At 43.0% G+C, this 140,845-nt stretch overlaps 10 protein-coding genes across 22 annotated transcripts; 2 read left to right on the plus strand and 8 right to left on the minus strand.

Annotated features, from left to right (window-relative positions):
• Positions 1-500: 500 nt before the first annotated feature.
• On the minus strand, positions 501-6,452 carry LOC311031477 (uncharacterized protein; the record flags this gene model as incomplete). Its single annotated transcript, XM_084037783.1, has 11 exons — positions 6,314-6,452; positions 6,142-6,228; positions 5,873-6,013; positions 5,623-5,700; positions 5,342-5,509; positions 4,622-5,247; positions 4,041-4,368; positions 2,970-3,780; positions 2,635-2,844; positions 1,829-2,235; positions 501-1,736 (listed from the first exon to the last, which is right to left on the minus strand). The coding sequence occupies exons 1-11, from the start codon at positions 6,431-6,433 to the stop codon at positions 501-503; spliced, it is 4,212 nt and encodes a 1,403-aa protein (XP_083893909.1). The 5' UTR covers positions 6,434-6,452.
• Positions 6,453-7,543: 1,091 nt separating this feature from the next.
• On the minus strand, positions 7,544-10,364 carry LOC311030895 (uncharacterized protein). The gene is made up of 4 exons (XM_084036930.1): positions 9,938-10,364; positions 9,733-9,801; positions 9,259-9,551; positions 7,544-9,115 (listed from the first exon to the last, which is right to left on the minus strand). The coding sequence occupies exons 1-4, from the start codon at positions 10,113-10,115 to the stop codon at positions 8,216-8,218; spliced, it is 1,440 nt and encodes a 479-aa protein (XP_083893056.1). The 5' UTR covers positions 10,116-10,364; the 3' UTR covers positions 7,544-8,215.
• A 248-nt stretch (positions 10,365-10,612) lies between these two features.
• LOC311031594 (autoimmune regulator-like) lies at positions 10,613-17,585 on the minus strand. Of its 6 annotated transcripts, none has more exons than XM_084037951.1 (17): positions 17,453-17,585; positions 17,073-17,333; positions 15,946-16,120; positions 14,846-15,076; positions 14,613-14,732; positions 14,337-14,470; positions 14,158-14,202; positions 14,007-14,046; positions 13,739-13,828; positions 13,522-13,647; positions 12,939-13,078; positions 12,795-12,863; positions 12,540-12,676; positions 12,228-12,345; positions 11,764-11,838; positions 11,520-11,663; positions 10,613-11,427 (listed from the first exon to the last, which is right to left on the minus strand). In XM_084037951.1, exons 2-17 carry the CDS (start codon positions 17,223-17,225, stop codon positions 11,335-11,337), a joined length of 1,890 nt encoding a protein of 629 aa, XP_083894077.1. In that variant the 5' UTR covers positions 17,226-17,333; positions 17,453-17,585; the 3' UTR covers positions 10,613-11,334. The 6 variants fall into 6 exon arrangements, with proteins under 6 accessions (XP_083894077.1, XP_083894076.1, XP_083894078.1 ...); XM_084037950.1 differs by having other exon boundaries at positions 17,073-17,330; positions 17,453-17,575; XM_084037952.1 differs by having other exon boundaries at positions 17,073-17,330; positions 17,539-17,566.
• Positions 17,586-18,518: 933 nt separating this feature from the next.
• Positions 18,519-30,997, minus strand: LOC311031596 (nuclear body protein SP140-like protein). Its single transcript, XM_084037958.1, has 15 exons — positions 30,648-30,997; positions 29,721-29,895; positions 28,573-28,800; positions 28,370-28,459; positions 27,443-27,573; positions 27,256-27,300; positions 27,114-27,153; positions 26,730-26,855; positions 25,867-26,006; positions 20,553-20,621; positions 20,231-20,361; positions 19,976-20,087; positions 19,517-19,591; positions 19,273-19,416; positions 18,519-19,180 (listed from the first exon to the last, which is right to left on the minus strand). The coding sequence occupies exons 1-15, from the start codon at positions 30,798-30,800 to the stop codon at positions 19,079-19,081; spliced, it is 1,761 nt and encodes a 586-aa protein (XP_083894084.1). The 5' UTR covers positions 30,801-30,997; the 3' UTR covers positions 18,519-19,078.
• A 393-nt stretch (positions 30,998-31,390) lies between these two features.
• Positions 31,391-41,258, minus strand: fam20cl (family with sequence similarity 20 member C, like). 2 transcript variants are annotated; one of them, XM_084037960.1, is made up of 11 exons: positions 41,206-41,258; positions 37,528-38,058; positions 36,739-36,917; positions 34,501-34,579; positions 34,325-34,417; positions 34,002-34,117; positions 32,799-32,979; positions 32,202-32,311; positions 31,989-32,070; positions 31,769-31,828; positions 31,391-31,652 (listed from the first exon to the last, which is right to left on the minus strand). In XM_084037960.1, the coding sequence occupies exons 2-11, from the start codon at positions 38,052-38,054 to the stop codon at positions 31,394-31,396; spliced, it is 1,686 nt and encodes a 561-aa protein (XP_083894086.1). In that variant the 5' UTR covers positions 38,055-38,058; positions 41,206-41,258; the 3' UTR covers positions 31,391-31,393. The 2 variants fall into 2 exon arrangements, with proteins under 2 accessions (XP_083894086.1, XP_083894085.1); XM_084037959.1 differs by lacking the exon at positions 41,206-41,258 and adding an exon at positions 38,756-38,861.
• Positions 41,259-51,689: 10,431 nt separating this feature from the next.
• nptxra (neuronal pentraxin receptor a) lies at positions 51,690-60,997 on the minus strand. The gene is made up of 5 exons (XM_084037412.1): positions 60,184-60,997; positions 56,209-56,491; positions 55,608-55,849; positions 54,804-54,983; positions 51,690-54,328 (listed from the first exon to the last, which is right to left on the minus strand). Exons 1-5 carry the CDS (start codon positions 60,883-60,885, stop codon positions 54,098-54,100), a joined length of 1,638 nt encoding a protein of 545 aa, XP_083893538.1. The 5' UTR covers positions 60,886-60,997; the 3' UTR covers positions 51,690-54,097.
• Positions 60,998-65,110: 4,113 nt separating this feature from the next.
• Positions 65,111-75,136, plus strand: baiap2l2a (BAR/IMD domain containing adaptor protein 2 like 2a). Its single transcript, XM_084037784.1, has 14 exons — positions 65,111-65,260; positions 65,647-65,722; positions 66,939-67,025; positions 68,124-68,185; positions 68,271-68,342; positions 68,549-68,629; positions 68,768-68,899; positions 69,325-69,423; positions 70,341-70,401; positions 71,269-71,452; positions 71,554-71,619; positions 72,604-72,784; positions 74,507-74,547; positions 74,973-75,136. Exons 1-14 carry the CDS (start codon positions 65,207-65,209, stop codon positions 75,049-75,051), a joined length of 1,275 nt encoding a protein of 424 aa, XP_083893910.1. The 5' UTR covers positions 65,111-65,206; the 3' UTR covers positions 75,052-75,136.
• Positions 75,137-76,431: 1,295 nt separating this feature from the next.
• pvalb6 (parvalbumin 6) lies at positions 76,432-108,335 on the minus strand. Of its 2 annotated transcripts, none has more exons than XM_084038152.1 (5): positions 108,069-108,335; positions 78,935-79,000; positions 78,228-78,360; positions 78,018-78,127; positions 76,432-77,092 (listed from the first exon to the last, which is right to left on the minus strand). In XM_084038152.1, the coding sequence occupies exons 2-5, from the start codon at positions 78,993-78,995 to the stop codon at positions 77,067-77,069; spliced, it is 330 nt and encodes a 109-aa protein (XP_083894278.1). In that variant the 5' UTR covers positions 78,996-79,000; positions 108,069-108,335; the 3' UTR covers positions 76,432-77,066. The 2 variants fall into 2 exon arrangements, with proteins under 2 accessions (XP_083894278.1, XP_083894279.1); XM_084038153.1 differs by lacking the exon at positions 108,069-108,335 and adding an exon at positions 84,759-84,781.
• A 5,902-nt stretch (positions 108,336-114,237) lies between these two features.
• Positions 114,238-123,937, plus strand: csf2rb (colony stimulating factor 2 receptor subunit beta). Of its 4 annotated transcripts, XM_084038121.1 has the most exons (17): positions 114,240-114,914; positions 115,345-115,433; positions 116,018-116,100; positions 116,197-116,376; positions 117,991-118,105; positions 118,215-118,390; positions 118,488-118,642; positions 119,364-119,508; positions 119,768-119,900; positions 119,984-120,138; positions 120,570-120,703; positions 120,820-120,994; positions 121,182-121,278; positions 121,464-121,551; positions 121,666-121,733; positions 121,886-122,042; positions 122,498-123,937. In XM_084038121.1, the coding sequence occupies exons 4-17, from the start codon at positions 116,271-116,273 to the stop codon at positions 122,873-122,875; spliced, it is 2,082 nt and encodes a 693-aa protein (XP_083894247.1). In that variant the 5' UTR covers positions 114,240-114,914; positions 115,345-115,433; positions 116,018-116,100; positions 116,197-116,270; the 3' UTR covers positions 122,876-123,937. The 4 variants fall into 4 exon arrangements, with proteins under 4 accessions (XP_083894249.1, XP_083894247.1, XP_083894246.1 ...); XM_084038123.1 differs by lacking the exon at positions 115,345-115,433 and having other exon boundaries at positions 114,238-114,914; positions 121,464-121,530; XM_084038120.1 differs by lacking the exon at positions 115,345-115,433.
• A 4,090-nt stretch (positions 123,938-128,027) lies between these two features.
• Positions 128,028-138,109, minus strand: pdgfbb (platelet-derived growth factor beta polypeptide b). Of its 3 annotated transcripts, none has more exons than XM_084038133.1 (8): positions 137,282-138,109; positions 132,925-133,021; positions 132,411-132,467; positions 131,235-131,428; positions 130,798-130,980; positions 129,837-130,695; positions 129,570-129,729; positions 128,028-129,409 (listed from the first exon to the last, which is right to left on the minus strand). In XM_084038133.1, the coding sequence occupies exons 1-7, from the start codon at positions 137,345-137,347 to the stop codon at positions 129,587-129,589; spliced, it is 1,599 nt and encodes a 532-aa protein (XP_083894259.1). In that variant the 5' UTR covers positions 137,348-138,109; the 3' UTR covers positions 128,028-129,409; positions 129,570-129,586. The 3 variants fall into 3 exon arrangements, with proteins under 3 accessions (XP_083894259.1, XP_083894258.1, XP_083894260.1); XM_084038132.1 differs by having other exon boundaries at positions 128,028-129,464; positions 137,282-138,108; XM_084038134.1 differs by having other exon boundaries at positions 128,028-129,464; positions 129,846-130,695; positions 137,282-138,107.
• Positions 138,110-140,845: the final 2,736 nt, after the last annotated feature.

Below are 140,845 nucleotides of genomic sequence, written 5' to 3' on the forward strand. Positions count from 1 at the left end.
GGGAAAGAGAGAAATTTAGGCTTCTTTTCAATTTCCCACCTATTCAGTTGTTTTTATTCATTAGAATGAATTTAAAAACATTAAAAAACCTTTTGCTGACCAGTTTTGAGGAGAGGAGGAGAGGCTCAGAAGGTCACCGGTTCAAGTCCCACCAGTGGCAAACAAAATACTTTCTTTTTGGTGGTTTTATGGATGTATTTAGGATCTCTTGCGTAAATGTAATTATCCTTGTGCCATATTTCCTGCGTGTGAAATGTGTCGGCTCAATTTAGCTTCAGCTTTCACCTTAGCAACTTATCTATAAAATATTTTGTATTTTGCATGTTATATTGCATGCATTATCATTAGTTGACTTTTGATCTTTGATATTATGCATTTACATGTCCGAAATAAATCCAAACTAACCTATAGTTGTTTGTTAAACCACTAAAGTTGTATAGAAATAGTTATAGTTGCAGAAAAAAAGACAGAAAAAGACTTTCTTAAAAAGAAATATATGTTTATTTATTCTTCCGCATTCCCTCCAACCACTGCTCCTTTGTCACCTGCTCAATTGAGGGGCAGTAAATGGTCCCCCTGAACTGGCTGTGTCCAGTAAATGCAGTCCGGGGCTCCCCACACTTTCGGCATTTGTTTGCTTCCCCAGTCCTGTTATATGTCTTTTTTTTTCGGGGGGGGGCATGTGGAGGCACTGCTGAGGGGACAGCAAACACAAAGGGGGGTGCACTGGGGTGGGATTGAGCTTGGGGGAGGGCAGGAGTGCCAAAGAAGGCAGGGGCTTGGGTCATGAAGAAGGCAGGGGCTTGGGTGAGGCCTGGGTGGGCAAAGCCAACCGGAGCAGGGGCACGGCTGAGGGCAGGGGTGCTGCTGCAGACAGGGGCAGGGGCTCCAAACTGAGGAGGACGGGGATACAGCTGCCTCTCTGTGGCCATCCGGGGCCTTACAGCTGGTACTGCGGTGGCTGTAGCGGTGGCTGTAGCGGTGGCTGTAGCGGTGGCTGTAGCGGTGGCTGTAGCGGCGGCCTTCCTCTTCTTGGTTTTTGCCCGCCCCGCTGTGCTCTCTGGAAGATGGTACTTGTGCTCAACACCAGGCTGTTGAGGAGCAATAGCGGGGCGGACAATAGCCGCTGGTAAGGCCTCGGTGGCCACAGGGATGGGGGCAGGTAGGTCAACCCCCTGGCACAACAATGATACATCCTGCCTGGCCACCCTCTTGTTGTGCCACTGTATGAGGGTGGTCTGGTTGACCTCCACCAGCTGCAGGGAGGTGCTGGTCATCACGGCCCCATTGGCCAGGATCAGCTGCCTTATCCTGCGGTAGTCCTGCAGGATCAGAGTCCATCTCGTCAGGCGCTTGTCCGTCTTCCCCTTTTTGGACGGACACTTGTGGATGTTGCAGAGCCTGACGAAGATGGACTCTAGGACACGGCAGCAGTCTGGCCACTGTGCAGGAGATGCAGTGGATGCTATGGTGCACCTCCTGACACTCTCCACACCAGGCGTGAACTCAGCCTTTTTTTTGGGCGACCTGAATCGCCCAGTGAGCAGCCTGTCCTGGTGCCGTGCAGAAAAGACCACCTTCTGCTGGTCGTAGGGCAGCAGGTCCTCCCACATGCCCACGATGCTGCTGACGTCCTGGTTACTCAGGGCCAGGCTGGTCTGGTTCCTCAGCCCCACCAGATACTCCGCCAGGCGGTCCACCCTGTCCAGGCCCGGGATGTTGTTTACATCCACTGCCTGAAAAAGAACACCGATATAACATTGATTCTGGACAAATAGGAAATAAATATAAATGTTGTTATGTTTTGCTATTTCTAAAATGTACTTACCGACTGCTCTACAGGAACCTGTGGGGCAGCACCCGGAGCGGTGACAGCAGATGACTGGGCAGGTGGTGGTGGTGGTGGTGGTGGCGGCAGAGAAGGAGGTGGAAGAGAGGACCAGGAACCACTGGTGGAGGGCTGAGCAGGTGGTGGTGGTGGCGGCGGCGGAAGAGAGGACGACCAGGAACCACTGGAGGAGAATTGGGCAGGTGGTGCAGTGGCGATGAAGGCAGACATGACCTCCAGACTCGTCACTGTGGGGTCAATGACGTCCTCCTGGAAGCCCTCATCCTCTGCCTCGTCGCCCAGGGCCAAGTCCTCCAGCAGCTGCTCTGTGCCCTCAGACTCAGGATCCATGTCCTGCATGCTGTTCCCCGTCTGCCTGTAGAGGTAGTCGACACCTATCAACTCTCCTGGGAATGAAAACAATAATGGAATTAGTATAACAAGTATATCGACGATGTGTGGAACCCATATCTTGGGTCTGATTATAGATAGAAAATGTGCACCCCACATTCATGTCATTATTTTATCATAGTACTTTCTTGTTATGACTTATATGAAATATGTTAACATATTTATTATTTGATGACATGATCACCTGCAACAGTATATATATTATATATACTGCAATATTAGAATTTGCAAACATGCAAATACGTGATCTAATCTGTCTTGCCGAATTAAAGACATTTTATTTCCAACGTACACATGCCTTGTGGTCATTTCATGTCCAAGTGTGAAACACAAGAACACAAAATAAAACAACATATGTTGAGTATTGCAAGTAATCCCTATTCAGTGTAACTTACCAGTGTACTTGGCGGGGGGGCGGAAGGAGGGGACATACTTCCGTCCAAACACCTTGGAGCCGTGTGTGTTGACACACTGCACCAGGTCCCCCGAGTAGCTGAGGAGGGCTGATCTACTCTCAGTCACAGCAGCAGCAGCCCGGTCCTGGTTCCACCTGGTGAGCCCATCCAGCAGGTACAGCTGGAAGTTGAGGTCATTGGCCTGGGTCCCTGAAAGTAGATAAGAATGCACTCATGATTGAGAGGTTTATTTTTATTGTGCAAACATCTATATAAACAATAAAGGTAAATGGTCTTCATTGTAATTAAATAATGGTGATGCAATTAAAACTCACCTGGAATAAACCGGTTCAGATGGCAGTGAAAGGACTCCAGGGACGTTGAACCTCGCGCACACCTGTACCTTGTCAGGAGGACGCCCTCCTTGGTGGTGGTGGTGGTGCCGGTCTCTGTGTAGAGAGACACACCTGGCAGGTCCTGGATGCACTTGACGTGCCTCTTCTGAACCCGCCAGATGTGCTCCATCCTCACCCGGTCCAGGAGTGGAACACCAAGCAGGTCCCTGCCTCTGTCCCCCATCAGCTCCTGCAGCAGGCTCTCAACGAGGCGGATGGTGGCCTCCTCTCCGCGGGTCCTCCGCCTGCAGTACTGCGCCAACTGAGCCTTGGTGATTCTGCTGTCCACCACAGAATCGGAGATGACGGGCACACCCTCCTTCCGAAGCTGCTCCCTCTTGGCCTGGCGCAAAAGGGCCACATCTGCAGGGTCCCACTCAAACAGGCAGGCGGAGAGGCTGGCCATGAAGACGGGGTACAGGGAGTGGGCGTCGGTCGTGCATCCAGCCGCGAGCCGCCGAAGAAAGTGCCAAATGTCCAGCCGGACGACGAGGTCCGGCCACCCGCTGAACCTGGCCTTCAGCTTGGTCTCCCCGTCCGTCTCCCTGCAGCAGCCACAGTCCACATAGAGGAGCAGAGGGGGAGCTACGCCCGCCTGGCTGTAGCGCCGGATGAGGTCCGACACCATCCGGTCCAAACCAGGCCCCTCCTGGGCCGTCAGCACGCTGATCAGGACCTGCCCCACCTCATTGCTGATGGAGGACATCCACAGCGCGGTCCCCTTGGCTGCTCCAGCCAGCTTTTTGGTCACCTGGAATTATTCAGAATAAACAAATTCAGAGTGCTTTCAAAATAAAAAAAAGCATTCGAGTATGAATAAATAGAAGCAAAATATATACACGAAAATACATTAGGAATAGCCATTTACAAACACAAAAATGCACATCAAATAAACATGAACACATTTGTAACTATAAGTTAAATGGCTCACATGCTGGGATGTGGTGTTCTAAGAAAACACATTTCATTAATAATCATAACAACAAAAATTGATGTAAATGTCCTTTTTACCTTCTTTGTGGAATCCATTTTTAAAATGGCGCCAAAGGTAGAGGTGATGCTGGCCTTGATGTGGTCCATACGGCTCATCAAGTCCTTCCCGTACACGGTTAGGAGCCACCTGTTGGTCGGGACAGCCACAGGCTCGGGGGGCTCCTGACAGACCACAGGGAAGAGACTTGGCTGGTCCACAAAGTCGGCACACACCTCCAGGTAGCGGGCCACACGCTGCAGCCACTCCTCGCCGTGGTTCTCCCGCAGCTGTTTGGCTAGGCGGGTAGAGCTGTTGCCGAGGGTCCTCTCCCGTAGCATCCTGATGACGCGGATGTCACACGCATACCTTTGTGGACAAGGGGTATGTTTGTATCAAATTATTTGAGTTTTTTATCGTCAAAATGGAAATGTTGTTTTTTATTATATATATATATATATATATATATATATATATATATAGTATATCTAATATAGATATTCTATAGAATATTTTGCAGGAGAGTGTAAAAAGCGAATATTGCTATTTGCTACATTACTGGCAGAATGAATTGCGCTACATAAAAAAGGGTATTTGCTTTCATGTGTTGATTAGAACTCACTTGCGTGTCAGGATGAGGCGGAACTCCCCACGGAGAGGCAGGCTCAGCTGGTCCAGGACGGTCTGGCTCGTGGACAGGTAATTGGTGACGCAACCGATGGCGTTGCACCTGAGGGTCTCCGTCACCATCAGGTAGTACCTGTCCACGTCCAGGACCTGCCGTGCCCTCTTGTGCATGCCGGCCCCGGTGAGCTGCTTCCCACACTTTGGGCAGGACAGCCTCACCTTCCAAAGGTGGTAGGGCATCCACACCAGGAGCCGGTGCGTAAAAAAACGATCTGGTGACGGGACCTGATTGTAGATCAGGCCTGGCACCGGTGGCTCATACCAGAGCTGTAGGTCTGGGCGCAGCCGCTGGTTCCTCCACAGCGTGGATGCAATCCAGCGCTGGTCTTGCTGGGGAATGGTCTTCTTCATTTCTGCTGGTAGCCAGAACTGTTGTGGAGCCGGACCCAGAAATGAAGAAGTACAAGGAGGGGTAGGGACGGGACCAGGGGGAGCAGGGAGGGGACCAGGGGGAGCAGGGACGGGACCAGGCGGAGCAGGGACGGGACCAGGCGGAGCAGGGACGGGACCAGGCGGAGCAGGGACAGGACCAGGGGGAGCAAGACTCCTATCTGATGCAACCTACATAAAGAAAACGAAACCGACAATAAAACATCTATCCGCTACACGCTACAGTATGTAAGACCAGCATGGAGGTTATTACAGTTGCACTAACCAGAGGGGACGAGCCGGTCCTCACAGAGGACATTACAGGGCTGGATGGGGGCAGAGAGAAAGGGGAGACGGGCCTAATGTATCTCGGACTGGAAGGGGGCGTCGCTGGAGGTGGGGTAGCGGAGGGAGTGCTTCTCCCAGCTGGGGTAGTGGCAGGGCTGGGGGGACGCTGTGAGAGAGGGGGAAGCGTACCTGATGAAGTCAGTTTACAAAACAAGGATAGTGTATGGCTTAATGGCTGTATTCTTAAGCATCAGGCACAGCTAAAGGTACATGTATTACCTCGACATGCTTCCTGGTCACGTTGACATTAGGCCTGGCTGCCGCAGACAAAGTCCCGCCGAACCGCGCTTTATCAAACTGAGAATCAAACAACAATAGTCTTAATGAAACGGTGTTAAAAAGAACATAATACACACCAATACCACACAATGATATGACATGAAAGATATGTAAACACACAGATCAAAGATGAGTTGATCATGGTAAACCAGGTGAATGACATGGTAATTAATGTGATGGAAATATTCACCATTGACAGCGTCAATGCAGGCCTCCCAGGGCTCTGTACAGGCGCCGCTGAGGTGGAGGCTGAGGCAGCTGAAGTGGAGGCTGAGGCAGCTGAAGTGGAGGCTGAGGTAGCTGGCCTGGATGCTGCAGGACTACTCACAGACTGAGAAAGATCAACCCATGAAAGAAGCATTAATACTAATCCATATTATTCATTATGGGATTTTGTCCACATAGTAAGTATTGTATATCCTACAAAATGCATTTATTTCACCAGGCTCTCAATATTACCTGCCGAGGGTGAAAGCCACAGGAACATGTCTGCGCTACCCTCAAGATTGAGGTCTGCCCACGCAGCATCATGGGACACTTCTCAATCTGTAATGAATTAAAATGCATGATTTACTTACGGACACAATCGGTTCACTTTGGAGTTTTGGTTGACTGTTGGGGCAAAGGTTACCTTCTGGTAGAGGTTGTGCCACTTGCCCTGTTTGGGAGATGGCCTGTTCCCTGCACCGGAGGGCCAAGTGCCAGAACAGGCAAATGCCTTCAGGCGCGCCACCCACTCCTCAGACCCCATGGCTCGATGCTTCTTTGTAGTAGACATCTGAAGACAAGGGGAAGAATGGCTAAGTTACCACACATTGTCATAGACATATGCTATATCAATATCTTTCATAGATACACACTTTTATTTGAGACACACATTTGACATTCAATCAATGAAATCATAAGTTACTATCATCATATTCCCAAATAATTTGTTCTGAATTGATTACCTTATAATAATGTAATAGTCGTTTGTAGATGACAATTAACTATTCCAAATCATACATACGAAACAAATAATCGCTAGTCAATCAATCATATCCGATTAAACAGGCCGTCGGACTTTAAGAATGAATTACGCCCGCCATTTGTAAATGTAAATCATGTCTCGAAATGTAAATCAAATAGTTTGACCCCTATATCGCATTTTAACTCGGACTTTTGAATGAATTACGCCGGCCGATTTACAATCTCACTCATTTCAACAATATCATTTCATCTGTAAATGTAAATCATGTCTCGAAATGTAAATCAAATAGTTACCTTGTCGTGTAGTTCTCCAAAGTATTGCTTCTACGGAACGGACGGAACGGACGGAACGGGACGATGTGATTGGTCGGTCAACATATGGAGAAGAAATGGAAGGGGAGGATTTCATTGGTCAACATATGGAGAAGAAATGGAAGGGGAGGATTTCATTGGTCAACATATGGAGAAGAAATGGAAGGGGGAAGATTTCATTGGTCAACATATGGACAAGAAATGGAAGGGGAAGATTTCATTGGTCAACATATGGACAAGAAATGGAAATGGGAAAGCAGACTTTCGAGAGTGAGGTAGCGCCAACGAGGCTCCGTACGGCGGCCTTCTAACAAGAAATGGAAGGGGAGGATTTCATTGGTCAACATATGGAGAAGAAATGGAAGGGGGAAGATTTCATTGGTCAACATATGGACAAGAAATGGAAGGGGAAGATTTCATTGGCAAACAACTTGTGCAGACTCGAGTCTCCCCGAGGAAGCTGATAATCTACCACTGAACCACCACGGTTCTGTACGGCGATCACGTGATAACATCTACTCGTGCTGCTGCAGGAAGGGTTTCCTCAACTATCAGTGTGCAAAGACCACAGCAGGAAACTGGATGCTTGTTTCTTTCTATTTGAAAGCCTTTAATTCATTTGAGCACTGAATGCAACTGAACGGAAATTATTTGATTGATGTAATTAATGCTGGTTTGTTTTAAATTTGTCTCTTTTATGTGAAATCTGTGGACAAACCTTTACGTTTGACCAGGACCCCCTTGTAAAAGACATTGAAAGTCTATCTATATCCCAATGGGATTATCCTGGAAAATACAGGTGAAATAAATCAAATAACATGACACATAAACATTACTTATCTTCAATAATCACTCTGGATTTAAATGTTATGATTCTGATAAGGGTCAATGTTGACCCACTTTCCACGTAGTGTCTTTCACCTAATTTGCTGTTTTATAGGTAGAAGCGTCACGTGATGAGTAACAAACTACAGTGTTGTTCTGTAAAAAGTTCTGTAAGAAAGTTTTGGCATTTGGCAACACTAGGACACAATCGTACAGTAGTAAACTACTAAAACAGTATATGGTTTACTCAGAACACATCACAACCCCATTTCACTTTATGCTAAATGTAGAAAAGTGAGCTGCCCATGGTTTTACAAAATTTTATTACACTAAAATCAGGAGAGTCATTTTGCCCTTTTCAGTAGCGTTATGGAAGTCGGGGGGTCACTACATGGCAGGAGGATGAAGAAGTTTTAAGAAGAGTCCATCACTTCCGATCAGCCAGCCTCTGCAGGAGGGCAATGACTGTGTCCTGTTTGGAAGAGAGCAGCTCCATGGCCGTGGCTATCCTGCCGAGGGACTCCGCCATGCGCACCTCCCTCCTCTCGCGCCTCTTCTCCCTGGCTTCCACCCTGCGTCGAGCCACCCGATCCAGGTAGGCCTGCTCCTCCTGCCGCTTCAGGACCTGCTGGAACGACGTGGTGCTGGTTCGCTCCTCGTTTCCCTTCTGGTTCTGTCCTTCGCTCCCCGACGGGGTTGTTGCGGATAACGAGGTGGGAATGGAGGAAGTGAGAGAAGAGGAGGTCGGGTGGAAGGTGGAGGAGAGGCCGGGGAGGATGTGATTGTTGCCAAGCGGCGCGTTGCTAAGGCGAAAGGGTAAGACGCCGGGTGAGAACGATGGAGCTTTACGGCCTACGTAGCGCGACGCGTGGAGGTCTGTGTTGCTAGACAGGCAGAGGGAAGGGGAAGTAGAAGCTGTCTCTGTAAAACACGGTGAAGAAATAAAAGACGTGGATGGTACTATGGTCGCTGGATCAATACTGCTTGTAACAATGTCGTTGTTGAGGACAATCAGGGGCTTGAGCTCCGGAGCATTTGTTTGATTTATGGACGCCGCAGTCACAAAGTTAATGGCAGCAGCGCTGCTGATGATCTGACTGCTGACGGCCCCCTGACCCACCGAGTCCACCCCACCAGTCGATGCGAAGTCCCCATTGGGGCGGATGATGGTGGTGGGCTGAGGAAACTGGGGTTTTGCAGGAAACTGTGGTTTTGCAGCGATCTTTGCCACAGGACCCGGCAGCGAGGACACAGCGGTGCCGCCTTTGTTCCTTTTGCTGTTGACGATCTGAGAGCCGACGGTGTCACAGAGGGTGGCGTCCATCAGCTGGAGGGAGAGAAGAGATTATTACAAAGAGTTGCAGGTCATTTTATATCTGGATAACGGCGTATATCGGGACTAATAGTCTATGTGAAACAATCACTAGTCTGTCAGTGGGAGGAAAAGAGCTCTGTAAAGTCAACACTCACATCGAAGAACTCCCAGGACGTCTTGGCGTGTCCCGTCTCCCGGCTGCGGTCTTTAACCCTCTTGTACGTGACAATCAGGTTGTTCCACTTGCGGCGGATCTTTTCAACGGGAAGCAGGTGGCCCTTGGAGGCCATCTCCTCCTGGACACTCTGGAAGAGCTGGGAGCGTTCCCGGGTCTCGTACAGGCCCCAGCGGCGGCCGACCGCCTCTATCAGACACAAGACGGCTTTGGAGGAGAAATCGGAGCCGGAGGGAAGCGTCTTCTCTGAGGGAGCAGGAGGCATCCCTGAAGCTGAGGGAGAGGAGAGGACACACGGGACATGGATTATTTCATGGAAATGAAAATTAGCCTCAAAAGTCACGGAAAAGTAATGGTAAAAATGTGTATATTAAGGCCCTGAAAATAATTGTTGTCATCTCCATAAGGTAAACAATATGAAGAGATTATTTGAGTCAGAAAGCGATCCTCTCACCTGGAGCTATCTTCAGGTACGTTTTCCCATCCCCTGAAGAGGTGAAGAAGCGGTCTGTACTCACGGAATCTAGTGGACAGGGGAAAAAAGGCACATTGCGATAAAATATTTTTAAAATATGTGACATGCTAATTCATTTTAAATCCCCAAATATGAAATTCTTTATTTGACGCTGAACTAAACACGAGGATATAAGTGCACTCACACAGCAGCACGGGAGTAGTTGTCGTGTCAGCCAGCTGCTCTGCAGTCTGATCTCCTCTGCATGCGGGATCTCCGCAGATCGCAGGCGACTCTCGGCTGCCCAAAACCAGCGCAGATGGATCCTCATCGACCGCCTCAGTCTTCACGCGCATTGTCGCGAGCTGCAGATTCTCCTCCATGGCTGACACGGAAACAAGACCGGAGGAGAGAGAGAGAGAGAGAGAGAGAGAGAGAGAGAGAGAGCCTCCCGTTTAGTCTGGGAAGAAAGTTTGGAGCTCGATCGGTGACGACGTTGAGCCTCGGTATGTGCTGCTGACGTCACGGCTCCCGCGCGTCCGGTTAGATGCGTGTGTGACAGACGGCAGCCCCCCCGTGCGTTTCTCACGAGGGGCAGAGAAATGGCTGCGCTGTCCACCTCAGCCGACGGATGCGCAGCGCGGCTGCGCAGCTCTCAGCACAGATTTGCTGCTGGCAACTGTGACAGTGACGTCAGCCGAGCGCGCAGGTTTTAACTTCCACCCTGTAGACACTCTTGTAAAAGAGGACCCACTATGTAAATTAATATGATAGGACACCTTTTTTGGTCTTTATCATCATAATTCAAAGTTTAGGTTTAGTTTCCACAGTGGTGGAATGCTCTGGAATATAGATTTAAGCACAAAACAGTCATTAAAGATGTAGAAAAACAAATATTTTATTTGAAAAGCTGACATTCACCAGCAACAGAACAGAGATCACGACCAAAAAGAGTGCAAATGAGTTGTACCGTAGATACTGTGCAATGACATTGCATCCCTGTTAAATACATTGCATGATGCGTTAGAGAAGTAAAAATCAGACACTGACATTTAAAAGGCAAACATTTTGAAACCGTCCACACAATAAAAGGCTGTCGGGAGCAGCATACAGGACAATGCTGTTTACTTAAAGGTTCTTTTCATAACACTGATGACTAGACGTCGCACTGGCACTCCCCCCTTCCATTGCATTCAAAACATTCATTTAGGACCCGTCAACATTTTTTAAAATGATTAATTCACCATCAAACATTTTTTTTTCACAATAAGTGATAACTTGATTCTGCTCCTTTTAAAAACTCTGTGATTTGTTTACATAAAAATGTTATCAATGTAACCTTAAACTTTTAGAAATGAATATTCCTATTAAAATGCTTTGCCTCCGTTGAGCAAACTCATTAAAAAATCCTTCATTCCATCTGTTTGTAATCCACTGTACTGCACCTTTAATGAGTAAACACAATAAATAATGTGAATAATCTATCCTTTTGAATGCATTGTCGTAGAATTATATATTGAAATATGTTTGAACCATTTGAGAGATATGTCAAAAAAGACATCAGGGTTATTTCCTTTCCTCCTGCGTTTGACTGTTTATCAGTCAATCAGTCTCAGTGATGTTGAACACGCTCTTAAATTTCTGGTCAAATAGTTCCTTCATTCTGTTTCCCATGGCAAGGAATTCAGGGTTGTTCTGAAAAAGAACATAACAGACTTTGTCACTATAATATGTCAGATATACAACTTGATGAGAAAGTGATAAAACATCCCAACTCTGTTTCTTACTCGGTTGTATGAAGCACAGTTGGTGAAAATGAGCTGGACGTCATCAACGAACTCTCCCACGGTCTGGTAGAGTTGCTTCTGGAGTTTGTCGGCTACATTTTGCAGCCACATCGGCGTCGTAATCACGGCGGAGTAGCGCTCCAGCTGTGGGCGCCAAGAAGATTAATTTAAGTAAATAAGTGGCACTATTTCTCACGAATGGCAAGATAGTAAAGTAGTGGGAATAGCAGAGAAACAGACTTACGTGGAGGCACGGGTTGGTAGCAAATATTTGTTCCTCATCTTCACTGCGCAGATAGAGAAGGAGATACTGGCATTGCTGTTGATGTAAGGGAAGAGTCAGTGGGACAGAGAGACAGGATCAGCGTAATCAGGTCTACACATTATGGGAGGATAGGAACATTTCATGGCACTATTACTGACCAAAATAAATAAACATATTATATTATTTTTTAGGGAAAAACAATCAAATAACATGATCGTAAATTATAAGACATACACATTTTAAAAATGTATTTTTGTAACCTGTATTTATTGTGTATTGTTATGTATTTTCACCCGTAGAGCGATGATTATCCTGAAAATGTAAATTCACCACGATCGACTTGTTGGGAGTGTTTCCTATATCATCCCAGGACGCATGCAAATCATGGGACTAAAAACACGGCTGAACAACAGTAAACACAAGGATTTCTACAGTGTTCTCACCAGCATGCAGTTGATGGTTCGGAGAGACATGACTGCGTCTCTTCCCAGCTCCTCCCAGTAAAGCCACTCTCGAGTTGTATTAAATACACAGAACGTACACATCCAGAGTTTGTCTTCCCTGCTCACGTACACACACACACACACACACACACACACACACACACACACACACACACACACACACACACAATGTATAACACGAGTACTCGGGTAGGAATTTACTAACTCATATTTTTCAGTCCAAATAAAATGCAAATGGCCAACAGACACATATTTCTGCCTTGCTTGTCTCCTAGTTTGATGAAAGCTTACCCTAAAAGGGCGTCTTCTAAATCAGGTAGGTGACATTTCTGGTGGAAGGAGCGAGGGCAGTGATCACACACCACCAACTCGTCTTCTTCTTCTTCGCTTTTACAGACGCAACACTCGTCGTCGTTTTTCTGATCCTCCTGCCAAGACCAACATGACAGCAACTCCGATTACACACAGTACAGGTACATGCATCTGAGGGGATGCAGAACAAAGATGGATGTAGAATGAGGAAACGCTGCTTTGTGTGAAACTCACCAGGTCTTCACGATCCGGTTTACACAGTGTGCATTTACACAGCAGGGAGTGGATCATCAAGATCTTAGCCTGAAATAGACAAACACGTTAAAAGTATTCAGGTGATCTCAGGTTGCATCACGAAGACACACAGATGGCCGTTACCTCTAGGAGGACACTGAGTGGCTCCTCTTCACTCTTGATGTCTTTCTGCCAGCGGGATCCTGGCGGACACGATGCTTCCTGCATGAACTCCAGCGGGGTCATCCAGCTCGTCTCAGTACGGATACTCTTCCCACGAGTCCCTGACGGGGAAAGCAAGTTTAGAGGAGACACATATCACTGTTATGGTGCCCTTTCCTCGGAATCTACCGCATTTTAACGCTTGTTTAAGTCTGATCTCAGACCAAGAAGTCAAGGTCAACTATGAATGAATTTCCAGTGCATTGGAAGATGTATCTGTGAACTTCTTTACTGTGATTGGATGGAAAACTTCTTGCTTCAAACGCATCCAATAACTTTGAAACTGCTAGTACTAACAGCTGTCACCCTTCCTCGCCCCTCGGGACACACTCTACATGTCATGTGTGACGTGGATGATAAAAACAAAATAAAGATGGTTCAGTTGATTTCACATTTCACCTTCTTTGTTTATATTTCTTTGCTCCTAATATACAAAGGATTACTGGTTGGTACACGCTATTCATTACACACATTTAGCTTTTTGTGTAGCCTAACATCTGGTTACCTGATGCAAATCGTTTCTGGTGTAAGGTCCCAGCTACATCTCCACATGTGACTCTGAACACCTTCCTCCAGCTGTCATGGTTGGCTTCTGGCTGCTGCTCAGTCTGTTCCTCTTCTTCTTCTTCATCTGGAATGGACACATGGAGTGGACATTGCTATCATACTGAGATGGGATACACAACTAAGGCCATTTTCACCCTTTTAGTAGAGACCAACACCTGTGGCAGCTGTGGAATTTTCTTTACTGCTCGACGAACCCCGGTCTTCCTTTTCTAGGTCACATTCCTCATCCTCGTCTTCGTTGTCATCTCCACCAGACAAACAAAACGGGAGAAGGTGAGTAGCCATTTTTCCAGTGCTTATTTTTTTTAATTTATGTATATATATATATATCCTACATTAGCTGTTAAGAAGCTCACTATGCTGTTTTTTTTCTCAAATATGTATTTATTTTCTAAAATCTGTGTTTGCACTAAAACAACCAACCTGTGGCAACATGACTCGAAGGGAACAGGGATCTCTTGGCCTGGCAGGAAGGAAAAAAAGGCTATGCCTCAGATCATGATCACCAACAGCGAGGAGATACACTACAAAAGTCAAAATCTATTTATTCATGTATTTTCACCAGTTTTCTTACCCTTTTGCACCCTTTTCTGTACTTCACTACTTTCAGGTGACCTTCCTGCAATTAAATAAAAATAAAAAGCAGAACATTTTCACTACAAACTATGTAGGATCTAACAAGCCACTAACATGGCCAAGGTTAAAGAAAAGCCAGCCGAGGTGTGGGACAGTCTTGTTCACTTTTTAACAAACCTGTATGAGTTTCCCCAGGGTGGTGTTCCTACATCGAATGCTCCACTTCCAGTTCTTGCTCCTCTTCTTCCCTGCAAATCTCTCAAATTCATTGGGAGTAAACCACCGGTTACCGACCACAATGCACTTGTCCCCTGAAACATTCAGAGGATTGGGGGTGTGTTAACGTCGATCTGATTCTAGATCCCTAAACCCATTTTTTTTACCATTTTGTTTTCCTGTAAGAGAAGACAATGATGATTTATTTTCCATTATACTTCAGTCATTGAGTGTCACCTTTAGCCAGTCTCTGTCTGTCCAGTGTCCCCGCCTGGTGTCCACAGGTCACAGGCAGCTGGAGCTTGTAGATGGGCCAGCTCCAAATGTTGTTCTCCTCTCCCTTCTTCAGGGGAGAAGCTGGAAAACAAAAACAATATTTTGACTTCTTTGTCCCAAGTGCACTTTTCAGCAGTGAAACGTTCAAGTAAGTACAGTCATGTTCACTAAAGGGAAGCCGCGATGGGACTTACAGAAGTATACTTTGTTGGACTTTTTCCTTGGCTTCAACTGAGACGATGGACCGGCCTGCACATTCTCATCAAGGCTCATGCTCCTACTTCTCCCATTTCTCTTCTTTTTCGCAGATTTTGCATGCGTCTCCTCCTCCTCCTCCTCATCTTCTGAAAGCTCCTTCCTTTTCCCTCCACCTGACTCTTTATTTTCCGCCCTTTTAGGCAGTTGTGTGTCAGAATTGAAAGACCCTGCAATTTAAATAGATGCCCATGGATACAGTAAATATCAAGTACACCTCATGGACAAATGACAGAGAAAGAATGATGACGGAAGTCTTAGTATGAAGAGAGTGTTGGCATGTGATTCAAACAGTCCAAGCACGACGTTAAATGAAGTGTGTCGCACGTTCTGCACAGGATGTGGCTTTTGTATTCACGAGAAATGATATATAAAAGATGAGCAGGAGTATACTCTATATACTCTCTATATGTGATGCGGAAATACGTACTGCCTGAGGTTCCTTTCTACCCATCAATAGCATAGTTAATTGTTAATTTAGTAGCCAGTGGGCAGTGCATTGTGGAAGAAAAATATATTTCAGGTGCAATTCTGTGGCTGCTTCAGATGAGTTGTATTCACTGCACAATGGAGACAAGATCACGACAAAGTTGTAGATTTCTCTCTGACCACATGGAGCCTCTGGCTGGGATTATACACAGGAAAGAATAGGCTAAACAAAGAATAGGCTAAACAAAGAATAGGCTAAACAAAGAATAGGCTAAACAAAAGAGCTGGGTTTAGCATGGCAGAGTGGATTTACATAGACTACAGTATGCAGGAATCCACCTCCATGTCAGTCGTGTTTCAAGCAGATAATTCAGGCAGTGACAAAAAAAACTCTGCCCCGTGTGAGGCTCGAACTCACGACCTTCAGATTATGAGACTGACGCGCTGCCTACTGCGCCAACGAGGCATAAAATGCTATCACACTTCACGCATCAACGGCATGGCTACTCTGAGTTAGAAGAACAGCAGTGATGGTTGGACTTCACACAGATATAACCAAGTTGTGCAGAGGCTGATAACAAACAACAACATAGGAATGGAACAGTCCCACCGTCAATGAGCATGTTGCGCAGCCGTTGCAGGGTCGGGTACTCGTTCAGGATGGTCGCCTTGAAGATGCTTCTCCAGAACTCTTTGATGTCCTCTGCTCGTTCTCTCTCCAACCAGTCCAGAATATCATAAATACCTTTCTTCATGTTGTCTTTACTCTTCATGCGACTCACCTTCTGCACACACAAAAGTATGGAGAAATGAGGGTTTAATAGTTCTACATTTAAACATTCTCCGCCATTCAGAGAGAACAGTCATGCATGGATGTTAAAGTAAACAGAAAATATAAGACGGACAAATAACAACGTTATATTCGTGGTGTAACATTACGTTACCATAACAGCAGCGGTGCACAAGGTACTTTTAACATGGGGTGATGAACTTTTACAAAGTTTTTTAAGTTACTGCTACTAACAACAACACACTCGACAAAATGATTCCTTCCACAGGAGTCAGAGAAAGAGACTGGCAGTAAAGACAGAGGACGGCAGTAAAAATGAACCAGAATGTGATATTAAATCAATCCTAATAATACCCATATTTATACATAATTAGATTTCTGTAGGTTTAATTTCCTTTACTGGAGCACTTTAATCAAACATTGGTCAACATTCATTTCCAGATGCATTGGTAGCATTATATCAATCACAGCCACGCCCCAAAGAGAACCCTGCATTATTGTCTATTTAACTCTATATGGGAACATAAGCTCCTAAAATAACATCACGCTGTATTGAAGAACACTTAAAAATAGTGAATGAGAGACCATCAACTCTTGTTTACAATGTTTACTGAGGTAATAAATCAAGTGAGACCAGAGGAGTCGCCCCCTGATGGCTAGTCGAGAGAATGCAAGTTGAAGGCGCTTCAGTGTTGGCTTCACTTTTGACAACTGGAATTGGCTGCCTGCTTTAAGCGTTCGTTCACTTATCTTGTTTGTAAAGTGTGGCTGAATCCCTGGTCCCAGTCAAAGAGTAGCGTACAGAGCATGTTTTCATCCCCAGTCCCAGCGTACTGACGGGCTGACAAAGGGTGGGTTCCCGCGCACACAGCGGTGGGGCGGGGTGGCCCGTGTATGAGGAAGGGAATAACTACCGCGTAGGTCCGTTCCCACTTCTATCAGCTCACCTTGTATCGGTCTTCCGGGACCAGGTCGTGGTCCCGGAGCTGTGTGAGGAAGGTGTGCGGTTTCTCCATGCAGGATATTTCGGTTTTATGACGGTGGAAGAACCGCAGGAGTTCCTCGTCCTCCAGCCAGTACATCGGGTCCATCGGGTCCATCGGTGGTCACGACACAGAGACCACAGCTGCTCCAGATGTTGCATCCAAACTGAGGGGCTCCCTCCGCCGTTTCACCGTGCAGGGGTCCCCTCTGCCCAAACGGTCCTGCTGGACAGGATGTAGACACAGTGAAGTTGAAAACAAGCCCCGTACTGTGTCGCACATCAAAAACAAGCAGATTTAAAAGTAGACAGGAGACCGATGACAGCTTCTCTCGTGGGACTGACCACAGATGTTTCCTCAGTTATTATATCCCTGTGGGAATAAGAGGCCTACTACTCTCGGGCCTTCGTTTTTTTCTGTTTTGTTTTACCCTCAAACATGCTGTCCAGTTCCTCCTCCCCTTCGGTGACGTTTAGAAAGTGAAAGTATATATTTAGCAGTTCTGGTCAGTGGCTGCAGGGGGCACCATCCGCTACAGACAGATTGGCTTAATCACTCCTGGATCCTCTTGTATCAGTAAATCCATATTATTAATATAAACCATGAAGTCATCCTGTTTTTATACTAGGCCCATTTAAATACTCACATGCATATGTGTCCTACATCATCCTCCATCATTTAAGGGACAAGAAAGACAATTATGTTTATTTTATTTATTTTACTTTTTACAATTTACAATTACAATCTTGAGAAAAATGATTCAAACTGTTGTCAACCTTTTCACCAGCTTTGACCTCAACGCCATCTCTGGCGTTAAGGTCAAAACTGTGACAAAATTACCTCCACACAGATAGCGTATAGACATATCATTTATTGTTTCCCCCCTCAGTGAGGCTGTTGGTCGTAGTCCTGATCGTGTCCCTTCAAGTCGTTGTAAATGACATCTGCATGGCGATCCTGACAGTGCTGCACCAACTGTAGGACGGTTGCAAGGCGTCTGTCCAAAGCAGAGAGGTGTGGTTCAGACAGGAGGGGGGCCACGCCTGTCAGAGGATCCTGGACCAGCGACTCCCGCATTACATCACTCAGACGGAAGCTGAGCTGCGCTGTCCACCTCAGCCGACGGATGCGCAGCGCGGCTGCGCAGCTCTCAGCACAGATTTGCTGCTGGCAACTGTGACAGTGACGTCAGCCGAGCGCGCAGGTTTTAACTTCCATCCTGTAGACACTCTTGTAAAAGAGGACCCACTATGTAAATGAATATGATAGGACACCTTTTTTGGTCTTTATCATCATAATTCAAAGTTTAGGTTTAGTTTCCACAGTGGTGGAATGCTCTGGAATATAGATTTAAGCACAAAACAGTCATTAAAGATGTAGAAAAACAAATATTTTATTTGAAAAGCTGACATTCACCAGCAACAGAACAGAGATCACGACCAAAAAGAGTGCAAATGAATTGTACCGTGTACATTGCATCCCTGTTAAATACATTGCATGATGCGTTAGAGAAGTAAAAATCAGACACTGACATTTAAAAGGCAAACATTTTGAAACCCTCCACACAATAAAAGGGAGCAGCATACAGGAAAACTTAAAAGTGCTTTTCTGGCACTCCCCCCTTCCATTGCATTCAAAACATTCATTAAGGACCCGTCAACATTTTTGCATTATTTTTTAAATGATTCATTTACATAAAATGTTATCAATGTAACCTTAAACTTTTAGAAATGAATATTCCTATTAAAATGCTTTGCCTCCGTTGTGCAAACTCATTAAAAAATCCTTCATTTCATCTGTTTGTAATCTACTGTACTGCACCTAAACACAGAAATAATGTGAATAATCTATCCTTTTGAATGCATTTTTGTAGAATTATATATTGAAATATGTTGCTTTTTTAACCATTTGAGAGATATGTCAAAAAAGACATCAGGGTTATTTCCTTTCCTCCTGCGTTTGACTGTTTATCAGTCAATCACTACAATCTCAGTGATGTTGAACACGCTCTTAAATTTCTGGTCAAATAGCTCCTTCATTCTGTTTCCCATGGCAAGGAATTCAGGGTTGTTCTGAAAAAGAACATAACAGACTTTGTCACTATAATATGTCAGATATACAACTTGATGAGAAAGTGATAAAACATCCCAACTCTGTTTCTTACTCGGTTGTATGAAGCACAGTTGGTGAAAATGAGCTGGATGTCCTCAACGAACTCTCCCACGGTCTGGTAGAGTTGCTTCTGGAGTTTGTCGGCTACATTTTGCAGCCACATCGGCGTCGTAATCACGGCGGAGTAGCGCTCCAGCTGTGGGCGCCAAGCAAATTAATTTAAGTAAATAGGTGGCACTATTTCTCACGAATGGCAAGATAGTAAAGTAGTGGGAATAGCAGAGAAACAGACTTACGTGGAGGCACGGGTTGGTAGCAAATATTTGTTCCTCATCTTCACTGCGCAGATAGAGAAGGAGATACTGGCATTGCTGTTGATGTAAGGGATGAGTCAGTGGGACAGAGAGACAGGATCAGTGTAATCAGGTCTACACATTATGGGAGGATAGGAACATCTCATGTCACTATTATCTCCCTGGCCAAAATAATTAAACATATATTATTTTTTAGTGAAAAACAATCAAATAACATAGTCATAAATTATAAGACACACACATTTTAAAAATGTATTTTTGTAACCTGTATTGTTATGTATCTATTTTCACCCGTAGATCGATGATTGTCCTGAAAATGGAAATTCACCACGATCGACTTGTTGGGAGTGTTTCCTATATCGTCCCAGGACGCATGCAAATCATGGGACTAAAAACACGGCTGAACAACAGTAAACACAACGATTTCTACAGTGTTCTCACCAGCATGCAGTTGATGGTTCGGTGCGACATGGCTCTCTCCAGCTCCTCCCAGTAAGGCCACTCCCGAGTTGTATTTAAGTCACAGAACGTACACATCCAGAGTTTGTCTTCCCTGCTCACATAGACACACACACACACACACACACACACACACACACACACACACACACACACATTTACTAACTCATATATTCTTTCAGAGAGTGATATCACATATGTCTGCCTTGCTTGTCTCCTAGTTTGACGAAAGCTCACCCTAAAAGGGCGTCTTCTAAATGAGGTAGGTGACATTTCTGGTGGAAGGAGCGGGGGCAGTGATCACACACCACCAACTCTTCTTCTTCTCTTTTACAGACGTAACACTCGTCATCGTTTTTCTGATCCTCCTGCCAAGACCAACATGACAGCAACTCTGATTACACACAGTACAGGTACATGCATCTGAGGGGAAAAAAGAAAACTTGTACTCTCGCTCGTTGTGAGGTTTTGTGTTGTAACATCAGCAACGGCCATCACGCTGTTTATGCAGAACAAAGATGGATGTAGAATGAGGAAACACTGCTCGTATGAAACTCACCAGGTTTTTGCTATCCGGTTTGCACAGTGTGCATTTACACTGCGTTGAGTGGCTCATCAAGGTCTTAGCCTGAAATAGACAAACACATTGGCCGCGTTTCCCAGATTCGTTAAGAAGCTCTTAAGTGCTAAGATCTTCTTAGGAGCGCTCTTAAGAACGCTGTGAAAGAAGGATGTGTCGCTATTAGCTTAAGAAGATCTTTCACTAAGAAGGAAACGTAAGATCGAGCTGACCCACTCTTAACAGCCTTCTTAGCGACCAAATGCTCAGTGATCAAGCTGCGTCAGGGAAATTTATATCCTCCACTTTTCGAAATAATAAAACAATGCTCAATGCTCATAGCTGCGGACCACTGGCGCAAGAAACATAGGCTAATAGTAGAGAAGATTTTTTTTTTTTTATTGAATTACACGTTTAAGTTTTCCACACTGCATATGAGTTAAGTCCGCGCGTGCGAGAAACCATGGCTGCAATACAGCACATTCTCGCTGCGAACCAACAGCGTCGCCGTGCGCGAAGCCAGACGGTTTACATAAATGCATACGTGCGTCAGCACTTCTCCCCACTGGACGTGCCGTCAGACCGGGCTGTCCAGGGCAAAGTACCAGCTGCCCCGTGCAGAGATCCAACAGCTGATCACTCTGGTGTCTCCACACATCCAGAGAACAACCCGCTGCAATTTTGCCCTCTGCCCGGAGGTGCAGCTCCTGGCTGCGCTGCGTTTTTACACAGTGGGGAGTAGGGTTGCAAAATTCCGGGAATTTTCAAAAGTGGAAACTTTCCATGGGAATTTATGGGAATAAACAGGAATAAACAGGAATAAACTGGGAATTTTTAAAATTGATGGTTGGCTCTTCAAAGGGAACTTAAATATAGCTGAGGAAAGTTATTTTGTAGCATAATCTTGAATAAAACAAACGGATGCCATTCAAATACACTTGAATATCCATGCCATTCCTCAACCACATGCACAGAGCACACTGCTTAGTGCATGGCTATTGAGACCACACCCCCTACTGGCACTGTGCACGCCTCCATCACATGTACAGAAGATCACTAGAAGACTGGACCACACTTTTGAGCCTGAAGCACAAAGACACACATTTAAGCTTCTGGACTAAACAAAGTGAAATTTTGATGCTATTATGGGGAAATATATTTATTAAAGCTCTAGTCTACGATTTGAAAGGTTTGAAAAAAGCCCCCCCCCCCCCATCGTTGTTGTATCGTTCTCTCCTCGCAGCCTCCCACCTCCCTCTTATTTTATAATAATAATTAAACAAAATGTGTTTCTGAAAACATTTTAGGTGAGAAATAAGCTATGCAGTTGCTGAATCTGTCTTTATTTTAGATCGACAACAGTCAGTTTAAAACATTTTCGAGAGCTTGCGGGCGGCAGCGCTCCGTCTCTTGAAATTCGCTGCTCCACGCTGGCACTGCACGGCTTCTTACATAGACAATGAATGGGAACATTCCATTCCATTTTTGAATGAGTGGGGTTGGGAGTATTGAACCTAACATTCCTGTTTTTGACTTCACCCATGAAACAACTAATTAAAACATGTTGTTCTACTTTCAAATAAATCTGTTGAAATATCTGTTGAAAACATTTTGTATGGATGTTTTCTCATGACTTCTGTTCATATTTATGCTTGGATATAATATATTCCCAGTTAGTTCCCCTAAATTCCCATAATTCCCATTATTCCCATGGAAAGTTTCCGAATATGGAATATTTCCAAAATTCCCAAGCTTAAGTTCCCGTGGAAATTTACCTGGAATTTTCTGCCCCTTTGCAACCCTACACTCTTAGAAATAAGGGTTCCAATAGGGTTCTTCTACAAGGGCTGAGGTTCTACCTGGAACCATTTGCTTCTGAAAAACCCTTTCCTGAAGAAAGGGTTTTTCAAGGGTTCTTGGTAACACTAATGGTTCCAGTAAGAACCATTTTGATCGAGAGAACCCTTTAAAACCCCTTTCCTGAATAAAGGGTTTTAAAAGGGTTCTTGGTAACGCTAAGGGTTCCAGTAAGAACTATTTTGATCCAGAGAACCGTTTTTGGAAGAAAGAGGTCTTCAGGGATTGTTGAAAGCATGGGTATAAGATCCTGTGTCACCAGGGACATACTTCCTGATAACACTTACCAATAATGGTAATACAATTCCTTGTGACTACTGATACAAATACTTTTCATATCCATTTTTTGTTTATTTGTTTTTTTCTTCTTCTCCAGATCCTGTTGATCAAACTGTAACATAATTGCCCATCTTGGGATTTGAACACCTGCCACCCAGTCTAAAGTCACTGGCAGTAGTGACTGAGCTAACCAGCTAGCTGCATTGAGTTATCAGGTCCACCATACTAGTCTATCAGCTTACACCTTCTGATCAGACATACAAATAATGGCAGTCCTATCACTGACATGTTCTGTTACCAATTTATTTTCACAACCATTAATTATAAAAACGCAAGACCTTCATCAGCAAAACTTGTTGACCTAGGCAAAGATTAGCTGTGACTGGGATTTTAACCCCCACCCTCCAAATCTAAAGTCTGTACCATTACCCACTGAGCTATCCAGGAGAACATGCAGAGCATGGACTCCTCTGACTCGCCACACTCACTCGCACAGCCAGGTTGACAGCTCCTTCATGTCAGTGGTCAGACAGAGGGAGCTGATCATGTGTCTGTTGTCATGTGTCTGTTTAGTGGCCGCTCTGTCTCTACAAACTGTGACTGACTGGCTTAGTCAAGTTGTGAAGCTGCACATAAGTTCAGTGATAAAGAAAGGTCTTTGATGTCAGAGGCCAAGCCTTAACTGATGTTAAAAAAAGAAAATCATATTGTAATGCTGACTTTTTGAACCTTGATCTCCCAGGGGAAAGGGAGGGGTTTGGTGTGTTGGGCCTGCGAGCTGGCCCAATGGTGGCTGTCATGTGTGAGTTAAGAGCTGGTTGCCCCATGGATTGCACCTATGGTCTAGTCTTCCCCCTCTACAAACCAGGTGTGACAGTGAACAGAACAGAACAAAGAAGAACAGAAGAGAGAGAGAACAGAAGAAACTTCAGAGAATCAAGGTGAGCTAAATATAATATCTTATTTCAGCATGCTTGACCCTAGCTGAGGACTTTTATGGTGAAAGGTGGACTAAGCATTTGTTTCTTGTTATGTTTTGTTCGTTTGCTTGCTTGTTTGTTTTCTTGTAGAAATGACTTACACAGCTTGGACGAAAAGCCGAAGTGTGCCATTGGCTTGAAAAAGAGGGTTTTGCTGAGATTTCCATTATTGTTATAATACGTAACATTTTGAGTACTTGTTACATAACACTGAAAAGTATTTTAACATTATTTAAATCAATGTGAAAACTTTGTGGGGTTCCCTCACTTTCTCATGATTCTGTTCCACTGTCACGATTACTACGTACAGTATGTACTCTGATTCCTTTCATTGGACCATGCATTATTTTATTGTTTGTAGATAGCTTACAATAAGGCGAAGTAAGTGCACCTTGGATTGATGGAACTAAAACTCTTTTTTGTCTCCACTTTCTGCCATGTCACCGTTGCTGGAGATTACACAAATCCACAACTGAGGACAGCATGATGTGTCTGGCCTGTCATGTTGCTGACTTTTGACCTGTTCTCCCCTGGGACCTACACAGCCTGTTCTGTTGGAGGTGAGGTCTAGATGAAACCCTTGAAACATGAAAGGGTTCTTGGTGGAACTCCTTTTGTAGGTTCTAGATGAAACCCTTGAACAGCGAAAGGGTTTTTAGTGGAAGTCCCTGTGTGGGTTCTAGATAAAACCCTTGAAAAATGAAAGGGTTCTTAGTGGAACTCCCTGTGCAGGTTGTAGATGAAACCCTTGAAATATGAAAGGGTTCTTAGTGGAACTCCCTGTGTGGGTTCTAGACGTAACTCTTGAAAAATGAAAGGGTTCTTAGTGGAACTCCCTGTGTGGGTTCTAGATAAAACCCTTGAAAAATGAAAGGGTTCTTAGTGGAACTCCCTGTGCAGGTTCTAGATGAAACCCTTGAAATATGAAAGGGTTCTTAGTGGAACTTCCTGTGCGGGTTCTAGACGTAACCCTTGAAAAATGAAAGGGTTCTTAGTGGAACTCCCTGCGTGGGTTCTTTGTAGAACCTCTCATGGGGGGTTCTGGGTGGAACCTTACACACACAGTTCTAGGTATAACCCTTTATATGGGGTTCTCGGTAGAACCTTCCAAAAGGGTTCCAGGTCCAAGGGTTCCACCTTTATAAAAGGTTCTACCTGGAGCCAAAAAGGGTTCTCCTATGAGGACAAGCCGAAGAACCTTATATGGTTCTACTTAGCACTTTTATTTCTAAGAGTGTAGTGGGAAGCTTCCTGGAGGTGGTGGGGGACAGCACCGGCCTCAGCAAGGCATTGGTGTCACGGAGTGTCACGGAGTGGGGCAGCTGTGACACCGATTCTCCCGCGCCATGCCCGGACCCACATAAAGATGCCGCCAGGTCCACCAAGGGTTCCACACAGTGGCCAGGATCCCCCGGGTGATCGGTGTGGTGGATGGCACCCTCATTCCATTCTCACATGTGTGTGCCTATATCCACAGGGGTATATATGCGCTAATGGGCTTGATTACAACTTGGATACACCTGTTGGCACCCCCCCCCCCCCCCCCCCCCCATTTAAGCATATTACTAAGCGGAGGAAAATAAACTATCTAGGATTCCCTCAGTAGCGGTGAGCGAAGAGGGAAGAGCCCAGCGCCTAATCCCCGTCCGACGGGCGGGCGGACGTGGGAAATGTGGCGTACGGAAGACCGCTTGCCCGGTGTCGCTCGGGGGACTGAGTCCTTCTGATCGAGGCTCAGCCCCGTGGACGGTGTGAGGCCGGTAACGGCCCCCGTCGCGCCGGGGTCCGGTCTTCCCGAGTCGGGTTGTTTGGGAATGCGGCCCGTCCATCTCAGCTCATCTGTCTGTCGGCTTGAACTTGACGCGCCATTCGCGTCAGACGCGCCGCGTCTTATCGTGCCAGACGCTCCATTCGCGGCACCTCCGCCTGAATCGCGTGTTAGCGCGCCATTTACATTGATTTTCAATATAGAGTCGCCGCTCAATTCGCGTCTATCGCGTCCGGTGTGAACGCCCTTTAAGAAGGCAGTTAAGAACGCATCTGGGAAACACCCGTATCTTAGCGCTCCTTCTTAGCCCGAACCCTTCTTAAGAGCCTTCTTAAGTCCTTCAGAACAATAGAATCTGGGAAACACGGTCATTAAAAGTATACAAGTGCTCTCAGGTTGCATCACACGAAGACACACAGATGGCCGTTACCTTTTGGAGGACACTGAGTGGCTCCTCTTCACACCTGATGTCTTTCTGCCAGCGGGATCCCGGCGGACACGATGCTTCCTGCATGAACTCCACCGGGGTCATCCAGCTCGTCTCAGTACGGATACTCTTCCCACGAGTCCCTGACGGTGAAAGCAAGTTTAGAGGAGACACATATCACTGGGTTATGTTGTGGTGCCCTTTTTGGTGGTTTGTGGTGCTGCAAATCTCAGCTGTTTTAAATCAAGACTGAAGACTTATCTGTTTGCTGTTGCCTTTCAGTAATCAATACTATCTGTGAACTTCTTATGCTGCACTGTATTTTCTATTCCTTGATATTCTTGTTTTTAATGATTTATTTTTATTTTATTTTATTATTATTAAATTTTAAACTTTATTTTATTATTGGCTGGTTTTAATGAGGGTTTTTCTATGCATTTTAATTGTGTTTTTATTTTCTTTTAATTCCTTTTTTTTCACTTTATTGTATGACATTTTTATAATGTGAAGCACTTTGAGACTGCCTTGTGTATGAAATGTGCTATACAAATAAAGTTGCCTTGCCTTGCCTTGCCTTTTCTCGGAATCTACTGCATTTTAAAGCTTCAAACTTCTTGCTTCAAATGCATCCAATAACTTTGAAACTGCTAGTACTAACAGCTGTCACCCTTCCTCGCCCCTCGGGACACACTCTACATGTCATGTGTGACGTGGATGATAAAAACAAAATAAAGATTGTTCAGTTGATTTCACATTTCACCTTCTTTGTTTATCTTTCTTTGCTCATAATATACAAAGGATTACTGGTTGGTACACGCTATTCATTACACACATTTAGCTCTTTGTGTAGCCTAACATCTGGTTACCTGATGCAAATCGTTTCTGGTGTAAGGTCCCAGTTACATCTCCACATGTGACTCTGAACACCTTCCTCCAGCTGTCATGGTTGGCTTCTGGCTGCTGCTCAGTCTGTTCCTCTTCTTCTTCTTCATCTGGAATGGACACATGGAGTGAACATTGCTATCATATGAGATGGGATACACAACAGTCCTCGTCTTCGTCGTCATCTCCACCAGACACAACAAAAAGGGACTAGGTGAGTAGCCATTTTTCCAGTGGTTATTTTTTTTAATTTACGTGTATATATATATATATATGTATCCTATATTAGCTGTTAAGAAGCTCACTCTGCTGTTTTTTTACTACTCCTGTATTTTTCTAAAATCTGTGTTTGCCCTAAAACAACAAACCTGTGGCAACATGACTCGAAGGGAACAGGGATTTTTTGGCCTGGCAGGAAGGAAAAAAAGGCTATGCCTCAGATCATGATCACCAACAGCAAGAAGATACACTACAAAAGTCAAAATTATGTATTTTCAACAGTTTTCTTACCGTTTTGTACTTTCTTCTGTACTTCACTGCTTTCAGGTGACCTTCCTGCAATTAAATTAAAATAAAAAGCAGAAAATAAAACGATTTTCACTACAAACTATGTAGGATCTAAAAAGCCACTAACATGGCCAAGGTTGAAGAAAAGCCAGCCGAGGTGTGGGACAGTCTTGTTCACTTTTTAACAAACCTGTATGAGTTTCCCCAGGGTGATGTTCCTATATCGAATGCTCAACTTCCAGTTCTTGCTCTTATTCCCTGCAAATCTCTCAAATTCATTGGGAGTAAACCACTGGTTCCCGACCACAATGCACTCGTCCCCTGAAACATTCAGAGGATTGGGGGTGTGTTAACGTCGACCATTAATCATCATACTGTATATCAAAATCTTTCTCCTGTCAGAATCAGATGTTAGACGTTTCATTTATCGAATGTTTTTATATCAGAAATGAAATTGAGTCTAATCTGATTCTAGATCTCTAAACCTCGTCCTTATTCACCTTTTTTTACCATTTTGTTTTCCTTTAAGAGAAGACAATGATATGACACACACAGCTATGGTTCACACCATTGCACTCTCTATGGTAAGGTTGGCTGGTGCTCTCTTTCTTTGAGGCGCAGTTACCACTGGCACTTGTTTGTTTTTAAAGCAATTAGTGGTAAACTTCCACCCTATATCTCCTCCCTTTTGCAGTGGAATCTTGGTTCCTACCAAACCAGATCCAACAACTGGCTTACTCTCACGGTTCCTAGTGCACGCTCAGAACTTGGCAAAACTGCATTCCTTTTTGATGCCTAGTACTTGGAACGCTCTGCAACAAACACTCAAGTTAGAGGTACTCCCCTCTGCTCCTGTTTTTAAGCAATTTGTGTCAAATCTCTGCTCATCAAATTGCAACTGTTTTTAGTTATTTACTTTTTTTTATTTTTTATCTTTTTATCTTATATCTACTCATCTTTTTTTATCTTTGTTTCTATTAGTATTGTTAATGCTTATCCTTGTATTTTAAACCTGTTGTCATTGAAAATTAGGGAAACCTCAATGTCTTACGAGTATGAATAAAGGTTTGATGAATGATGATTTATTTTTCATTATACTTCAGTCATTGAGTGTTACCTTTAGCCAGTCTCTGTCTGTCCAGTGTCCCCGCCTGGTGTCCACAGGTCACAGGCAGCTGGAGCTCCTCTCCCTTCTCGAGGGGGGAAGCTGGAAATCAAAAACAATATTTTGACTTCTTTGTCCCAAGTGCACTTTTCAGCAGTGAAACGTTCAAGTAAGTACAGTCATGTTTACAAAAGGGAAGCCGCGATGGGACTTACAGAAGTATACTTTGTTGGACTTTTTCCTCGGCCTCAACTGAGACGATGGACCGGCCTGCACATTCTCATCAAGGCTCATGCTCCCACTTCTCCCTTTTCTCTTCTTTTTCGCAGATTTTGCATGCGTCTCCTCTTCCTCCTCATCTTCTGAAAGCTCCTTCCTTTTCCCTCCACCTGACTCTTTATTTTCCGCCCTTTTAGGCAGTTGCGTGTCAGAATTGAAAGACCCTGCAATTTAAATGGATGCCCATGGATACAGTAAATATCAAGTACACCTCATGGACAAATGACAGAGAAAGAATGATGACGGAAGTCTTGTATGAAGTATGAAGAGTGTGTTGGTATGTGATTCAAACAGTCCAAGCACGACGTTAAATGAAGTGTGTCGCACGTTCTGCACAGGATGTGGCTTTTGTATACACGAGAAATGATATATAAAAGATGAGCAGGAGTACACGCTATATACTCTCTATATGTGATGCGGAAATACGTACTGCCTGAGTTTCCTTTCTACCCATCAATAGCATAGTTAATTGTTAATTTAGTAGCCAGTGGGCAGTGCATTGTGGAAGAAAAATATATTTCAGGTGCAATTCTGTGGCTGCTTCAGATGAGTTGTATTCACTGCACAATGGAGACAAGATCACAACAAAGTTGTAGATTTCTCTCTGACCACATGGAGCCTCTGGCTGGGATTATACACAGGAAAGAATAGACTAAACAAAAGAGCTGGGTTTAGCATGGCTGAGTGGATTTACATAGACTACAGTGTATGTGTCACAAAGTAAAAGGTGATTTGATTAGTTAAGGTGTGGCTTCTTCACACAACATCAAAGCTTTCACTCAGAATAAAGGCAACAGTGGACAGGAATCCACCTCCATGTCAGTCGTGTTTCAAAGCAGATCATTCAGGCAGCAACAAAAAAAACTCTGCCCCGTGTGAGGCTCGAACTCACGACCTTCAGATTATGAGACTGACGCGCTGCCTACTGCGCCAACGAGGCATAAAATGCTATCACACTTCACGCATCAACGGCATGGCTACTCCGAGTTAGAAGAACAGCAGTGATGGTTGGACTTCACACAGATATAACCAAGTTGTGCAGAGGCTGATTCCAAACAACAACATAGGAATGGAACAGTCCCACCGTCAATGAGCATGTTGCGCAGCCGTTGCAGGGTCGGGTACTGGTTCAGGATGGTCGCCTTGAAGATGCTTCTCCAGAACTCTTTGATGTCTTCTGCTCGTTCTCTCTCCAACCAGTCCAGAATATCATAAATACCTTTCTTCATGTTGTCTTTACTCTTCATGCGACTCACCTTCTGCACACACAAAAGTATGGAGAAATGAGGGTTTAATAGTTCTACATTTAAACATTCTCCGCCATTCAGAGAGAACAGTCATGCATGGATGTTAAAGTAAACAGAAAATATAAGACGGACAAATAACAACGTTATATTCGTGGTGTAACGTTATGTTACCATAACAGCAGCGGTGCAGAAGGTACTTTTAACATTTTTAAATTACTGCTACTAACAACAACACACTCGACAAAACGATTGCTTCCACAGAAGTCAGAGAAAGAGACTGGCAGTAAAGACAGAGGACGGCAGTAAAAATGAACCAGAATGTGATATAAAATCAATCCTAATAATACCCATATTTATACAAAATTAGATTTCTGTATGTTTAATTTCCTATACTGGAGCACTTAAATCAAACATTGGTCAACGTTCATTTCCAGATGCATTGGTAGCATTATATCAATCACAGCCACGCCCTAAAGAGAACCCTGCATTATGGTCTATTTAACTCTATATGGGAACATAAGCTCCTAAAATAACATCACGCTGTATTGAAGACTTAAAAATAGCGATTGAGACCATCAACTCTTGTTTACAATGTTTACTGAGGTCATAAATCAAGTGAGACCCAAGGAGTCGCCCCCTGATGGCTAATCGAGAGAATGCAAGTTGAAGGCGTTTCAGTGTTGGCTTCACTTTTGGGGGGGGGGGGCGTGTATGAGGAGGGGAACAACTACCGCGTAGGTTCATTCCCACTTCTAGCAGCTCACCTTGTATCGGTCTTCCGGGACCAGGTCGTGGTCCCGGAGCTGTGTGAGGAAGGTGTGCGGGTTCTTCATGCAGGATATTTCGGTTTTATGACGGTGGAAGAACCGCAGGAGTTCCTCGTCCTCCAGCCAGTACATCGGGTCCATCGGGTCCATCGGTGGTCACGACACAGAGACCACAGCTGCTCCAGATGTTGCATCCAAACTGAGGGGCTTCCTCCGCCGTTTCAACGTGCAGGGGTCCCCTTTGCCCAAACGGTCCTGCTGGACAGGATGTAGACACAGTGAAGTTGATAACAAGCCCCGTACTGTGTCGCACATCAAAAACAAGCAGACTACTCTCGGGCCTTCGTTTTTTTTCTGTTTTGTTTTACCCTCAAACATGCTGTCCAGTTCCTCCTCCCCTTCGGTGACGTTTAGAAAGTGAAAGTATATATTTAGCAGTTCTGGTCAGTGGCTGCAGGGGGCACCATCCGCTACAGACAGATTGGCTTAATCACTCCTGGATCCTCTTGTATCAGTAAGTCTATATTATTAATATAAACCATGAAGTCATCCTGTGTTTATACTAGGCTCATTTAAATACTCACATGCATATGTGTCCTACATCATCCTCCATTATTTAAGGGACAGGAAAGACAATTATGTTTATTTTATTTATTTGACTTTTTACAATTTACAATTAAAATCTGTGACAAAATGACCTCCACACAGATAGCGTATAGACATATCATTTATTGTTTCCCCCCTCAGTGAGACTGTTGGTCGTAGTCCTGATCGTGTCCCTTCAAGTCGTCGTAAATGACATCTGCATGGCGATCCTGACAGTGCTGCACCAACTGTAGGACGGTTGCAAGGCGTCTGTCCAAAGCAGAGAGGTGTGGTTCAGACAGGAGGGGGGCCACGCCTGTCAGAGGATCCTGGACCAGCGACTCCCGCATTACATCACTCAGACGGAAGCCAGGGAGGGACAAGAGACGCAAGCGGAGGAGGGTGGAGCGACGGATCCTGTACATGTGGATGGAGAGCAAGATCAAACGAAATACTGACACCCCCACATAAGCATTAATAAATGCTGAATTAAATGTTTTCTTCTACTACACCTTCACTCTCACTTGTTTTACCTGCAACACTGTTGCAAAGGAACAAGAATAGATGGCTCATCCTGAGAGTGACGCCCAAACCTGGGAAACATAATCAGCAACATTTCAGTCATAAATAAAAAGTTTGGCTGTCGGATATGACTCATACTATAGTCGTTGTTGTGGTTGTTGCTGCCATTATAACAACATCATCAACTGTCTGAGTTGTAATCAGTCGGCAGCAGATGTTCATGCTACTCACGCCCGTCCATTATCCAGATGGAGCAGAAAAGTCTCATTGCCAAATTTCTCAAACGTCTCATAGTGATGTCTGTCCATGTTGCCTTTGAATAAAAAAAAACATTTACTCTCTGGGAGACATTTCTGTAGAGTTATAAGGGCTGATGAAAATGCATGATCACATCCTGTGTGCATTAATACTGTGATTTAAAATGTTTAAAATGCAGAGACTGACCCATGAGGAAGTCCAACACCACCATGTCTATGAGATCCACCAGTCTGGTGCCGTGGTTGTAAGGAGAAGTCTGCTTCACTTTGTCACAGTAGGCTGGTTCCTTCTCCCACCTGGGAACAACAGTGCAATTAAATATAAGAGAATAAGTACTGGTGGGACACTGATTTTTATTGCCAATATAAGGAGATTTTCGTCCAATTTGTTACCATTAAACAGGATTCTGGCCCTTATAATCTACTTAGCCAGGTAATCCTAACAAATGGACACCATTTGTATGGTTCTTGAAGTGTGAATGCGATACATTTACAGGTTATTAAGATGTAATAATAATCTACTAAGCAAGTGTATTATATTCATACAATTTTGTCTGTGATCTCTACTTGAGTATTTGATATTTTTCTTTCTTTTGTCTTGTTTTTATTGTTTGTTATCAAAATGTCAATAAAAAACAAACAAAAAATGTTACTCCGCCCACCACCTTTTTTTCAGTTGAAGTTAATGATTTATAATGTAAATTCGGTTAATGCATATTAAAGATTATGAATTTTAATGCCAATACTGCCACCTTAAAACAAACATATCAGACAGTGTACCCACTGTGCTAGTTTGGTGCGGCTGTAGGAGCGTCTCCATGGTGACCTCCAGGACCTGCGGGGAGCCAGGGTGAGGTCAGGCAGCATGGTAGCCATGGAAACCTCCAGCGCATGTGGCTGACCGCACACTGGGTGCTCAGTTGAACAGTAGTACTCACACTGGCCATAGAAACACACGTTCCCCGCTAGAGTCAGAGACACGAAAGCTTGAGTTTAGAAAACAAGTGTGATCATGTTACTATAAATCCTGCAGGGGGCGATGTTGGCCAAGCAGGCGGCGATACACACTTCCCTAAATGCATGCAAACAAAACTTTTGTATTACTTTATTAAGAGTAAGCCCAGAGTCGTCTGAGAACATTGTTACCAGAAATGGTCGACAAACTTTTAATACCTTTACTACTTTTAAAACCTGTGTGTTTAATTGATGACCACTTATCTTTTAAAGAGCTGATATTTCCTAAATTTGTGTTAGTGTATTTTGTGTATCATGGGGCTCTGAGATTGTGTTTTATACTCAATATGGGCGTTCAGTAGGACTACTTTAACACACTACCTCAGTCACTGGTGTATTTTTTAATTACATAACTATCTTTGGTCAAATTTGCCTGTTAAAGCTATGGTCTACGATTTAGAATTTAAAAAATCCATTCAGTCTATCAGCTGTAGGCCTGCATAGAAATTGACCAATAGGAGCCATTGCTCCGGAAAGCTCCCATTGGCTCATACCCTCCATCCAATCCCCTCGTCTCCCCTGCTCCTCGTCATCCCGCCTCGTCCCCTCCCACTGTGGGGTGGGGAGGGGTTTGGTTGGGGGGGCGGGATGCTTTTTCCAAATCTGTCTCCGAGGCTCAACTGATTTTCAGTATGTAGACCATAGCTATAAATTATAATTTTGGACATTTTAAAAAATCTGTTCACCAGGCTTTTTGTATTTTGCTTTTCCCAAAGTCAGAACTGAATTGGAAAAGAAAGCGCTGAGATTCTCTACACCTTCTGCATGGAACATCCTAGTTTGATCTTAAGCTTCAAAGCACAGTAACCCCGACGGAGATGTTTGCAAATGTTTTAATCGAATCGATTTTAAAGGTTCTCACACCCATGTGCTTTTATGAGGTTTACAGGTCTCCCATGTTAAAGAGATATTTGATCTCAATGGGACACACCTAGTTGAATAAAAAGCTAAATAAAACATAAAAGAGATGTACCAGGGGAGGTGAAGAAGGTCTTTGACAGCCTGGAGTCAGTGGTAATCTCTCTGATCTCTGAGGTGACGTTGAGGAGTCGGCCGATCACTGGAGGGATTCTGTTAAAGCCCAACAGTCTGAAGGAAGGAATGAGAAAGACAACACGTAGAGGGGTAAAACACTATTATTCTGTTCAATAGAGACTTTCCTGGCATCTCTAATGATACAAGCTGTACTATAGCTCCATGAAAGAGTGATTCAGTGTTGCCGTCAGTGCTGTGGTGGTTACAGAAGGCTCCGTCTTCCCAGCAGGACTCCTGCTGCCTGCTGACGGAGACTCATACCTGTCGAGGTGAAAGGCAGAGATCTCTGCGTTGTGTCTCTCAAAGTCAGAGAAGTAGAAGAGGTTTACATCAGTCTCTGCGTCTCTGGATTGTCTGTGTGACGACAACAACACACATAAGCAGGGATGCTTGAGGCTATGTGCTGATGTAATGTGTAACAGAGCGTGGTGTCTTACTTCATGGGTTTCAGCAGAGCTTGTCCGTAGTTTGGGAACGACATGAGCAGTTTGAGCTGGGTGCCTCCCTTCTTCTGAACTGAAAGATGTGCATGAAGAGAATATGGAGCATGCATTAATGCTGCAATCATCATACATTTGCCTATTAGATTGTTTTTTTTAAGATAGGTGTAAGGGTTATATCAGGACAGCCCTGGGTCAATGTTCAATGCAGTGCAGTATCCCTGTTCTCCACATGGTGGCCTTACACCACCAACTACTAGACATTCAATTCGGTTTGTTACTGCAGTGAGACCTGGATAAAATATTTAATCAAATTGATTTGATCAGTTTTCTGCAGCATGTAAAACCCTATGCTGAATGTTCAGACACATAAACAAGGAATTCAGTGGATAACGTTTTCAAATAAGTTCATCTATTTTTAAGCAACACTCAGATCTGACTTGGGCACTGTCTTTCATAAAATAAAAAATAAAAATAAAAAAACAACTCACCCTGGCTCCACACAACCAAGCAGTGTGAAAGCATGTGTTCTTTCAAGTCAATTTTAATGTCCGAGACATTCAGGAGAATGCAAGCAATGCTTGTAGGAGCAAGTCCAGTAAATACTTCAGAAGATATCAATCCCCTCATATTTATTTAAAATCCCTCTGTATAACTGATTAATAGGAAAATGGATCTGAATTCAAATGTCCAAAGGGGAATATGCACTGTGGTGATTGTTAAATATGAAAGAAAATGGATGACACAGTCCCAACAAATGAGTCTGTGGCTAAGATTAGTGCTTAATCTGCACCATAAAACACAAATCTATGCATTATTCATTGTGCAGCGTGCTGAAGACGGGGACAGTTTGAGATGAGTAAACACATAATGTGTTGGTGGAAGGGAAGTTGTGTGTTTGTGGTAAGTGTTTATGTGTGTCTATGTGTGTGCATGTGTGGGTGATGAGATAATGTAAGGAGGATTATATTTATGATCCCAAAACGAAAAAAAAATCATGTGCAGATTTTAGATGATCTGGTTTTAATGAATCATCAATCACTTTGATCTTAACCTTCACTTTGTATTATGTGTGTCACCATCAGCACAAACTGCAGCCTCTTTAACTCAGTGGAATCTGCACACGGCATCAACAATATATTTAACATTAGAAGTTTTATAAAACATTTTTGTCTGCAACGTATTTGGGTTGCTCTATATCGTACGAATGTTCCTTTTATTGTGTCCACATTCAGTAAACGTAGTACAGGTATTAATATTGCACAGACTATTAATGTATGACCTACGATTCATGCTATGTCCATATTTGCTTTTTCACATTTCACTTTGTGACCAAAAGAATTCATCAAACAGTGTGCTGAATCCTCCCGGGTATATAGTCTTTCATTCTGTGTAAACGTGCCTGAAGAGTTTTGTCGTGCATCAATGTGAGCCTGATTTATTTGCAGCAAAGGATCTGTCGTCTCACATTGTGTAACTCAGCGTGAATGCGTTTCTAAAAATGTAATCTTCGCTGCTCTAAATATGAACTTTGGCACAGTTTACTGTATTCACCGAGTGAAAACTGCAGATCGTGTTGCCTCTGGCTCGCTCACAGCAGCTTGTTTGTACAAAGGGATTAGATTGAAAGTTAGAAAGCCGCCTGGTTGTGACTGAAATTCTGTCGAGAGGAATCTGAACGTCGAGAGGAATCTGAATGATCGTAAGGAAATTAAACCTGAGCACTCGAAGGACAATTCTTGGGTTAAATAGGATAGAAGAGAGTCTGTTAAATAAAACGTTGGCGTATTGAGCAATGTTGAAGTGAAGTACTGTCCTTGAACCCAAGTAGACATCATTTATAAACCTATAATAGACATTCAGATAGTGGCACTGAAAGGAAAAGGAGTTCAGTTGATCTACTTTAACTATTATACGTTAAGATCTAGTAGACTAGACACCACTTATAACAATTAGGCTGAGCCTCAGTTAGCCATATGGTGCAGAATACAGATCCATCTTTAATATGATTAAGTGAAGGGCTTTCACATGAGTGGACTGTGCAGATTCTGGCTTTTATTTAAAGAATGTCTGCAGTATGCTGTGTGCCAGTGAGACACTTCAAGTAGTAAAACATTAAAGGGATGGTAATAAAAATGACTGGCAACCCTGCTACACTGCACCCTCCTCTTATGTCTCTCCTTTGCTTCTGGTGGTTTTCCCCGGCTTTCTACCCCCTACCCCTCATTTGCTCACCAGCACTGAGGACACGTTGCGTTGCCAGATAGTGAGTCAGCTGGGCCAGATTGGGATCCTTCCTGTTGTACAGCTCCCAGCGAGAGATGCCCAGGTGGAACCGTAGCCAGGGAGGGTGGGTCTCTACGTCGGCCGTCCAATCAACTTTGTCGTAGCCTTCCTCCTTGCTGGTACTCTGCCTTCAGGAGAGGAAGACGAGGTGATAAATGGGCAGAAGTGACCAAAGGAGGTAACAGTCAAGCTGGAGTTCACAGAATGTACTTAAGTTGCTTCCAAAGCAACACTTTCACAACTAAACCAACACATTGAGCTATATAAATACAATGCATTTACTATCAGCAGGCAAACATGCTGTCAGTGGCAATGCTAACATGCTAATGTTCAGCAGGTATAGACATGTTTACCATGTTCATCCTAATACAGGGCCAATACCATTTGTTATTTTTACCGTACATCTCGTTTTCCAGTCCCCAACGCTTTTTGACTCACCCCTTTGGAATTCAATTTTCTAATTAATACGTGACATAATATTGTTTACCACCTTAGTGTCGTGTGTTGGCGAGCTATGGGGATGTCATTTATTTTGCAGGTGTAAAGCACAATATTGGACTAAGTTAAACTTTTGACCCAGGTTGAATGTTTTGTGCCAAATGTCATGGGAATCCAATAGTTCCTGAGACATTACACTGTATCACCCAAGTCAGAGGGCGTCTTCCTCCGGGAACTATGAATTTAACACAGATGCACAACAGTGGCCATGTTTTTGCTGTTTGTATCCGTTTCACTCACCACTGACTGTCATCACCTAACATGTCTTCTCTCTCCTCACTTCCTCTATCCCTTGCATGGTCATCAGTCTTCACCCTCAGCAGCCAATCATCGTCTCCCAGTTCTGGGCGTGGCAGGTTGTACAGTGGGTGCTTGAACAGCGCCTCCAGCTTAGAACGACCCTTGACCTTTTGGATCACTTTTCCAGCTCCGATCAGTTTCTTTTCCCTCTCGGTGGCATCACTGAATGAGTCTCTCTCTTTATGGAGTAAAGTGTCGGCATTCAGCTTGCGATGCTCTTCCTTCTGGGGGTTTGTTGGCAGTTTATGTGAGGAGGAGGCATCTGAAGAGGAGGAGGAGTGGGAGATGGACCGCCGGTGCTGAGGATCTGTTCTAGCTGGAGTGGAGGAAGAGGAGGAGGTGGGAAGGAAACAGGCTGTCTGGAGTACAGATAGACAAAAGAATGCCAGGAGGAGGTGGAGAGCGAGGGACAGACAGGCCAGACTCAGATAGATAGAGCGAGTGGATCGACCCGGGTTCAGTCTCATCGTGCTGGAGGAAAGAGAAGCAACAACGGAGAGACATTTAAAATCCAAACAGACCGTGGAGTCCCGCCAACCCTTCAAACATGATCACGATGAAACATCTTCGAATCACTGAACTAAAACTAAAATAAAACAGGATGGGCCCCAAAGGCACCTGTATTAAGGTAGATTCCAATGAGCGATATATCACCTTTATAAGAAGCCTTGCATACACCAGGTATGATAAAGTTAACATCAGCTTGCTAACATGCTCACAATGAGGTATGTTAGGCGCTTGTTGACCTGTTTTTGCAGTCTGGGGCGACTTTTTGTAATAGTTTATATAAGAATGAAACATTTGCTTGTTTTTTGCAAGACTTCCTTGAACACATTGTGTGGAAATAGACAACCAACCAACCAGCCCGGATGCAATTATCATCTTTACTTTATTCATACAGTATAACATGAAATACTAGGCATTGATTCTCTGCTATACTGTCCCCATGCCATACCTAAAATGTATGGGATTAAACATTCTAAACACTGATTCCTTCAAATTGTCAGAGAGGCAGACACTCTAAAGAAAAACAAAGAAAACTGTCAAATAACCTTGTACATCAAATCCTCAAAGACAGAAAGTCTCATTAAGAAAATCAATACATTATTGAACAACTCCCTGCTCCCAAATTCCCTGTGTGAACCATACGGCTGGAGGAATTACTTACATCTCTTTTCCTTCGAGACCTTTTTTTCTTCTCCCTCTCTCTCTCTCTATCATGCTCCTCTTCCTCCGTTAATGAGGTTGATATGCAGAGTTTGTGACATTTCTACCCCTTTTTTGTCCTGTCCTTTCCCAGGAAGATTGTTTGTTTGTGATCATGCGGTCAATGAAATCCAAACAGAGTCAAGGGGACTGGCATTCTACGGTTGCAATGACCTGTGTCAACGTGACCCACAGAAAACAATATAGTGCCAAATGATCTGTTAGTGCCTGAATCAATGCAGGGATCGTATCGGTGCTGCACAGCAGTCCTGTACCGAGGGCTGGCAGATCAGATAAAACAAACACAACGTAACATGTGAATCAGCTTCAGTGGTGCTGTAAGTAACATTTTGTGTGCGCATATATATATATATATAAATGTAAACGTGTGTTCGCGCCAAATGTGAAGTACATTTTTAAGGTGGCGGTATTACATTAAAGTCAATGCAAAGACGCACAAAGATATGAAACTAAATACGAATGAATGTTGAATTTCAACCAAAGTGAAAAATTAGCATGGCACTGCGATACGAAAGCCTATCAGGGTTGAGAATCTCTTGCTGTCGTCACTGAACCAGAAATGGAGACAACAAATACTGTAGCGCATTGAGGTTGTTAGGCCTATTTTAGGGGGGCTGGAGCTACCCTAAATTGTTCCCAAGCCCCCCCAAATCATTTATTATTGTATTTTATCTATTTGTATTAGTCTTTATTTTCGGAATCATTATGTAGTTATTTTGAGTACTTTTTTTTGTCTGTTTATTGCAATTAAATCAAGCAAAATTGTTTATTTTGGATTCATACCACTGTAGTAAACCAGTCGATTTCTAGTTTGCTATATAGAGCAAATACAGCACAGTGAAATTCCTCGAGCACCTCTGGGTGATGTTATGAACTCAGACTGGACAGCGTTTGACAACCTGGTGTATCTGGGACTTCACAACAACATGTACAAAGCAGCAATAGTAATTACTTCAGCCTCTATGAAACAGTTTGCTTTAATTGGCTACTCAATGAAAATGTACTGTATGTCAAAACAGGATCACATTAAGGTTCACACAGAGAAACATGCAGCATCATGGATTCATATTCTAAAAGGACCCCAGCTGAAATTAAATATTCATCTCACTGTCTCTTTGTCTCTTTGAACATGTCCCCTCTTCTCTTGTCCCTCGTCCCTTTTATCATAAACCATCCATTCCATCTCCTGCTATGACTTTAAATCCACCTCTCTGACTTTCAGTGTTTTCTGTCCTCTAAGGGTTGAAACGTTGTTGTCTTGCTTACTGCTAATTAGCCAACTATATGTTATCTTTTAATTAGCCAGTTTTGCTCTGAGAGAGAATATATTATATATGTTGCAGGTCCCGGTAGAGCAGGCTGATGTTTTTCCAAAACTGGGGCAATATGCTGTGGTTTCATATACAGCCTCTAAGAGGGTTTCATTACATGTAAACAAATGTTAAATGTCACCACAAGTGAGGTAATGAAATACAATGAATTATACATTTATCTTCATTTTGCATCGTGACGATAACGCCCTTACAGTTTTAAATTGATATAATATAACTGGCACTACAGTTTAGGGCTATTACGAGTCATTAAACTCAGAGTCTCTTGTGTCACAGTGATGCAATACATTTTCAATACAAAAACATAAGGAGTGGCTGTGTGTTTTTTGGATGTATTGCAGTGTTTGAAATAGGGTTTTGCATACTTACTTAGAATAATAGGTAGTGCTGTACAGCAGAACAAGAATATGACAGCCACGCTCTGTGATAATGTACCATAGACTTTATCAAACATTGACGTAGTCTCCACAGTTGAGCCATTGTGAAGATCAAACCTTCCGGCCGTCACCATCTTGACAGAAGGGCGAAGAGGTGATCAGTATAATTTAAACTAGTGGGTTATATTAAAATGAACCTAACGTACATGAACAATGATATTAGCTATAGAAATCCCCTGAAAACATCAAAACCATCACCGTGTGTGTGTGTGGGTCTCTAAATGCTAAATGACTAAATAGTTTCCATACTATGTCTCTCAGTCACAAGCCCACTGGTTCCTACTGAAGGTGTAAATCTGGAAAAACATGTCACAAATACTTGGGAAATGTTTATTTCCTAAAACAGTTTTTTTTTGCAAATGTTACATAAATTGGAGTAAATAGCACACTTGCTGGGGACTATTTCCAGCTGTGGATTGATGTGTGAGTATTATTTGTAGCAGGGCTGTGACAACATTGACCCAAAATAACCTCACCTCACCTAAATGAAGGGGAAGAGCGGATGTAATAGTGACAACTGATGCCTGAGTGGCGTTACACATGGCAGGCATAATGAGAGCTCGCAGACGAGTGTGAGACATACAGTATGATTAAGTGTAGTGTAGCGTTACGTAATGTGATACCTTGAAGCCGTCTTCCTTCATGTTTCTTCCTCCAGAGGTCACTTCGGGGTCAGCTGCTTGACAACGGGAAAGATCAATGAAGGGACAATCCTACTGTACATGCAGGGAATGTGCTGGCTTTACTACAGGACATCAAACACACAATAATATTGTAATTTTGTGTTGCTTTTAACTTCTTTACAACCTCTCTCCCCCCCCCCCCCCCCCCCCCACCACACACACACACACAAACAAACAGGGATCAGACACACATCACATTCAAACAGCGAAAACATCCTTCAAAGCTTTGAAGCCCCGTTTCCCTCACAGCAGTTGCAGCATAATGTAGGTTGCTTGGAAACAACCCAGAATTTGGGCGCCTAATTGGAGCGTGCGCGTGCTTTAACCAGCGGGCAGGCAGACGGCGACTCTGATGTGCAAACGCAGGATAATAAGAAAAAGTGAATTTAAGATCTGCAACATGAGCGGCGGAGGGCCGATCGCATCATGTTGAGAGACCTTGCGTGTGCGTTTGCATGCATTACGCTTGTTTAGAGAGCGTGTGTGTGCATGTGTGTGTGTTTGTGTGTGTGTCTGCATGTAAAAACTGCTTAAATGGCCTTATGAACACCCAAGGGTGCAAGAGTTGTTTGGTGAGCGCGAGTGTGGAATACAAAGGGAGCAAAGTGTTTAATCACATGTCAGCCGATGTTTGAAGTGCTGGAGGCGCTGTATCTCTGTGGCTCTCTTTGTGTTTAACCTACAGTATGTGTCTGCAGGTGTGTGTGTGTGTGTGTGTGTGTGTGTTTCATCATGTGCTGCCTGATGTTTGATGTGATGGAGGGGCTCCTTGGTCTTTCACTCATCCTCCCACTCCTGCACTCCCTTTCTCCCTCTATCACAGCTTACATCGCTATCCCGTTCTATCACCTGCTCTCCTCCACCTCCTCGCTCGGTTTCCTCCTACTACCGCTCGTCCTCCCCCACAACCTCTCTGTCTTTCTGAGAGGCCCGATGTCTTTGAAAGCACTGACTCCTGTGGCTTTGGCTGCTGCTACACTGCCAGTATGGATGGGCATGAATATTTCATCCGGGGGGAGAGAGAAAGGGAGGAGGAGAAGGGTGGGAGGAGGAGGCTGGGATTGGAAAAAGGGGGAGACGAGAAGAGAGAGGGAGAGACAGAAGTGATAAAGGAAAACAGGTGAGCTGATAAATAAAGACTAAGAGGAACAAATGCAAATGGAGAAGAGAAACAAAAGAAAAAGCGGGGAGGAGACCATGAGGAGGGAACTCGGTTAGAATACTAACGAGAGTAAGAGCAACAATGTTTGATACACACAATTTCTATGAGGGGAGACATCGACTCCTCTGTGAAAACACAGTATAACTCCAAAACACACAAAACAGAAGATAGAAATTCATAGCCTCTGCAAACCAGCCTTCCTGTATTCCTTGTAGAATCATTCTAATCTGTTTCATCGGCTACATTCCTTCACGCCATCCATCTTTCGTAACCTCTTGTGCGTCTCCCTATTGTCGTCCATTTCAAGGTGACAGATTGTGGGATAATCTAATCCCGCATCTCTACACGTGGGACAATCTGTCATCGGCTGTAGCCAAGCGTGTGGATCCGTGTTGTACACGTGCATGTGTAGGGCAATTAAGGAGAATGAAACTGAGCCAGCATGCTTTAGACTTAATGAACAAGTGAATTATGTTGAGCCTGTTCCTTATTAATTACAGATTAGTTCTGTGAAAACACCGCAATTTGAACAAGACACTGTGTGTGTGTGTGCGTGTTTAAATGTCAGTCTATACAGTGTGTTCTGTAGGATGGTTCTGCCTATTTAATTAGAGATAAGCAGAGCTCCACACTAAAATGGTGAATTCATACACTGGCATTTCTGCTGAAAATATTAACAGTGCATGAGGTCAGAGAATAGCCAACTGACCAGTACAGATTTACTGTTCCGATAGATATATTGTTCCACAGGCAGGCCGACATTTTATTACAGTACGTGTTGAATCATTTCTACTTGGCCAGTTAACGAGGATAGCTTGTAAAAAGTAACACTGTTTACCAGTTTAATTAAAGGTCACTTTAAAAGAGAAGGAAACACGAAATAAGCATCAGGCTACTCTCATCCCGACAATGCTACTTTATTTCGATGCTAACAACTGGCATTTATGCTAGCTAACTTCCCATGAGTGTACACATTTATTTTTATAATACATCACAACAAATGACAAAGCCTTGCTAAGGTCCTTACTGTGATGGCTGTTGGTTATGGTTGGTTTTATTTATATGGGCCAAATTGCCATCTTATGTGCGTTTATTGATCAGGTGGCTGAATCAAAATTCAACAAGGTAGACGTAGAGTTACTTCAGGAAGAGCTAGCTTCTAGTACACACTACGGACGTTTACATTATTGGCAGTCTATCAAAGTCATAATGTCTCATCACAGCAGCCGTTTGACTCAAGTTGTTTGTTCACTGCTGAAAAGGCTCTCTAGAGCCAGTGTTTAGTTTGTCCATAGTGGGCTCCTGTATAAAGCTGTGCAACAGAATGGACTGCGTGAAGAGGCCCCACAAACAAATCGGTGTAGGGATTTGTTTTTGGTGTGGTAGGCGCAACGCAAGTGTTGTGACCCCAGGAGATACAATTTCAGCAAATAATGGATGATCTACATGGATTGGTACCAAGGCAGAGAGGCTCGCTACCGAGGAAGGACAGACATGGTTCCAAAAGTAAAGCAAATATTTTTATTCATAGTAACAGGGCAAACGGGGATGGTAGACGCTGTGAATAAAAAGAATGTTTATAAAAAAGGTCAAACCACAAAGAACCCAAACCAAACTGAAAAATCTCAACCAAATCACACATGCCAACTGAAACATCAAAACAGAAATAGCAAAACAATGCAAGTACAAAACACCAAGAGATGTCAATAATGTCGAGTAAAACAACGATTGCGAAGGCAAACCAAACAGGCAAAACCAAGGTAACAGAACCTGCAATTACAAAAGCAACAGGTTCAACACCTTAAACAAGTGAAGAGGACTCGTTGAGTCACGAGGGCAATCCTACCGTCTTTGACGTGCATCATTTGCTGCCACTCAGCACCTTTGTCATGGAGCTGGGCACATGGACTCGACAATGACAACTCAACTCATTGGGTCTCTGGGGGGAACAGACAGGCAGTAAGTATGTAGTTGAAGGCTGTAGGAGTCGGTTAGAGGTGCTCGTTGTCACGTACCTGGAGCAGCTACTACATCTCCCAGCAACAGCAGGGTCAGAACAGGAAAAGGAGCTGGCCCAGTGCCTTTATACCCTGCTTGATTAACGGAGGGCGGAGTCAGGCCTCAGGCTGCATTCAGCAGCAGTTCACCACACTGCAGTGTTTACAATGCTAGATTCACATAGTGTTACACTCTGTATTCTTATATCCTTGTGGTTGTACTAACACATGCTTTTAGTGATTTTTATTCCTGGTATTTATGGCTGCCAATTCTATTGTTAATGCTCAATTTAAAATCCATTCTTTTTTGATAAAGCCCATTGATAAATAGAAATCAAGCTGTTTTGAAGAAGACTTGAAACCAGCGATCGAGACCATAAACTCATGTTTCCAATGTTTACAGTTAGAAGTAGGGTCACTCTCATTTTCTCCTCATCTTTTTGCAACCAGAGGAGTTGTCCATGGCTTCACTTTTCAGAGGTTGCCATCTGGATAAATATCATAAAATGAACTTCTACTGGGATATCTACCCAAAGTCTGAGAGAAACGATTTTTCTGTAATGTAAACCCACCGTGGTTCCAGATCGGTGCTGGTTTATCTCTACAGGTGCTACTAATGGTGTCAGTGTGCTCTTGTGTCTCAGCTTAGCAGCTCACATGCTGACTTTAACATGCTTGACTAGACTTGCTGCATTGGATTAGTTCCACTACAGTTGTTCCAAGTGCCCCATCTGTTTATTGTAATCAGTCTCAAATGTCACTTCACAAAACGGATACACATTCAAACAGGCGTGTTCCTCTGCAGAGCCCTACAGGTGGTGTTGAGATGATTTCCTCAGCGCTACGGGAGAGGTCAGAGGTCACAAACAGAGCCTCAGGTGGTATGTGATGTAGGCGTATGTATGTTTTTGAGGTGGATATCTTACAGCGCTTAGCATGGGGATAATGACACTGCGACTGGCAGCATCCCACACCAGAGACTCTTTCTATTCTCCTTCAAGGGGGGGAGGGGGTCTTACTTCTCTCACCTTCAACACCGTCCTCGGAATTGGATAGCTTTAAATAGACAAAAACAGAAAGAAATGCAGACGTATAGTGACTCAGAGAGCTGCACCAGCGTCGTGTTGCTCATACAGACTTGTGATTCTTAATTGATTAATATTATTCAGCGATTGCATGGAGACTCTGGAAGTCAGACTGAAGACGTGGGTTTATTTTCTTGACAGGAATATTTCGTGTTTAACTGAGGAGGAGAGAGCTGAAGGGACACAGAGCGACAGAGAGTCATTTTTAATTTTCTCAAGATAAGGTCGTCAGCAAAAATCCGACATTTTAAATTGCGTGTATGTGTGCATAATGGTGTTTGTGTATAGCTTTCTACCAAGCAGAAAATTGTTTTCCAGCAGATGGCTTGAAAAGCCCTCAGAGGACAAGTGTGTGCTTTTTCAGAAAATATTTGGAAGACAAAACCCAAAGACGTGTCTGCATATTTAAACAGTGTGATTATAATCACACACACACACACACACGTAAATTGCAGCAACACATTTATATTTTCATTGTGGTCATAAACGTCACTTTCTCGTGTCCATCAGCTAACAGGATGAGAGCATCTCATGTTCTAATGATACTACACTTACAAAATCAATTGTTACCATTTTTAATTTCCCATCCACCCCACCCCCTCCCGATCATTTGTCTTCACACCACAGTTTTAATGATACAGTTATTTCCGTTTTGGTTTTTCATGCGATGTGCAGAAACTCGCAAATTAATCTCTAATGATGAATAATGAAAAAGGTGTGGATGTTGAATATTAATGCAAAGATTGTTTGGTGTGATAAATGTATCTGCTCCAAAAACTGTTATCATAAAGATGCCAAAATAAAAAAGCAAAGCCCTCTCTAATTATCATGCATCTCCTCCCCCCAGCGGAACTGCCCCCCAGTGAGAAACGAAAAGTTTACAGAAATGTAATTAGACACAGAGAGCAAGTTAAAAAGGGAGCTTTGGAGGGAAATGTCAGGACGAGATTAGTGTTAAAGTGATCCAGAAGATCCATCTTGTCTGCTTATTGGAAATAGAAACAGGTTTAAACTAACGATGTGATGAAGTCGAGCATTTGTAGCAGTAAGAATACAATTATGTTACTGTGTATATCAAAGTAGTAATATAAATCTTAATACATTTTACATAAATAAAAACCACACCATTATGCATACATTTTCTAAGACACAAATTCCCTGCAGGTTATGTTGTGTGTTTGCAGTATCCAGATATTGTAAGCACAAAGTCCCTTTTAAAGACATTATCAACAAAATGAAAAGGCATGGATCAACAGCTTCAGCAGCAGCATTGACACCAAAGGCATAATTAATAACTCCATGGACACGTTCTATGAATTATGAATGCCCAGCAAAATGTGTGTGGCTGAAGTCATGCATATTTGAGATTTCTTCCAGCAAAGTAACCAATAAAAGCATCGACCGTGGGAAAAAAAATCACTGACTAACATAGCATGGCTTACACAACCCCAAGTGAGTCAAGACTGCTGGAATTTTTTTTACCAACAAATGGCATCAAAGCTAGCAGGAAACAATGCCACATGACATAGAATAAGAAGAACATCTGTGAGTCTCTGTTGGGAAATGAAACAAACAAATAGTGGTTGATTTATCACAAAAAGCACTCCGGTGTCACGATTGCATGCATTCTTCTCACAAAGGGCCTCAGCGGAAGGAAAAACCACTGACGTTGGCAGTATTGCAGCTTTGCTTTGCCCAGGGAGTTATACAAGGCCACCTACCTGCACTTGAAATAATATTGCATTAATCCAAGGAGGATAAGCGAGGGAGGGACGAATATGAGATACAAAGTGGGTGACAAAGACTGAGGAAAAGCAGTGATTTCCTGTCCAGATGGAGCCTCGGTGGGGATTTTGGACTGCGTGTGTCTGTGTGCGTGTGTGTGGGTGTGTGTGTGTGTGTCTGAAAAGTAACGATGCTGGTACACTGCCATGTGAAGGCTGAGTAGGTGGATTACCTCCTCTGGTTCAAAAGGGAAAGCAATGAGTAGGTGGATTTAAGGATTTTGATAGAAAGCGGTTAACGTGATGACCGCAAAGTGTCAAAATGCTTCTGTTTGGTGTGAAATCCAATAACCCAAATATTAAAGTTACAAACCTTTGATATGTTCATGAAATTAAACCTGGCATCTTTTCAGCAGTTATCATTCCAAGTATCTACATTCTGTATTTAAATCTTTCTATGTAGGCGTTGTCAGGCAGCAGGATACAAACGTAGAAGAAGTGAATGATGCGCGTAATTCAGCATTGATTTTCACACTTGTTACCACCAGTAACCACCGGGTGACCAAATCAACAACGGCAAAAATCTGCAGGATTACAACTTTAAAGAGGAACTCTCTTGAAAATCGTGTTTCTACTTATCTCCAGTGGTTTCACTTCGTAATGTACTCTAGTATACGGTGACATCGCTGTGTGTCGAAATTGTACAGTAACTCAAACCCTTGCGGTAAGAAATCACGTAGGCTTCATGGATTTTTTTCAGTTGCAATTTCTACTGGAGGAGCACTTTCAAAGAAGATTAAATACCCCACAAATGTGTTATTTACATCCCAAAGGGACAGTTCAGTCAACAGTTACAAGGGCTGTAAAATCCCAGCAGAGCCACACTTGTGATCAAGAGATACTTACTGGAGATTTGACATTGGGAGGAAAAGCAGCTGTGTATCTGCTTGAGCTGTTAAAACCCAATGACTTTAATTTATACAGCTTTGAATCATAAAAAGAGTTCCCCACGCCCGGAGAAAAGTCAACACATCTGGTCTCTAATTCACTGTGAAGGAAGCTTGAACACACATTAACAGCCAGAGACTGCCTTAGCAGCACTTTCAGTGACATAATAAACCATGGACTAATGGACTATGACTCACTGTGGTTTGAAGGCCTGAGAGTTCATTTGCTATGAGGCAAACTCTCCGTTTGATGGCCCATCCATTTCATGGATTACATGGGATTACAATCTGTCCATTCCTAGATTAGACAGGGATTGGTAATCCAACGGGGAATATCATCGTCTGGCTGTGGGTGATATGTGTGGAAGGTGGTCAGCCTGATGGTCACAGAGGTTTTACAGGATCTCGACGGTCACAGGTTAAATCTGACAGTCAGACTGTCCGGTGCATTATTGTCTTCACACAGACCAATCAGAGAGAGAAACAAAGACCCCTACGTGCACAATTTTGTTTAAATTGCTAAAAGTGAATAATCTGTGAGGAGATTTGATTTTCAGTCCAGAAATCACACATTGAATTTGTGTCTCCTCCTACAGCAGGGACATAAATTAACACCCGTCAGGCTGCCAAAAGCAGTTACAGACTGGCTGCGGCAGGAAATTCTGTTAAAGCTGCAGCTCCGTAGCAGGTGTGAGACACGAAGCATAAAGAAAGAACAAAATCAGCCTTGAAGCCTGTTGCAAATTACATAAGATTGGTCAGAATTAGTTTAAACCTCAGCAGGTAGATCCATCACATATGGTAAATGGACCTGCATTTATATAGCACTTTTCTAGCTAACTAGCTACTCAAGGCGCTTTTACCCGTTCACACACACATTCATACACTGATGGCTGTCTGCACATCATCTAATATTATCTAACTCAGATACACATTCACACACCGATGGTGCAGCATCGGGGGCAATTGGGGGTTCAGTATTTTGCCCAAGGATACTTCGGCATGCTGACTGGAGGAGCCAGGATTCGAACCTCAATCTTCCCATTGGAGGACGACTCGTTCTACCTCTGAGAGGCCGTCCAGACGAAGGAAAACAAACTTTTTTTCTACGTTTTGCCTTGGCGTCGTTTCAAGAAAATCCGCGTCCAGACGAATCCACTGAAAACAATTCAGCGCGCTGTAGTACATATTCCAGGCCCTTATGCGGCGCTGTTTCTGCTACAAAAATGCAGAAGAAGAGACGGAGCTTGACCGGATGTTTGCCATTGCTATGGCAACATGTGAGAGTTATGGCTAATCTCCGCCCGACCACCCGATCAATAAACACCCACAAGATGACAATTTGTCCCGTATAAATAAAACCAACAATAAGCATCAACAGCCGTCACCCTAAGGACCTTGACGAGGCGTTGTCACACGTTGGGATGGATAAATTAGACAAATAAATGCCTACATTCATGGGAAGTTAGCTAGCGGTTGTTTGTTAACATCGTAATAAAGTAGCATATCTGCGACTTTTTTCCGGGAATATCGCCCCCCTCTCTCGGCTCCGTTTTTTTTCCATACAGTGGCCCTGATACGCCGACGTACAGACGAGCAGAATATCTGCTACGAGCACGGAGGCCGCCGTTGTTGTTGTTACGAGACGTCGCGGGGGAAGAAGTCAGGCTCGAGGGGCGGGCCGATGACGTCAGCGTATTCGTTTTCGCCGTCCACACGAAAACGAACACGAAACGGAGGGGTGCCGTTTTTTTCTTTTCGACCCTGAGAGCTTGTTTCAAAAAAGTGCGTTTTCACGCCATATGGACGGCAGGGAGAAACGCACAAGACTTCTGCGTTTACGCACTGAAAACGTTTTCGTGTGGACAGGCCCTGAGACACAGAGCCCCATGCGGTCTAATCTGTCTATACAAACAGGACAGTAAAATGTGCGTCATTGCTGAAGGGGTTAACACTGTGCTCTAACGCTCCAGTCAGAGTAATCAGTTTCTCACACCCACACGGTAACGGGCTTAACAGGACTTTGACTCGGTTTAGATCTAAGTTGTGTGACACCAGCCAGCAGAGTGTGACTCTTTGGCATGAGCAGGAGAGCTGGTGATGGGTTTAAGTTGTAAGTGCATTAGCAAAAGAGAGGATTGCGTAATCAAGCAACGCTCAGTCGTGTCTTATCCACTGGAATGGTTGAACAGTTTGACTCATTCTAATTGGGGATTGGAGATATTGCTGTAGCCTGCTGCATCTGCTTATATTTGTTGCCTTTTCACTGCTTCGTCACTTAATGGCTCAAATCATCACCACAGTGTGTTGATAGCCTACACAGGCCGAAGAGAAAAATTGAAACTGACTAAAAATGTGTTGCATGACTTATGTCTTGTGGTGGAGAGGGAATACATGGATTTGTTCCTTACTCATACAGCTGAGTTTTCACAAATCTCTTGTATGCTGCCTCCGTTGAAATAGAAGTACGAGTTTCGTGAGAGGAACCTTGAAAAGTCAGAGCCAAGGATGTGACTGTGTGTCTTTCTTTTTGTCAGAAGAATTGTTCAGGATGTCTCAGCTGAAGAAATGCTACCCGAAGAATGCAGGACTGAGCAAAGCGCACTGTGACAGACGGCAACGAGCGGAGCAGGGCACAGGTCTGAAGTAGGAAAGCCAGTGGGAGGAGGAGAGGAGGAGGTGAGAATGAAAGAGACGGAGAGGTGGGGTGGATGAATGGCAAGTGAGAATTGAATGTGTCTATCCCGGTACATAGAAAACTGAGACATGGAGATTACATGCTATAGAGGCATGCATGACAAGATACAATAAGATAAAAGTACGTTTAATGCAATCTATAAAACAGGCCTGCAGGTTTTGGTAACCAAAATGTCAAACTATTCATTAAAATCACAATTTCAATAAGGCTATGCCTTCAATGAAAATACAACAATAAATACAAGCAGAGTCACTTTTGTCATGCTAAATATTGTCCTTTCTATCTATTGTGTGCTTCATGTGTTTTCATTGACTAAATACTGTCTGCTGTCCATTGGAGACTTTCACTGAATGTGAGCCCTTGAAGCCATTATGCCTATAAAACATGTGCTACTGAAATGGAACCATGCTTCTTTTTTCTTTTCTTTTACAACTAGATGAGTCACTGGGTCTCCAAAATCCTCAATTTACACTTAGCTCACATCTACACTTGCTGCACCCGAGGGAGAAGTCTTTTCTCCTTGAATTCTCTCCTTTCATTTGCCTGCGAGGAAAATGAACCAGGAGAACAAAGAAATGTGCTTTTTTTTTTCTGTGTGTGAAAAAATACGTGCTTTTCTTGTGGAATCTGGAGAGCACTTAGTGTCGGAGGGTTTTAAATCCTGCTACACTTATCTAAGTGTGTGTGTGTGTGTGTGTGTGTGTGTGTGTGTCTGTGTCCTTGAATAAACCAGCAGACAGAATCTCTTATGTTCTTAATTCACCGTACTACTTCTGAACATAATATTATGAAAATAATAACGTCCTTTACATCTGAAAATTAGGGCTTTAATAAAGATTTGAAGTTTGTAAACGACACATATGCAGAACAATACAACACCATACAAGACATGGACATACATTATTTATACAAACATATACAACATGAAAATAGACAGATACCAATGCATACAGTGGAAAAAAAAATCAGAACTGTCATTGAAAACATTGCCAAAAGAGTTAAAAAGCTTTCAATTCCAATAACTTTAAACAGAATAATGCCGCAGCACTATCAAAAAGCTCCCCAAAAAATCTCTGACGAGCGGAACAGACACCAGGCATAATATTATTAACAACACTGCAGACTGAGAGGCATCATCAAAGACACTATTAGGCACAGCAAGATGATCTTGACCTGATTCAAGCATCAGTTTGGCAGCACTGCACAGAAGTCCTGCGTCTTCACATGTTTTATAAGACCTCTTGAATCTTAAAACATCCACCAGGGAAGTCACAGAAACATTGATGCTTAATTAGTTCAAAAATATCTTGAAGTGTGATGTTCCATTAGGATAATAAATTAGGTGATTTGTCAGGCACTTTCCACTATTTCTTATTTTTATGCTAGGGAGAGCCAGTGTTTTAGAAATTGTGAAATGGACACTTTGTATTTAACATCATGTCTCACACAACATCAGAGAGTAATCATCCAAGATGAAACATACCGGATGCACCAAGGCATGTCACCAAGGTACGACTCATGCATGGAATGTAGGAAGGTCGGAAGAGTTGGAGGTTGCAGGTTGTTAATTCATCACACCACATTATTGAGTCGTTGCACGTATAAAATTGCAAAGAAGAAACAGTCAACATCGAAGAACATTAAAATGACTGCGGATTCATTGTGTAGATTTGAAAATAACAAATGCTATGTCCTTGAAGGTTGCATCCAAAAGCATGAATTTAAAGAATATAAAGAGATGAAGCATACAAAGTTGAGAGAAATTTCCTTGATCAGAGCATATTTTGATCTTGATTTTCTAAATCGACACAGAATTATATAAATTGGGTTGGGGGGGGGGGGGGGGGGTTCTTGTATATTTGTTCAGTAACTTGTTTAAAGACTCTGGGGCCTCAATAGATAAACACATCAACCTACAAGCCATGGCTGTAGGAGGCGCTGTTCATGTCTGTGAAACTTGTAAGTTGAACATTGCAGTGGCAAGACATTACAGGTATATGAACACATCATGCAGAGGTGAGAACAATGTAGCATCGCTCCTTAAAGTGCCCCATCTATCTTTTTCCCTTCCTGTACTCCCTCTTTCCCTTCACTTTCATCATCTGCCCCTTGGTGCCATTGACTACTTAATATGCCCACCACTTTCTCCAACACTTTTCATCACCTTACCTTCACACCCGAATCTAAAGCTGTCGCAGACCTTAATAAACTCCACTCAGACGCTGCTGCACCCACGGAGTGATTTTCACATGTTTTAAATAATTTCTAGCAGCCATAGTGGAGGGCATTAGACTAAACAGACAGTGGTTGCACATTTTTTAACAGTTATTTCCTCTAATCTGATTAAAGATTTCGGTTCAACATTTTGGGAAACACGCTTGTTTACTTTTTAGCTGAGAGTTTGACAAGAAGAGTGATACCACTCGTGCGTAGCTATACACGCTGAGTATGACGCTTAGCCTAAAGACTAGCAACAGGTGGAAAAAGCTAGCCTAGCTTTGTCTAAGTGTTGATAGTTATATATTGTTTCTATTATTATATCTTCTTTAATATATCTTATGCCTTTATCTGTACAGGAAACAAAGAGTAAACATGGCCTTTTTCATTTGAATTCTGTTTTTTTGTGCCGATTAGCTAAACAAACAAGATATGAAGTTTTAACAAGTGAGCTTTTGAGGTTTGAGGCTAGCAGGTTCCCTTTGCTTTAGTCTTCATGCTAAGCTAAGTTAGCTGACTGCTGATCATATGAAAGTAAATAAGCATTTATCAAAATGTTAAACGATTCATTTAAAGGTTAAATAAAAGTTTGTTAGCTAGCTAACTGTACTACTTTTAGTCAGCTAAGCATCATTGTGTCGTTGCTAACATGTTTGCTCACTAATTAATAGCCAGCAGAAGGTTTTGCTAGTATTCACATATGAACAATTACATTTGTAGCTTACATAGCTAGAACCAATGGCAAAATAGCTATATTCAACTTTTATGGCACAATGTTCCTGTAAAACTCCATGATCATCAGATGTGGTTACTAGAAATGTGGTGAAGTAATTGGGACGCCTCTGCTCACGTCATATACCATTGATTTTACATTGTTTACACTTGTCAGTCCATGACACATAGAGTTGTTTAGAAAATCTTGTAGCAGTGCTAATAATGGGCAGAATCCTAGCTACAACTTTACCCCTCCCTTCTTTCTCTCACATCTCTTCCCCGCATCAGTCATTGAGAATTCCTATTGTGTTTACTACAAGGCTCCCCCGGGTCCTTGGTTGCTCCACCGTGAACCTCCACTCCGTTCTCGGTCCAGGGGGCCACACTGCCCTGGGTTACTCTACCACAGCGGGCCAAGCTGGCCACCTGGTTGGAAGACAGGACCCGGTCCCAAAGACCCACCTGGGACAACTCTCCAACCAGGGCCTGGGATGAGTCAAAACCTCCACCCAGGGAATCCTGGTGAGAAAAAAGGGGGAAGTTAGATGGATTATTATTATGATTATGATTATGATTATGATTATGATTATTATTATTATTATTATTATTATTATTATTATTATTATTATTATTATTATTATTATTAAATTATCCACCTAACACCCCGACATAGTGCAACATGGCACAACATAACACACCACTTCAACACTTCGCTTAGCAGAATACTCCAAACCAAATTGAATTTGTAGATTTATTGATTCTTCATTTTAACCAATCTCTCAAAGCATTTCTAGCTCTTTTTTTACTTCTTTTATTAACAACTCACAAATAAGTCACGAAGGGAACACACCCACAGCTGCAAATCTACTATTTGCTTGTTGTGCTGGAGTCAGCAGAAGCCTGAAGGGCATACTAAATTAAATTTCTTTTGGAGTAGGTTTTACAAACAAGTGAAAACTCATTCAGTTTTTAACCCCCTCATTCATGCACTCACCTGCTCCTGCCCCAGTACGAGCACTCCTCCTGGTCTGAGGTGATGTCCGGCTGCCAGCGCGTGGCCCTCCCCTCGCAGCTTCCCCCCCTGGTAGGCCTGCCAGGCTCCTCCTTTCTGATTCCAGCTCACACAGATGTGCTGCCAGCTGCCTCTGGAGAGGTTAAGAGGCAACTGCGCCACCTAGGAACAGAAGAGCAAAAGGGCAGTTCAGGTGAAGCAGATGTTTAAACACCACACATTTGGAGGTGAGACAGGATGTAGCTCTATCGCTGTTCGACATCCACTATCTAATTTCTCTCCTGTTTCTTCAGTTGGCTGTTATACAGAAAGTATAAGTCCCAAAGACATCTGGCTACCTTCAAGGACACAGGATTTTTCCTCCAGGCATCTATTACCATAATTACTTCATTGAATTATACCAAAAGTCACAACACTGCACTACACCACCCTGCAGTGCTGTCATGGTAAGTTTCTGTGTCATTTAAACACATGATTGAGGCTATTTAGCTTGTCAGCTAAATTGGCTCTTTTAAGTGTTTGACTTATTTGTATGCTAATACGGTGCACTACTTCTTCTGTAAGAGACATAAAGAGCTCTAATCAAGACTATGATGCAGTTTATATTCAGTGCAGTACAACTGATGACATTTCAAAAAGGGTTGTAGCAAGCAATCATGAGTTCTTCTATCTTTGATAATAAACTGCCATGAAGTCTCCCTCATTCTTCGCAGATTAGTGCTGATTGAAAAACCAGTCACTCCAGATATAAACAGTAGATGCTCAGTCTCTTGACTGATCCAGTACCTTGTCGTTGATGAGCAGCTCAGTTGGGGTGTGCAGGCCTTGCAGCAGCACCAGTTCGTTGGGTTGCTCAGGAACAGCGTAGGACAAAGGTGTGCCGATTCCTCCCTCGGCGGGCCGCAGCCACAGGCAGACGGTGAAGGCCTTCAGCGCTGGGATGGAGTGTTTCACAACAGCGTACATGTAGTTTGTCCGAGTGGGGAAGGACAGCCTGTAGCCCTCTGGGAAAGAATGCCCTGAGATACCTGGGACAGAGAGCATGAGATGGAAATAGAGACGTCTATTAAGTCAGCTATCTGGAAAGCAGATCAAGTAGATTTCCTGCTTTTATTATAATACTGTATCTTCACATCAAAACATCTGATCTGTATTATTGAGCAGGGCATGGATTTCATAGTCTTTTTTATCTTCTTTCACATAAGTTTAACATAATTTATTCATCATGAAGAAACTCCATGGTTTGATTTGATTTGAGTAATACAAAAATGAAACATCTGAGGTAACTTTTTGTCCGAATTATGTCTCGTGATTCTTCCTTAATTTTGTATACCTCCTTATTTAGACACAAGATTGTATTTCTTTCCTCCCCTCGAATAATACGTACCTCCCTCCAGTCCTGAGATTCGGTGGTGTAGTTTATTGATGCCTCGGTCGATTTCCTGCCTTTGCTTCTCTGTTTCCAGCCTCAGGGTTTTTCTCTCTTTCTCCAGCAGCTCCACCTTCCTCTCCAGCTCCCCCTCCAAGTCTTCCATCCTCCAGGGCCTGTCAGTACCAGTTCTGTGCCCGGGATCGGTCAACCTTCCTGGGCTGCCTGACATCCCGCCTTCATTCGGCGCTCCAGAGGTGTTGCTGTCCGTCTGGTTGTGAGGAAACGGGCCAATGTCTGACTGCAGAGTCAGGGAGACAGTGGATGAAAACTGGTTCACAGGACAAATATTGGAAAGTACACTCCACATTTCCGTGATGTTTAAACATATCAACAGTTCTGTTATGTATCAGTGTATTTACTACTGTTATAGCAGAATGCATGTCTATGCAAGAAAAAAAAAATCTAACTCTGCTGAAGTGAATGTTTCGTCCTCAAATTGTTCAACATTCCTTTAACGACATTTTTTTCCCCTTTTTGGCAGGATATCTAGCAACTCCATTGTGACTGCAACCTGCCAAGAAATAGTCCTTTGACATTTTATGATATGAACATATCACCTTACACTTGAGCCATCTTATGTCTACAGGGATTGTTGTGCATGACAGAAAAGGCTGCCAAATCAATCAACTATTTCAGTCAATAACAAATAGTTTTCTCTGCTGGGTCACTGAAATAAATACCCAAACCACAAGGGAAGGAATATGAGAAATACAGCTGTAAGGTTCCTAAATCCGATGTGGACCAGTATATCCACTGAGCATATTGTTTTACAGTGTGCTGTAGAAATACACCACAAAGGACACAGTGGTTACCTATATTGTAGGAGCTGATACAGATAAACTAAGGCAATAGATGAGGGGAAATACTATAATGAAAATAACACATATATGAGCCATGGTTAAAAAAAAAAAAAAGAAGTGACAGCATCGTATATGTAAAGCTTCTGAAAGAGGTCAGGTATTGATGATGATGGATGGGACTTCCAGTGTAATCCTCAGTTAATCATATTTAACACGCATGTTGAGTCAACGTATCACTCTGTCCCCAGAAACACTTATCTAGGAAGTTGTAAATCACATTTGCTGATATAGTTGTCTTTTATCCAACATAGGCTCCACGCTATGATGCATTTGCTTTGTGAGTCTTGGCATGATAAGGTGATCTGCTCACAAATATATCTGACACTTCTGTTGTCAAGCCCGGGGTTATGCTGCTAGGCAGGTGTTTACAAATGCGGTGCCGGCGTTGTTGGACACGAATGCTCTGGAATATACTTAATGGATACGAGCACAGAAAGAGAAGTAGTCAGCCGGTTCCATTCATGCAGAGCAGGTTTATTTCCAAAGGCAGATTTGTTATTAATTATTCGATTGCCTTTGTGTGTGTGTGTGTGTGTGTGGGTGGGTGGTTTTAGCTCTGCAAAGGGAGAACAGACTCATTAGCAATAAATAAAAAATAATCTCAACAGAAGTTGTGCGATAATGATGTAAAAGAACTGAATAAGTAAATACACAACAAGCAGACGGGGCCAGTGGCCCCATAATAATAAGCCTGGCCCCATCTGTGCTTCACGACCCCCAAATGTGACAAATATGTAGTAGATTTTATGTATTTTATATTGTAATTATTCATGACACTGATAAAATGGATGTTGGCAGCACTGAATGAGTATTATTGTGTTCTAATGTGTGTCATTATCGGAAAATGAATAGTGCTTTTTTAGACTTAGCAAGCAATCAAAGTGCTTTTCTACACAAGTCAGCACACAGCCATTCACACATATTCATACACAGGTGCGACCTCTTCCTCCGGAGCTATGGTAGCTGTGTTTAATGGTTTTGACACACCTGAAATCGCATGTAATGGTCTCGATCTTTCATTGTCATGAAATGTGGTACAGACATTTTCATTCCCCACACATTGAATTGCAATAACTCTTGGTGATCCTTTAACTTTTTCATTTGTCATCTTTATGACCGGAAAAAAAGGAGCGTTAACCGTATGTTGTTTAGTGTTGATTAACAAACGTTGTCATGCTAACACACTAAATTCAGCAGAGAACATGATAGACTGCCTGCTTAACATCAGCACGTTAGCATTGTCATTGTGAGGATGCTAGCATGCCAATGTTAGGATGTTGATGTTAGCATGCCGATAATAGCATGTTGATGTTAGCATGCTGATGTTAGCATGCCGGTGTTAGCATTGAGCTCAAAGCAACACCTCTGTACAACCTGACGGAGCCTGACAAATGCTGGATGTGGTTGGTGGTGAGATTGTGGAATTCACTCTGATTTTCAGATATATTCATGCAGTCATTCAACTGCCAGCGTTGAGTTGTGTTTTCCTCTTGGGGTACTCCACATTGTCACTTCTAGGAGAGCTGCCATTTTGCATGTTTGACTGATTTTGAAGGGTGCTTAATTGTTGGCAGAATGAGACAGCAATAAATAATGTTCGAGTTAGAGATGCATGAATGTCAAACTTTAAAATCCCATTTGAACATTAAAAATGCTACAGTCATAAACAGACTCAGGCTGCCTTATATTCAAAAGCCTAAAACAAGTGCGTGAAAGCAAGAGCATCCATTCTTTAATTTTTTAAGTCAAAAATCATAATTACATGGGAAATACGCCACAGAGCTTGGGCTATTGCTCCACACAGCCTGCATTTAAGGCAAACCACAGTGCGAAGGATCTCCACATTACACTGGTGATTACTCTGGTTATGATGATTATATTGGCTTCATAGATATTTGATAAAATGCTAATGGTCAAATAGAATAGGAATTTAATATATTCCCAGATGAGAGCTCTTCTCCTATATTAGGAATTGATGTGGCTGGTGAAGAAGGCCATGTAGCTCCTCTACTCGGAAACGTGACTTGGATGGACAAAGACGCGCAATCGTGTTCAAGCTACATCCATTTAAATCTTATTTTTCCAAATGGAAATGTGTTCCTGCAAAGTGTAAAACCTGGAGACAGTGCAATCCTTTTGCATTCAGGCTGATTTCATCTGGCAGTGGTGAAATGGAAAACAAAGTGTTTGTAATCCATGTGTTTGTGAGCCATACGCACACGTCCTACATACGCCAGCACAGAGTGAGGAGTAATATACTGCAGAGAAGCCCGTTCAGTCTGTGCTTTCTACAAATATAGGCAACACATAAATGATGTATGGCATTTCTTTAGCCAAAAATGAGGTTATACATCATCCAATTCTGGTCATACGAGCACGTTTCATGTTATTCTGCTATACTCTCTCCTCCTCCACCTCCTTCTCCTGCTGCTGCTCCCTTTTCTCCTCCCTCTTTACCCTCATCTCTCCCCTTGTTTCTCCCCTCCCTCGCTTTTTCATCTGTCTTTCTTTTTTACTTTAAATCTCAATCTGTTTTGTTGGCGTGCGAAATGAGCAACCTCCTCGCCAAAGCAATCAATCCATGTATTATTAAAGACATTAACAGATGACACGTTATCATTAAGTCAATACACGTTGATGTTATCAGCAATCAGCATCAATATCAATTTAGATGGAATCACATGATGAATGATTATATTCCAAGTTTAACGAGGAAGACATATTTTTTCTTTATCTGGCTGCCAACATCCAATATCACACACGCTTTCGTACAACTCACTTGTTCTCATTCAATATTGAAATCCCTGCTTTCATGAACCACTCATGCATGCCTTGGAATCCTAAAAGGGATTCCTAGGGACCGAAGAGGGGACACAAATAGCTGCATGTCTGATCATCACTTAATACAGCAACATGTAGAGTTGGAGTTCTAGTGGGCTACCCAAAGCTGTGAAACGCCATTCTAGGTGGTCTTATAATGGGGAGATCCTTCAAAACCCCATCATGTGACCAAATGCTGCTTCTTGTTTCAGTTGCATGCAGGAGATGATGTTCTTCACTCTATTCCTACCTCCAGTTTCTCTATGCGGTCTTTGAGCTGAGTGATAGCCTGTTCCAGTTCATCCACTGCTCTGACGGTGAGCAGGTGGACGCCGTCGGGCGTCGAACCCGGGCTGTCCCGCACCATGATCCGCTCCAGGTGCGTCTCCTCCGCCGTACTTTTGCCCCCCCACAGCCCCGCAGCGCTCCCGCGTCTGTCCGCGCTGCTGCTCCCCTTCTCGCACTCGGTTAGTTTCCCCGTCAGCTCCCTGATGGTCCGCTGGTCCGTTAATATCTGGTCCTTTTGCTGCAGGACGGTCTGCCGGAGCTCCTCCGCGGTGGTGCGGAGGTAGCCCCAGTCTTCCCCCGCGTACAGCGACGGGTCTTCCGCTTGTTGCTGAAAGTTTTTCGGGTTGCACTCCCCGGCGGGGATCGGCGTGCAGATGAGTCGACTGACCGTTGGGTCATGCCCCGTGAGTCCGGTGACCCCGTCCAGTCCGCTGAGCGCGATGTTGAAGGTTGGCGCTTCCGAATCGGGCGTTTCAGAACCATGCAGCGCGCCCAAAGACGCGGGCCGGGCCACGGAGCCCGCTGCGGCGGGGCTCTGCGCCGCCGCGTCCGGATACAGCGAGTGGTTGTCCGTGGATGGTTGCTGAGGTGCCGCGGCAGCCCTGGAGGATCCGGTGTGGACGGCTGCGATGATGCAGATAACCGCTCCGATGAAGGCCACCATCCCGGCGGCCAAGATAATAACAATGAACTTCAGGGTGGCGACGGGGTCGATCAATTATTAGAAAAATCTAATAATCACCACAATAATACTAATAACTCTAAAAAGGAAGCCTCCAAAACAACTAAACTGTCAAATCATTTTCATCTCTGCCAATGTTAAAGAAAAGAAGAAAAGAAAAAAAACTCCTCACTTTTCCTCTTTTCCACAAGAGCAGGCGATCAGAACACGAGAGTTCCGCACCATAATGAAGTCAACAGCAAACATCAGAAACAGACAGTCTGATACACCTCCTCCCCCTGTTCAGCGCGCATGTCCTCGGTATTCAGGCGGAATACAGCCTGTTAACACTGAAGCAGAGAGGGGGGGTGGGGATGGGGGGACCCTATAAAACATTTTTGCACTCATAACACATCTGATGTTCTATCAGACAGATGTTGCAGCACAAAGGCCACATTGCATACAGCTTGAAAGAAGAAGGTACATTTTTGTCTTTGTGACTTTCATTTAAGATCCAATTCTAAACTGGATCTCCGCCTTATGCAGAACAATCTGTATTACATCAGGAGATTGCTTTTCCCTCCCTTCGGCTTAGAATGTCCCCGCAGCAACACATTATAGACCTACTGTAATGAAATGTGTGGACGGCTATAAGTCAGCCTCAAGGCTCCCGATGGAGCAGCTCTACAGTATGAGACGACAGAATGATGGGGTTTGTGTGTGTGTGTGTGTGTGTGTGTGTGTGTGTGTGTGTGTGTTGCTATCAGGGTATGTTTCATTAAAGCATGCGTGCCATTAAAAAAATAAGAGTAATCTCAATAGGATGCACACACACACACACACACACACACACACACACACACACACACACACACACACACACACACACACACACACACACACACACACGTAATTAAAAAACACATTTATGAGCATGCATGAGTGACAGAGGGGAAATGACACACGTAAACAGACAGAGGCAACAGTAAGAAAACCCTTCACTGTGTGCATATAATTAGTGTGTGATATGCATTCTCACACCAGTATTAAGGGGGATTTAAGCCAAGGCTTCTCAAAGTTGCTGAAATATCTAATAGAAGATGGATGAGAGAAACGACGTCTGCAGCAGGAAATAGCTCGAGCTGTCAGTCTGCTCTGGAACGCTAGAAAAGTGTGGTAGACTAGTCTTGCAGAGATGAGGACAAGAGCCAAAAGTAAATACAAAACAATCGCTCCTCCTCACACACAAGTAACGATGTCTGAGCTCCATATATCGGTATGCAGCAAAAACACTAACTGTCACTGCTGGCCTTTTTTGTTGTTGCTGTAAATACACTGCTATTAAGAACCCACACTGCGGTTTTGCAGCAGTGTGGGTTCTTAATGTAGCCATTTCCCCTGTGCTTGTTACTATATTACATCTAATCAGGATTGCAGCGATGCTTGTAGCTTTAAATGGTTTTTATTTCAGTACTTTAGGATGATGAAGGTGTAAATAACGGCTCTGTTCACAAAAGCATTTAGAGGTGAAGATATACTGGCAAAGTGCACTGAGCTACAGCACGAGGAGTAAGTTGTTGATCGAAATGGACTGCTGATCTATTATGTTTATAGCTTCTGTGGGAGACTCGGTGGTCAGTAAGTCTGAGCTCAATTTATCATCCAAGTCACCCTTGACCTTTATGTTGTGTGCTGCAGTCATATTAGAGCTTTACAAGCTTCCTTTGTTGGGAATTTTTCATTTCGTCAAAACACTTCATCCTCAGGATTTTATCTATAAGCTATGATGGGGATTTGGTCAGAGCCACTCAGTCAATCCAACCTCTAAAAACATTGTGGGATTCTTTGAAGTCTTTGTAAGCAAGTGACTTAACTTCTTTACAAGGATGGATACTGTGGAAACAGACAGAATAGTGGCAGTGAAAACACATTTTCATACACGTTTCAAGGCTTTTAGGATGATTGTTTTGTAAGGTATTGTTGTTTTTCCTTCTTTGTGGCATATCATCCCCTGAAGTATCTGCAGCGCGATTGTTCCTGCTGTTATTTAATAACCATCTTAAAGGTCCACTGTGTCAGCAGAATGTACAGCATATATTCATTAGAGAGATACTAATGGTCTACATTAGTAGAAAGCAACTTAGTACATTACTGAAGTATCATTTTGGGATACTTGTACTTCACTTGAATATTTCTTATCTGTATATTATACTATTTTATTCGTCTATCCTCAAGTACAATTCAGGAAGAAATACTATACTTTTTTGTCTGCATTTATCTTAGCAAATAAAGAGGTTTACACAAAGAACATGCGAGCAGCTAATTATGATGATTTTTAAACGAGCAATAACAGTATTTTAAATAATTAAAGGCAGCTTCTTCTTAATGCTGCCTACACATTAACATATCAGTAACGATAACCACATAATATAATTTATATTACAAAGCTGACAGCGTACATTCTGCTGATAAGACATTTTCTTAAGCTTTCCAATTCAATACTTTGACTCGAAATTGAGTATTTTTATATTTTAGTTTCTCTACTTTTGGTAAAGGGTTTGAAAACGTCATTGATGATCAGATACATGTTACAAGCGATAATCAATATGTTGCACATGGGGAGAAGAGAAGAGAAGAGGGAACAAGAAAGAGATTAAATAAGTGGTTGTGATGCTGTTTAAAATTCAAGTCATGTGTCCAGTGAGTTTATGATGCCATCTAGTGTACAAGTCTCTCTCTCTCTCTCTCTCTCTCTCTCTCTCTCTCTCTCTCTCTCTCTCTCTCTCTCTCTCTCTCTCTCTCTCTCTCTCTCTCTCTCTCTCTCTCTGCCAAGGTCTTTAATCTATAACACTAAACCCAACTAACCTAAGAACCAAAAGGTTTGTCTGGATTCTCTCACATAGATGCATCGAATGGAATAAATATCCAATATTCTGAGCACACCAGCCTCCATGCCGTCGCAAAACGAATACATCACCGTCCATGTGACACCTGCACGTCTTCTTGAGTTCATAGGGAGTTCACTGACTCTGACATGTCACCCAAATAACAAATCTGCTGTTTGAGAATAATAAATCTGTCAGAGCTGTAGGCCAAGTGCAGCTTGGCAACAGGAGGTATCGGGCCGAATGCCAAAATATCACAGTTGAAGTGAGGAAAGAAATCAATAACCTTCCCTCACTCAAAACTATCCCTGCCTTCTCATTTTAATGTCACTTGTGGTTATTTACTGAGCAAATCAGAGAATCATGATCAATACACATACAATTTACATGTTTCACATGTAACCCAACACTTCACTTGTACAGTCGATGCAAAGGATTTTGATCTAAAGTGGTTAAAGTACAAGGATTATAGGATTTTTTAGCACGTATGACCACTGAATTCTGAATTAACCAATCAAAAAGGAGAAATACTACTGATATTACTGTATTAAAGGATTGGGATCATGGATTTCAGAATAGGCTCGAATAGTACACTTTGTGACATTTTCATATGTGGTTATGTCACTTTCATTTCTATAGCTCCAAATAACAAATTTGCCTCATTCATGTATTATTTATTCAGAAATGTGAAGACATATTAGTTCTGGTTATGATTCAGTTTATTTCCATCTCTGTGTGCTTAGAAAACACATTTTTATCTGTTATTTTACTATTTTATCTGGTATTTTTAATACCATGGCTCCACACTTTTGGGTGTAAAGCGGAGACCTGATATGAAAGGATAAGGTCGTTCCTCATCATGCGGCAAATGTATTTTATTTTGTGTCAATCCTGCATTCACCCTGCTGCATGGAAATAATCCCTGCAAATTACACAATCCTGATGTTTTGAGAAACTGAGAAAATGAATAAGAATAGATCAAACTCTTATTTTGGAGATGTGAATGACTTCACAACATCCCGCTCATAGAGGTCAAGACCAGGACGGCCCTCTCCACCCAGACCTTCCAAAGAAATGGTTAAGCTAAATACCCAAAGACAGACTCAAGAATGGGTACTCATGAGTCAGTTCTAAAGATATACATGGAGCGATTTCATGCATTAGATAGTGAAAACCTTCTTGCCTTGCCTAAAACACAACCACGCCCAGACAGTCAGGGTTAACAACCCATGTTTAATGGCTGAGCCACGTTTAATTATTAACTGCAGTCTTTCTCAGGCCACAGTGGTTTCACTTACCACCACATTGACACACTGCCTCCTCAACTCAGCTCAATACTATTAAGTCTTTTCTCACCGAGGCTGTGGTACATTGACTGGATGGTTTAACAGCTGGGCCTTTTCTGTTTCACTGACAGCTCCAGTATTCTGGATATAAACATGTCGGGGATGAATAGTGATCAGCTGCATCGCTCCACCTTGAGGATTTACTCGGTAAGCAACAGATACTTTGTGTGGGAGCAAAAGAAGAAAAGGCAGACGGATGAAACCAGCAACCGCAGTATAAGAGTCCTGTACAGTTTTGTGATTCAGGTTTCTGGAAAACTGTTGGTTTACTGATGAGTTTTTAATGTAATTTCTACCAAGTCAAGTCTGTGTGCTCTGGTGTGGAGTTTGTGCTCATAAATACAGATTGAATTACAGATGGATTGGACTGATTCTCCTTTAGGCGCCTTAAAGTTTCTCTGACTTTCAGAAACTCAACAGAAACTGTGGTGTGTGTGTGTGTGTGTGTGTGTGTGTGTGTGTGTGTGTGTGTGTGTGTGTGTGTGTGTGTGTGTGTGTGTGTGTGTGTGTGTGTGTGTGTATTTCCCAAACAGAGCTTGATGGACGAGTTCAACCCGAGCCTACAGAAACTGGTCTCACTGGGCAACAGCTACGTCCAAGCTTTCCAGAGTAAGAAAAACAATCTGCTAATGAGAATCCCCAACATTGAGGTCATTTGTGTGTGAAATTCACACAGCCAACTTTATTAGTGCAATAAAAACTAAAAAAAACTAATGGCATTGGAAAATGGGAGCAGGCATCTACCTCATCAGTCCTAACTCCAAAGTCCACATGCTTGGGGAATATCCTGGTGCTGTTATAGCCTTGATTATGGGCCTGTGAGCGAGGCCTGCATGACTATATTGTCACCACACAAACAAGGGCCCACAGCCATAAATTTCCATATACAGTGGCAGGAACTTAAGATACTGAATGTAGTCTTGAACTTATTTCTATGCTAATCTATCTGACTGTGTTTGCTTTAAGCCCAGCAAGGAAGAGAAAGGTCAGGATGAAACTTTTAATTTGAATCCAAAGGCACGGTAATTGCGTCTATACTTACCGTCTTAATTAGCCGCGCCATAATCACCACTAATCCCTGTGCTATGCATTAAAATGTGAAATGCTGACATGCGAATGAAATTCTGCAACAAAAGCAGTTTTACATGGTGCTGCATTTACACTTTGCATTACATTACAGTAGTGTTTGTGTAACATATGCAAGAGCAGTGATGCTATATCAGCAACAGCTGATTCATAGGAGCACCAAAAGCTACTAGCAAAGCCCTGCAGGCTTAAAATAGATTATTATGTCTCCTTCGTGTCCCCCCGTGCGTTCTGGGTGGAGCAATAACTTCATGTTAATGCTCAAGAGATCACGCATGAATGAGATTGAGGGTGTTTAGATTGATGCAGCTCTCCTCGTACATTTCAACATCATCTATTTTTCAAATAGGGAATGGATGCTGCGCAAACTCTCCCCCTATCCATTGTGACTGAAGCAACATCACAGAGGTTTTCACTAATGCAATCTATTTGTCTGACAGCCTCTGTGAGTGTGTGTTTGAGTGGTTGACACTGGCTGTAGCCCCATCCGTCCAAAATCAAGCTTCACCTGTTGAGGATAAAAGACCACAACACCTCTGTTCAGGGATAAAATGCTGCAGCGCTCGAGTTACTGAGGCAACACCAGGCTGAAGATTGAACCCTTTGACTTATACTGTGTGTAGACATTTGAATTAACAAATGATTTCATGACATTGTGTTCTTTTTTAGTTCAATACCAGGAATTGAATTCCTCCAAATACAGCAGCGTTTCAAATGAGTGTGTGTGTGTGTGTTTCAGCTCTTGCTGTAACAAGTGAGGCCTACTTCAGTGCACTTTCAGAGATCGGAGAGAAGGCTTCCCACACCATATCATCACACTCCCTCGGTAGGTGGAACACGCGTTTGTACACACAGCTGGCTTGTGCAATCTCATGATCACTGACGCAAACCAGGTACTTCTGTATCTTTATCTTTGATGTGTTTATGGCCGTTCATTAAACTAATTCAACAGTTTCCTTCGGAAGGCACTTTATTACTCCTTTCACACAGTGCAGATGTAGCATGAGACTGCAGCACATTTAGGGTTTGTTTTGCTGTGAGTCCGAGACGAGAAGTGCTGGTAGAGGTATCAGATGCCGGCAGGCAACATGAATAATAGACGATGACAGGCAGCGGGTCCTGCTCCGCTCACTTAACACAGCCTCTCTAAAGGGGACTCATGTTTAGTTTAGTGGCTGGAGTTGGAGAGTTGTCCAAACTCGATCATCAGTCTACTCTTACTGTACTGTTTCCTCACTGAGGAAATCAATCCCAGCATGCATTTTGGGTAAAACAAAACAAGCACAAGACTTGTGACTCTTGTGTATTAGCATTCCATTTGAGTCATAGTGCCAATCCTGATAAGATAATAGTCCTAGTCTTCAAACCATGTGGATGAAAAGATATTCATTCTGTTGCGTGATAATAAGTATTTATAACCCATCTGAGGTTTTGCTACTGGAGGTCTGATTTCTCAAAGCAAAGCTCAAAGCAGTTATATTTAGATGGAATCAACACCTATGGTGACCTGAGAAAAGGTCCTACGGCACAGAAGGAACCCAAATGACCAATTTGAAGATTCTGCTAAATCGTTTCTAACTTGGCTCTGCTTCACTTCATTAGCATCTGTGTTGGACAGATAATGTTCAGCTGTTGTGATAGAGGTTTGCTTGAGGTTTTGGGATATCCATTCTAAAAGTGGACAGTTTTGTTAGGCAGAAATTAATTTAATTTGTTCCATCTGCATTTACTCTGACCCAGCATATAAAGTTATTTTGATACAAGATCATTCAAACAGGCCTTGTCGTTGCAGAGATACACTATTCACTTCAAGAGGTTGATGAGTAGATCAAAAGGGGCAAAATTATATCACAATGTAATTGTATTTTTTTCTAATAAGTAATAATAATAATGTGACATGTAGCCGAATGCAATTGTGTTTCAGGAGATGTCTTGATCCAGATCTCTGCGAGCCAAAGAAGACTCACCGTGGAGCTGGATCAAGTCGTACGTTACATCATCACCACACGTGTCCAACGCAACTTCTGTGTGCATTAAAACTCTTATGTTTCATATGATTTTGTCTCTCCAGTTCCGCTGTTTCAGTATAGAGGTCCTTCAGGAGATGAGAACCAACGTTAGACTGGACAAAGATTACATATCAGTGAGTGGGGGCCTTAGCTGAGGCACGACAAGGTCAAAAGAGATTCTTACCAAATGTTATCTCATAATCATTCCCACAAAGTAATGGGAAACGGATAACTGCGGGGCGTCATGGTTCATTAGAAGCGAATACGCCGTTAGAATAAATTGGAAAATGTCTTGTTAATTGTTACCTTGATGACGGGATGTGAATTCTGTGTTCAACAGGGCAGCAGGACGCACTATGAGATGGAAGTCCACGAACAGGCAGCAGCTCTGGAGAGACAGCTGAGGAGAGGAGGCAACCAGGTCTCTTTATCTGCACCCTCTATATATATTTATATATATATATATATATATATATATATATATATATATATATATATATATATATATATATATATATATGTGTGTGTGTATATATTTGCTATCTATTTGTATCCTCAGGATTCTAGTGAGTATGTGCACTTCCTCAGAGAGAGCCACAGCGATGCTCTGAAGGAGGAGGAGAGGCGATATCGCTTCCTGTCTGAGAAACACTGCTCCCTGATACAATCCATCGCCCACCTCATGAATAAGGTATCCAACTTTCTTCAAATAGCGTTTGTGCTCTTAATATTTTATGCTCTGTTTTGGCTTATTGTCTTACAAATCACTGGGATAGATGTCAGGAGGACAAATGACAGGAAGGGCTCTCAAAAGAGAATTCACAATAGTGTGTAATCATTATGTGAGACTTTATTGGCTCCCGTGGGGAAAATCCCCAGAACCACAGAACAGCAGATTGAGTTTCTTCAGCAGGACTGATGCCGCACTAACGGGTTTGAACTGTTGGACTCTTTATGACACAACTCCACGCAACCAGATGGGAATTTCATTACATTTGTATTTAGTTAGTTAGTTAGCTGACAGCACTTCCCGGTGTGTGTGTGTGTGTGTGTGTGTGTGTGGTGTGTGTGTGTGTGTGTGTGTGTGTGTGTGTGTGTGTGTGTGTGTTGTGGCAGACAGGAGGTTCCCTCCAGCAGAGAGTCGAAGCCTGGACAGATGAGGTGGACTCCACCAGAGCTCCCGAGTCCAGACGACACATTCCTGTGAACAACTCTGTGAGTTCAGTCGTGTTTACTGAGTTATTCAAGCAAGTCGGAGCTGGGTTTCATTTAAATCTTTCCCAACTCCAAGAATATGTTCCTGCTGTGAGATATAGTCCTGTTTTAGGGGAAACAAACGAGGCGAGGTCTGTTAGGGTAAATATCTAGTGAAATGGAAAATACAATTTGAAGGATTTTTGTCTTAAAGTTTCTGAATTGGTGCAACAAAGAAATGGATACTAGTAATGCACAGGCAGTGTGTAATAGGGAAACGAGTGAACTGCAGTAATATTTTTGTTTAGAGGGTGCCCTCTGCTGGATGGAGCCTGATTTAATTCCCACCAGTTTCCTGTTAGAGGAGAGCTTTCTGATGAGGATTATAGATGAAATAGAAGGATATTAAATATTGTTTGGCATGAAAGATAATTGTGATAAGTTACAAGTATTTCTCTCTCCAACTTAACATTAATCAAAATGTAAATAAAAACGCACGAGCCTTTGAATAACATCTACATCTCAAGACAGTGGGACCATGGATAATCACAAAATCTTTGTATTAAGGCTGCAATTACCATTGAAGTAAACAACAGAGACGCCCCTGAGATAAACCCTGTCAGCTTCAGTCTGTTCCTCGTTGGAAGGTGACGTGCCAACGAAGCCCACAGATCCAACATCCTACTGTAATAACAATCGGGGGATTAACAGGGATTCTGTGTTTGTTTTGCTTTGACGTGGGATTTATTCTTCGCTGTGAGCTGCTTTAGACAGACATTTGAGTTGGGCTTGAAATACAACCCTCATTGTAACTCACTACTTTTTTTTAAATTCTTTGTCTGTTCATATTTTAATTTTGTCATTATGAATGCAATACTTCCTGGCATTTATATTACCATTATAGTAGATAAGTGCATGTTTTTGTTGCACAGGTGGGGATGAAGGAGGAGAGGAGGAAGAGCAGAGAGGAGCTGCCCCTCGGCAACATACCATCAAGGGGTGAGAGGCTCCATTCCAAAACTCTTTGAGCAGAGAAATCCCTTTTATGACACCGTGTTTGAACATGAATCCAAAACGTCAACCTTTAAGCTGTTTAAATACGCAAAACAACAAATAATGGCACCATGAAAAGATTCTGACTTGGTTTGGTGCCTTGTGTTTCATGTTATTTTTATGATCCCAGGTGTACCTCTGTAATATTCTCTGTTGTCTGTAAATCATTGCAGGCTATAATGCCTCTGCCACTGCTTGTTTCGCCCTCACTCCACCAACCGCTTTATCATTCTTTAAGCCTTTTCTCTCTCTCTCTCTCTCTCTCTCTCTCTCTCTCTCTCTCTCTCTCTCTCTCTGTCCTCCATCTTTCTCTCCCGCTTGATATTTTTTGCACATCGCACACTTTCCCACCTCCTCATTTGTACATTTCTAATTACTTGGCTTGCTTATCTGGTGGTAAATATAGATAAAGGAACAATGAATGAAAACAGACAGTAAATAATCTCTATTATATTAAATAGCACTAATCCTCATATTCCACTTTCGCCCTTCTGAAACATTATGTGCAGCAGGCTTGTTGAACAAACTGATTTTCCCCAGAGTGAAAAATAATGACACAACGTTTAGTATAATTCACTGAATGGCATCCCCTGCCACCCGGTGAAGTAGCGTAATACATTCAGTAGTCTGCTAACCTTCTGAGTTATGAATTCCAGGCGCATAATTAAAGAAATAAATCCTCGCTGCTTAAATTTTTTAATTGATCACTTCACCAGAGAACCTTCTTTGTAATGTACACTAGTTTATCATCTAACTTGTGCTTTCACAAAGTATCTCCATCGCACCTAAGTGTTTCATTTGTCATCTGTGAAGCTCCGTCTCCCCAGGGAAGCATTTCTCGCTCTACGGGAGGCAGACCCATGAGGGCCCGGGTGACCCACCAACCTGGTGGCTCCAACCCCACTCTGCTGCCCTTCGCCAGGGGAGAGATGATCACTGTGAAGGTCCAACAGCCCAGGAACGGCTGGCTGTACGGACGTGCTGACAGCACTTCACGGTGTGTGTGTGTGTGTGTGTGTGTGTGTGTGTGTGTTTGCACACTGATACCATTTAGCTACATTGTACATGTTAGCATGCTAATATTGTGTTTGTTTTCAGTCAGGGATGGTTTCCTGCCTCCTATGTGGAAGCAGTGGATGATCCTCCAAAGACAACCAGCTCTGGGTAAACACAACCAGTATGACTGTTTAAGATGATGTCATGCTAAATGCAGGCTGTTAGCTTCGGTTACTGAATCTTACTATGCCTATGACATCATGGTGAAAAAACAAGGTTGTAAAAAAGGTCTGCTATGCTTTTAATCCAAAGCTCCAGCCAACAGCCGGTAAGCTTAGCTTAGCTTAGCACAAAGATTGTAAACAGAGGGAAACCTAGCCTGGCTCCGTCCAAAGGTAACAAAACCCACCTATCAGCACATCCAAAGCTCACCAATTGACATTCAATGCATAATGCAAACAAAAGCTGAAGCTGAGAGTCTTGTCGTCGCCGAGAGCTTGCCAGAAATCCAACTTAAGGAAATTACTGAAATGACTATGCATATTAGTGTAGAGTATTTTGAGCATTCATTATTTTAATTGTGGCATTCATTATATATTGACCATGACTAATTACTCTGCTAAGCTAGTTGCTAGTTGTGATAGCATGACAAACTGCCATTAATAGGCCTAATTAATGGGGAGACTTTGAACCAAAAGCTTCTGCATAATGTTTGCCTTTCAAACCTGATACAGGATCTATTCTGCAGCTCCCCGAGGCTGTCCTTATTGTTTTATGGGCCCAACACACTAAAAAGAGGGCCAGCATGAAGCTCAGACTATTTAAGAAATTAGGGTGACCCATTGCTGTGAGGAAAACCAGCAAGAGGTTTGAACTAAAAAGCTTCTCAGTCACTGTGGACACATGTCACACCTCAGTGCTTAGAATGTGAATGTTACTGTAGATCAACTAAGATCATGAAGTTTACATGAAATATCATATACTTAAAAAAGGAAAATAAACTGCAACCCATAGATGTTTTCTGTGTTCAAATCAAATTCATATTTATACAAGTTTAACTACAAAGGACACATATTTCAAGAGGAAAAAGAAAAAGGTCTTTTATGAAAAATATCACTATATTCTTCAACAATTTTTTTTGTGTGATTTCAGTGACTCATCACTCCGAAGCAGCAGCAGCATGAGCAACCTACTCGACCAACCAGGAAGCAGCAGCTACGGCGGAGTTCCACCCCCTCCGCCTCCACCACAGCTATCTTCCCATAAACAGTATGAGATGCGACCAATCACCCCAACTCCTGACAGAAGGGCTGAGTCTTATTCAGAAAACAAGGTATGGCCATCAATCAGTCTGTCAGATTATCCATCAATTCTGTCTATGCCTCTCTATCTAAAGTATATCTTTTTTTAAACTCAAGTCTACAAATTTGCGGACCACTTTCCAATGAAGCAACTTTAATAAAGCCGGAACTAAAGCTTTTTTAAATGTGAGCCATTAATCAGAACAACTTTTGGGTGACTATAGTGGGAAATTATCTATGTATAATATTTTAACTTTAAAGCAACTTTGAGTGCCATGAAAAGTGCTCTATGAATAAAATGTATTATTATAATTATCCTTTCTATTGGGTAATAATATAGTTTGAAAACGGTGATTATCCATTCAGAAATCCTGGGTTTCTCACTTTATACTAAACCAATGTCAATAAGTCATAAATAAAGTGGTTCAATGAATCACGCCTGCAGTTGTTGTGTTGATAAGCTGTTAATAAATAGCTTTAAGTGGTCACATGGTTTAGATTTTACCAACTGGCAACCCAAAGGTTGTTTTTATTATTGGCTTTTTTACTGGCCTCTAGAACAAATGATTCATTAATTGCAAATTAAGCCGTTAGTTACTATTTACAATTCCTTCACAAGATGATGCCTTATTAGGAAGTGGTACTGAACCGCATTGATTTGTGCTTCACTATCAAAAAGTGAGATGAAATGGCCCCCCTCTGATGACACATCCTATGTAAATCGTCGCTGGTGTTTGCTGGTCTGTCCAGCAGGGGCACTGTGGCAAGGTGCTGCTCTCGATGGCTCCACAGCCGTCTTTCTGGTGGATGCAGGGAGGAAGCTCCAGCTGCTGACTGTGTATGGGCGAGGAGGGTGTGTGCACGTGTGTGCATGTGTGTGTGTGTGTGTGTGTTCTTCTTTTAGCATGCTGTGACTTCAGACTGTTAGACCTTTTGAAATACTTGTGACTAAATAAGTCTGGTTCATCACCTTGAAGGTGCTGCAGTGTGATAAGACTGTCAATATCTCTGCCCATTTCTTTTCCCTCTGGTTCGATTCAACATCACAGTGGTCGAGGACATGCAGAGAGCTCAAGCTAATAAATGGCCCTCCTGAACTGTAATATTTAGTTTTATACAAAGATTGCTATCAAAGCACATCACACAAATATCCCAAAAGTTGTTGGTATATTTAACAAATAATTCACAATCGCTCAGAACGAGCCCACATAGTTGATCATCGATCGAAGCAGATTTATTTCATTGTTATATTGATGCCATTTTCCTTGAAGTCTCTGCAAGGTCTCCGGTTGCTCCGTTGTCCATCTCTGTCACAAAACAATTGATTTAGCAGTGTGTGTCAGCGGCACACACTGAGGTATGGATCTGTGTGTGTGTGTGTGTTTGTGTGTGTTTTACCTGTCATGTGGGGACTCACTGTTTTTTAAGGTTAGGACTCAATATTAGAGTACATCTCCAGGAAATGAATGTGAGTCAATGTTAAGTCCCCCAAAGTCATGAAAACATGACCGTGTGTGTGTGTGTGTGTGTGTGTGTGTGTGTGTGTGTGTGTGTGTGTGTGTGTGTGTGTGTGTGTGTGTGTGTGGAGCTGCCTGGTACAACACAGCACATCAATGAGCAGCTTGTGGGAGGACCGACTGAATCAGGAGGGCGAGGGGTCGAGGGCCTGCTGAGCCTCCATTAGTGCATGCGTCTATGCTTTGCCGTTTGGATTGGCCTCCACTCACCCATACCTTTCTCATGTTTTTCTACAGAGATCAAAACCACATGGATCACAGCCAGAACTCTTCCCAAGGTAAGATTAATGTACCCGCAGCTCTCTCCTTCTCTCTTTCTCTCTCTGATTGTAAAGTGTGTAAATGGCACTCGTGTTCTCTTCTACAGAAATAATGATATTTTTGAAGTACATCAGGAACCCATTAAACGAGAGAACAGCAGATGAGGGCAGTGATCTAGATGGCAGAGGATTGCTTTCCTCCATTAGAGTTTGAAGTGCAGTTTAGTACTGAAGCCATTTCATTGATGGCCATTTGGGAAACAGGACTATCACTCTCACTATGACTGCAGGTGAACATTTGGCGACTTGGCGCTTGGAAATGAAGTTGTCATTTCACTTGTTATAACCTTCACTGTGGCGCTCAAAGATGCTCTTATCCACTTGCCCTCAGTTTTTTTCTCTTGCTCCAACATCTGTTTCCTTCTCTCCTTTTTCTTTTGAAGGGGCACCAATCCGTTCGCAACAGTTAAGCTGAAGCCCACGTTGACCGATGACAGATCGGCCCCGCGTGTATATCGATGATGACATCTTCACCCCCGAACAAATGCTTTCTGTTGAGATGGAGGAGTATATATATGGTCGCAAGCGAGTAAGTGGACCTTGAGTGGAGGCTGCCCAGTGTTTTCTTACTTCTCTGTTTGCTATATACACACAAAGCTGCAGAAAGAGGACAAAACATTTCATGAATATTTTATATTCCTTGGGTTCGCACAAGGACTGTAGATGTATATTTTTAGATCTCGTATAAAAACAGAAGAATGAATCACTATGATACAAATTTGTTTATGGAACGTTCATTGATCTCAACTGGTCTTAAATCAGCATTCCCCCTCTGGTTAATTGGCCATTTTGACAGGAGATGACATGTGAATAACTGTCATCTCACTGATTACTGCCTATGATGTGTTTACAGTGCACAGTTGATGTTAGGCATCACTGCTGAGAGATATGCCATTGGTAACTCAGGGATGGATGATTAATAATCTGTTTCTACGTTTTATGTTTTTATTTTAATTGTCTTGCATCTCCACCATTTTTCTCGACATGGTGCGCCACATTTAATCCATTAATACATATTAATTGCATCCCTAATTTACTTTGGAAAATGTAACTTCTGGCAGATAATGTAATATCTAAAATTGGTCTGAGCCAGAAATGTGATGAAAAATGCAACGCGTTCATGGATAATGTAAAACCGTCTTTATAATTACTTTGAATACTTCACATAAGGTGGTATTTTTTTTTACTGATGGCACAATGTTAGCGTTGATCTATATATATTGTAAAGTAAAAAAAGAATCAGTTGTTATAATAAAAATACTTGTATTATTATTAAGCTCCTGACTATTTGATTTCAATATTTCGTATTTTTCTATTGACAACTTAATAAGGAAACGTCTTTTTTATAGAAGACACTGAATACATGTCACAGTCTACACTGAACTAAACAGTCATTTAAGTGATAGCCTCTCAGCTTCAGATCTGTGTTTATTTGCTCAGGCAGTCGAATGGCCTACTAAAGAAGATCAGGATTCCCGCATTGCCTGTTTGGGTCCTCCGCTGGGGATACTTAACCCAAATTGAACCTCAGCGTGAATCCAATTCTGCTAATGGCTTGACAGCGTGGTTCTGCTAAACTGGCACAGCACTTCTCAATGAAGACCCTTTGGTGAAGTTATATTCATAACGCAAGGCAGACTGCAGAAAGATACTCGTCAGCAATGATCCTTATGCACTTTCTTGTTCTCCCAACCCAAACGCCTGCTAATGAATCCTAACAAAATGACACTGAAGGGTTATTTGACCTTCTTAAAGTAGACCCCTGTATACACTAATGGGTTGCTGCTTCGCTCGTTTTGATTGATCCAAGTGATGGCAACATAGGGAATTAACAGAGGAGGCTTTGGTTGTTTTTTTTCCTAATTTTATTTTATTCTTTCACAGCTTGACCTCTTTCTTCTTTTGGTATGTTTTACAACAGCTCATTACCAGAGGAGAGAGGGATGGATAGGTAGATGGATGGATGGGCTGAGAGGGAGAAAGGGGAGCGAATGCAGGAAGGGAAGAGTGAGGAAGAAGAGAAAAAGAAGAAGGAAGGAAGAAAAAGGGAACTGAGAGGGAGTGTTGGCTAAGAAAAAGAAAGAGGGTAAAGTCAGAAATACAGAAGGACATTAGGGTCTTCCTCTTATCATCTCTATTTTCTTGAAATATCTACTTTATGCTTTAGAATGTGAGGTTTATTCCTGCAGGCATGTTTTATATCGATACATAGAAACAGAAACAAGAACAATTTGTATAAAAAGGATAAAATAAATAGGATAGCTGTGGGGACGTTTGAGGAGGTGTGAGGTGCACCACAGCTGACTTCCTGTCGTGCATCATTGCACTTAGCGAAGACTGCAGTGGGGGAAGAGGCTGAGGAAGAGGAGCCTGTGTAGCAGGAATCAGTGGTTTGGGAGTCAGGGAGGCGGATGTCGGGATGTAGCGGTGGTTGCGAGGTGATCTTGGAGTGCTAGTCAGTCACACTGGGTCACTCTTTATTCTTTCACCAGGGCAACAAACTCTGCAAGAAGCAACAAAGCAAAAGTTACTTTCTATATTTAAAGATTCATTGCAGTTAAAAATGATGTCCAGTCTCTAAAAGTTGTGGTGTGCTTTGGGAAATGCTAAACAGTAATAAATGAATGTACACAACTTGTAGTTCAACTGTAACTTCGACTGTAGGCAAATTATAAGGGTGGATGGTGGGAATTAAAAATTGTCCGTTTTGAGAAATAAAAAGCAGTTAAAATGTATTCTGATCTACGATAAAGTCAAACGCATCACAAGCCTATAATATGATGCATGTTTGGCACAACCCAACCTGTACTATAGGTGAAGCTCTGCTGCCTGTGGCCCATTAGCTTATTCAGTTACAGTGGTGAGACGTGTTTATGTGTTCAGAAATAGAAAGCAGCTGCTGTGACGAGGATGCAACACTTGTAATGTTTTCCATTATTGTTGGCAATGGCTAATACCACTTGTAATGTTTGATATGGTTTAACACCCCTCCCAACTCCACTCATGTGTGGACCGTCCCTTCATGGGCCAATCACGTCACTGTGTTCCATTCCAGTATCCGTCCGTCTACACTTGGGCAACTTTACATATATTTAGATTGCTTGAAAATCTCCATGCTTTAATCTCATCTGTCAAAAGGAACTCAACCACAGTATCAGTTCAAACAGTGATGTCATTAACTGCACCAATGTTCCTGAGCTATTTAGATTTGAATTCAAACCAACTGGAAGATGATAGTGTCCGTGTCATTGCTATAAACACATTGCCGTTACAACATCTACCAATAAAATAAACCCACAGTGAATCTGCAGTCTTCATAAAATGAGTCTTCGTAAATGACACACTGCAGGAAGTAGACAGTCTGCTCGGGTGTGTGTGTGTGTGACGTTCCTTCTATCCAATTCCCACAAATACAATTTCATCTTTACCATCGACCCCGATCTTGCCGTCCCCATCCTGGTCGGCTGCTTTTAAAAAGTCTTTGGTTTCCTTGTCCGTCAAGTCTCTGCCATCTTTGGCGAAGCCCTTCAGGACGAATCTGGCCAGAGACAGAAAAGCAGAATGGATACATGTCCCAGAAGTCTAATGTGTGATTATTTGTGGCATCCTAAGGGTTTGTATGTGAGTGTTTGTCTCACTTGAGCTCCTCCTCCTCTATATAGCCGCTGTTGTCGGCGTCCAGCACCGTGAAGACTTTCTTCACTTCGTCAGAACACTTGGCCCTCAGACCCACTATCTCGAAAAACTTCTTATGGTCAAAGGAGCCAGCAACTGCACACACACACACACACACACGCAAATATAGAGACCCAAAACATAAGCACTTTGGAGGCACTTCTAAACTTTTTATTTTACTATAAAGACACACATTTCAACAGCTTTGACATCCAAACACATTTACTAGCAGTCAAACGCTAGCAGTCATGAAACTGCTCTAAAAGTAGCAGAAAGTTGTTTATCCTGCGTTCATCTGGAGAACGAAGCCCAAAAGCAAACATTTAATTGTAATCTGGCAGCCTGACGTTTATAGATTGAGAATATGTGTTTACCAAAGCACCAGTTCTGGGTCATGGAGCCTCGTCTAGTTCACAATACATGCAAACACATTTATTATGCACATATGTATGAATCCTCAGAACAAAACTGTTCTAACAGAAATACAGGAACTAAAAACACTCTTCTGCCAAACTGGTCTTAAACCAGTCTTAAACCAGTCTGTCCCAGTACTTGAATACCAGCCCAAAGCTAAGCCAGCTGATTCACACTCTTCCTTAAATTGAACCCAATGTGGGAGATCCAAGCTAGATCCGGAGCATAACCCTTTACAATTTCTCTGTGATTTTACCTGCAAATGCATCGAGACCTTTCTTGATGTCTTCAGCGCTGAGGATGCTGCTCATTGACATCTTGGCTGTAGAAGAAAAGAGAGATGGAAATAAAAAAGGAGGGAAACAGAGAAGGACAGACAGGGGACAAGGTTAAAGAGAAGGTCGCTAGAGAGCAGAAAGAGAACTCAGAGACATTCTCGTATTACACTGGTGACTCTGTAGAAATGGAGCAGGAAACCAGGACGATTGAGTGGCATAGGAATTAGTGACTGTCGAGGAGGAGTGACAAAGGGAGAGAGGGGATGGGAAAAGGGAAAGATACTGGAGTGGAATGGAGGGTGTTATGGGACGTCATAGAAATAATGTTGGGAGAATTATAATAAAGGAGAGCCGTGTGATGTCCATATTGGTGTCTTCCATCTGAGGTGTCACAGATGAAAGCAGGGCACCGAGTCAACAACAGGGCTTTAACAGGCCATCTGAGTCTTCAGCTGCCTCAAGAGAATTCAGTTTGTCAGCGCGGTCCAGATGGAGAATCTTGTTGTACCTCACACTATGAAAGGTGAGCCTGGCACCAAACAGACCTTTGGCTTTTTACTCCCTGTGTGTGTGACTGAACCCGATCTCTGCATATGAAGTTGTCACCTGTCCCCCGACTTTGACTGATGCCCTGCTCTCCTCTGTTGCTGTCGCAAACAAATAGTTGAAGCTGAATGCGGAGATATAGACGCACACAAAAGAGACTCTAGTGGACTAGAGGACGCGGCGCTCTGATTTCACTTCACTCACTCCACTTTCTGGGAAGTTAAATTGTGATTAAACCAGCACAGACATCAGTTTGAAAAGAGTCCAAACTTTATATAATTGGCTGCTTGCCAGCTGCTCGGCTCATTGGATTCTCAATGGCTGTTTTCCAGACTAAAATCTTGTGCTGAGAAGACCAGGAATTCACAACTAAAGTGTGACATCTACAACGCATAAGCACTGCTGCAGCTTCGAGTCCTTTTAAACAACTCAAATTTGGCTGCTGCCGTCCTCCAAACGAGACACAAACAGACCAACTAACAACATGAACGTATTGCACAGAAAGGTTCTTAAGCAGGAGGAAAATAGATAGATAGATAGATAGATAGATAGATAGATAGATAGATAGATAGATAGATAGATAGATAGATAGATAGATAGATAGATAGATAGATAGATAGATAGATAGATAGATAGATAGATAGATAGATAGATAGCAGATGGAAATATATCATAGAAAAGGTCACAGTAATGGCTGTGTATCTTTCTTGTGCCATCATCATCATCATCATCATCATCACCTTGTCCTTCTCAATGGAGTAGCCCGTTCCAAATCACTCATGCTACACTTCATTTCGCTGCATCATGCAACTCTTCTAATATCATCTGCTTCATAGTTTTCCACATTGTGGTTTTATGTGGCTGCATTTGAGGCAAACAATCACAAAATTAAACCATAATGTAATCATGTGGGTTCCATTCTAAATCAGTGTAGAGTATATGTGTGGGGAAATCATCCGTTAATGACCTGAGAGGGCTCCCATTATAGCAATCATATTTGTTGCAACAAGGAAACAAAGACATAACCTACACGATGGTAAATATATTGTTCAACTACGAAACGTTCCTGCCTACGTGTTCAGTTTTAACTGCAGCTCAATGAAGTGTTAACCACTATTAGAAGTAGCTGATGGATTACTTCCATTGGTGTCACACTCAGCTTCAGTGATGTATGAGCTTCTTTGTGGAGTTATCTAGTTCAGTAACATACTGCTGCACACACAGATCAATACTAAACACCGCTGAACGTGTGTGGCCACACATCTAATCTTTTACCATTATTAAAGCACAGCCTCCTTCTCTGACCTTTAACACAAACATGTGGGTGGGGGGCAAAACAATCCCCCGTGAAATGAGGAGGATAAGATTGATTTATCAGTCAGTGTGCTGCGAGTGGAACAGTATGGAAGTTTGCCATATTGATTTATTTAAAGGGAAATTAAGTATAAAGACCAACTGTGGTTGTGCTGAGCTGCGGCACGTCCCTGCAGATTTCTGATCTCACTTATCTCAAATCCTTTCTTTTTTTTCTCCACCAACTAGTTCTCGGCTAAACTCTTTGTAAAATCAGCAGAAAGTCTGATTTAATAGCTCAGCAGTTATCAAAACAGCATCATTCTAGCAGAAAAGCATCTGAGATTAATCAAGATTATTCACTTTATATAGAGTTGAAATGAATACAGAACGTGTTGGCTAAATGAGTGTCTGTTCATGAGTCATAATAAATAAATACATGTATAAATAAAATAATTATTCTTTTGATTCATACATTACATTAATACATTGTGCCAGTAATGCGTGGTAAGAGTTGGTTCTGGGTCTTAATCTGATATTTATTATTGTTCAATCTTTAAAGCCTGGAAGGTTTGTTTACATGACTCTTTAGATATAATATAGAAAACATACTGCAATTAATATTTTACCGCTCTGGATGATCAAATCTTCAAACATCATTTTGAAAGTTAAAGCTGTGTTGTTTTATAAACAGCCCCCCTCTGAATTTTAGCGATCTGAGCATCATGAGACTCAGCAAGGTCGTCTGCTGCACTGCACTGCTGCTATAATGCATTTCTTGTGTACAGTAGTTGTTGCCGTTCTCTCCAGCCACCATGTCAAATGTTTCGACATGAATTCTACTGGATGCCCTTGTTTTTTTTTTTCTTTGCCCTCTACTGCACAAACCCTGTCCCTGGTGTGTTTGTTTACTTCTAGTTTAAACTCACAAGAAATCAACATTTTCATGATGCTGAAGCTGCAAATACCACCTGCTCAGAAGTCCCAACACAAAAGGACAAAAAGGATTGAACCAAAGCTTGAGTTGACACAAACATCTCAAATTGCCTATTTGTGTTTTTAGTAGTATTATTGTATTAGTGTGTCTTTTTTTACATTTTATTAGACAATAGCAAGGATATTAGTGATCCTGCCTTTTTAGAGTCATGTACGTGCTTCATTCTGTTTGGGGGGAAATGGGGAAACAATATGTGGCATAACAATGGGATTTTAAAGATTTCTGCAGGAAACTAAAATGTGGTCTACCGATGAGCCCGGTGAATAATCCACTAAATAAAAGTGGGGTTTCCTTTGTGGGCTGTCCCATCACCCTGACGGTCTCTGTAGGTGTGGGAAACCTAACCGTGCTGCAGGGCTGCCAACTCCCCGTCCACTGAAACAGCTGCATGAACGTGTAAAATAAGTGTGTGTGTGCTAACGTGTGTCACACAGGGTGCCGAGGAGGCTACGGCGAAGAGGTGGACGGCTTAAAGAAGAATGTTGCGGCGGTCCAAGAAACCCGAGAGCCTTGTGTTCGTTCGATGTTCGTGTGAATTTGTGGAGGAGACTGTAAAAAGAAGAGGCGGGGGGAAGGAGAGGGAATAAGCCTCTCCAGTCTCATTGCATGCTGTTTGTGTAATGGAAGTGAACTTTTGTCCTCTACAGAAATAGGCTTTGAAGGTGGTGTGTGTGTGTGTGTGTGTGTGTGTGTGTGTGTGTGTGTGTGTGTGTGTGTGTGTGTGTGTGTGTGTGTGTGTGTGTGTGTGTGTGTGTGTGTGTGTGTGTGCGTGTGTGTGTGTGTGTTTGTGTGTTTCTCCCTTTATGCTGCCGAGTGCTGCAATGAGGTGTTTAACAATGAGCATTGTGTTGTGGCACAGTGAGCTTTACGTAGTTTTTAGTTTAAACTGAGGTCACCAATATCGGCTGAATAAGAAAGGCTACTCCTCTATGTGAGTTTGGTTATTAGGAACACTTAATATATAGCTGCCCTTGATGTTTAGAGGTATAATATAGGATAATATAATGGCCTCCAGCCCTTGTATATTCAGAGTTGATCAAAAGAAGAGCAAAATAACTAAAAACAACAACATATAATCATTTGAATTGATCATAATAAAGATGGAGTGATCATCTGACATATTGTGTATTTATTTAAATGTATTCACACTGGATGAAAAGTTTCTAGATGTTTCCATGAAGAGACTCAGCTATTTGCATCGTTATTCTGAGTCAAAGGTGTCCCGGTGGTTTTCTTCCTCCATTAAAGCTTTTTGTCTGAATTGCTGCCCAGAGCTGCCTTTTCAATGTGCATTATATTGTTTGTGGATTTTATAGAGCTGTTGATATGAATTCAGTGGTGTGCATTCAAAAGCAATGAGCAAACACACACACAACACACACACACACACACACACACACACACACACACACACACACACACACACACACACACACACACACACACACACAGTGAGGAAAGAGTGGATTTGATAAAAGTAGTACAGAGGCCTGGGGGATCATCTGGCTATTATCACCGCTGTCCACTGGCTAATCCTCTGGCAGGTACGGGATGGGATAGCTTAACCACACAGTTAAAGCTTGGCAACAACAATAGTCCTGTGTTTGTGCGTGTGTGTGTATGTGTGTGTGTTTGTTCCTAACCCTTGCCTTCCTGATTTTTAATAAATGTATTATTTATTTGTGTTTTCATCGTCTTTTTCTGTTATCTCGTCTTGATATGATCATTTTAATCACATGGTCACGATAAACTCTTTGTTCTATATATTTGAGAATTAAGAATGAAAGCAAGACTTAAGCCCTTTGTTTTGCACACAAACAAAATGCTTAATACTCGACTTGGAATGTTTTGCTTCAAGACTATTCATACTGGCCGTGGTGTTTGAAAAATTTCAAAACTTTCCAGCACTTTTGACCCAGCATTAATCTATTGTTTTCTATATTGATATTAAACATCCTTTCAGAGAAACGCTCTGAGTGAAACCAAACGCTAATATCACCATGCTAACATGTTAAGAATGGCGATGTTACAATGCTAATTTAGCATGTTAGCATGCTAACACCTAAATGTCTGTAAAAAATGTCATCCAAATGGCCTACAGTGTGTGTACGAGTGTTTATGCAGAAAGTGTTGCCATGGTAATTGAATCCCACTTAACATACTGTGGGCACTAATATTCATAATGTAATAAGGTCACAAACACTGATGAGATGACTTTGCAAAACACATACGCGAAGCAATCTGAAGCGTGCACGCTCGATTCACATTTGCATAAAATATTACCAAACAAATTAAAGATGTAAATTCCATTTAATCTGCCATTGAAAATGACAGCGTTACGAGTGCTAAAAGCATTCATATTTCATTGTGACATAGAAACAACATAAGTGTCCTACTCATTAATTCACTGTCCACATTACATCAATATCTATTGTATAAAATGAATCTGCTGTAAGAATTTTACATCTCTGTGATCAGCCATTAAATCTAAAATACACAGAAAATACATTCTCCGTGCCTTTTTACTGCATCAGCATTGTGACAAAGTGACGTATACCTTGGACCACGGCTGGAGGCTGCATTCAATCTCATTACGTGTAATTAAAATTTGACCTTGAGCGCTATCGCAAGCAAACCCAGCAACAAAATGGCCTCGTGTTTTGGCAGCCAACCGCTGCTATCAGAAAGTAATTACCTAGTTGATACACTGTCTCTGTATCTAAATGTAATCTCATTCTTTAAAGGAGCCTGCAAGAGAAGGTAAATTGCATTTCTTCACACGTTGCTTTGTCCGGCACCTCTCCTATTAGTTTCATCTATCACTGCACCTGATCACAAAGAGCTGTAGACGTCGATATCAAGCATTCTCTATTGTGTGTCGTGATTAACTGGATTGGTTAAGATCCCTCGACTTAAAACTAGTGAAGCTCTACAGGCTTCACATCTCACATATATGGTCCTCTTACCAGGTTACTGGATGCCTGATGTGGAGGTGGGAGAAGGGCCAGGTAGGTACAGGATGGATGTCCAGTAGAGGATCCGAGGCTCTGCTCTCTCTGTTTTATACATGTCCTCTCAAACTATTTTGGGATGAAAAACGGTCACCCAGTTCAGCAGAGGGTCAGTGATGTTAGGTTGCTAAGGGCCGGCCCGTATCGCTTTACTGACTGCACTCATGCTAATCAAAGACTACTATTAATAATCATCAATCTCCACCTCTCATACCAACCCCACTTCTTTTCTCATCCCCGGCCCTCCCTTTCTCTCAACACTCCCTCCTTCCAGCTATTTCATTTCTCCACCTAATTTCCTCCCACCTCCCACCCGAGGGCCACTCCCTCTGTCCTCTAATCCCCCTCTGATCCCGTCTCCTCCCTTCACTTTGCCCCTCTCTGTCTCTCTCTCTTCTCTTTAACTTTTGATTTTCACTTTTCTTCTCATCCATTTACTCCTTTAAAGCATTCCGTATCATCAGTGACACATTATCAGACCTCCTCTTCTTTTACCACTAGTGTTTTTTCTCTTACAATCGTCTAAAATGGAGATGAATTCAACAAAAAGTCTGTGGGACATCACTAGCTCGACTCAGAAAACCTCCCTGGTCAACTATGCAGATCTTCGTGACTCTGCAGAGAAAGACTCTGTAAGGGGCCCCATTGCTCTTCATCACCAACCTCAACAATTAAACACTCTGGCATTGCCGGCTACACAGCGCTCCCTTCCCAGGATCATTCCTCATTTATAGACACAAAGTGATTATGGATCACAGTAGACATCAGCTGTTTCCACCAGTTACCCGAGAGCCTCTGACCTTTAGGAAGCCCTGGTCAGGAGAGGCAGATATGGGGGCTACTGTCTCGTACATGAAGGCCATAAACAAGTTTCCTTGGGATGGATGTATATTGAGACTGTGCTCGTGTTTTGAATGGCGTGAGTGTGTGTGAACCATTAAAACGGGAACGGGAGTGTTCTTCTCTGTGGAGCGACTTTCAACAACCGCATTGTCTCAGTTCCCGTCAAGGTATTATATTTATGAGACAGCTATCCATCTTATGATGGACATTTTATTGATGTCGTTTATTTTTTGTTTAAAGTAGGTGGCAGTGATTTATTGTCTTTGCAACTTAATCATTAAATGATTTGCATGGACTGATCTCACCAGATGAGTCATTAGGACGCATACTTTAAATGATGTACAGTTATTGACTGTTTGAATTGTTATTGGCTTCTCTCGGGATTCTAGACCTAGCTCTGGAGTTATTTTGGGAAAACAATCACATGGTTTGATCTGCATAGCTCTATTAAACTTGCCTTTTACTCTCTCCCTCTCTTGTTCTTTGTGTCCTCTGCTCTGCATTCCCCTTGGCATTACTGCACAGGGACATCACTCCCAGTCCAATTCACAAACCTTCCCCTCAAAGTGCCAAATCTTTTTAACCATTAGATGCCCCCTCTCTTTCATCTGTGATTTAATTTTGACGCAGTTTTGTGACAAGTTCCTCTTTCCATCTATTTGCTGCCACTCTCCTCTAAATGTATCGGGGCGGTTGTCTTGATCAGGATGTGCCAGGGTGCCTCTTGTAGCTCTGTTCGGCTGACGAGGGGCTCAGCAGGGGGCTGGGAGGAGGGAGGGAATGAGAAGAGATGGTGGATGGTGACAAGTGAAGCCGGGAGGGAGATAGAGGTGCATGATGAAAGAGGAGGAATTAAAAGAGGGATGGCAAAGGAGGGATTAAAGAAGAAATGCAAACAGAGCAAAAGAGAAACGTTAAAAGGGAGGTTGAGGCTGTGAAGGGAGAGAGGGCTAGGGTGATAATGCATCTCACCAGGGAATGTCAATGTTAGATGAGGCATGGCCGGGGCCGGGGGATGAGAGAGAGAGCAAAATGAAAATAGGAAGAGAAAAGTCACTTTGTAGGTATATGGTGTAATCCAACCCAAAGCATATGCTCACTGAAGAAAACCATCAAGGGTTGCAACTGGAGACAAAATCCTCTATTCTCTTATCAATTACAATATGGCACACGTAATAATACAATTATTTTTACATGATGTAAATTGTTAATGTCTAATGTTTCACTGTGGCTACAGGTTCATGAAATTACATTTATTTTACATCATGATGTTACTCAGAACAACGTTATTCTCTGGATGAGCAGATCAACTGAATTCCAGGGAGGAGAAGAAGAAGAGAGAGTGATGCCAATATGAAAAGGCAGGAGATGGAGAGACGCCTTTGAGCCTGAGTCCAGGTAAGCCAACATAATGCAGACACACTGGGAACTTATTTTGGGTGTAGCATCAGGAGACAGAGAGAAGGGTCCATTTCCAGTCATCTGATTTTTACACATTTGTTCATTTAAACCTATTTCTAAAACAATGAGACATTATTATTTTGTTGAGTTGTATTATCACGATTATGACTATATCGTTTGTGATTGAGAGGTTTGACATTCTTGCAGACCTTTTCTGTGATTAACATCTGATTATATTATGCCATTACATGAAGGTTCCACCATCTTTTTTTATAAGCTTTTGCATTCAGTGAACATCAGTCTGTTTATTTAGTTTGGAGCCACTTTTAAGAGTTTAAGTTTGTGTGAAGCTACAGGCTTGATAGTGGAAGGAGACAGATATGGTTGCATGCTGAAGACTGAGTGGAAGTGCTTCTCACCAGAAGAATACCAAAGTACTTCTGAAGCTAAACTTATTTTAATTTAGAGTGTGATCTACAAATGTTTTTACGTGATGCTTGTTGGTAATTCATGTTATGGGCCATTCTGGGATGATTCAGTTTGCCAATACTGTGAAGAAATAAAACATTTTACTTTATATATTCAACAAATCAACTCTATGTGTTGTGGAAGCCATTGCAAGGACCATAAAAGCCATAAAAACCTGAAGGAATATGTAAACACGGGACATTTAGCTATGTTATTTAAAAAAATGTATCTGTGTTGTGAGAGAGACAGTCAGAGAAAAAAAGAGCTTTTATATGGCATCATCTCCGTCTCCACGAGCACCGCTATATTATGTGTCTCCACAGTCATATTTCTATCTGTCTCTCTCAAAATGAAAAGGTGTGAACAAGTAAATGGCAATAAAAACACAAAAGGCGAAGATGAATAAAAACAAATAAAGAGGCAGAGAAAAGACAGACAGAAGGACATAAGGGGGACATGATGCTTGACAGTCAAACTGAGGATGAGACAGGAGAGGAGGGGAATGATTCGCCTGTTAATGGGAAATCCAATCCAATCTCGTCTGCTGTCTGTCCCATTTCCCAAACAGCATGAACAAGAAAAAGAGCTAATCAGCTGAAAAATGAATGGATGAATATATATATATATATATATATATATATATATATATATATATATATATATATATAATGACAAACTGATAACTCATGTTGCCAAAATATAGGCCTTTAAAAAAGAAATCCCCATCCAAATTAATATGAAACACAAGACAATACATACACTACACACACACACGCACACACACACACACACACACACACACACACACACACACACACAGGGAATGCAGAGGAGAGCTCCAGCAGTGTGTGACGTGGCGGGTCTAGATGAGAGATGTTTGGGGGGGTTGTGTTATTCACACAGTATCTGGTGCCGGCCTCGGCTGGCAGAGCGGTGTTAACCCTGGCGACAGGTGTCAGAGGAGAGCTGAAACTGACTTCAGGAGCAACATGAGCTCCAACACTAGAGTCGGTGAGTATTCGAAAGCAGAGAGAAAAAGTTGGGTTTTCAACCAAAGTTAAACAAAAAGGCTGGGGTACAGCATTGGAAAAAAATGAAAACAAACTAAATCGTTTGTTGCCTAACCTTCCTGAGGACTAAAGTTTATTTTAAAAAGACATTCTGCGTGTAAGGAATGTATTGACACTTCCTGACAACAGACACTAGTATGTAGAGCGTCCAAGGTTAAGATTAAGAGCTCAGCTTGCACAGTTCAATACAGTGAAGGCTGATAGTGATAGTGATAGGAAAAGGGAGTTTATGAGGGGCCATATCGGACATTTTTCAAACTCAGACTTTAAAGCCATACTATGGAGGAAATGTTGCTGCCTGTTTGCCAACACAACATTTCAACGACAACAGAAGCGCACAGTTACCTGCAGCATCTAATGTGAATGTCAAATGTGCATTTAAACACACACTCACACACAGTATGTAAATATGCACGTATACAGTAGACATGTACGCTACATACGTTCTAAAAGAAGCATTTGACCTTGAAATTCAGTGTGTACAGGGAAAAGCGTTGGCATTCAAACAAATCGCTAGTGTCAGGCAATAAAAAAGACAATCTCTCCGAAGATTATTCCACCCTGAATCCTCTCAGGCTTGAATTGCACCAGCAGCACATCTGCACATTATGATAATAACCAACAACGACCGTCAGTCACAGTTCCTTTGGTTAATCTAAGGGCGACTTGGTGTTACCAGACGACTAAAAGCTGCACATTATAAAACATAACAAGTTTGTGGAGGAAACATCACCTGCTCTGCTCTCTCATCCTGCATCTTGACTTGATTTGCTCTTTATGGGCAGGGTAGGTTTAATAGCAATTTCTAAGTGGATGCTCCATTAAAAGGCATTATGCCAACGGGCTAACCATGCCCTGTGAAAGCCAGCCGCATTGCAGTTAAAATCTAATTCCAGTCAAGGACTCGCTTGGGTGAAGGATTCTTCTGGACGTCTCTCAGTTGCAGGACGGAGAGTAGGGACCTCTATCATTCTATCCATCAGTCAATTAAACAGCAAATTAAAGCCATTAGTGCACTTTAAATGAGGGTTGGTGTACGTGTGAGTGTCGTCGACTCATTCATTTATGTCCCTAATGATTTATTCATTAACTGCTACCATGTTTAGCCAGTTAGCTTCTGTTAGCTAGAGCAAAATAATGCAGAAGTAATTCTTAATCTACCAACTGACCGTAAATACGGTACAGTAATCACATGATCCTTTTAATTAGCTTAACAAGGCTGCACATGCTCCTCGCCCAACGGGCTAACTAGCTCAACCTCGTTGTGAGGATGAAGAGCCAGTGTTAGCAGCGTTCCCACTTCACTCTGGCCAACAGGAGCTAACGAACACTGCTAACACTGGCACAAAGAGTAGTCGCCTCTCACTGATATTCACAGGGAGGGGAGAAGTGGGGTTTGACATGACAGAGAGAGACTATAATTAAGTCAAGTTAATGCACTGGCCTCGTGTGCATCGATCCGCTCCCTGCTACTGTCCCATCATGGTTTGACCTATGAGACTTATTATGTGCATGCTTGCAACCGTTCTCATTAGATAGTCTAAGAGAGCGCTCACTCAACCTGCACACTGACTCATCGGTGTAGTTGTTGAATGCAGCAGCTGTAAGATTACTTTTTTTATTTTTGCATCTTTGCATCCAAGAAAAATGTAAAGTCTTCTTATCTTATAGTAATGAGAAAAAAGTCACACTGTGTTTCATTTCATGCTCTGCAAAGAGAGGAATTGGTTTCATTTTAATTCCTGGATTAAAATGAGTTCCTCCACTACTACTGCTGCAGTGCACGCTCCTGAATGAGCAGTTGGGTTGAAGTGTTTCCAAGCCCTTTGAACAAACTGCATCATTCATGACTACTCGGGCGTAATAAAATAAAAATTCTCACTGTGCCTCTGCAGAAATACGTCTTGATGAGCACAGAGAGTCGTATCATCATGGTTTTTAGAATGTCAGCTGGCAAATAGGTTAAAGTTGAGCATTACCTTATGGATATAATATTATAATAATATTATTACAACATATATTATTATATATTATCTCTCTCTCTCTCTCTCTCTATATATATATATATATATAGAGAGAGAGAGAGAGAGAGAGAGAGAGAGAGAGAAGAAGAAGAAGTAGAAGAAGAAGAAGAAGAAGAAGTAGAAGAAGAAGAAGAAGAAGAACTGTTTGAGCTTCTCTGAAAAAAAACCCAGCATCAACAACCTCAGGATTCAATGTCTTTTTCTCGTGCTTTCATGCAGAGCTTGCTTTGGATCAAACAGCCTCCTCCAAATTGACTTGACTTCATCTGCCGCTGGCTTACCCTTTGGCTTGCTCATCCCTACACACACACACACACACACACACACCCTAGTACTTCATATACCTCTCTGCGCTGCTACCTTATACACAAACACCATCCAGGGAGTTGTTACTGGAGGTAAGGGGTTGAAGTGTTTATGTTGGCATGAACATATTCATGTATGTGAGTGGGATTTGTGAGTGCATATGTAAGTATCTGCTGTACAGCCTTAAGGGCAACGATAGCATAGGAGTGAGTGTTTTTCAGTGAGCAGAGCTCCGTTACTTCCTGCATTCTTTCCCCCGACCAACAAGCTAGTGTGTGTGTCTGAGAGTATTTGCTCACTAACTCACAGAGCTCATCCACCCATCCATCCAGGATCCATCCATCCATCCATCCATTCATCGTCTACCACTTATTCAGGGTCACGGGGGGGCTGGAGCCAATCCCAGCTGACATTGGCAAATGCAGGGTTCACCCTGGACAGGACGCTAGTCCATCACAGGGCTGACATGTAGAGACAGACAGGTAACCAGTCTATCACAGGGCTGACATGTAGAGACAGACAACCATTCACACTCACGTTCACACCTACGGAACATTAGAGTCATCAATGAACCTATCCCCTATCCTGCATGTCTTTGGACTGTGGGAGGAAGCCGGAGAACCCGGAGAGAACCCAAACTCACACCCTCTCGCTGTGAGGTGACAGTGCTACCCACTACAGCACCGTGCAGCCCTCACAGCGCTCATGAGAATGAATAATGATCAATACTTTGACCTTTGTTGTTACCACCTGAAGGGTAGCTGCTGCACCCACGGGAGCCAGCGCTCAGCGGCCTGCATCAGAGCTTAAAACCCTCAGTACTGCAAGTCAGTGTCAGTGTGAGTGTGTGTGTGTAGGTGCAGCACACATACAGCTGCAGGGTGTGCAGCACTTTCCACATACTGCACAGTACTCCAAAGCTTGTTTCCTCTTCACTTCTGTCATCTCCCAGAACACACAGAGATGAAGGGAGCATAGATCCAATGAGAGGATGAGTGGAAGAGACGGTGGGAAACAAAGGGAGTGAATGGCAGAAAGAGAGAGAGGAGTGTTTGAGCAAGAGTGATGACCTCCGATCCCCTCACCCCCTCGCCAGGCTCCGGTTTATCATTCATTCAACAGCGGTTTGTCCATCTTCCCGGCCTGCTTGGCAGCATTAATAGCAGCTGCCAGGAGTTAGGACACACACACACACACACACTAGGTCGCCCTCTCTGAAATCACATCTCACACACACACACCGGCACACGGAGGGTTTGGGTTGTAGCTGTTCAACTGGGCCTGCCAATAAGTGCTGCTGACGCCGAATCAGAGGTGACAGATGAAGCAGGTGAGGAGGAGAGCAAGGAGGTGGGGGAGGGAGAGGGAGACAAGGAGACAGACAGGGGGAGTAATGAGGAGAGGCATGGTAGGGGGTGCAGGAAGGAGATGGGTAGCTGAGAGCGGAGAGATGGGGTGAAAGAGAAGATTGAACAGGACTAATGTCCCTGTATTCAGTGGGATTCAACGGCTTTGATGAAACGGATGAGGGGGAAACTATCGATGGCCCTCTTTAATTCGTTTTTTCTCTTTTGTTCTCTTTTCAGCCACGTGAGCAGCAGGTCTCCGGTGGTGTCAGTGTCGGTCGGTCAGTCCACCACTTTGCTCCAGACTGAAATATCTCAACAACCAACATATTTCAACTCGTCAAATACCGACACATGGGTTATGAGACAACGGGGCCCTGGGCACTAACAAATCTGAGCAAGACACCCAGTTTATAGATATGGTCGTCGTTTCACTTCCCTATGTGGTTTTGTGTGCCATCCTGGACTTTCTTCACAGTACATCAGTTGTTCTGACCTTGTAATAATGTTGAAATGGTGAAACCTTGGAGCGTCTGATCCCGACAAAGGAGGCCCCACATGACAAAGGCCACTGACCAAACATCAATGCAATGAAAGTTGATGCAGACATTCATGCTCCCCTGATGGTGAATACTACTGACTGGTGATCCCATGACATTTCTGATTAGCATGCTAACACTTGACCAAGATGCTGAATATACATGATTCCTGCTTGACGTCGTCATGTTAGCATCGTCATTGTGAGCATGTTAGAATGCTGATCTATTTTAGAGCAATTCAAACTAAGGAAAACTTTTTGTCAAACGTTTTGCTTTCTGGCCTTCTCCACGCCTCTCCTTCTTCTTTTGTTGTCAAGGTAACATCTCATGCCAGGAGTCTGTTCTCTTTCATTCTTTCTTTCCGTCCTTCTGGGAGAAACATCTGTCTCTCTGTCTCTCTCAGTTGAGTGCTGCCATCTGTCAGTTTCACCAAGGTCTATGATGGCGTTCTCATTTCATCATCATGCCGTTCTCTGTTCAGGTGAGATGAGGTGAGATCAGAGGCTGGGCTATAATGGGCAGGTTTCTCTCTGCATCTCAAGTACAACAAATGCTCCATATCAAGCAAATATCTCCATATTGACAATTTTATTACTGAGTTGCAGTAAATCAATCAAAGTGTGGTAATTGAGCCATCTTGCAAGTGAGATTTTAAGAGTGCTGTCCAATCCAATCTTCCATTTAATTTATATGCATGTTTTCTGTGAGATCAGAAATAAAAACCTAATATTAACATAATGTCATATTGTCTTTGAGCGGTTTACTGAGAGGTTCAACTCTTGGTTTGCCTGTTCTGAAATCTAATTTAATAACTTCATGTCCACTACTGTTTTAAACTGACAGCAACCTTTAAACTCCTCTCTCACACATGATTTCCTTCCATTTGACACCAAATTAAAACAATCCGGAAAAAAAATCATGTTTTCATCTTTTCATGGATTCCACATCAGAGAGCAATTACACACTGCATCAGCCGGCCTCTGCCAGCTTCACAATTTGAAAGATCCTTTTTAGGGTGAGTGAGTTTGTGAGGGAGGTGTCCTTGGAGCTAACTTTTATTCATTTAATGCCAGAATGATGTGAGAGTACCTCTAAAGAATCGCCCCGATATCTAGTTGGGTCCGGAGCCAGATGGGACAGTTCAACACTGAATAGCAACGCAATGATGCTTCCGCACCACTTCTTTCTATCGTCTGTTTTGTGTCTTATTTCAATTACAGTGAAATTACAGTGTGGCCTCATCTTCTCCTTCAATTTTCATTTCCCCTCATTTGTCTCCGTGGCTCCTCTCCATCCTTTTGAAGCTGCAGAGACAATGTGTCCCTGCAACCCAAATTAACACCGTCATCTATCTCGCTGCCTCTACCATCCATCTCCTGCCTCTCATTTGGCTGCCCTTCTGTCTCTCTCTCACACACACACACACACACACACACACACACGCTTCTTCCTATCTCCCCTTAAATTTATTTTATGCATTTATTTTCTTTTATTACCAGCACACATGTATGTGGTTGCATCCTCCTCCTCCCCTGGCACACATTTTACATCCCCCATTCCCTCACCCGTAAATCCATGATTTCCCCCTCCCTCCTGTTTATCTCTCTTCCACCATTCCTGTGTGCCTCCAACACTCTGGCAGGCTCATTTGGCTGCAGCAGAGGGGGCTCCTATATGCTTCAGGTGAATGACGACACACACACACACACACACACACACACACAGTGAGCAGCCAATGGACCCATCATTGCACCAACCATCGTTTCTTTTCTTCTGATTCCAGAAAAACTATCCGTCATGTTTTGCCAGCATCAGCCTTTGCTCTTGTCTTATGCTTGATTCTGTCACACTGACTAATAAATGGGCTTATATAATATATACCTTTATATTAAGTCAATAGTTCACTTCCACTTTTTAGGTCTCCATGTGACAAATGCGTATTCCATGCCATCTCCTCGTCCACTGAGTCCTCTTCCAAGCCATTACTCTCTCCTCCTCTCCTCTTCTCCTCTCCTCTCCTCTCTCTCTCCAAATGCATTAATTCATCTAACCGATTAAATGGGCAGCAGCACCAACAGTTTTCAAGACTGCGCTATCATAATTTTGCCTGGAGTTCAATGAGGTGTAAAAATGGCTATTAGAACTTGTTGGGAGAGACAGAAGAATCATTGTATCTCAATGGGAGTCTCTGAATGGAAGTCATCGTTCACGGTAGAAATCAGTGAGACATTTGCAACAGCCGAGGAGAATTTGTGAATTAATTACTTTTCGTATTGATGTTTGCGTGAGCCTGACTTCAGGGACAGATTAATGCCGTTTCTGCACAACAAAATAGAAATAGCTCCACAGTTGATTAGCTTGATCATGCAAAGTAGATAAAAGGGTTCGCAGCAAAACAATACAGAAATAACAAATGAAATGTCTAATAATCCAGTCGCCACCTCTTCTACATAACAGATTCACTCTTTAACTGTGTGTGTGAAGAATAGAAGGTGTTATTGCGTGGAGTTATTTGGTGAGAAAACAAGCAGTGCAAGACAGCTTGGTTTGAGCTGGAGTATATAGTTGCACATGTCTTTTTTCAGGGGCTGAGAACAGATGAAACCATGAAAAACATGAGCTCTCCTGTGTCTGTGGAGTTGCAGGAAAAAGGTCTGAATGATGTGCTGCTGACTGTGAGTCTCAAATCCTGAAGGTATCGATCGTAAAACTGTTTCTTTTTTATAGAGTTCATTCTTCTTTCATTCATCTCTTGTACTGGCTTCATCCCTCTCAGGGCTGCAGGGCGGTTGGAGCTGATCCCAGCAGATGTTGGGCGAGAGGCAAATTATCCTGGAAAGTTTGTGAGTATGTAGGACAGATAAACTATGTGTCACACGTTCAAGCACTGTTTTTGATGTGATTGGACCCACTCTGACATAAGGGACAGCACCTCCTGCTTTGCTAAACTACATGCAGTCCTTAACCTCGCGTTGCCCTGTTGACAATATTGACTTGAATATGAGACAATGAGAACAGGATGTGATACTCCGCTAGCAGAATTCAAATGATACACATGTCCTTGACTTTGACTGCGATGTGTCTGTTTTGAGTGGTGCTTGTGGTCCCTGTCACCGTCCTGCAGGTTGCACATCAGTCAGGGCCGTCTCTCCTCCTCTGTGTCTTTATTGCACCGCCTCATCCTTTTTACTGTCTTGTTCACTTGTTTTATACTTCAGCATCGTGAGACAGAGAGCCCAAAGGCCACAACACACACACACACCTAAAAAATCCACCCACACACGACCTTAGAGAGAAGGTACACACACAAATGTGAGTTTGACCACAGCATCATTTGTGTTTGAGCAAACTTTTCATCATCCATGGCTGAAATAAACACTATTGTTCATGTTGGGAAAGTCCAATATATGAATAAATAAATAAATGTTGTCCTGTCTGGGTTCATATGATCAAATAGCGCTCAGTGAATGTCACCAGGCTATATTCAGCAAGCCAAACTTCCTGGTTTACCAAAGATGTATGAAACCCAAATCATTTAGCTGTGATGTAATTGCAACAAACGGATTAACAGAATGGCCAAATAACTGAATAATGATGCCGATTTGTAAAAAGTCTGAATTCATGCTTTGTTAGTTTCTGAATGGAGCTCCTATTGATCGGCGCAAGTATATGCTAACATTGTAGTGGCTTCATCAACACTCAAAATATCTTTGTCTAGGCAGAAATATGGCAGAGATTTGTGCCATGGATTATGGTTTTACACATGCATTAAAGATCCCATATTATACTGTTTTTCATCAATTTCACACAGCTGTCAGAGGTCCAACAACACTGTTTTCGATATGCATTGCCCCAAACCCATCCATGGTTCTGAATTTCAGCTGTCTAAAAGTTGCTCAAATGAGCTCAGCTGAGCTCTCCTGAGAACAGACCGTTTCTGTGCCTGCACCTTTAAATGCTAATGAGCTCCGCCTGTCATCGCCTACTTCGAGAGAGACAGGATGCCACTTACGCTAGCGGCAGCATGCGCCAAAGTTTATGTATCGCTGAAGATCCTTTTACGAGGGTCAGTGTCGAGGCAAAGCCAGCTTTGTACTGACCCTCGTTACTGAAGCAGCCCGATGTGAACTGGTTAGCACACACATAGAAGGTAACACGAACCGTAGCCGGCACATTGTCATTACATTTTTTTCATAATAATACACATGGTTCCATCCAGTCGCTGAAGAAACATATCGTAGAGCTCCGGGTGATCACAGACAGAGCTACAGTATTAAGCCTGGTGTATCAAACTGTAACTTTAACCTTCACGGAGACGTGATTGATTTCTTCTCCCAATTACACTCGACACTATAAGACGCTTTATAGCTGAAGGTACGGCGTTACAGAGGGGCTGACTAGTTTACTGTAGTGTCTTAAGAGAGAGAGAGAGTTTGTGTCTCCCCAGCTGAAAATACTGCAGTCTTCATCATGCCTGGCTGGCTCACAGCACTGTGATATAAGGGCAGATTCTTTCCTTCGCTGCTTTAAAGTGATGGAGTCCAGTTCGGCTGGGCTTTGTTTAGGGAAAGGACTAAATCAGAAGAGACGCGCATTGATTTTGTGCGTGTGTGTGGTAATACAACACAAAGACGGTGTGAACGCTGCGTAATTGGGGTTAGAGAGTCACCTCAACACACACACACTAACAAAACACTCCTGGCCTTTTCGTGCTGATCATCCCTCCTCTTCCTCTCTCCCTACTAATGTTGTGATGTTGCTCTCTGCCAGCCGCCCCACACAGCGGCCGGCCCGACTGAGGCATTGACTGCGTTTAGCCCTCCATCCAGCGGACAAAGCGAGGGGTTCCTATGGGGCGAGTGACAGACAGCCCCGTTTCACTTGATGGACTCTGAGGTCTGACTCACTGCATGCCGTCTGTGAAGGTCACAGGACAACCCACATTTGATGTCCTGCTCAAAGGCACTTCATGCAGATGCTTGTTCATGCTGAAGAACAGTGTTTCTGCTATGCCACACTGATGTCTCTGTATCCTGTAGACATGACTTTGATTTACTCATCACAAGCTAGTAATCAGCCAGTGAAAACAGCCGTGTCATGTTTACCGGGACCCTGGGGAGAGCCCACCAACGTTTGAAGCAGCATTAGTTTGAAAGGAGGAGGCAGGAAGTGTCTAAAGTAAGAGTTGCGTTATTGGGAAATTCTGTGTGCTAGGCTACAACTGATTTCCCCAACTTCATGGAAAGGCAATAATTAATCACTAGAGTACTTTTTTAATTTAATTTTAGCTTTGGCTTGCTTGAGCTACGAAGCAAAGTTAAACCAATGGTTCTCATACTTTTTCAGTCAATCCCCTCTTTAAATAAGGACAATTCCATCACTCATGTATGGAAATAACATGAAGCTCATGAACATTTCTTTCACATTTCTGGCTGAATCGTCTGAAATAAGGTTGGCAGTAAGTTGAAGAAGGACGAGAATGCCATCAGTGTGAAATTCCCCTCCTCTCTTAAGCCTTTAAGAAAGGGCGTCGTCTCACCCTGATTGGCTAAGAGGGGAAACACACCAAGCTGCTCTCAATTCTTAATTAGGAGTCAGTCCACCACACCTACACAACAGGTGATCTGAATGACCTCCAATCAGCTCAGAGGACCGGTGACATTCAGCTAAAATGAATTGGGAAAAGGGAAATTACAGCAAGTACCAAAGAATGAGGGACAGCTACAACGTGACTGGGGTGTGATCTCCCTAAGTGCCTTCTTAATTTGTCTAGTCTTATACTTTCGGCTTCCAGAGTTGTCAGACTTATAACACACACTGTTCTCTCCTCATCTGACATCACATTTACTGTGAACCCAAGAGATAGATGAGTGTTTCCACCCCTTTCCATCCCTGTCAAATATCTGTCCAGTCTGTAAACCCACAGACTACATCAGTCTGAATGAACAGCATCACTACTAGTGTGAAAGCACAGTTTGTTTACTGTTCTGCTGGTGAAATGTTTAGTTCCACATCACAGAAACTGAATTCTCAATCAGAATTTCGAGGCAAGGCTGTTGCTTCCTGTTGTATTATCTTACAGGGAAAAGTTTAAATCCACATTGATGGATATTTTTGATTTTTGAACACTGTTTTGAAGGACTCGCTGTAAAGTGAAATGGGGACTCGTACTGTCGATCCCACTGAGAATCAACGCTCTGCAGCATTCTGCAGCATTCTGGCCACCATTGTCTTTGTATCACTGTTGCTTGGAACCAACAATGAATCACATCTTTCAAGACTATTCACCAGCCCGTTCCTTATCAACCACATCTCAAGTACACCCTCCTTTGTCGCCATTCTACCTTTTGTCTTTGTATCTTTTACCGCTGCTCCTGCATCTCACATTCACATCTACATATTCTCTCCCTCTCAACGCGTCTCTGTTTCAACCTCTCTATGTCTGCTCCTCTTTTTTTTTGTCTGGCGAGCAGCTTTACCCCCTCATTGTCCCAGCCTTTTATTTTGGTGAGACTCATTCAATCCCGCCTCCCATTCTCTCTCCTGGCCTACAGCATTATAGGCTACCCAAATAAAGAGAGGGAAACACAATTTGTATTCTGGACCACGTCTGTGATGTGAGAGGGGAGCTGAGAGGGGGGGAGAGAAGAGAGCGAGAGGAGAGGAGGGGTTGTTAAAGACACAGTTTGGAGCTGGTTAAATTCATTAGACATAAAGTCGGGCTATCTGGGGTCATTCGCCTACATTGTTAACAGATTTGTTTCACGTTTGACCTTGAGACACCAAAGAAACACGCAGGAGACTAAACTCTCATCCACTTTACATCACAATTAGGATTCTCGCTTCTGCAGCTATTTGCAATTAGGCATTCATGTTCGGAGCATTATTCATCCATCTAATGGCGCGCATCATTTCACAAGTGGTTTGGATGTTGATACATGAATTGACTGCACTGCGCTTGGTGCATGTTAAGAGTTGTCTAAATATAGACCGCGTATCCTCACAGTTGGATAACGATGCGTTTAGTGTACGAGAGTACGTGGGACGGCTATCCACACATCAACTCAGGCGCTCATCAACACACATATCTCAGCGGTGCATGGTGGCGTGGTGTGTTTGTGTGTGTGTGTGTGTGTGTGTGTGTGTGTGTGTGTACATTCAAATCTGCATCCAGGCGAGCGAGCAGCGCTGGCCGGCATGTATGAGTGTGCACACGTGCAGGCAGTTTACGCCAGTATGTGTGTGTTGCCCTGTATCCCTAACCCCGGCAGTGATGCCCGGTCAGCAGCAGCAGCTGACACTCTCTTGTCACTGACAGCAACTCCTGCAGTAAGAAAGCGATGGAGGGGAGAGGGAGGGGGGAGGGGGGGGGGAGAGCACCACTGACCTTGCAGCAGAAAACCCTAACAGTTACAACACTCTGGAATACACAAAGACACTTCGAGAGGGGCGCACACATCAACACACACACTCTCCCCCTGTGTCTCACGTTCATTCTGACACTCGGTTTAGGACTCGCCTCAGGCCGGTTTTCCGAGGCCGGCCTTCTTACAAAGCAAGAGTGGAGACGAGAGGACGATGGAAAATGGGGTGGAAGGCTGAGGATGGAATATGTACATTCACTCCAAAGAAATTTAATGCAGTCATTCATGCAGCCACAAAAGACAGAGACAGTGGAACCGAGGTATATCTTCAGGGGACATAGAGACACACTTCTCTGACTGTCAACAGTAGGACAAAGTGTCTGTACATGTAAGGTAATGTGTGTTTCCACTCCCACAGAAAAGGACACATCCAGCCCCCCTTTCAATTCTCGGCTGTAAAAGTCTTTTCTCCATAGTAGTGCAATATGAAATATGAAAGCATCACAAAAGAGTCATCTGTGTCCAACTGATGGTAACCTGGAGTCGCCGGATTGGATATGACACTGAAGTCAATGGGTGTGATTAAGGAGCGCAATTTGGAATAAACATCGTAATTGAGTGTTGGCCGGCTTTTGTTTATCCTATTGGATCAGATCACTGACATGAATTCTGAATGAAAACAATACAACTCTTGAGATTTATTTTATTGCTCACAGCCCACACAGAATTATTATGCAAGTTCAATCATTCTCTCTGCTGTGTTTCACAGGAGGTATGAAGCCTCAGGGTCACATATTGATCTGTGAGAACGGGACACAATGTGTACGTGTGGAGACTTTTCGACTTGTGTAAATATTGGTCAGGCATCCAAAGGCGTCAAATCATATCTTATGGATTATTACTTCAAAATATATAATGTCAAACATACCAAACCAGTTCATTTTTCATGGCATACTTAATAGTGTGGTAGTATGGGTATTGGAATGTGCAGTAAGTCTCTGCTTTAGGAAGTATGATGGCATTTGTAGACAAAGGAGGAGCTGCAGAAGGAGCTGCGTGATGTCTGATAACTTGCCTTGAGTGATGTCACGTGAGTCAGCGTTGGTTGGGCCTGAAGACTACAAGTTTGTGAGAAAAAAACGTTGTGGAGTCACCTTACCAGAGCTCTCTCTGCAACTTGGCGCCACTCAAGGACACCTTGAAACAACCTGTGGTTGAAGGATAAAATAGGACGACCCGCTGAGCTATAGCGGCCCCAAATGTTCGACCATCTCTTTGGTCCAAAGCCCAGACCTCTGGCCCTGAATGAATCGGGCACCAATCCATGCTCAGCTGGGAAAGTGTCAGCATAATGCCGAGAAGCCAAGCAGGCGATAATGCAGCGATTAAGAGGGAGGATGGGTGACTGGACTGCCGATTACATTTAATGTCGAGTCAGGGAATTGGAAACAAAGGTCGGTAAAGGGGAGTACAGGCAGAGGAGGAGGCGATTAATGGTAGGGAGAACCCCCCTGGCCTTTGTTCCTGAGGGGGGAGGCGGTCTGGGATATGACAAGGGGGACTGAGGGATATTGTTCACAACGAACGCTGCTTTTCAAGGCTACAGCTCTCGCCTTATCTCTGCTAGTGAGATGAGCTTTCATTGACTTCACGGGTTGATAATGCAATTCCATCGGACCGTTGGCAGTTCGTTGCTCCACATTAACTTGAACCTTTTCAAGAGAACTCTGCTTCGTATAGAGGGCACCGGGCCGTATAGCAGGTTGAGTAATCATTGAGTAATCCGACGTGGACAAACAGGAACAGGAAAGGAATTTAAAACAGTTGGAACCTGGCAAAGGGATGCAGCCATCTTAGGTTTCTTCTCATCTAAGCTAGAAAGTGAATAAGCATGTTTTCTTTCAAACTTACTGGAGAATATTCAACACATCTTGATCCTGTTTGACTGGAAGTGTCACAGCAAATTAGCAGTATATGTAATAATAGAGTGAAGACATATTTGTTAATATTCAGTTATAGTTGCATGTTTTAGATCACAGTGCAGTGTGGGTGTTAGCTCCACAGGAGTACTTTACTTTATGTTTAAACCTCGGTTTTATAAATCCAGCTGAAAGTTACCTTGAAGTAAGAACGTAAGAGCAGATTTTGTCTAATTTAACAAAATGACATCTGTGACCATGTAACCGTTTAACCTTCGAGGTTGATTCACTGCTTAAAGAGAGTGTTACTCTATATATACCATGACTTTGTTCCCCAAAGATGGACGCTTTAAATGGCTTTGATAAAATAGGTCACATCATCATCCTATTTAATTTTTCTCTTCTAAAAATTAGCTCTAAATTAAGAAAAAGTCTCAATCCCTTTTAGCTCACGCTCTCTCCCACCTGACCATGGATTCGCTAATGATCTCATTTTAGAGGTCACAGGTTTCTAATTGGAAGCAGGCTGACTCCTGTTGCAATGGGCTGACCTGTGACAATCTAAAGTTAGGGCTGACCTCGCTAAAAATACTCACGCCGTCTCCACCGCCCATAGAAACACACCCAGCCCTTCAAATAGCTCAAACGACCTCTTGACCTGAGTTCTCTCCCATTTGACAAAAGGTGAGTTACTCTTCAGTGTGCATGCTTTTATAAGAGGGAGCACAAATTAGCGCAGAACAGCTTTCAACCAAAAGCATTAAGCGAACAGCCGGCAGCACAGCAAACGGCACCTTCACATGACCTCACAGAGTCCAGATGAGCGACTGGCAGGCAGAACAACCATCCCATTACTTATCCAAATGTTAGCATGTGATGTTTCAATAGATGCCGTTCATGCTCATAATTCCTCATTAGCAGGTGGCTCGGCACGCATGCAAACAGTGACTTGTTCCTCTTGCGAAGCAGCGAGACCATCAAGCGCCCTCCAGATGCCAGCCGCCTCGCTCAGCATCTGCCCTTGACCTTGGCGACGAAGCCTGATGGAGCCTGTCTGCCTGTCACAGCCTCCCGTCTGGGCCCGTTGTGATATCAGTGTCTAACGTGTGTTTGCTTGGACGTGATTGGTCGGTGGGAGAAATTCTGTGACCTGCTCTGCATCAGTGCACAGTTTGGCTGCGTGTGCACCTGCATGAGCCTGTTTGTATCAGTTTACATCTGCAGGGTGACCCGTGCTGCTACAGTACATCAGACCTTGTGTCTGTTACCAACTTTGCATGCAGCCTGATGAGCATAAAGTACACTTACTATGCTTGACAAGCTGTAAAAGATGACATTGAGTGTTTGTGATTGACCCCCAGTTTCTCTTCTTTTCTTAAATCGGTCACCTCAGCAAGAAAAGAAAAAAATCTACTTCTAGATTCTCTTTAGTCAAAATCAGTGTTTTAATCCACGTGGGCCCTGAACAGCAGGTTAATTGTGGTTTCCATGGCAAAATCAGCCCAAATGCAAATAGTGTGTGAGCGAGCTTTGTTCCGTGGCTGGGAACACTGTTTTAATTACCCAGACAACCTCTTCAGTGGTGGACAGAGAGTAGTGACCATATGCTCAGCAGTCACAACGTGTCGTATATCAGCTCACTGAGGACGGAGGGTGTGAAGAGAAAAGACAACCGGTACAACCGATACATAACATATTCTCACACCGATGCATCTGTTTTGCATGTGTCAGCGACGGCTTATCAATATAAACTGGTGACATGTTTAAAGTATTTTCAAACTGTATTTCACAGGAAGTTAAGTACAAAATTACTTAAGTTAAGTTTAGGAAAAGAGCATCGATGACATTAACTTCACTACTATTATACGCACAATGAACTGACCCGTTATTCTCTCGCCTATGATAACAAGCCCACACAAACATTCATCCCTCCATCTTTCCCAGTAGAAGGACATTTGCCTACCCAGTCCACCCACTGGCAATCTTCCATCCTACTCGCTCACATTCAGCGTTATGTCTCCACACAACGATGAACAGCAGGAGAGAAAATGGACAACCAGAGGGCAATTGGCAAAACGGGACAAAAGATAGACTCCCAGACAACACACACACACACACACACACACATATTGCTACAACTGCTGCTTGTATTCTCTTTTTATGGAGTGTGAATGCAGGTCTGGGGGTGCTTTGCTGAAATGTATCAACAGCTATTGTATAGATGGATGGATTTCCATTCATACTCATGGCACTCCCGTTACCCTCGGCTGTACTTTGTGTGGAGGGCTGATCAACAAATATCAGCTAACATGCTAATGTTCGATGGTGGATTCGATACACATTCTACCTGCTAAATCATTGTCATTGGGAGTACAGTCTCTACTTTTGTCTTACAACAGATAAGCCTCTGGGAGCAAGGGACTATATTTCTGGGGCACGGTGGAGCCAGCGGATATCCAAGCCAAGATTTAGCCTCGCCCCGGATTAGCCAATCTACAAATTTAGTTTAGATGCGTTCCGTCTCTTCACCGACAACCGAAGCCTCCATCGTGATTGGTCAGTCCTACTGTGAGGCTGTGAGGTGGTGGGGCGAACCAATCTGCATGGCTGCAGATTCTCAGTTTGGCTTTACATTAGTGCTGTTTGAATGAGTCTGAAACTCAACTATTTGAGGTTTTACGTTCAAAATCGCCCTTCATTACACCTCATTATATTCTAAATGATATCACACTTTTCAATCGATTTTTAATTTACGGTAACGTATCTGCATTCCCCATTAATGATAATCATTACGGACTTTTAAAGCAAACCATTGAAGCAAGCCCTCTCTGGGTCATTCGCCTCATTATAGACTAAATCATGAGCCATTATGTTATATAAGTGTGTGTAATGTCAGGGGAGAACACATTAGAGGAGTGGCTTAGAGTTGAAAAATGGCTGTCTGAGTTGAGTTGAAGTTGTTTGCACCTCATTGCACCAGGAATGAGAGTCAGGTTTTCCAGGTGGTGGATTGTGTTGTGACATTTTTCACAGGAAGATGTCCGTTCAGTTCAGCAGATGTGCTGATGACCATGTTGGTGGTTTGTCCCTTAACAGAAATCAACATGGACATACAAGAGTGGTTGGTGTGTGTGACTGGATCAGCGTACTGTGACGGAGAGACAATCACACACACACACACACACACACACACCCACACACACACACACACACACACATACACACACATGCACTTATCTCTACTAAAGACCACAAGAGTAAATTACGACCAGCATTTAAACGGCCATTAGAGGTATTGTAGTTAATCAGAGGACTTACAAGGACCAGCTAGACCCTATATTGTCATCACACACACACACACACACACACACGCACACACACACACACACGCACATGCTCAGTGAACCCCGGCTCTGACGGTTCTGGTGCTTGAATACCTTTCCCAGTCCACCTGTCCTAATCCCAGACTCTTGTCTGAAATTTCTCCTCCACTGGTCTTCCACGCTTCCCTAAACATACCACAATCAGTACTGCACAGCAACACACACACCTTTATTTATTTATTTGTCTTCACACATCCATCTCTCTCTCTCTCTCTCTCTCTCACACACACACACACACGCAGGTCTCCTCCCCCAGGAGCATTATATCACACCTGGGTATTTCACACTTCACAGAGCTCCAGGCCAGTTAAATCACTGATTTCCCATGAAATCGGGAGGATATGCTATCATGCATCACGGCTGACTTTTAGATCTAATGGAGAAGTGGTGATAAAGTTTAAGGGGACGTATGATGCTTGGGTGTGAGAGGGGAGAGAGCTAGGGCAGTGTAGCCAGTATATAGCTCAGGGTTGATGTGGGGTTTTTTTTTAACAATAATGGCTACTTAGTTTTTCAGCTCACCCCTCTAGGCTGATGAAAATCTTTGCTTCTCTTCACTCCTGCAAAAGCTGCAAAATGATCTCTTGAGTGGTTCAAATCTGACTGTCTCTATTTTCTTCATCTACAAAAAATACTTGCGGTGTACCTCGGAGGTCTTTTCATGAACATATTCTCCTTTGCTATTTGGTCAGTTTATTGTTTGCTGTACAGTATTATGCAGGTGATACACACTCTTCCTGTTAACCCTACTGATTTGTGTAGTTTGGCTGGCTTCAGGACTCATTTAAATTGGATGACGTGGAACTTTTATCCATCTAACCGACAACGAGGTTGATTTAACATTTTCCTTTCTGCCGTTGAAGCGGAGAATGTTATTAATCTCATCTCAATTATTGAAACTTGCATTCAGGAAAAAGGCTCTAAATCATCTTCGGTGGGTCCTAAATGCAGCTGCTCAGATTTTAACTGGAACCGGCTCCCCATTGCTTCCAGGACATCATTTAAAATTCTATTCACTTATAATGCAGTAAAGGGATTGGCTTCACACCTCATCTCTGAGCTCTGTAGCTCATTTGGGATTTGAAACCACAGCATGCACAACCATGAACCACTGCCTTTGTATCTATCTATGTATGTTTTAAACATTTATCTGGTTTTACATTGTAGCTATGCTATTCGTCCATCATTTGTCCCATACTGTTAGATGGATTGACATTCATGGGCTCCAGATTCCTTCTGATCTCCTGGCTTTTGCTCTTGCAATGAGGTCACAAGGGAGTAGACATTTGTGGCTCAGAGAAAAATATCTTGACAGTGATTCGATGGATGGCCATGAACTTTTATAGATATTCAAGGTGCCTAGAGGATATATTGTAATGATTTTTTATCTTGCACCAGCAGCAGGTCAAAGTTTCAACACCTACTTCCTAAACTCGTTAAATAGCTGCCTTATTTTTACTCTCTGTCTTTCTCACTCTACAAGGCGACCCGAGAGGATGTCTGAAGTTAGCCATCCCTCTTCCTGCCTTCCTCATCTCCCTTCCTTATAACCTCCCTGCCCTTCAAGCCTAACACACCCACAGCCTTCCCATCCCTCCCCAGACAAATATACAAATATCCCCTGCTAAATGGCCTATTGGCGGGCAGGACGGCTTTGGCGTTCGGACAGCTGTGACAAAGGTTGCCGGTGGCACAATGATTGTGGCGGTGGAGGGGTGGAGGGGGGGGGATTGACAATCTGGAGCTGCGCTGAGAATGACGCAATGAGGGAGAAAGACAAAGTTTGAGTCTGGTGCAAAATCACCGCTCGCACCCGAGTCTGTCCACACATCTGTCTGAGGCTGTTATGTTAATTCACGAGCTCATATCCTGCAATCTTCATTCAAGCATCTGCTCTGAAGCCTCGGCATCGCCCGCACAGGAATGTAATGGGTTTTCACCCCCCTCCCCCCTTCTTTCACACACACACACACACACACACACACACGATGAAGCACACACAGTGCTCGGGGAACCAATCACCATCCCCTGCTCTCAGGTCCTGTTTGTGAATGGGATTTTTACGGGAGAGGAGGAGGCAGGCATGCGGCTGCTACACCCGAGGAAACATCAGCATCCCATTCTCATTTCTGAATTGTGCCTCTCGCTCATTGTCGGCTGCTTTCTAATTCATTTTCAACGTTTTGTGTTGTTGGGGTTTTTCATGCCCTCATTTCCATTTTCGCTGTTCCTTCTTGAACTCTCTCTGACTCTTATTTTGTTATCTTTTTTTTTTTTTTTTTTTGATGCAGCAGCCGCTTCTGACTGCTGCATTAAAATAGCCTCTCTTTTTCCATGCTTTTATTTCACTTCTCCCCTGACACACACCATCGCCGTCACCATTACCATCATCTAGCGCTGTTTGCCCTTTTTTTTACATCTTTTCCACTCTCCTATCATGTCACTCTGCCATATATTGCAGAACAGCTTTTTATTCTTTATTTTGCCCCCCAGTCGTTCCACCTGCCTCCTAAAGCAGCAGCTGATGCATGTAAAGTTAATGATCAGCAACACACACACACACACACACACACACACACACACACACACTGTAGACACTTACCTCCAGTGGCTGGGTCTTCGTCCCGAGTGTTTCTGAATCCTCAGTAGTTGAAGGAAGAGCGGCGAGCCTGCGAGCTTCGGGGCGGCCGGAGAGAAGTGGAGGACAGAAAGTGAGAAAGAGACAGAAAGAGAGATAAAACACAAGAGACGGCAGAGAGAGTGAGAGGTACAAAGAGAAAGAGAGAGAGGAAGAGAGGAAGTGGAGGAGAGCAGACGGGCTGAGCGATCCGAGAGGAAGAGGAGGAGGGTGCTCCGGCTGGCTGGAGGTGAGATGAAGGGGAGAAAGAGAGAGGGAGATAAAGGGAGAGGGAGGGAGGGAGAGAGGGTGCACTGGATTGGGATAGGAGGGAATTGTGTGATGTTTGAGAGGAGGAGGAGGGATTGCAGGGAATGGAGGGAGAGGAAAGTTGGAGAGAGGAGGGAGGGAAAAGGGTAAGGATGTGGAGAGAAGAAAGAGAGGGAACGTAGATAGAGGAGAGAGTGATGGGAGGGATTGGTTACTCCATTGCAGCTGGAACCTTTTACAGGCACCAAAAACCCCAAATACACTGTCAGGGTGGAGAAAATGTCCTTCCATCAATTAAATCACACTTTAATCCAATCCTGTGTTGGTGTGTGTTGCAGTACGGATGCTGCAATTCACTTTGGAGCAATAACTTACCGGAGCTGGCGGAGAGGGAAAAAGAAAAACAGGGAGGCAAGAGAAGGTGAAGGAGGGGGAGCTTTTGTGTGAGCTGATGGAAAAGATGGGAGTCTAAGAAAAGGATGGGGGTGATAATGACAGAGGGCATTAGACAGGAATGGTGGAGAGGAAGAGGAGCAGATTGGCCTCTGGCTAAATGTGCTCAGGGATGAAAGGATAGTGAAGAAGAGGGACGAATAAAGAAAGGCTGAATGGAGGATGATGATATTGTGAAAAACCACTGATCTGTCTTGTGCCTTTCAGAAAGTTGAGGCATGGTGATGTGAACGGTGAAGTACAGTGTCAGTGACTGCATGCGACCCAGAAACACATTACAGCCATGGAGGGATTATGAAACACGGGCCCCCGGGCACAGACAAGTGAAAGAGGTCCCCCACCCCTCCTTCATAGCGGGAGCAAGACACCCCTTGTGAAAGTGATGCTATTCCTGGTTACTTCTTGTTGTTTTGTGCCTCTTTGTGCTCATCGTGTCTTTCTCTCATTGTTATTTGCATCTCTGTCATCTTGCGTCTCTTTGCAGTCATTGTGCATCTGATTCTGTCTCTGGCATTTGATGTGAAACAGTCACTTCAAGCAGAGGCTCTGCCTGCCGATGGATCGCTTTCACTTTTAAGCTTGTGTGTTTTCTCCTCGCCTGTGACCGATTTACCTTTGCAGGCGAATTAATCTCTCTGGTGCACTGAAGAAGGTGAAGAGTCCCGGAACACGTTTTAGAAAAACGTACTGATTTTTCAGGTCAAGTCTCGTTCGTCGTAGTCGGACCCGGGTGTGATAATACAGATGGGATGCATTTGAAATTCTATTTTTGTATTCCGTGCCAGAGGTCCGTGTCAGCTCAAGTACTCAGGAGCTGACGAGGCAAGGATTCATTTTCTCAAGGTGAGGCTTCATTTGCTCAAGGACACTTCAGCAGGGTGGACGCTGGCCAACACAGTTTAATCCAGAGACTTCTAGTCTCCCGTTCCCTTCTGTTGAAAACACACTGCTGGCAGTGGCAGTCCGTCTGCACAAACGCCTGCAACATCAACCATACAGAGCTCCAATGACCCAAGGCTTGCCTGTAATGTGTTGTTTCCCACAAACTAATGTGCTGCATCATGAGATTTTCAGGCAAATCACCCCGGAGAATGTTTCTGCATGGATTTGTGCTGCAAGCGAAGCTCACTTTTACGTTTTATGTTTGTAAAATAGATGGGCAGCCGGAGATACGGGGCAGTTCTGGCTCTGAGGCGTTTGCTGTGTTTGCTGCAGTTTCAAAATCCCAGACCGCTGTCAGTCCTTCACAAGCACCACTGGCTAAAAGAGGAAGTGAGATGACGACTACCAACATGCCAAAGACTCAGGGCACGTCTTACAGTCTGTGATAGTAAGGTTTTAGATGAATGTGTTAGGGAAGTAGGGAGCATAGGGCTGAATAAAAGAGACTTTTTAAAACGGCGTCCACATTTCATCAAGACTTGTCTCTGTTTTTATCTTTTCATTCACCATGAAGGAGTGCGAGGGAAACTAGGTTCCCCTCGAGCATTCAAGGAAACACAGGGTGAGTGGTTGATAAGCAAGCGATCATTTTGGGGTGAAGTGAATGCTTTGAAGCGCTCACGTCATTTCAGCGGCGTTCACACCGGCACTAATTTCAATGTGCTTTCCAGTCTTGCTTTCATTTGTTGTCAACTGATTCGGGGACACAGGCAGTAATGGAAGTCAACTGTGGTGTGAAGGTAATAACATCAAGAGTGTGTGTGTGTGTGTGTGTGTGTGTGTGTGTGTGTGTGTGTGTGTGTGTGTGTGTGTGTGTGTGTGTGTGTGTGTGTGTGTGATAGAAAGAGAATGAACAAAATTAATGAGACCGGAGGCAGAGAGCTAGCCGTGTCTCCTCCAGCTGTTTATCGGTCCAGACCACTCTGCTCAGATTAAACTACAACTACTTTATAATTACTATAATGTATTCTTATTGGGCGAGTATGGCTATCTTAATAAAGAGTTCAATAATTGACTCTCTCTCCTGCTCCAGTCCCCCCCCATCTCCCTCTGAAACACTCACTATTGATCTCATTAATTTACATTACATTCTCATTAGCCTCAAAGAGTATTTAATTTTACACCAGCAGGATGACGGCAGGGCGCTGGTGGAAGCAGCACTATTACTCAGCAGCAGCCGATGGGTCCAATCATTCGGATCAATGCTGTGTATAAATGCCATTAGCATTGGGATTCATTAGACTTGTATTGTTCTTATTGATGAATTATTTTGAACCTGTAAAATATTCAAACAATGATTGCAGATGCAGGAGACAGCCCTTTAATATGACTTATCTTGTCTGTGTGGATATGAAACTGCCGGCGGTTTCCATTTTCATTGCTTATTTATGCGACAAGAGTCGGGTGTCTCCGTAAATAAGATTCCTCTCTGAGGTGAAAGCGGAATTCCACCCTAAAGAGGCCTTTTCGCACATGATGCTATCATCCCTGTGTAAAAATCTCTTGCATGCAAATGACTTTCACTTAGCTGTTGCATGGATTGCGAAAAGAATGGATGTCTCTGTGAAACCAGCGTGGATAATTGAGACCATAAATTCATGCGGTGGGCTGTTAAAGCTTCACAGGGCAGGATTTTAAACGGCACATTTCTCTAATCAGTAGCGATCACACAGAGCGACGCAGCAGCAGAGTATGACTGGAATTTAAAAGCAGTGCACGAACTGTTACCTCGGCGCAGGTGTACTTTAGTAAACAGCTGTGACAAACCATATGAAATCATAACCAAAACAAAAATCTATGACATTTTAATGCTCTGTTCATTTGCCAACAAGGCTGAACAGGATGCGTAATGATGAAAAGGAAACTTACGTTTCCTGTTGGGTCTCACAGCGTCAACTTTAACATTGTTCCTTCAACTTTAATCAGTGCACGTGTGCATATCCAGAAATATAGGTGAAGTATGTAGGAGCATTAATAATCCAATGTATTGTATTCCTGTAGTCGAATAAACAAGTGTAAGAATGTGTTTTCTGTGTTGTGGAGTGTGTATCTGGTGCCTTGTAGAAACACATTTCATTCAGACTGTTAACCCTTCTCCACAACACAGATCCAGTCACTCAAACAGAAACTCATTTGAACGCCCAGAGGCAGCCAAATCCTCTGGCGCTCCGCTGGATGTTGTTTGCTCTCCTATGAATTCGTCCAATTCAGTCCAGACTGTAGAAATAAAAAGCTTTTTGCACCCCGAAACTGTTGAACAAAGATTGGAGTAAGCCGCTACGAGCACGTCTTTGTGTTCCACTCATTAATCTCAGCCAGCATCCACAGCAGAGGTGCAGGAAACAGCTGGTTGTCATCACTAGGTGGCACGGTTGAGGTTGAAATGACACGGACACACTGCTTGGAATATTCAAAATGACATTATGATAATGTTCAGATGTTTCAGTCTCATTATCGGATTGGAGGGAAAGTTGAATGCTTACGAAGATGAGCAGCAGGAAGCAGAAAAGGATCTTAAAGTTTGGTGACCATTGTGTAACATGACCTTTGACATACTTTTGTGTGACACTCCCGGCTCTATTCGTCTCACTTAACGGGTTAATTTTGGGCCGCACCAAAATACCACGTTCTCGTAAGTGACCGAGCCCAGTTCTGACCACACGTCGTATCTCAACACAAACAAACCTCAAGCAGCTGACATGTAAACATCAGCAAGACAATTGGCGAGTTCCTCTTCATTTCTGAGAACCAGAGGATGAAGACTTTTTTTTTTTTTAAAGATCTCTAGAGAAAGAAGCTATTCTCGTCTTCTCAACTTCTCTGGAGCCAAACCAAAAGGTGTGAATGCTGTCACGTCCGTATGGTTGCCTGGTTGAATATCTCTTTGCAGTGCAAGGAAAAGGAATGCGCACATCTGCAGAAATATTATTTGATGATTCGATTGCAGGTGGCATCTAATAATGTTTTTGCGCTTAATTCGATGCAGTAATATTTATTTAGGAATGCTTCTGGCAGCTTGCCAGCTTTCAAACTGTTCAAATCAATGTGTAAAGTGTTGCAAATGTCAATGTCTGTTGAAATGAGGAATTGGTCATGCTGTATCTTCACTCATCATCAACTTTTCTCAAAAATGTTTGTTAGCAGGAAGTCAGAGAGTACGGGGGGGGGGGGGGGGTCAGCTCGAATAAGGAGTAGTGCGAATAATGAAGTTGACAGTTAGAATTAACTGGCTTCTTGATTAGAAAGAGTAAACAGTGGATTTACCAGCTGATAACATCCCTTTATTAATCTTTAAGATTTATTTGTGGTCATAAACATTTGATGCAGCTTATCCAACATGGCCGTTCTTCATCTTGGTCACATTCATATTGCTGTTTTTATTCCTCCTCCCTCATGACTCAAAAGGCATCGACGCTGCAGCGTCGCTCAAGATCCGAGACAAGTTAACTGCTGCGTCTGTCAGACGGCATCTGGACTTTAAAGCCACTTTGAAATGACAAGTGTGACAGTAGCATGAAAGCAATGCAGCTACGTGAACTTTGTAGAAGACTGTTAACCAACAGAAAATGTCCATCCATTTCTAAAATGGCAGTTGATTTGCAGTCACGTGTGTTTACATACAACTTATATTTTGTCATCTATAAAGATAAAAAAATAACTTTAGTCAGCATTAAAATGGCCAAAACAGGTGGAAAGAGAGAACACTTGAAATTTTTTAATTCTGCTGGTGTAAATGGGTGATAAAGGGTGGCGGACTGGAAAGCGACCAACCAGAATGACTCAGTAAAACAAGAAGGAAGCAGAGACGCCGCAGAGACCTTTACTGAGCAATAATGGCATAACAATGTCTACATAAAACATGTTTTATTAGCCATTATAATTTAATTCTAAATCATACTTCCAACGCCATCATTCAACAGCTGTGATGTTACATAAATTCATTAAATGTTATATATAGGAATACACTTTCAATGGGATAAAGAAACAAAAACATGTGATAAAGATGTTTTACATTATTAAATAAATATATCAAATCTCAATCTGTTTGAATTATTTCAGCAATAGAATAGTATAAATGAATAATTTCAATGAAAATTCCTGTATTCAAAATCTCACTCTGCAATGATCAAAAGTACTCTTCATGCAGAAAAGAGCTATATTATTATTTTTTATTATTATATGTAATAAAATAGCTGCTCGACGTGAAGCTTATTTGAACTACTTTATATTCTGTTTCAGTAGTTTAATTTGTATCAATAAATAATATTTTAGAAGCTAACAATTTGTCCTGTTTGTATAATCTTATCATTAATACATATTTTATTCTGTTTTGTCTATATCCTACATGTATCTGATGTGATCTAATTTTATCTAATGTATCTGTGTGTATCTAATCTACAGGAATCTAATGAAATCACACAGAGTTGTGAAACTGTGCCCACTCAAAGAAGTGGGTGCACCCGATGCCTCTGCAGACATTCACGCCGTTCTGTGGGGCGTTCAAAGGAAAATGGAAAGTCACGGTTCAGGTTAGACAGTAGCTCAACACAATCACGTGAAGGCTTTGAATGTGTAACAACAACCTGAGTGTGATACGTGATATCTGAGAGGGTTCAGCTGCATTAAGGAAACGTGCAGTTGCTGTTATCTCAAAGCAGGCGGTCGATTAACCACCGAGACTTGTATGTGGATGGGAACGCTTCAGTATCATGAAACCAAAACCCTGTGGGACACCAGAAGGGAAAATAGTTTTTTGTTTTTTTTTTAAACAGGAAATGAAAAAAGGATAAAACTCAGTTGACCAACAGAATTGTGTTTACTGTTCCAACCTTCTGTTGTTTTTTTTTTTTTTTTCAACTTTTATGTTGAATTGTGGCGGTTGTTGTGTTCCAATCACAAACCCTCATATTGCATCTGCCTTCAGGTAGAGCAGCTGCGTCGCCAGAGTCATTTGAGCTGTGAAATTAGCACATCTATGAATTAAAACAATAGCTTGAATTGAAAATGACTTCAAGTGTCTGAAAGGGGAAACTCAACAAGCAGAGGAAACTCCCACAGCGTTGTCGAGGAGCCGTCTGACGAGACGGAAGCAGCGGCGTAGACGGACGAAGGACACCTTGAAAGTGTTTGTTGTGTAAAGTTTGGATCTCCTGGATACTACAGAAGGTTGTGACAGATTGCTCAGATTTCTACTTTGTTTGAATGTTGGCATTATGTTATAATATAATTATAATTTGACTAATAACATTATGATCAATCAAAGTGTTTGTTGTGTAAAGTTTGGATCTCCTGGATTCTACAGAAGGTTGTGACAGATCGCTCAGATTTCTACTTTGTTTGAATGTTGGCATTATGTTATAATATAATTCTAATTATAATTTGACTAATAACATTATGATCAATCAAAGTGTTTGTGAAGTCTTTTGGCCCAGATAATCGTGTAGTGATTTGGTGGGAGTTTACACCAGAGCTCTGATTGGCCATAATGAGATGAAGGCACGATAATTCTGCAGAAATGTGTCGACATGAAATCCTACGTGTCGACATCCCGTGACTCAGACATGACTTTCTTGTGAAATTTATTTTGTGAATAAAGGAGGATTTTCACAATCAGATGACAATGTCGTAACAGAGTGACGGTGGAGGACGTGCAGCGTGTAACATCTGATTGTATCATCGGCCAAAGTCAGTCAGAAATCCTGTAATAATAATGACGTGATTTCTACATGCAATTTTCCACGTACCTCTGTTTGCTTTTGTGGTTTTTTTACATGTGTCAGACCTGCTGTTGTGCTCTGTGTGACCTGCTGTTCCACCTTGTTTGGTTTCAAACTCAACTTTGAATTCCCACATCTCCTGAAGGGGGCTTTCCCCCCAAAAAAACCTACTGCAGAAAGGCAGAAGTAGTTTGTTATGCCTGAATGATCATAGTTCTGAACTCAGTGCAATCTTTATATTATGATTATCAGAAGCCAGTAAAGAATCTCAATATACTTTTGTGGATTTTAAATGCAGGATTTACACTCACTACATTGTTGTGTCCAATAATGGGTGCTTATGGATACAGATAATGACATTTTAAAGAATGGCAATAATTTTGACATCCTGGTTTGACACCCTTGGCATCCTACTAGTGAATCATTTGATTTGAAACGGAAAAAAATCTTAAATAATTCTAATACATATACTAATAAATGTAGTAGTCCACGACATTTGGGCAAAACAGAGAGAATATTCTCATGATAGTGTGTTCATTTTTGTTCTAACAGCGGCCTTCACATGTGAGAAAGAGAGATATGAGGCAGGCGGATGTGTGGTGACATCCCACAACAAGCAGACTCTCAAAGCAGAAGTGAGTGCTGTTAATGTGGTCATGACTCATTTCTTCACTATTTCTAGTAAATGGACCATTTCTCTCCGTCTTACCGACATCTCATTACATCAATAGACTTGCGGACGATGTGAACACACAAAGTACCGTTTCCAAGAGAACCACTTCCAGATCCCCGTCTGTCTCCAGGGATGACGCCTCTCTTCTGGGCTGTGATCTGGTCAGCCTTCCCTCCTCTGGCTCTCTCCTGTGGTCCAGACTGTTGCATCGTCCACGAGAGCAGCAGCTCACAGCACGGTATGTCTCTTCACCGGGCGCCATGGCGACCGTTTCGGATTCTTAACTGGATCACAACTCGTCTTGGGACATCTTGGGATTTTGTACTGTTCACTGTGATTCATCATCAGATATGAGGGATGGTTACCATCACTGGTTGAAAGTCATATACGCACACATATATATAACTTTTTTTTTACAAATAATCATAACACTATAAGCCTCTAAAATGTATTTGTTGCAGAATGTTTTCTTATCTTATGATAAATGAAAAATGTGTGGTATGAATAATTCAACCAGTTTTCATTACAATTCAACCTTTTGATCATTCTAGTGGAGCACCTTGTTTTAATCTTTTCTATTTCAAGATACTGATGTTCTTTTCTAGAAAATGTTCAAGCAAGCTTTTAGGACATAAATCTCTTTGTAAATGTTTTTTTGAAGATTAAATTACCCAAAACCGAAGTAGTTGACTGCACCAAAAATTGCTGCATTAAAACCATAATAGCCGTAAACCGACAATACTTTTACAGGAGTACGAATTTGAACTTTGGACTTTTACTTGTGATTGAATATTTTTACATTGCTGTATGTCTACTTGCAGAGCCGTGAAAAAGTATTTGCCTCCTTCCTGATTTCTTTGTTTTTTGCATATTTGTCAGATTTAAATGTTTCAGATCATCAAACAAATTTTTAAATCAGACAAAGACAACCAGAGTAAACTAGAAAAATGTAGTTTTTAAATGACAACCCAAATGGGCCCTGTGTGAAAACATAACTGCCCCTTTGGTTACTCAATCACCAAAAGAATTTTAAAATGTAATTGATAATTGTGTTCAATTTCACAAGACCTGTTCAATCCGAACATCACCCAAATAAAACCTGTCTGGCAATGTGGAGCTAAAAGGTCTCAAAAAGCAGCATGTGATGCTGCGATCAAAAGTACAAACGAGGAAAACAATCATTACCATTTATCAGTCTGGAAAGGGTTGAAAGACATTCCCGAGGCTCCACAGTGAGAGCCATTATTATATCCATTTGTTAATGGAGAGAAAATGGAACATTGGTGAACCTTCCAAGGACCGACTTGCCACCAAAACTCAACCAAGACCACATCAACGTCTCATCCAGGAGGTCCCAAAAGAGCCCAGAATAACATCTAAAGGCCTCACTTGCCTCAGTTAAGCTCAGCGTTCTTGATTCCACAATAGGAAGGACACTCTGTCCAACTTTTTGGAAGACATGGGTCCCGTTACAGCTGGTGGAAATCCACCATTCCACAATAAGAACATCGTACCAACAGTGTGACTGTTATTGGTGCTTTTATTGTGATGGTCTGGGGCTGTTTTGCTGCTTCACGACCCGGACCTTGATGGAACCATGAATTCTGCTGGATTTTGTGTTCACTCACATTGTCTTTGTTTTATATTAAAATGAGTTTGATGATCTGGAAAATTTAAGCGAGGCAAATGCAAAAAAATCAGGAAGGGGGCAAATTCTTTCGTTTTCGTGGCACTCTAAGTTAAGACCCTCAGTCCTGTTTTAACACTCATTTCAGTACAATACAATAGCATTCAAGTGTGTTTTAGCACAGACCAATCATCTGAAAACAAGGCGTCTCCCTCCCTACTCCAGTGTCTCCACTGCTGAAATCCTTACAGTGCCACAACAACTACGAGTCCCACGTCCACTGCAAGTGGAGGGAGCACGGGAACGCAACCCTTTGGTTCAAAACTGAAAACAATATCAGGTGAGGACAAGAGCTGGGGGGACACAGGGCTGCTGGTGCAGACATAGAGTACAGGATTACGAGGAATGTGTCCTTCCCGTCCCACAGCTTTGTGTCCCTGTCCTTGCAGGCAGCAGTGTGTGCCATACGGTGATGAAGATCAAGACGCAAGCGAGCACAGGACTGTCCAGTGTAGATATGAAACCCGTGTATTTGCCATCGGCATCAAACACACGCTCTTCTTCCTCAAGAACCAGAAGGCGCCGACCCTCTGCTCGTCGGGGCCTCTGGACCTGTCTCAGCACTGTGAGTTCATCCGTCAACAGTCACTTTGTGCTAATTAGTACATGTTATTAGGAAATACTGACATTTGATTGGCTGTGTGTGTTTTTGTGTTGTACAGTGAGAGCCCGCCCACCGGCGAACCTGTCCACACGTGGAGCCGCTGATGGAGGCAGATGGGTCAGTTGGTCCAGCCCCTACCCCTCCTCCTCCTCCCTGAACAAACACATCAGCTATCAGCTGAGCTACAGGACAGACAGACAGGACACCTGGACGGTTAGCATCACGCATACAGCCTTTCAACCACAACACTCATTACTGTAGTAACTAATGTTGTATGTCAAATCGTGTCGTGGGTGTCAAAAGGTCATGAAAAGTCAGAAATGAAAACAAAAATTGAACTTTTCCCTCAAACAAGAGTAGCATTGATGGAAACGTGCACATTCAAGCAGCTCTGATAGTCAGCGTCAGTATGTGACGAAGCAGAAAAGGCAACGATTGTTCCAAATAGGCTAATTCAGTGGCCTTAAAATAAATATTCTGTAAACCAGAACTCACGGCATCTTTTTTTTTTAATTATTTTTTGCAGCTTTATTTCATATGATAAAGACATATTTTGTTTTCAACAGTGTTATTAAGGAAGAACTAGCCCTTTATTTCTCTTTCTGAATGCAACTTATATAATGAGGAATACTGTATGTACACAAGGGAACACATAAGAAAAGAAAAGAAGAAAACATAAATATTTAATGCTAAAGCTGTAATGGTTTCAATTGCTTTTGTGTTACATTCATAATAATACTTATACTAATGCTAATAATAACAAGAAGAAGAAGAAGAAGAAGAAGAAGAAGAAAAAGAAGAAGAAGAAGAAGATGATTAATCATGTTCACAAGTTTTTATCTCAGCAGAGCATTAAAAAGAAAATGAAACATTGCCAAATAAAAGCACAGGCGTTTCTGGAACTCTCTCACACACGTCTTCTCATCCTCTGCAGTCTGCGGACGTCACAAACACCAGTGTGAAACTAGAGAAGCGACTGCTGCTCCCGGGTCGCCGGTATGAAGCCAGGGCGAGGGCCCGGGCCAGCGTGGGTCAGTGGAGCCTCTGGAGTCCTGTGGTGACCTGGCACTCTGAAGCAGGCGAGTCAAAGAATGCACTTAAAAGCTAAATGCAACCCATTAATACAACTGTGAATCGTGTTCAGTACAAATGAGCTTCAGCTCTGACATTTATGTGTAAAACCATTGGACTCAGATATTAAATGTACTCCAGACGGGTCTTTTCCACTGCTCCTTATCTCCCTTCCTCACATTTCTAATCTTCTCCCTCCGTCCATTTGTCATGGGGAAAGTGTTGCAGCTGTTGTTATTAGCTCTCTCTCTCTCTCTCTGGCTTTAGGCACTGGGCAGTTTCCCAGTTTGCATTGCGTGCTGCATGGAGAGCAGGAGGTGACGTGCAGCTGGGAGGTGAGCAGGGAGGTGGATCACTTCATCACCTACCAGCTGGCGTGTCGACGCCACCAGACTGCGGCGTAAGTTGACCACCGGGCTGGTTCTGAAAGAATGCATCCAGCTATCATCCATTCATCCCTCTCACTTTAACCCCGGCCTTCAGGTCTGAGAGGTGCTGCGTGAACCCGACGGTCAGCTCTGACCCCATCAGGCCGGTGCTGACATACAGCTGCTCACTGCCTGTCGCAGACCCTGCACATCTGCTCTTGGAGCTGCTCCCAGCACGCAATGCCAAGAGTTTCGATGCCTACCAACACAGTGAGTGGACAGAAGATCTCCACGTTTTAAGAGACAATGAGCAGAGTAGGGAGAGGAGATTACATGTCCTGCCAAATGTGACACACACAATGGGCCCATGAAACTGCAGGGAGCTGTGCAGATACACAGCGCAGAGCAGAGCAACTGTCATGTGATTGATTGACCCCACCTAGTGTTCGAATGGCAGTACTGCATCCACCTCTGCTTATTACCACACAATAACATACAATCAGATTGATTGGAACATTAAATACAATACATTGTTTTCAACAAAGAAGTTGTTACATATTATATCTTTAAGAAACATTTTTATTAATTTAAAGTTTTCACACACACATTTCCTAGATAATATTAGATAAGATGTTACAGCAGTAGAAAAATATGAAGAAAAAAAAACATTTTTTAAGTCAACAATCATTCTTGTTGCACAGTTCGTCCTAACAAGCCGCAGCAGGTAGCGGTGAAGCAGCGAGACAGCAGCTGGAAGGTTGAATGGAGCGCTCCAAGCACAGCTTCAAACCTCAGACTGTACTATCAGGTGTACTATTACAGCACACACGATCAGGTGAGCTTTTATTTACATGAGTGTTATATGCCTGTCCTACTGTACGCCCCTATAGCAATCCCTTCACAGAAACCCCTAAACCCATTTAAAGGATTCTTTATGTAATCTTTCTTCAGGGATCTTCTGTCCTGCTGAACGTTTCAGAGGGCTCCATGTCCCTGAACATCCTGGGAGCCTCTCTGGCCCCGTCGCAGCGCTACCAGGTCAAGGTCAGGTCCTTGGTTGTCCCTGGCTTCTACCAGGGAATCCCCTCTGAATGGACAGAGCCTGTAGACTGGACGTCGCATGAGGGTATACTGAACAGTAGCAGCATGCACACAAACATTCCACATTTGCACCATCATGAAGCATAGTTCACCTATTCCTGTTGGAATTATGTTCCATTATTTCTGTTCAGTTCATTCAAAGGTAAACAACAGAATCTAAATAATGATCATGGTCAGTAGGATCATTAATCCTGTTGTCTGGCCCCCGACAGCCACCTGGTCCCCACTCACCCTGATCTACTTGACCATCAGTGTGTTCGTAGCAGCAGTCTTCCTCACAGTCTTCTGCACCATTCCAGCTTGTCAAAGGTACTTATGTATGCAATTCTGTGCTTCATCCTTTCTCTTTGAACTGGAGATTACCTGAACACTTCCTCTTGAATAAAGTGCAGCCTGCAGTGGAGTACACACACATCAAAGTGTATTTAAAGGGGACGTGTCATGCCAAATATGAAATGAAAGGATGACTTTAACGATATGTTTTGAACAAACAGGAGGGCAGTTCTGTGGGTGGATTCAGTTCCTTCTCCGGGCAAAAGCAAAATCCTGTGCGAGATCAAGGTGAAAGTCGATAAATCTATGGTTTGTTTGAATTATTTCCCTTTCTGGTGTGTCACAAAATCATTCTGCACATGCGTTTGTCTGATAGTATTTTGTAATGTGTAATTCATGATGCCCAATTTGTTTGTGATCCAGTCTGCCAGCATCCAGAATGAGAGCGTGACCGTCTGCAAAGTGCTGCGTCTGGACAGCGTGTCCACATGGTAATGCGTTTCACACTGGACATCCACCAGACAGATCATAACAACTCATTCTGCTGCCATGGAAGAAAATATGGAGAATGTGTGGAATACCACCGTAATTATTCAGGAAGGGCATGAGAGGATAAATTACTGACGGGTCTCTCTCTTTGCAGCTCCTCAGACACGTTGCTGTGGCCAACCAAGGGCACCGGGAAAAAGTGTCTGGAGCAGGACGAGAGCTGCTGGGAGGGTGATAACCTCCCTGCTGAGGAGGTTAACAGCTCTGACACATCCTCCATGAGCTTCAGTGGGCCGTACATCTTCTGTCAGGTCAGTTACGCTCAACCAGTGTCATTTGTCAGGTATCCAGGTGCTGAAAACCTCTCAAGCACCCGTTGTAAATCAAATCTCATAAATCAACTTGGCATTTAACTTGAGATGGAGCTGCTGAAATACTGTCAAATATGCATAATGTGCTCCATCATTCTCATAAGGAATAGTTTGACCTTTTGGGAAATACAGAATACTGAACGGTTAGAGATAATGGTTGGATGGGCTGTTACATTTTGACAGAGCCAAGCGGTTTCCAGTCATTATGCTAAGCTAAGCTAACAACCTCTTAAATCCATCTAACTTTTCCTTTAGTTAATTTATCAAAATAAAGTGCTGTGTAATGACCTGAGTAATAGGGGGGGAAAAAACTAAATAAAAAAGCTAATGTTGAAATATTATCAATGAGTTAACCATTCAATGTCCAACTGAACTGCATTCTTTCTATCTGACAGTCATCAGAGTCGAGCCACAAGTCAGTGGATGCCAAGTGTGAAGAGAACGAAGAAGAAACCCCATCAGACGACTCTGCACTTGCGTCCCCAATGATGTTCACCCTTTACGGGGACAACTATGTCTGTCTGCCGGGCCGCAGCGTCTCCAGGTCCGTACAGGATCTCGTATCTCACTGCGCCGCCAACACAAACAGGGCTGAGCAGGACCAACACAGTCCAGATAAGATGGACGAGCAGCCAGGCCTCAGCGAGCGCACCAGCAGCCCCCAACCTCCGGCCCAGACCTCAGGACTATTCACTCCCTTTCCTCAAGAGGGCAGCACACAGGCCTCGGGCTACTGCCACCTCCCTGCAGCTTTCATGAGAGCAGCAAAGTGACCCGAAGGAGGACCTGTAAGGCTTTCTCAGCAGATGTTACAATCAATCATTGATTTCTTGTGTTTAATCAATGCGTTTTCAACTTTATTCTAAGCTTTGAAAAAAATGCAATCATGTGTATTAATCTGGATTTTTACACATTAGAAAGGAAGCATTTTGCTTGGTCTATCTGCACCGGGTTGGATGTCTGACCAGTGGAGGGCAGTAGTGAGCTGAGCCTTTGTGTGCAATGCAAGTGAATCTAAGGGATGGACTTTTTGGATTGAAATAACAGGAGCAACTTGCAGTCTAATATAATACAACAGGCCTGCTTAAAGGCTACCTTTGTGAAAGTCAGATAGTTTTAGCAAGCTTCTCAGTTTCATATGCACTTCCTTCCTTCCTTGTCCATTTCTCAAGCATGTTACGTGTCAGTCTCAGGAGGTCTAATCGAAGATTCTTAAGAGCTGTGTTGAAATGTTTTTTATTATTGCTTCCTTAAATTCCCTCTCTCTCTCAGCTCAGGTAAGAAGCAGAATTATGTCAAGTGTGTTTCATGGGAAAAGAGTGAAGGATTGTTGATGGCCCAGCAGTGGTCATGTATGCATGTTTGCACAAAGGTGTGTGAGTTAGGACCTTGTTGTCAATGTTGGCGCCTACGTGTTGCTGAATGTTTATATGCAGTATATTTGATCGACACACTGATGTCGTTTGGCAGCAGCGCTGAGGCCTCCACACTCACGAGAAAATAAAAATGTACATGACTTGTCATTTTATTCGGGTATGTTATGTATACTATAGGCTTATTTTGATGTCAGTAATTAGATGGTGATGATCGATTAGTCTGCATCAGGGAACCAGTATCTTATGTCGCCTAAACATCACCAAGAAGTTTGTAGCACATTGTGTTTGGTTTTGTAACCACATGTTTCAATTTGGTTGTATGGGGAAATGAGTTGGATTGCATTCAGTGGTTGTCAGACTTTGTCATTCTCCCCTTTGAAGGAAGCAAAATGTCCACGCCTCTTCTATTATAACAAAATGCATCTCCTATAATAAACAAATGTCTCTTTGATAAGGAAATGTGTATAAAAGGAAAATAATCCAACAAAAATAACAGAATAAAGCCTGGTAAGTTAGGCAAGTACAAACTCTTGCATGAAGAGCTAAGATCTGCTTTGATGGAGGTAACCGACTGGGAAGGTTTCATGTTCCGTCCAGCTATTCAGAATGCTCAAAATCCCCCTCAATCAGAAACACAAAGAAAGCAAAGAAGTCTTAAAAAGACCAGAATATCTGTCTGAATCTGCTGAAATACATAAGTAAGTTGAGGAAGGACCAGAATGCCCAGGTGTGTAATTAGTCACCTCTCTTAAACCCTAAAGAAAGGATGTCGTCTCGCCCTGATTGGCCAAGAGGGGAAACACATCCAGCTGCTCTCAATTCTTAATTAGGAGTCAGTCCACCACACCTACACAACAGGTGATCTGAATGACCTCCAATCAGCTCAGAGGACCGGTGACATTCAGCTCAAATGAATTGGGAAAAGGGAAATTACAGCAAGTACCAAAGAATGAGGGACAGTTACAACGTGACTGGGGTGTAATGTTTCTAGTCTCATAAAATCTCTCCTCATCTGCCACCACATTGGGTGATTACCACCAGCTGAGCATGCTGTCTTTTTTGTCTCGGAAGCGTCTCCTGTTTTGTTTTTTGTCCCTGTCCGTCCATTCTGTAAACCTTCAAAAGAACAATTTGACGTCTGCATCATATTTTCCACTTAGTCATGAGTCACCTGTATTTAACAAGAATAATAGCTTCATTTGAATTAAGAATTGCTTAATATCAAACATTAACATTATAGTTTCCGTTGTGTTGCGATGTTTCCTTATGGTAGAGAAGCGGAGCAGCGATTACTGCAAATGGAAAAGGCAGTACACACATGAGAGAGATGTATAACTGCACAACTTACAAAGTCATGACAGACATAATCACCAATCAGTTTTTTATTTTATTTTTTTTAGTCCACACTCCAGTGTGTGTATTTGTGAATATCTGCCACAATGGCAGCTGACTTCCAGATCAGAAGCTTTGCAGAGCTGTGTATAGACCATCACACACACACACACACACACACACACACACACACACACACACACACACTGTAATATAATGTATTAGTCTGTTTATCTGCACATCTGTCTGGCCAATGCAGAATACTCAGACTCTGTCTATGGAGCAAGCATGAGGTTGTAGTGCAGTATTACTGTATTACATTGATATCATGAACATATTGTCTCCGCAGAGAAAACACAATGCTGGAATTCCAGGCATGCTGATATCAACTTCCTGTGTTTTCATCCCATCGCTAGGTACGACTTCCTGTCCGATGAGGCTGAGGATCAGTTTGACACATAGCCACTGAGTCATGATGCCCGAAAAAGACGCTAACCCATGCCTCTATTTGGCCTTGGCCATTGTCGTGGAAGGCAAGGGGAAGGTGATTTGATGTGTTTTCCCAGCATTCCTGGCTTTTTCAGATGCTCAGCTCCAAAAAAACACTCACATTCCTCACAGTCTCAGTCTTTCCGCTATTGTTCCCTGGAAGGAGAGGGTGCAGTGAGTGAGCGAGCAGGCGAGTGAAGGATTTATATTGAAATGCATCAGTGAGAGAAAAAGAGAAACGAAAGGGCAGCGGTGTGTCGATGGAACGACCAGATTGTCTGTGTGCTTGATAACAGGGTAGTTGAGTGGCCATCTGTGTACAGCATGTCCCTGTCTTTGTCCTACGCAAAAACAGGAAAATAAAAGTGCTGGAAGGTGTAGGGAGTGCGTGGCGCCACACGGATGCTTGTGTAACCTCCTGTTCAAAGGCCGCCTGTTTCCTAACTACTGTACATCAGGGAATCCAGGTCACACCACAACACAGACAGTTGTGTCTTCCAAGGCAGTTTGTCAGGGCACCATAGTGTCGTCGTCGTTTACATACATGTTTTTTTTTCTCCTTTAAAAGACTGAAATAATGTCCTCATGAACCAAAGCATAATTTTGACATCATAGATGAATAAGCGTTTGAACTCTCTGTAACACCAACTCTTTAAGGTCTAGGCTCTCTGCTGATGGAGAAGAAGCCTTTAGAAGACTTTAAACAGACATTTTTTTTAAATAGCCTCTGTCCCTCGCCCTCCGATCAATGAGAGAAGAGAACAGAAGAATAGAAGCTAAACTGTTTTTTAGTTAAGTAACGTTGAAGCTGCTCCCGTTCTGCATGGATGCACATTCCCAGAGGCCAACCACGTTTCAGTGCCTGATTTCTCACACACACAAACCTGTTTCCATCACTTAGGAGGACATTGCATTCAGCCATTCTCTAGAGACTTACCCTGACCTTAACCACCTCACACTTCACCTAAACCCTTATCATAGCTTACCAAACTTTAAAACTTTGGGGACACACAAACGGGGACTGTGACTAAAGTCCCCGTGACGTACAATGCACCAGTATGCTCCACCAACAAATCCCAACACGGTTCATATGATGTAACCGGCTCTGATTGGTTGGGTCATGGTTCATAATCAGGTTGGTCTTTGTTATATTGTTTGTAAAGTTCTGGTCTTGATGGGTCTTCATATTGTTCCAGTGGTTGTTTGCTGGTTAGGTAACAGCGTTGTTGAGACCCAACAAGCCATAGCGTCCTTTAAGGTCAACCAGTGAGCTATGAACCATCTCGTGTCTTTAGTCACAGCCTCTGGTCTCTCAGAGACCCTCCCACACTGTCATGGTGGTTGACCCCTGTGTGTGTTTGTCACAGTCAACAAGCCCCCATGCCCTTGTTTGAAGCTGGCGGGGGGTGGGGAGCTGCTCCGACACCCGCAGAAACACAGGCATCCCACCTCGATGCTGAATTTGGAGATGGTCTGCTGTTTAGAAGTAGTACGTCTGTGTGAGATTGACAGCAGGCCAACGGGAAGTAGTGCACGGACACCAGAATACACATTGGATTGGAGGAGTCCCGTACAGGGGGGTTAAGGGTGAGACACTGATGCCAGCAGCTTTCTGCAAAATTGTAATTTGGTGCAGACATCAAACCTAATGATTTACGCAAGTCAAGACCACGGATGTGGCTCTTTAAGCCCGTATGATCAATTGCATATATCTAAATAAATAAGCCCTGTTTAGTCTAAACATGGTTTAAATCTGAGGACATTTATTGTTTTTTATTTGTTTGCAGTTAGACAGCTGAGCAGATGCCTCCTCGGGCTAGCTAATTAGCAAACTGTGCAGCTGGCTGCAGAGTTGGGGAGATGTTACAGCCAACAGTCAAGTGAGTTAATGTGAAAAACAAACCGCAAACAGAGCGAGTGCCAGAGTTCACCTACAGTACATCAACCCACCCTTTTTTATTTTTTCTCCCTCATTTGAGTCAGATTGAACAAGCCTCATTGCACATCACTGGGACCAACGCTCAATACAAGGTAGTGCTGGACTGTGAAGTCAATAGTGTCTCTGGAGGCTGCAGATGCACTGTGTAGACACAACAAGCCAAACTTAGCTTTGTAAATGAATCCACCTGAGTTCAGAAAGTCAGATATCATGGCCTCATAAAATAAAGTCAGATTGTATCCTTCCTTACCAGAAATAACCAGTTTTATTTGTTAAATATCTCTCAGCTGTGGGATGAATTGCCATGAAATGTAGTGCAGACATCATGATGTTTAGAATCCTACTGACTTTGTTGTCCCCTGACTTTACCTTTCGCCTGCGAGCAAACAACAGAAAAAACGCCTTAAAGCTGCTCTGTGGTGGGATGCACAGCACTTTGTCCAACCGTCAGTTTTTATAAGTTAAGCTAAAACAGTTTTTACAGTTTGCAACTTATGTGTCAGGAAGTCCATCGTCATTTGAGTTATCAACTGCACCCCTGGGTGCTAAAATAATCCTTTGACACGTGAAAATGTAATGTTTTTAGCTAGCTACAAGTATTTTGTTATGGCTGCATACACGTTTCACTCTATTGCATATTTCTTAACAACGCGTTGGCACTTTGGAAGCAAAGCGAAGATATAAAAGGGAAGAAAAGGAATAAAAACACAGAACAACATGGATTTGAGCGCATTGGCTTCTTATACCCATATGAAAATAGCATTAGGTGGCAAAGTTATCACAAACATATTGTTTTCTCATCATATTTATAATATAAACAGACAGAATCAGTAACAGTTGTAAGTTGGCATCAAGAAAAGAACAAGCCATGTTTTTCAATAACTTAAGATGTTTGACTGATTATGGATTATTAGACATAAACAACGTCACCAGTGTTTCTACGTGTTGTTACTAATGGGAGTACAAAAGGACACAAAAACAATATCTACATTTGCAATGTCTGGCTTTTTTTGCTGTCATTTTTTTAAAGTAACTTTTTGATTAACTGGTTTTGACCCTTTTCGTTTCCTGTAATGGAAGTGTCAAAAACAATGTTTTAGGACGAATGCAGTCGGGGCACGTAAAGAAAAGAATGTGTCGGGGTTTATTTCCCCTCCTGCTGGAGCTCAAATGGAATGTGACACGGAGAAAGAGACAAACAGATAAATGCTGCTACATGAGTATTGAAATGCATGACGGGCGTGTAGGTGTGGGCACAAGCCCCGACACACACACTGTACCACACTCTCACGCATACAACACCAACACTTGTTCCGACAGAGCAGTTTAACACTCGGTCTTCTATGAAGCATTGTTACATATCTCGACCACATCTCGTTGGCAGTGTTTTGTATTAAAAAAAAAGAATCCACAGTAATGGCAGAGATAAATAAATAAGAAACATAGCAGGACGTCGGGTCACAGGTGTAACGCCATCACCTCGTATTCTGATAGCACCTTCATCTTCACACCTGTGAGGAGATTTTGAAATGCAACATTGGATGTTTTTGTCCACTAATCACCTGTGTAATTCCAGTGTTGGCAATGAGTTAAATACAATTAAATACGGTTAAAGAGAGCTGTTTAACGGAGCAAATGATATCAGGCCTATATGGTGAATCATCAAACACTGAGCCCCTCAGTATGTGGAAATATTGCTAATTTTAGTCAACACCACTTGTTGCAGACGATTGTCTCTAAGATTATCCAATTATAATACAAGAGATTCTTCAATGAAACAAAAAGGAATAATGTCCATTTTTTCCACCAACAAACTTTTGTTGTGTGATGGCGGTTATCAAAAAGAAAAGTCATTTAATCCCCATATAGACTCTTCTGTCAACGTGTAAGTGCAGTTTCTCTCTGTTGATATCAAAACCAGGTTTCAAGAAGAGTTCCGAGATTGCACTATTGTCCACAGTTCTACAGCGATGCCGGTTCCGTCCCCCGCGGGTTCTGTGCTCGCACACACTTTGTCAGTCTTTTTTCGGGCGCCATTTGTTACTTCGCACCACCAACTGTCGTTGCAGAGGCAACAGTAATAATCCACGTTCTTCTTCCCGTCCTCTTCCAGCTCCACCAGACAGTCGTTAGTCATGTTACCGAGGAGATCTCACAGGACGAGCAGGTTACTGACAAGGGAATAAATACTTAAATGAAGAAATACACCGAGATCATGTTGTGTCCCTGAGGGGGAAACAAAGGAAGACACTTTACAATGTATACATGCAATTAAATATTAAGCGCATGAAGAATTAGAATAAGAAATATTCCATTTTAGTTATTACTCACCTGGCTTCATTTTAGCTCTACATTAGCATTGCTCTCATAGCTGCTTTGCTGATCCGTTTGCGATTCTTCCTCATCCTTTTCCTGGGACGGGCTGGGGGTCTGGGCTGCGCTGGAGCCGACGGCTGCCGCGTGGTCGTCGTCGTCGTCGTTGGCGTCGTCGCTGTCAAGATAGGATTTACATGTTAGGATTTAAAAATCCATGACTTGTTCTCTTGTGGCTCTGTGTTAAAATGTACGATTTGTTATCAAGCCAAAGTGTTCTGTAACGTCTCGTACCTGGATTGGCCGTTGTTGTCTGCAGGTGATGATGTTTACCATGCAGGTGATGTTGGCTCCCCGTTTCCTTTTCTTTCTGCCGCTCCTCCTCCTCCTCTCGTTTCATCTGCTGCTGTCTCAGCATCTCCTTCTCTTGGTCCAGCCTCTTGTGGAGAAGTAGAAGCTCTTTTCTCTCCCGCTCCAGTTTTTCCTCCTCAATCTGTAATGTCACCTCCTCGGGAGTGTCATTGTTTCTCCGTCTGGCCTTTTCTCGAGGCTCTGGATTTGGCTCTTTGGTAGGGCGGAGCCTGCTCCCATCGCTCCCATCGCTCCCATCACTGGGCACCTCACTAGGACTGGAAGTGGCTTGGGGACTCTGAGTAACTGGGTGAGAGGAACCACTCGTGTGGCTCTTTGAATGTTTGGATTTGTTGTCTTGCCGTGATGGACTGTGTGTTTGCGTCCCTTCGTCCCTTCTACCGTTTCCCTCATTCACTCTCCCTTCAGCGATATTGTGCAGCAGCCCGTCCCCGCCTGTTCCTAACTCCTGCTTTACCTCAACGCCAACATAATCCACTGAGGAAACAGTCTTGTTGCCATCTGAGATCCTTCCATTCTTCCTCTCCACATTCTCAGCTTGGTCTTTCGTCCCACTGAGTGTGGTGGCGTTATGCGCCCGGCGTGGAGCAAAAGGCATCGCCTCTTTAGTGTGAGACGTGTCCTCCCCAGCCAGGCTGTATCCTTCTCCAGGCTGAGTGAAGGTGTCTCCTCTGGGACTCCAGTGCTGCTCCAGGAGGTCCTCCAGGTGGGCCCTCTGGTTCTGCTTCAGCTCGTCCCACTGATGGAGTTCATCCTTGGAAGGCACTTTGACCTTTCACAATACAATTAAGCGGAAAAACAGTTAGTTCATCAATCCTACAAATGTAAGTAAACGGGACAGCAGACGGGATGTGAAATAGTCTTCGTGCTGTACCTGTCCGTGTCCTTGGCTGAGTGTTTGGTTCTGATGCTGGTGGTTGTGCGGCCTGCGAGGGGACTTCTTCTTGGGCAGAGGGGTGTGTGGAGCGGGCTGACATCGGCACTCCACGTGGTCAACCACTGACACCACAGCTTTAGCGTAAGTGGGTCTTTTGTTGACGTACTCAATCTTCATGACCTGGAGAGGTGGACAGCAGTGGATGAGTAAAACACACATAGCACAGCCTCGGATGTGTGTGTGTGTGTGTGTGTGTGTGTGTGTGTGTGTGTGTGTGTGTGTGTGTGTGTGTGTGTGTGTGTGTGTGTGTGTGTGTGTGTGTGTGTGTGTGTGTGTGTGTGTGTGTGTGATATTGCTGCAAAACTTCACGACAAACACTTTGCGATACAATGTATGTTAACATGTGTGTTTTCTGTGTGTTTGTGGTTCTTTACCTGCAAGTATCTGGTGTGTGTGACAACAGGGACGCACTGCAGGCTCTTGGCATTGCAGCAGCCAGAGCAGCGCTGCACCTCAACGCAGGGCGGCCATAAGAGGAAGTTAGCGTTGCTACGGTCCAACATCGCCCTGGTGACCTCGACCACCTCGGTACGAACTTTACACAGAGCCTGCTGAGCTGGCTGGGCGTCTGAGGGAGGAGGTACGACTGAGCGTGAGCGTGGATGGGTTATGAAACAAGGGGCTCTTAAGCACAGACACAAAGACATTCCAAAACATTTACTCTTACAGCGATTTGACTATAAAGACAACAAACCACTGGCTTTAGAAAAAAACCCTTCCATTGGTTTGTGTTTAGCCAATAATAAATGAGACAAACATCTTCATGCCCATGTGACTAACTCTCCAAAGTTTGCATGTTAGATATGAGGGATAATTACTTTAAATTCCAGTAAGCTTACTCATTCATCCACAAGGACTCATCTAACTTGTTCTCATGTGTATTTATGGGATAATGTGAGAAAAAGCGCTCGCTATTGAACTCCAATTTTCCATTTTATACAACCTTGATTTGACATCAGTGTCCTCATTCTAGCAAGGCAGGTGCATTAGACTATGACACATTTCCAATGAGCAGATATTATCTAATTAATGACTTTTATTGCATAAACATAGCGGAAGGTCCACTGTTCAATTAAACTGTCTGTTTGGACATAGAGGGATGCCTGTTAAAGATAATGGGCATAGTTTAAGTGATGATTAGCAGAGGTCTATTCGTTTCAGAGAATCCAGCAAACTCATCCAGACTGTCAGTCACACAGATTGGTGTCCAGCAATTCAGACATCTGCTTGATCGTGATCGGGGGAAAGCGGTTAATGGGAAGAATTTTACCGTGTCACTCAAGCCATACTTGTCACATTAATCAAGTCCCAGGAAGGCGGGCAGAAAACACCCGCAGCCCTCCACTAATGAGGAGGGAGCACTGTTACGTTCATGAAGAGAATCAGGAATCCTCCATGCCAGCACTCCTACCCTCTATAAACCCATTTATGAATACGGTGATGCCTCTATCTTTCATATATGATAAATTCACATGTTGAGTGCAACAAGAAACCAGTGTTTCAAATAACACTGAAGGGGAATAGAAAGGAAGAGAGGGGGCTCCGCTCACCAAGGCTCCTTGGTAGTCTGTGACCTCCATTGGCTGCAGGAATCCCGTCCTCCTCGTCTAAACAAACCAATAAACAAACACAGCATTTGACTTTTGTGAACACGGATTTATGAACAGTCTGTTTGTGGGCATGTGGTGCAGATTTGACTCTAAGTCCTTCTAGCGCCCTCTGCATGTATAGAGATAAAAGAGGAGCATGTGGACTGGGGAGGGAGGAACAAAGAGGGTGTGGGGGTAGTTGATGTCACATGTGAGTGTGCTTATGAGCACAAGTAGAGAGAGAGAGAGAGAGAAACTGAGACCAAGCCAAGTAATTGTTGCAGTGCTACAATTCTTATTCCCACATATTCTCCATGTATTTGACACAATTAGAGTCTTATTGTTGTTGTTTTCAGCTCACACGTTTTATGTAGACATTTCCTATTATAACATCAACTCCAACTAACTTTGAGGTTATTAAAAACGAGTCCCAGCGTTTGTATCGAGAGTAATATCAGAATGGGCTGGTCTTTACCTACGGAGTCAGTGAGCAGCAGCAGCTGGAGGTCCTCTATGGAGGAGATGGGACTGTTTCTAACCAGCTCCACCAGGGCTGCAGGCAGAGGCTCCCTCTGAAACACACAAGGATTTACATATTGACATAACAGACTCAAGAAATGAGATACGTGACTCTGGACCATCTTAGAACATGATCATGGGAAAAGGGGAAATGGCATGTAACCATTTAGACTTTTTTTTTTTTCAGCGGCACATGTGACTTTAAGAATAGCTCTTTGAGAATTTCCCTCCCTGTATTCATCCTGCATTAGACATTACAGTGCTTTCCAAACAATTCCTCTGAGGAAACGGAATAATACTGCAGCACGTCTGCAGCAACCAGCGCACAAATGTAGCAGTGAATGTGATTTCACCTCAAATGGTTATGGTTCCATGCAACGGCGTGGCTCCTGTATCTGTTTTTAATAGTTTCTGGAAGACAATGGCGCTTCATAGCATGGAGGCTAAACAATATAAGGTTGTGGCTCCACAGGAAGAACTTGATAGTGGGAAAATTTACTTCTGGTTTTGTTTTTCATTGGAAAAAAAAAAAAACTTAAGCACACATTTGATCAAACATTTCCATATCAGCACACCAGAAACCAAGCAACAGGTCTACATTGTGATTCTATGAGCGACTGTGGGTTTAACCCCCCTGGTCATTAATGGGCAATGAGAGCCGAGGGGTGAAGGGAGGGGGGGGTGTATTAACCAAAGCAGACACACAATGGTCACTAAGAGCGGGGTGAATGACTATTGGCGTTGTGTCTTCTCATCTGCTAACATTTAGGGGTCAAAGGAGCCAGGAAGGAGTCAGGAAGTGGGGGAAGGAGTGATATGGAGAGGAGAGAAGGGAGGTGCATCTGAAAAAAGAGGGATAATAGATGAATAAGAGACGGGTTCACGTGGACAAGGATCAGACATGGGTCGAGACACTTCCTCGCACCGGTTTAAACGGTGCGGATGTGCTTCATTTGGCGTCTCACGGTGCGATGGACCCAATGAAGATGATCTCGGTAGTAGTATAGTGATAGTGGTCATTATCTGATCATTAATAATCATCAGCAAAATAGTTCATATGTCCTAAAATACTGTTTAATTTTATAATGCATGTCCAGTCCAGTAAACGGTGCCATTGAGGTTCTGGAGAATATAATGAATCCCTTTGGGAAGCAGGATTTAAACAAAGGGAGCCGTCGTCCCTGCATGGACACGTATTCTCATCCTGCCCGACTATACACCATTGACTTTCCCCCATTGTTGGCTGGAGTCAAATTCTACAGCAGGAACACGCCTGCTGTATTACACTTACATCTGCAGTCGATGCCCCTCAGGAGTCATCATGATGCCAAACGGAGCAAACCTGCCTGCTTGGCTAATTGCGTCTGATGTTAATTATAGGATGTGTGCCTTTGTTCGCACTGGTGCCTGCTGTCATGACGATTTGTGTCTAAGCAGGAAATACTAAATAAACACCTTGGTTCTGATAAACAAAACAGATGTAAACAGATTCAAAATCCACAGAGAGAATGCGTAAACACACATCGATAATGTCCGACGTGTATGGAGCTAATGATGATTTCATCACATCAAGATAATACACCAGCCGCTAATGGGGGGATTTTATATGACCTGTACTTAGAGCGGCATGAGGGAATGACATCAGGCACGCTGTCATGCTGGCCTGCTGCCAATACAGAAGATGTTCACTTCTTAGACACTAAAGATGGGACGAGACAGGATTTTATCACTAAAAACGGAACCCGATTTTAAAGGTACAGCAATTATCATGTAAGAAAGAACAGACTAACATGTAATTATTTTAAATAACATAATTATATAGAATAATAGATTTATTTGTTTCAGATTGTTTGATTTTCACTATGTGTATGTGTATGTAAATGTAAGGTAAAGGGATTCCAGTATGTTTCACTGCCATTTCAGTAGTTTTACTCATAGTTTTTCAGGATAATATTGTAAATCTGGATTATTTTGGCCAGTATAATCGTGACATTAGATTATAAAATCATCCCATGCCTATTAGAAACTTTATTTTATAAACAACTGCTCCCTTTAATGTTGTAGTTCCTCTTTTGAATTCAGGTTGTGCTCTATACTTTTTGCCATTTTACATGGTTCAAAAAACGGATTTTTGACATAATCCAGCATATATCACCTGATGCGAGCTCCCATCCCCTGAAGGTCTGTTGGACATATTGAGGAATGCCAGGTACAGGCAGCGGCTGCAGCGGGCAGGGGAGGAGAGGGAACATCTAATCGTACATAATTAGGGGGTCGAGATCGCTGCCGGCGCAGCAGCAGCAGCAGCAGCAGCGGCACACGTGCGAGGCTTCACATTCAGTCACTGAACTGCACCTACACATGCACGATACTGGAATGTATGAATAAACGTGACTTTCATTCATTTTTTTCGTCATAATTCCCCTCTGAGTTGGAATGGCGCCTAATGCAACTGGATAATAATGAGTTTGCGTTCACTGAAAGTTAATGTCTGGATTCTTCTCTGGTGGTCCGCGGTTTAATGTATATGCATTCATATATAAGCAGACTAAATTATCACTCACTCTCATGCCTAAATGTATCTCAAACCCATCCTCTTATGATGATTTTCCTTTCATAAGGGATGTGATTGAACCTTAAATCCAGACTCCATCATTTCACAGCTGCCATACTATAACTTTAAAGACGGGGGAATTCCTGGTTGGAGACCTCAAAGCCTTGGGAACTTTCTCCCTCTGAAACACACTGTCAAATCTTAGTTTTCTGTTACATGTGGTGCCTACAGAGGCCATAAAAAAGGGTTGATGACAGGAATTCAAAGTCATCCATCATAGTTGTGTTCCACCTTAAATCTACCGTCATGGGTTCAGTGAATGAAAGTAGGAATGAATACACTTAAGACGCCAGTTCACATTCTGCAGAAGCTCTGTTTCACTTTTTTTATGTTGGTTTTACTGTAATTGAACGCTGATAGTTTCCAACACGTCCTGGTTGCAATATCCAATACCAAACCCCTCCATCTGTCTGAATGAACAAAGGCTCTGCCTTTCACAAAGGGTTGTGCGCTCTTGTTTGACTCGTTTAAATGTCCACTTCCCATGACTGACTTGTTAATTGTGTGTGCTTTGACCCATTTAGTTGAACAAGCGACTAACGCTGGTGTTTCACTGTGGAGGTGAATTTCCGGGATCAGAAACACGGATGAAATCTCGGACAGAGGGAAAAAATACAGATGAAATCAGATTCAGTGTGCATCTGCACTCCTAAAGCCTCTGTTTAACCAAAAAAGGGGACTTTTTTTCGTAAATGTCAGTTAAGCCTCACTTGACCTCGACGAGACCCTCGTTAAGTTTTGCCTTCCTGTTTGACCTCAGCAGACGGTCTGACTTTACAGCCATATGTCTCCACTGTCATTTTTGACATGTTTTAAAGGTAAATGTTGCTCAGACAGATTTGTTTTAAAATGAAGCAGCAGTTATAAGTGCATCATCTGTCTCTATGTGGCAGAAATACATCACACGCCTAAAATACCAAAGTGTTCATCTGTTAGCTGCCGGCATTCAGCAAGACAAGTGATGACCATTGTGTTGATGCATGACAAAAAATTCCCACCACAACTCATCTATATTTCACCTTGGGCGTCAAATTTAGAAAAAAAGAAAATGTGTCTCTCCTGGTTTCCCAACTAACACATCATGTCACAGTACGATGCTGCTCGCTGACTCACTCGCTCAACATCTGGAACAGCATCCATGAATGCATCACTTCACCACGTGGGGCATCCAGCTGTGAACGAGCCTATGATGGCAGCCTGTTTCCTGCCCCTGGGCATCCATTCATAACGCCAGTTAATGGATGGAATAACAGTTATTTTCTGTGAGGATGCCACCCGTCTAACAAGCAGTAAGATGACGACTAGATTTTATTATCAGATGAGACTGGTGCAGGTGCACTGACTCCAATTGCATCAAAAAAATAACCTTCATTATCATGTTGGTCTGTGTTTGTGTTTTGAAGAAAGAACACATTTGTTTGACTGACAATTTTAACTATAATTTAGGCCCACAATATTATTATGATACATTATTAAACGTTAAAAAACATATTGCCTATTACATTTTACTGTAAATATTTGCTAGGCTACACTCAAAAGATTAAAACAGGAGGCTAAGTTTATATTAGCTCGGATACTTTTATGGTGGGCTATCTACAATTTCCAATAAAACTCACATGGTGCTTTACGTTATGTGAGTTTAATAAGAAAATGCTACTTCTAATTGTAAAAGGTGCAGCATCTCTCGGTGCAAACTCACCTCGGCTACGCCAAACCGCAGACACGCCGCCAGCAGCGCGAGCAGCAGCTGCACCCACGAGCTCATCTTGCTGCCCAGCCTCGAGCCTCTTCGACGGACCGGGCATTTATGGACGCGCGAGGGTCCCTCTCTCTCCTCAGCACTGCGCGCGGGGGGACAGCGGCTCGCCCTGCGGAACTGCGCGCGCGTAGACGGTCTATCCACACGGCAGTATCTCCAGCGGAGGTATCCGAAGAAGAAGAAGGAGAAGGAGAAGAAAGCGCTCGTGCGCGATCAGCGCCACGAAACTTCTAAGTCCCCCTTGTTAAAAGACGAAGAAGAAGAAGAAGAAGAAGAAGAGGGCACCGTGCTGGATGGATAAGCTTTCAGCCTTCTCTTCTTAGTTCACCTTGCGCACAAGTGTGCGTCTTCGGCTAAAATCGCAATAAGTGACATTTAATTAAGAAAAACTACATTTCCAAGTCACAAACGTCACCAAACTACCCAGGACGCTCAGAGAGTAATGGGAATAGGCAAAGTTTCAATTATTCCAGGGATGTCCGCATTTCTTTCAAAAGCAATATATCCAAAGGATTTCTCTTTTCCCAGCAGTCATCTCTTTAACCGTAACCCAAAGGCCGAACGTCTGAAACAACGTCGCAGGTCAGCACGCTAGTTTGCGGTCCTCTTCTTCCAAGGAGTCTTATCAATAAGCAGAGCTCTGTGTGGCTCGGTGCGCCTCAGCCCTGGAGCTGCCTGATTACGCAGCGCTGGCGGGGAAGAGCACGCTTCCGAGGGTCTCTCTCCCGCCCCCTGCCTGGAGAACGGGTGATCGTCTGCGCACAAAGAAGCGACATCAGTCTCACACCGGACACTCTGAGCAATATTTCCTCTGCCGTGAATCATTTATGCAGATATTCCTGAGGCTGAGCCAAGTCCCGTGGGTTTGTCTGTTCGTTTGGATTCTGTTTATACCGCATGATCTGGTTAGTTGTATTCAGTCTTGGGGTGTAAAACACATCAACCAAGTGTTTATGAGTAAATAAGTTATATTTTCTTAGGTATTTTACTTCAGTACAGTGAATATTATCACTTTGTGCTGCTTTATGGTCACATTTCAGTTGTAGATTATAGATTCCACCAAACAGTAACCTCTATAAAGTGTAAATTTGACAAAGTACAGTAGTAAAATGCTACTTACACTGAATTAATCTGTATTAATAATCCAATATTATGATCATTTAATAGTCTATCATTTGCCTGCCCACTACTTTATTAAAGTAAAAAACAGTTTTGAATGCAGCACTTTAAATTGTAATGGTGTACCTTCCCACTGCTACTATAATTACTATTATTACTAAAGTGAAGGATCACCACACTTTATGAGTGCACCACACACGCATGTTATACCTTTATTTTAGAGTTTATTTTAGAGACAGATGCCCCATGTGGACACATTCTTGTTGTAATGAACAAATAATTAAAAACAACACATGGATAATGATGGTAACATTTATGAAGAGTGAGAAAATAGCCCTGTTTGCTTAAAAAGTGACTTTTCAGTGAAAAGTTAAATGTGTTTTTGATTCATGAATGTGAAACAAAACATGCTTCAAGCTAAGTGGCCACTTATGAATAAATACATAAATCCAACCTATTGCATAAGAGACCTTTGCAGCAACTATTGCTGGAGAGGTCACAGGGATAGTTGCCATGCCAACTGACTCCTCTTGTTACCTCAGCATCCCAGCTCGCTGGGCTATCAGGAGTTATTCTCAGACTCCTGACCTTTGGTCATCCATGTTTAGGGAACATTTTTGAACAATGTCTGACGGTGACGCTGCATGTTGAAACTCAGCCGACCCCGGCCCAAAAATAGTATATCAGCCAGCCAACCTCGTGGGCTTATAACGATACGTGACAGGGAGGAGGGCGAGAACGTTTATACCATCAGAAACAAACATTTAAAAGGTGAATTAAAGAACAAAACGTTCACATTCATCCATGGTTTTCTGACTGAGGGCATTTTAGACGGCTCCTTTCTCAAACCCCTCTGTGCTGCAGCTACAAACAATGTCCCTACAGTCAGTAAAGTCTTTTCTTCCAGTTCAATCATGGCTCGCTGAATAATAGGATGCCATTGTTTTTCTAACAAGAGTCAATGGAGGAAACAGCATGAGCCACGGAGCTATATTTACACGTTTCATATTCACACGTTTGGCCAAGGCCACTGGCAGTATGGGGTAACCATTGTGACTTAGGATGTCGGTGCAACGCAGCACTGAGGAAACGGTGGCGATGTAAAGTGAAATGATCAAATTGTAGAATCTTTACATACAAAATGTGCTTATGTTGCCATTTGTTTTCAGTCTAAAGTTCAAAAGATACCTCCATTTTTTGAAAATCTGAATACTTTTTGAAACATTTATTTTACTAATGGGCATGTTTCTGTTACTAAGGAAGTCTCAAACTATAATGTCTGTACCGGGGGCTGAGGTTAATTTGAGCTAAAAGTTTTATTTGATAATAATAATTCCTCTTACCTCACATGAGTGTGTGGTGTGTTTGGTTTCTAAGGAGAAGGGCGGAAAGAGGAGGAAGATGATGATGAGGAAGGCGGGGTGCAGGTTCTTGACTAGAGGTAGGGATTTTCCCACCGGGACCTGCATTCGTCTCACACTACAGCGGACTCTCTCACACATACACACACTCAAACACACACACTCACACCTGCGACTGTAACATCGCACCGCAATCCCACTGAGAGACCGCCATCCGTCATTTTATACAGAGGCGACGACTCAACCAAACAGTCGTAAAAACACTGTATGTGTGCACCCGTATCTAAAGCTCAGTGGTGTGTGTGTGTGTGTGTGTGTGTGTGTTTCTGTGTTCACATGCATGTGTATTTGCATGCATGTATAAGAATGTAACACACACACACAGACAAATACACACAGACTCAATGAAATTCCACATGCAGAGCATTCACACACATTAAAGCACTGTTGTGTGGAACAGATCACACCCCCTCAAATATTAGCGCACACGCACACACACACACACACACGCACACTCACACACACGCACACACACACACGCACACACACACACACACACACACACACACACACACACACACACACACACTGTCCCGAGCTGACAACCAATTTCAGGAGGACAGAGAGCCCTCTATGCTTAACAATTGAGTGAGAAATGACAGCACCCGCTCAAATATTTAAGAGCGTTTCAGAAGATCCGGAGAAGGTCACAGCACCCTGAACTAATCTCCTAATGAACAATGATGCCATTTGATTTCATGCGTTTCATTTTTTTTTTTTTTTCAGTCGCTGACTGAAAAGCTTCAGTGGTTAATTTGACAGCGATGGCGTACTTGGGTCCTCTCCGCTACGCTCAGCTTTTCTACTGGAAAAACATGAATGTACTGTATTTGCGTTGCACAAGAGGATCACGAGCTTGTGCACATGTGAGGTGCACTTCTGGCCGCCGTCACATGCAAGAAGGGAGACAATTGACCCCCGATTAGTTGTGGGGATAGACTCTCTCCAGCGCGTGTGTCTCGGA

This window comes from Eutrigla gurnardus, assembly GCF_963514095.1.
Source record: "Eutrigla gurnardus genome assembly, chromosome: 20".
Classification (NCBI taxonomy): domain Eukaryota; kingdom Metazoa; phylum Chordata; class Actinopteri; order Perciformes; family Triglidae; genus Eutrigla; species Eutrigla gurnardus.

Excerpts from the sequence above, each read along its gene's own strand:
- LOC311031594 (XM_084037951.1), bottom strand. The coding sequence starts at position 17,225 with ATGGACCCGATGGACCCGATGTACTGGCTGGAGGACGAGGAACTCCTG. Across the intron at positions 14,203-14,336 it reads CCCTGGGGAAACTCATACAG|GAAGGTCACCTGAAAGTAGT; the intron begins GTTTGTTAAAAA and ends ATTTAATTGCAG. Across the intron at positions 11,839-12,227 it reads GAACCATCAACTGCATGCTG|CAATGCCAGTATCTCCTTCT; the intron begins GTGAGAACACTG and ends TTACATCAACAG.
- nptxra (XM_084037412.1), bottom strand. The coding sequence starts at position 60,885 with ATGGTGGCCTTCATCGGAGCGGTTATCTGCATCATCGCAGCCGTCCAC. Across the intron at positions 55,850-56,208 it reads AATCTCAGGACTGGAGGGAG|GTATCTCAGGGCATTCTTTC; the intron begins GTACGTATTATT and ends TCTCTGTCCCAG. Across the intron at positions 54,329-54,803 it reads TCGTACTGGGGCAGGAGCAG|GATTCCCTGGGTGGAGGTTT; the intron begins GTGAGTGCATGA and ends TTTTCTCACCAG.
- LOC311030895 (XM_084036930.1), bottom strand. The coding sequence starts at position 10,115 with ATGGAGGAGAATCTGCAGCTCGCGACAATGCGCGTGAAGACTGAGGCG. Across the intron at positions 9,802-9,937 it reads AACTACTCCCGTGCTGCTGT|ATTCCGTGAGTACAGACCGC; the intron begins GTGAGTGCACTT and ends CCTGTCCACTAG. Across the intron at positions 9,116-9,258 it reads CGTCCTGGGAGTTCTTCGAT|CTGATGGACGCCACCCTCTG; the intron begins GTGAGTGTTGAC and ends CTCTCCCTCCAG.
- LOC311031596 (XM_084037958.1), bottom strand. The coding sequence starts at position 30,800 with ATGGACCCGATGGACCCGATGTACTGGCTGGAGGACGAGGAACTCCTG. Across the intron at positions 20,622-25,866 it reads CACTCAGTGTCCTCCAAAAG|GCTAAGACCTTGATGAGCCA; the intron begins GTAACGGCCATC and ends TGTCTATTTCAG. Across the intron at positions 19,417-19,516 it reads CTACCAACCCGTGCCTCCAC|CTGGAGCGCTACTCCGCCGT; the intron begins GTAAGTCTGTTT and ends TGGCGCCCACAG.
- baiap2l2a (XM_084037784.1), top strand. The coding sequence starts at position 65,207 with ATGTCGGGGATGAATAGTGATCAGCTGCATCGCTCCACCTTGAGGATT. Across the intron at positions 68,630-68,767 it reads TGAGGAGAGGAGGCAACCAG|GATTCTAGTGAGTATGTGCA; the intron begins GTCTCTTTATCT and ends TTGTATCCTCAG. Across the intron at positions 70,402-71,268 it reads CGGCAACATACCATCAAGGG|CTCCGTCTCCCCAGGGAAGC; the intron begins GTGAGAGGCTCC and ends TCATCTGTGAAG.
- csf2rb (XM_084038121.1), top strand. The coding sequence starts at position 116,271 with ATGACGCCTCTCTTCTGGGCTGTGATCTGGTCAGCCTTCCCTCCTCTG. Across the intron at positions 116,377-117,990 it reads GAGCAGCAGCTCACAGCACG|TGTCTCCACTGCTGAAATCC; the intron begins GTATGTCTCTTC and ends TCCCTACTCCAG. Across the intron at positions 118,106-118,214 it reads AAAACTGAAAACAATATCAG|GCAGCAGTGTGTGCCATACG; the intron begins GTGAGGACAAGA and ends CTGTCCTTGCAG.
- fam20cl (XM_084037959.1), bottom strand. The coding sequence starts at position 38,808 with ATGATAGAGAGAGAGAGAGGGAGAAGAAAAAAAGGTCTCGAAGGAAAA. Across the intron at positions 32,312-32,798 it reads AGCCGCACCAAACTAGCACA|GTGGGAGAAGGAACCAGCCT; the intron begins GTGGGTACACTG and ends TGTTGTTCCCAG. Across the intron at positions 31,829-31,988 it reads CATCTGGATAATGGACGGGC|GTTTGGGCGTCACTCTCAGG; the intron begins GTGAGTAGCATG and ends TATGTTTCCCAG.
- pvalb6 (XM_084038152.1), bottom strand. The coding sequence starts at position 78,995 with ATGTCAATGAGCAGCATCCTCAGCGCTGAAGACATCAAGAAAGGTCTC. Across the intron at positions 78,128-78,227 it reads ATAGAGGAGGAGGAGCTCAA|ATTCGTCCTGAAGGGCTTCG; the intron begins GTGAGACAAACA and ends GTCTCTGGCCAG. Across the intron at positions 77,093-78,017 it reads CGGCAAGATCGGGGTCGATG|AGTTTGTTGCCCTGGTGAAA; the intron begins GTAAAGATGAAA and ends TGCTTCTTGCAG.
- pdgfbb (XM_084038133.1), bottom strand. The coding sequence starts at position 137,347 with ATGAGCTCGTGGGTGCAGCTGCTGCTCGCGCTGCTGGCGGCGTGTCTG. Across the intron at positions 133,022-137,281 it reads TGCGGTTTGGCGTAGCCGAG|AGGGAGCCTCTGCCTGCAGC; the intron begins GTGAGTTTGCAC and ends TGTGTGTTTCAG. Across the intron at positions 131,429-132,410 it reads CAGACTACCAAGGAGCCTTG|ACGCCCAGCCAGCTCAGCAG; the intron begins GTGAGCGGAGCC and ends CTCCTCCCTCAG.